Source organism: Xyrauchen texanus, chromosome 9 (genome assembly GCF_025860055.1).
Source record: "Xyrauchen texanus isolate HMW12.3.18 chromosome 9, RBS_HiC_50CHRs, whole genome shotgun sequence".
Taxonomy (NCBI): Eukaryota; Metazoa; Chordata; class Actinopteri; order Cypriniformes; family Catostomidae; genus Xyrauchen; species Xyrauchen texanus.
In genome coordinates, this window is record NC_068284.1 from 7,119,734 (window position 1) to 7,263,912 (window position 144,179).

Sequence of the window (144,179 nt, forward strand, 5' to 3'; positions counted from 1 at the left end):
CTCAATGTATTTTATTAAATTAATAATTGAATTGTACTTCACTGAAACAAATAGACTTTATTTTCACATCCCACACATTATCACAACACTTTCAGAGAGCATGAAACAGCTACTGTGTCTTTAAACGTTTGTCTCTTTTCAGACTTCCTCCTCAAATGAAAGTGAAACTTAAATCAGCATCCATTCTGTGAGGACTGCAGATATTACACAGAGAAAGAACTATTCAACAAATTCACAACTTCTACTTCTCTGAAGTGTCTGAAACAATAAATCAATGCATTGTGAAGTATATTGTAGGTGATAGTCAGTTGTGAGAAATACTGAGACTTTTTCTGCTTATATCTGAATAGACAGTATTTGTGTGTTCAGTTCATTTGCAGGTATAAAATCAAAATTTTAAATGCGTCATGGCCTCCAGGAAGAGTCTCTTGGAAGAAAGTTACACAACGACAATGAAAAGGTGAGAGAAATTGTAAGAGTTTAATTGAATTGTAAGAATGTTTGTTAATGTAAGAATTGTTTTATATTTAGCAGAAGTAAATGGACATCAGTGTGTTTTCTGATTCAGTCTCTATCACTGATAAAGGGGTCATGTCATGCATTTTTACTTTATTATTTTCCTTGAGGTTCACTTATAATGTTAGTATAACTAACACAAACAGTCAGAATTTAGTATTAGATAGTATGGGATGTATTCAATTTATCTGTAAACTATATAGAGACTTATCGAATGCAGAAGATTTAGGGACGACATTGGCAAAATGAAAATAGTTTGTTTTTTATAGAGTCTTTAATTGTTGTTGTGTTTTAGTTTGAGTCATGGAGAATCTCTTGAATCCAGCTTTGTGTCTATGAAGAGTGACTGGTCAATGGGTCATCCAATTACCTTCAGTTCAGGAGATTTTTGTGCTGATGTGAGGTGAGGACAGTCTGATGGTTTAGAGGAGTAAAGTCTGTGGAGGAGTCAGTGCTGCTGATGTGCACATTTTCACCTGTACACAGTGTGTTGTACTTTACTGACAAATACACACATTCATACATGTGTTCGCTCTTGTATGTTTAGTGTTTAAATGTTTATTTACAAGATATGTCAATGTTTGATTAATCACAGTAACAAAACAGATGGATCACCTTCCTTCCAACAGAAGCACATTGATTCTATTTTCCAGGTAAGTGTGTGTGTTTTTATGTGTGTGTGATCATCCACTGATGTTTGTTCGTTTTCAGACACTAATTTTGAAATAATGGAAGCTCTGAACCGCAATGTTAAAAAAAAGTTTTTGTCTCCTCATGGCAACACAAGCTAATTTTTGCTTGCTAGCGAACAATTAACATGCAGTACCAACCTCGGCCACCAGGCGCCACTAAGTAAGCATGAAATCTTATGAAAGCTTATAAGGTGACAGGTGACAGCTGTGGTACTTGATCTGTTTATAGTTGTGTAATAATCTAACAAGAATTGTTTGCAAACCTTAATCAAGGAAATAAATGTGTGTATAGTGTTTGAGAGTCTACTAATACACGAAATCCCAAAATGAAATGAATATACCTCAGGTTACATACAGGATGTTTCATATGGCATTCATTGTCAAATGTAACTACACAAATTATTTCTGGATTACTTTTATTGCACTTTGCTATGCTTCTAAAAATCTGGATGTTGTTTGAATACAAAGCGTACACCATTACCTCAAGCAGCTTCCTCTTGACACAGTGATATGGGACCATTGAAGCTGGCGTTGCTACAAGAGTTCATTGATTTGAGCAACACTAACATGAGTCATCCCTTTATACACCGCACTGAAAACTGTGAGAATATTTTTGAAATAGAAAACAGAACAAAATACTTGTAGGATATAGGCTCAGAAAGGCACTAAGACACCTGAAAAAATATTTTCACCTACTGGTTTTGGGCTTCCATAAGAAACAAAGTCAGTGGTGACTCTTGTCCACTGATCCTTCAGTTCAGTCTCTCTATTACTGAATGGAGCTTCATTGTTTGAATCTTCATGATTTCAGGAGCTTGAGCACAAAATCTCTCTGATGAAGAAAGAGCTGAAGAGCTTCAAGAGACTACTGAGTCCAGATTCCCCAGTATGCTCTGATAGAGAGGAGGAGGATGATGAAGACCAGAGCAGAGTCAGAGAGGGGCTTCTGAAGATCACACTTGACGTCCTGAGGAAGATGAAACAGACAGACCTCGCTAACACTCTACAGACCAGTAAGAGCTCGCAGTCATGTGACAATTGCAACATTTTACCACAAGAGGAAACTCAGAGTATCTGCATTTACTCATTATTTATGAAAACTAATTTTACATCATTAAAGATTTTGTGTTAATTTTACGCCTTGTTGATCAGAATTAATTTAGGGCAAATTAAATATATATGTAACCCTTTCTTAACCATATGGTACATTTGATGAATCTAAAGATATACGATTAAACAAGAACTTGGACTCCCAGCAGTTGAATGGTGAGCTGGCTGGACAAAATTGATCTACTTACCAATAAGTTGTAATGATGATAATGTCCCTTTGGTAATAAATTAAATTTAGAGATATATTTATATAAACAAATATGTATTCAACAGCTATTATTTTAAATTTTTCTTAGCGTGGTGCCTCCACTAGAGAAACTTTATGATTAGTTTTAAATCAAGTTATGATAGTTCTCTAGAAATATATGAAAAATTACAATATGAAATAGACAAAACAGACAATGATTAAGGAAAAGAAATAACAATATTTATTTTACCTATCATTTTTTCCCCCCTTAAACCCAATTTTCTGTTTAAATTTAGATTTTAAACAGTAATGAAATAAATTAAATAATTTAACAAAGAATGACAATTATTTAAATGCAAGTTAACCCCCAAAATACTTCTTGTATTGCCTTTTTCTTCAATATACAAAAATCTCAAAATCTAAACACTTGTTTAACACAATCTAGAAACATTACACTTTCATTTCAGTCTTTGTAAAGTGTTCAGAGTTCAGTCTCATACACAGTTTTCCCAAAAGAAAACACCAGAGCATGTGCCTACGTTGGGGCCCATTTCGTTGGTGCACTTAATGTTGAAATGTTACTTTGTTCCGTTCAGTAACAGGATGTAGGGCAAACTTCACTTACTTAATCCTCCTTTAGAAAAGAAAACACAAAGAATCAAATGAAGAGTTATTCACTCCGTGACTCACGCTTTTCCTCTGGCGATTCATCTACCGTCTCACGGCTTTACTCGAGAACAATGTTCAAACAAATTTCACAAAACGTTTGTGTAATATATAAACAACTTTTACACAAATCCGTTGTTACTCACAGCTCTGTTTCTTGTCGTTTTGGGCCTTATATTATGAATATATCAGTCTCCATAAACTAACAAAGTGGAGAGAAGGATCAGACGCGTTAAATCTTCACCTGCCTCGAAGTCTCTCTGTCTTTCCACATGAACGGGGCGGAACCAAAACAACACTGTTCAGTGCATTGCATTTACAGTAAATGGTGCAAGCCATCCTATTGAAATACACTTATATTTAAATAGGATACTTGTTTGGAATTAAGGACTTTTCATGATGATCAGTTATTATTTGTGACATAAATTACATACAAATGTGGCAGGGCGGGGCCGGGCCGTGATCCTATACACCCGGTCCCGTATTAGGCTAATTATGGCTCTGTGAGGGATAAAGGTCGACTGCAGGGGATCGTGCGGGAGAGAGAGATTGTTAACGGACATGTCCGTCATGTGTGTGTTTATGTTGTCGTTTAAGTTTATCATTAAACTATTATTTATATTGAAAAGCCGGTTCTCGCCTCCTCCTTTCCATTGATCCCTTTACAACATTGTATTCCCATTTCTATTTCTGTTCTCATTAGAACTTTCTCCTTTGCGTGTGAAAAAACACAAATCCAGACTAAAGGAGAAATTCCAGAGAATTAATGAAGGAATGTCAAATCAAGGAAGCTCAACACTTCTGAATGAGATCTACACAGAGCTGTACATCACAGAGGGAGGGAGTGGAGAGGTCAATAATGAACATGAGGTGAGACAGATTGAGACATCATCCAGGAGACCAGAGACACAGGAAACACCAATCAAATGCAATGACATCTTTAAAGCCTTACCTGGACAAGACAAACCCATCAGAACTGTGCTGACTAAAGGAGTTGCAGGAATTGGAAAAACAGTCTCTGTGCAGAAGTTCATTCTGGACTGGGCTGAAGGAAAAGCAAATCAGGATGTTCACTTCATATTTCCACTTCCTTTCAGAGAGCTCAATTTGATGAAGCAGAAAATATCAGTCTGATGGAACTTCTTCATCAGTGTTTCACAGATACAAAAGAACTGAAATCAACAGACTTCAATAAATACAAAGTTGTGTTTATCTTTGATGGTCTGGATGAGTGTCGACTTCCTCTAGATTTCCAGAACAATGATATTTTGTGTGATGTAACAGAATCAGTTTCAGTGGATGTGCTGCTGACCAACATCATCAAGAGGAATCTGCTTCATTCTGCTATGATCTGGATCACCTCTCGACCAGCAGCAGCCAATCAGATTCCTCCTGAGTGTGTTGACCAGCTGACAGATGTACGAGGATTCAATGACCATCAGAAGGACGAGTATTTCAGGAAGAGAATAAATGATGAAAGTCTGGCCAATAGAATCATCACACACACGAAATCATCAAGAAGCCTGTACATCATGTGTCACATACCAGTCTTCTGTTGGATTTCAGCCACTGTTCTAGAGAGACTGTTGGGTGAAGCAGAGAGTGCAGAGATCCCCAAGACTCTCACTCAAATGTTCACACACTTCCTGATCTTTCAGACCAAACTGAAGACAAACAAGTATGATGGTAAATGTGAGGTGGACCTTCATCAAGCTAGAAAGAGTATTCTGTCACTGGGAAAGCTGGCTTTTCAACAGCTGGAAAAAGGGAACCTGATCTTCTATGAGGAGGACCTGAGAGAATGTGGCATTGATGTCAGAGAAGCGTCAGTGTACTCAGGGGTTTGTACCCAAATCTTCAGAGAGGAGTTTGGACTGTACTTGGGAAAGGTGTTCAGCTTTGTGCATCTGAGCATTCAGGAGTTTCTCGCTGCTTTATTCAAGATTATGAACAACAAGTCAAGAAGGAGTGATTTCCTGAAGAGTGAAGTGGACAAGGCCTTACAGAGTGAGAACGGACACCTGGACCTTTTCCTCCGATTCCTTCTGGGTCTCTCACTTCAGTGCAATCAGACAATCTTACAAGACCTACTGACACAGACAGAAAGCAGCTCTGACAGCAAACAGGAAATACTTGATTACATTAAGATGAAGATCAGGGAGAATCCCTCACCAGAGAAATCCATCAACCTGTTTCACTGTCTGAATGAACTGAATGATCATTCTCTAGTGCAGGAAGTACAAACATACGTGAACAGAAGAGACAACAAAACTCATAGCAGATTATTTGGAATAGAAGATTTCAGTCATCTCTCTGGAGTCAGTCTCTCTCCTGGTCAGTGGTCAGCTCTGGTGTTTGTGTTGCTGAACTCAGAAGAGAAGCTGGAACAGTTTAATCTGAGGAAATATGATCAATCAGATGAATGTCTCCTGAGGCTGCTGCCAGTGATCAAAGCATCCAGGAAAGCTGAGTGAGTAATTTAGTTTTATTTTAAGCAGATTTTAATGTAACTAAATAAAATAGCAGGGATTCATTTAGAAACACACACTATAAAAATGTTTTGTCGGTAACCTAAAATGTACTTCATGTGGCAATATGAATAAACTTTTTTATTCAAGGCAATAATAATATTTAATGTGATTGCATCAGCCTGGTAACAATTTTGAAGGGTAGGGGGAACAATTTCTGGTTACCACTTTTTACTGTGTTTTATGTTACTCTACAAACTGTCCCTTTGGTTATTTTGGTGTAAGTGTGTGGGAAGCAAAGAGAGACACAGATTCAATCTGTTATTAATCAGTGTTAAAGTTGGTGAAGGCTCAGTGTTGTGTGGCAGCAAATAAACATAATTAAAATATTAAGCAATAATAAAGTCACATCTAAGTAAATACAGCATGAATACATTTTAACATAATGCCTAATACAATATAACAATACAAACAGATTTGCATACACGATAAATCAGTGTTCAACTGAATATAAACATTCACTGAACAAATGACTGCATATTCATGATTAATCATACAAAGACCATCATTTAGATATAACAGATTACATTAAATAATAATTTGTGATATCCTCAATCTCTTCTGAATGCTACGTGAATGTGTATGAACATAATTCTCGGCTATTCTTGATATAAACATGTCAAACTAAGCTTAAACAAACAGAGACCAAAATTAAACTCACTTTTCTCAAATGGATGCACACTGTTCTTAATAAACACGATGAAGACACCCATGAATCAGGAACACTAAATTCACAAACCATTACATTCACTTTGTAACAGAGCCAATATTACAAGGATTGATAATGAGTCTTTGTTTTTTTAAAGTGTTTTTTGTTTCTTGACTAACTAATTTACAGAAGTGACATTATTGTTATTGTAGAAGATTGAACACAGTTTGTACACATCCATTTGTTCTTGTTTTATTCTATCTGAGGGGTGTGAGTTTCAGAGTGATGCTAACAGCTGTACTGAGACGGCTTCACTAAAACTTATAGTTTAACCCTCTGGGGTCTGAGGGTGTTTTGCGCCTTGGAGACGTTTTGACATGCCTTGACATTTGTAGTCATTGAAATAAGGCCATATAACACATACTAAACATTTGTCCACAAGCCTTTTGAGAACAGGATCTTGTAGCCTAGAGTTTTTGCTACAAAATGACGTGAAAAGCATCCTGATCACTCATTCATACAAAACAATATACTAATTTAACTTTTGTAAGACGCTTTTAGTGTTAGAAAGGTCATATGCGAGGAGGCGTGAACTATCATGAATATGGATTGCAATTCACACCTGAGGAGACAAAAGACCCCTCCCCTGGGGCTATCAATGAGGAAGGTGACAGAAAGAGAATGAATATGAGGAGACTTAATGATCAAAATCAAGTTTTAAGTTAAAAGAAGTAATCTGACTATACATTTTCTTTACTTAAATACTTTACTTAATTTTAAACCTACACTACCATTTAAAAGAAGTCTCTTCTGCTCACCAAGACTGCATTTATTTTATCAAAAATACAATTTAAAAGAACAGTTTTCTATTTGAATATATTGTAAAATGCAATTTGTGATCAAAGTTGAATTTTCAGCATCATTACTGCAGTATTCAGTGTCACATGATCCTTCAGAAATCATTATAAGATGGTGATTTTCTAATATGGGCATATTTACATCACATTTCACACATTTACACCTGAACAGATATTTGCAAGCACAAGCTTTGTTGATGATAATGAGGCAGCATAAACATTAGATAAAATATAATCTATTCTCTTTTTATATCATATTACATATCATATTTATATTATACAGCATACAATTTAAATACTTGCTTTAGCCGAAACAACATTTACATGTAACTAAATATTGCTTATTAGGACATATTTCAAATGTCAATACTCTGAATCCTGGCTAGCAAGTCTGGAAACAGCCCCACTAGTAAAATATGTACATATTTATATAAAATAGCATGTCAGCTAATGAAAACTAAATGACTTACTCGTCCGAAATTGTATCCTTGGTTGGATCAAGTCTCTCTTCAAAATACAAACATTCATCGAAGTCCCGCTCTTCTTCTGAGGAAAATTGTAACTTCAAATGTGCAGAAAAGTGAATGACTTTGTTTTTAAGGCACAGTCGGGGGTCATTTTAATTTGAATTGTTTGATTTAAAAGTAGATATTTTAAGCTTTCTTTAGACATATGTTTCATGTTTGTGGGATAAGTATTTGCAGAGTTTCTGTTCATTTTTGTGACGTGTTTCAGATATATGCTCGCAAAACCAGAGACTGCTGACTGCTTGCCCTGTTTATTTTCATAATTTTAGAAAAGAACAAGGTTTTGTTGTTATTGTGAGTGTACACAAATAAAAGTAGACACTTTATCGTCTCTAATGATGTCTTATACTTATATGTATGCCCAAAAATGACGGAGAATTTTACGCTGTAATGACAAAAAAAATCCAGCAGGATGCGCCGGCGCGTCCGTCGACCCCAGAGGGTTAACACACTTTTATCTTCTCATTTCTCTCTCAGTCTGAGGCAGTGTAATCTGACAAAGGAAAGTTGTTCATCACTGGTCTCAGTTCTCAGTTCAAACACCTCAAGTCTGAGAGAACTGGACCTGAGTGATAATGAACTGCAGGATTCAGGAGTTAAGCTGCTCTCTGCTGGACTGAAGAATACAAACTGTAAACTGGAGAAACTAGAGTAAGAAAATAATTAAATCAATACAGTTTGATGTGTGTTTGTGTTTGTATCATGTAAATTCAACTTCAGAATTTCAGGAGAAGCATCTTCTACAATCCTGTCCATCATAGAGTACCAGTAAGAAGTTTTGACTTTAGAATTGAAATTAATTGATCTTTTTGAACTTTCTCTTCTGTGCAGTCTTGAACACTGTAGTATTATTTTTAGATGAAGTTTGTGCTGCTTTGTTTTACCCATAACACACTCTTATTTATAGTGTATCATCAATGTACACTTTTCAATGTATTGCACATAATCCAATACAGGGATGACTGTCCATTTCAAAACAAACACAAAAAAAGTGTCTGTAGATTTCTTTATTCCTGCCATCTTTATTTATGCTGCTACTAGACTTTTATTGTTTTTATTAGGCATTAATTGATTTTTAAAAGACATATAAAAATATCTTATTATACATAAAACTATAAATATAAATATTATAGTGAAAGAATATTATACAGACTGATAATGAGTCATTGTTTCCCTATCTGTCACTCACTCGACATTATGTCAATGTAGTGACACTAGGGGTCGCTCTTGAGAGCTTCAGAAACCTCTGATCTTTGAGAAAAGGTGAGTGGAATTGGCATGTGGAATTTGCATAACTCTAAAAGGAGCCGGTTTGCAAACACTGTGTGATTTACAGCACATTACAGCGGCTTCTCCCCCTCTTGTACCGGTGTTGTGCAGAGAAGACCCCTGGGTGCTTCAGCAGCTAAAAGTGCATATTCTTTCCTCAGAAAGAGTACATTTTCCTACTAAAAGAGTGGCACTGCCGAAACATCTTTTTAAAGATGCCCTTTCTTCAGTGTATAGTTCCTGGTTGAGGTCGTTACCTCTCTCTGCCTTGGACGTCCACCATCGCTGTCTCACTTGTTTGGGTACTACCCACGCGGAGACAGCATTTGTGGATGGTTCATGTCCTCATTGCGAGAACATGTCCTTGGCAATGTTGCGGTCGCTGCTCTCCTTCATCAGAGGGAAAGCCACCCCAGCAGCTCCCTGCCACTCGCTTGCCCGGGACGGCCGCGAGTGTCGGGCTGGAGTGGAACCCTCCTCTCCCCCCTGAACCCTTGCGGCTCAACGATTGGTTCCTGGGGCCAGAGTTCCGCTCACGGCTGCGCTCCTCCCCTGCTGGTTCCTTTCTTACCAGAAGAGCTCAAGAGATCATGGCAGGCACCTTTTACTGCCCGGACCCAATTCATGGGGCTGTGTCTCGGGCAGGCGATATCCACCCTATTGGTCCAGGAGCACCACCTTTGGCTCAACCCGGTCGAGATGGAGGCTGGTTGGATTCGTTGAAGCCCCCATCTCTCAGGTTGGCCTGTTCAGCGACACCATCGGAGACTTTGCCCAGCAGTTTTCGATGGTTAGGAAGGCACCACTTCTTTTTGGTAGGTACAGCGCCTCGGAGGCGGGCCCCCCTCCCACACATGCCCAGCCATGGCACAATCCCACCCACAACAGGACAGTCTCGACGGGTTGCAAGGACGATTTTCCTCTGACATTCCAGGCCTCTCCTTCAGCAGGAAAACAGAAGGAGGTAAGTTCTTCAATGTCCCCTGGCTAAGGGAAGTGGGTAAGACCTGGATGTAACGGGCAATCTATATCTCCATGGTACATGGTTCCTAGATGCTGTGCAGCACCACCTAGGTTATTTTTGCCAACGCCTTCTGCATTACCGTGCCGGCCAGGGGGTTGACCAGAGATGACGAGAGGAGTCCCCAAGAGGCTGTGCCCCATGGTGGCCGTGCCATGGGCCATCGAAAACTGCCCCCATAAAAGCATTTCAGCCATCACCCACACCCATGAATATACAGATGTCCCCATTCATATACATTGCAGCTGGACATCCAGGTGGGTCAGGGAACAACCCCCAGCCGCAGACCACAGGGGTGTGTCCCAGAGGGGGCGGGGCATACATAAACAGTGTATTCGCCCACTTACCAAGTATATTATGTAATTTCATCCCAAAAACACAGGAATATACCACGTGCAATGTATTTAATGGCCACCAAAGACTAGGTTTATTGAAATTTAATTTAAATGAATTTAATTATTATTTAAAATATCTATTATTGTTTGAAACACCTGTTTTGCACTCAGGACATAGAATTTAAAAACATACATAACTTTTAATTCAAAATTATACATAAGCATAAAACAGGACTGACCACAATGAATGTATTTGGATGCAATTGAATATATTGCAGATGGGACCTTCCTGTATGACTTGATGTCCTGAGGACTTGATGTCCACCAACCATGTCTTTGACACCAATTAAATTAATTGTAAGTGAGATGGTCCCTTGTGCAATGTATAAAATGGGTTCTGAATACCTGGTTCATGGACATAAATTTGTATAAGTTCATTATCAAAATATTGACTAAAAACATGCATGTGCTTATTGATGTGACCCCACATTCACTACCACACATGAAACATCCAAAGTGCAAAGAATGCTATTTTGGACTGTCACTAAATGCTGATGAATAAATTCTAATTATTTCAGTTTATTTGAGCAAGTAAACATGTTTTAGATTTGGAAATGACAGTATCTAGATTTTACATTGGTCTTCAAGCGGAGACCCAACACAGTCACATACAGGTGACTATATGACTCCCCCTTGAACAGTATACACCCTTCAAAACCATTAAAAAATCGACTGTCCATAATACAAACATATACAACCATGTATATTTGATCATGTCAAAACATTGGAAATGGGATGGTCCATTGTACAATGTATTTGCATTATTAAAAATACATGGTTGGTGGACATACATTTTTATGAGTTCCATATTCAAAATATTGATTGAATACATATTGAATATACATATTAAGGTGACTATATGTCTCCCCCTGAACAGTATGAACCCTTCAAAACACAATACAAAAATATAAAAACATGTAAATACATTCAAAATGGGATGGCCCCTCATACAATGTATTTTTATTATCAATAATACATGGATGTGGACATCATTTTATTAGGTAGATTAATAAAAATACTGACAAAAACATATTTACTTGACTATGTGACTCTGTCTGAACAATATGCACCCTTTAAATCCTCTAAAAAAAATCAACTGTCCACCAACCATGTATATTTTTGTATTGTGTACATTGTAGGTGGGATCTACATATCTCAGAGTTGGAACAACTCAGAGACTTGAAACCTGCACTCCTGTGCTTGCCCTAGCCTCCCCTTTCAATGGTGTACATTTTAAGTAAATTAATTCAAAAGCACAATATTTGACTTTCTCCAATCTTCATAATATTGGAAAAATTAACAAGGGATGTCAAGTTCGAGGGACCATCCCATCTCCAATGTGTTTGCATAATCAAAAATACATGGTTGGTGGAATAAAATTTTTATAAGGTCCATAATCAAAATATTTGCAGAAACATATTAAGGTGACTATATGACTCTCACTGAACAGTATACACTCTTCAAAACACATTAGAAAAATATAGAACCTTGTATATTTGATCATGTAAATACATTGGAAATGGGATGGTCCCTGTATCAAAAATACATGGTTGGTGGACATCAAGTTCCATAATCAAAATATAGACAAAATACATATTAAGGTGACTATATGACTCCCCCTGAACAACATGCACCCTGCATACCCTCAAAAATCAACTGTCCACCAACCATGTATATTTTTGTATTGCATTTATTCCAGGTGGGATCTTCAAATGCCAGAGTTGTTTTCGTATATCCCAACTAAGCTGGGGTCAGAGCACAGGGTCAGCCATGAAACAGCGCCCCTGGAGCAGATAGGGTGAAGGGCCTTGCTCAAGGGCCCAACAGTGGTATCTTGGCAGTGCTGGGGCTTGAACCCCCGACCTTTTAGTCAGTAACCCAGGGCCTTAACTGCTGAGCCACCACTGGCTGCACAGAGCCTCTCCACGCTACAGCCTTTTCTCCCTCAGTTTTTCTCTCCATAGAAAAATGTATCCTGCCCTGAGGAGGAGGGGAGGGTAGAAAGTGGCAAATACACCATATGGGCCGAATGGCCGGACATGGGAGAGGCGCAGTGGTAAGTCTTGCCCCTTTGTGGGGGGGATTCTACAAATACAGCGACCTGGGCAGAGAGGTCTCTGCCAAGGGAGATGCGGGTCTACCACAAGGAAGGGGAGACAGTGCCACGGAAGATTCATCACAGGAGGTTAACAAGGAAACTGAAAACCTGTTGAGCACTTACCCCGGTACAGGTCATGTAGCACAAGTTCCGGGTTTGACCACAAATTCCTCCGAAGAATTAGTGAGTAAGAGGGCAAGGAGGAAGAACATCCAGGGTTCACTAGTCGTGAACATACATGGGAGAGAAGAGAACGCAGCTTCAACTTCTTGGAGGGGAAATGTGCTATGCTCAAGCTGTACACCCGGCCAGCTGTCCGTGTAACGAAACTTAGTTACCTGTTCGCACCTGAAAGAATAAGAGACGAGACAGGCTCAACCCGGAGATTGTAAAAGTTATTGGGTGTTGAGGCGTGGTCTATGAGGGTTCAGCCTCCTGGCGCCTCTCAGGAACCTGATGATCAGGTTGTGCTTAGCTGGAGACTTACCTTGAACCACATCGTGGTGTGCTGCTATAGCAGCTACATAAACCTTGAGAGTGGAGAGGGACAGCTGCCCATCCAACTTCTCTTACAGGATGGAAAGCACTGACCCGACTCTGCAGCTCTGGGGGTCTTCACTCTGGGAAGAACACCACTTAGCAAAGATACGCCACTTCAGGGAGTAGAGCTGCCTTGTAGAAGGGGTTCTGGCCTGAGTGATCATGTTATCCACAGCAGGTGGTAGAGCAGTTAGGTCCGCCACATCCCATCCAGGGACCAGACATGGAGATTCAAGAGGTCTGGGTATGGGTGCCCCGTCCCTGAGAAAGAAAGTCCTTCCTCAGGGGAATTCACCAGGGAGAAGCTGTCATGAGGAATGTGAAGTCCGAAAATCAGGCCTGAGTAGGCCAGTACAGAGCCATGAGGGTGACCTGCTCCACATCCTTCCTGACCTTGCACAAAACCAGTGCAAGTAGGCTCACTGGGGGAACGCATACTTACACATACCTTCGAGGTGTTGTCTGGCCGGATCAACACATGCTTGCGCTGAATCAATGGCCGTAGCCTCCACAGGCAGCAACTAGAGGCAGTTGATGTGCCAGCGCAGGTGAGGTCCTGTGCTGGAGCCAGCAGCTGTGTGCCCCTTGCACATGGCGCCCCAGCCGGTCTTGGAGGCCTCCATCGTGACCACCGCTGAGGTTGATATATGCCCCAGGAGCATCTGAAAGTAGTTCAGTGGGACGACATTTGCCGCCTGGATAAGTTCAGGCAGTTCATCACCAAGCCGAGAAAAGAGATGCTCCGAACCGGGAAGAGCTTGCTCTTTTCCCAGTTGACCCGAAGCCCTATATGGCTGAAGTGTGTGAGCACCAGGTCGATGTGTGCACACAGTAACTCTCGAGAGTGTGCTAGAATCAGCCAGTCATTGAGGTAGATCAGTATGTGTATGCGAACTTCCCTTAGTGGTGCAAGGGCAGCCTCTGCAACCTTTGTGAAGACGTGGGGGGACAGGGAAAAGCCAAAGGGGAGGACCTTGTACTGATACACCCAACCGTCGAACGCGAACCATAGGAAGGGTCTGTGTTGAGGTAAAATCGAGACGTGAAAGTACACGGCCTTCAGGTCTACCGGCGTGAACAAATCTTGATGACGGATGCATGAAACAATTTGCTTCTGTGACAGCATCTTGAACAGAAGTCTGTGCAACGCCCAGTTTAGGACTCGCAAGTCCAGGATAGGGTGCAACCCACCACTCTTCTTGGTAACAATGAACTAAGGGCTGTAAAAGCCGCTCCTCATCTCGGCTGTAGGGACAGGCTCTATCGCATTCTTCTGTAGAAGGACAGCAATCTCTGCATGCAGAACGGTGGCGCTACCAATGTGAAGAGAACGGCGTGAGTCTGGGGCAGGCGCCTGGGAAATTCAATCGAATAGCCGAGTCGGACGGTTCTGGCCAGCCAGCGCGATTGGTTGGGAAGCGATAACCATGCACCCATACTCCGGCAAGGGGCACTAAGGAATCCAAAGTTCCTAGGGGTGGGGCCTCGCAGCGGGGGGTAGCAGGGAGAGCCGTGTTGGGGAGCTGGTCTCCGACCTGAGGCGGAAGAGCTGAAGAGACCCTACAAGCACTTACCTTGCTTCGTGCATCTGGCACAAGGTGGGTCGGTGACTGAGGAGGAGGGCCTCTCGAGGCGTCCTCGAAACTCGTCACCGGCGGCTGGCGGGGGATGTTGTTTGTGTAGTGCAGCAGGGCATTAGAAGGCGGGGGCCGCGTTCGTGATACCGAGGTTGTAATCACCCGGTGATTGGTGGCCGCGGGGGCAGCGACCGAGAATGCCGGCGATCAAACCTGAGGAGAGAGGAAACTGCTATTTTCTTGACAATGTGGGTACCGCAACTCATGCAGGGTGTGGCGAACAGAAATGAATGTAACAAAAGATGTACCTCCCTGCCCTCCACCGGGGAGGGAGTAGTCTGTACACCAGATCTTGGGTTCCTGTCAGCTCAGCTCCTTCCTCAGCAGTCATTGAGTCTGTCCTCTGCACTTCAATAACTGTCTGGTTTGTTGCAGCTACGAAATCAGACATCAGAAGAGTGCAGAGGACAGTTCGGACTGCTGAGCGGATTATTGGTTGCCCCCTGCCCCCCCTTCAAGAACTGTACACTTCCAGAGTGAGGAAAAAGGCTGTAAAAATCACTCTGGATCCCATTCATCCAGCCAATTATCTTTTTGAATTGTTGCCTTCTGGCCTATGCTTCAGAGCTCTCATCACCAGAACCGCACAGGAACAGTTATTTCCCTTAGGCTATCCATCTCATAATTATTTCCTTCAGGCTATCCATCTCATATTTAAACAGTTAAAGCCACCCCATTTAGCAATAATTATGTGCAAAACACAGTTTAGTCTATTTATATTATCTAACATATCCTTTTCTGGCATTACATACAAAGGATAAAAAATAATAATTTTGCACTGTACATAACATACTGTAATTTTGTACTTTATGTAGCGGATTTGTTTTAGATTTGCACTACGAATGTGTTTTTGTATTTGTATGTGTTTTGAATTGTATTCTTTTTTGTATTGTTGTGCACTGGAAGCTCCTGTCGCCAAGATAAATTCCTTGTATGTGTAAGCATGTGTTCTCTTCAATTGTTTCTATACATTTTCTGTAGTTGCTCTTAAAAAAAGTGTTTATAGGCATTATTGTTAATGTAGAAGATTGAACACAGTTTGTACACATCCATTTGTACTTGTTTTGTTTCTGTCTGAGGGGTGTGAGTTTCAGAGTGATGTTGACAGCTGTACTGAGATGACTTCACTAAAACTTAAATTTTAACACACTGTTATCTTCTCATTTCTCTCTCAGTCTGTGGAAGTGTAATCTGACAGAGGAAAGTTGTTCATCACTGGTCTCAGTTCTCAGATCAAACTCCTCAAGTCTGAGAGTACTGAACCTGAGATACAATAAACTGCAGGATTCAGGATTGAAGCTGCTCTCTGCTGGACTGAAGAATACAAACTGTAAACTGGAGAAACTAAAGTAAGAAAATCGTCTCGATTACTGTCGTAACATATGTTCCCTGATGGAGACAAAGTGTCGATGTAGTGACTCGAATCTAAGGAGGAGATGCATCCAGTAAGGGAGCAGGCCAGCCGTGGCTTTATCTCTCAAATTCTTTCTCTCTACTTAGAAAATTAGATTCGGCTGGCACCTATAAATGCTCATGCACCAGAGAAGGCGTTCTTTTCCATTCCTATTCTTTCAGGGGGAAAAGACTCCCCGGAGGCCACACCCTGCCCTGATGGGGATGGTTTAAAAGTGGCGAATACGTCATATGGGCCCATGGGGGCCACACATGGAAGAGCTGCGTTGGTAGGTCCGGCCCTTCATAGGGGAGGAGTTTCTACAAGCACAGCAACTAGGCAGAGGGGGCTCTGCCAAGGGAGATGTGGGTCTACTAAAAAAAAGAGGGAGACCATATCATGGAGAATACACACAGGAGGTTACTAGGGTAGCCAAGACCCGTGGAGCACTTACCCCAGTACAGGGCCTGTTAGCACATGTACTGGGTCTGACTACGGATTCCTCCAGCTGAATTTGTGAGTCAGAGTGCAAGCAGTAAGAACATCCATGAAGTCGTAAATATGCACGGGAGAAGAGCACATGGCTTCACATACTTGGAGGGGAATGGCGCTACAAAAAAGTGATAAACCTGACCAGCTGTCCGTGTAATGTAACTTACCAGCTTATACCTTAAAGAACACAGAATGAGACCGGTTCAACTCAGAGATTGTAAAATCTTGCAAAGGTTTTGGATGTTGCCCAGACTGTTGCCCTACAGATGTCTGCTAGAGAGTTGCCATTGGCCAGTGCCCACAAGGATGCCACACTTCGTGGAGTGTGCTCGAACCAACAAGGGGGTGGGCATGGACTGGACCTGGTTGGCTTACGCTATAGCATCCATGATCCAGTGGGTAAGCCTCTGTTTGGAGGTAGCATTCTCTTTCCGCTGTCCGCGAAAGCAAACAAAGAGCTGCTCAGAGCGTCTAAAGCTCTGCGTGTGTGGTCCAAGTAGATGCGTAAAGCATGCACCGGACACAGCAACAATAAGGCTGGGTCTGCCTCCTCCGGGGACAGCACTTGCAGGCTCACCACCTGATCCCTAGAGAGACAGCCTTTAGCTTGACTGACTCAAGGGGCTTGAAGGGGGCTCTTCGTAGGCCCAAGAGGACCACAGAGAGGTCCCATGAGGGAAAGAGGCACGGCCTAGGAGGGTTTAACCTCCTGGCCCCTCTCAGGAACCTGATAATCATGACCCTCTTTGGTCTGCCTTGTCCCATCCAGGGACCAGATATTGAGATTCCAGAAGTCTGTGCATGGGCGCCAGAGGGTGCCCCTTCCCTGAGAAAGAAGGTCCTTCCTCAAAGGAATTCCTCAAAGCTGTGTGCCAGTGCATCTGTACTTATGGGAGTTCCTGTCAGGGCATACCAGAATGGGCAGTGGGAGGACTCCAGGGAGGCAAACAGGTCTACCTGTGCCGAATTGACTCCAAATTAGCTGGACCGCCTGAGGGTGGAGTCCCCACTCTCCCCTGTGTGTTACCTGCCACGTGAGCCTCGGGACTCTGCTGTAGTGATCTTATATGCATTTGAAAGTATTTCAGTGGGACCGACATTTGCCGCCTGGATAAGTTCAGGCAGTTCAGTACCGACTGCACATGCTCATTTCTGAGGCGCTCTATCATTGACATTGAGTCAACTCCATACTGAGAAAAGAGATGCTCTAAACTGGGGACAGCTTGCTCTTTTCCCAGTTGACCAGAAGCCCTAGACCAGGGGTGCACAATGTACTTTCGTTAAATTTTTATAAAAATAAATATAATGTCTTTCCTTCTTTTAGTTTCTGTCTGACTTGCACTTGACGAGTAAATATTGACCAGGCGAGGTATTGTTTATTCAGTTGCCATGACAACTAGGTTTGCGCATACGCGCCTTCCAAGGACTTCTGAGAACAGCTCGCGAAATTGCGAGACCAGGCGAGGTTTTGTTTATTCAGTTCTGATTCCATTCAGTTTGCCTAGGCAAACTGAATGGAATCAGAACTGAATAAACAAAACCTCGCCTGGTCAATATTTACTCGTCATCAGAATAAAGTAAATGCCCTGGCTATTGTAATCTATTGTGCTGTAGGTGTTTTGGGTTTAGTGTTAAAACTGAATGATATCAACATTGAACATTATTATATATTTTTGTATTAGTTAGAAGATGAACTCCATGTAGGGATACATGCAGTAGTCCCAACAAGCATTTTCTTATTTTAAATGAAACTGTGTTTTTTTAGTTGGTAGATCTTATTGAGTTGATCATTTAAAAGTAGATCATCACACAAAAAAGTGTGGGCACCCCTGCCCTAGACGGCTGAGGTATGTGAGCACCAGTTCCCTGTGTGCACACAGTAACTATCAAGAGTGTGCTAGAATCAGCCAGTCATCAAGGTAGTTCAGTATGCGGATGCTCACTTCCCTTTACGGGGCAAGGGCTGCCTCTGCAATCTTTGCGAACAGGGGGGACTGGGACAAGCCGATGGGGAGTACCTGTACTGATACGCCCGGCCGTCGAACGCAAACCATAGGAAGGGTCTGTGTCGACGCAAAATCGAGACGTGGAAGTATGCGTCCATCAGGTCTACCGCTGCGAACCAATCTTGATGCTGGATGCATGTCAAAATATGTTTCTGCATCAGCGTATTGAATGGGAGACTGTGCAAGGCCCAGTTCAGAACTTGCAGGCCAAGACTGGCCGCAACCCACCGCCCTTCTTGGAAACAATGAAATAAGGGCTGTAAAACCCCTGTCTCATCTCGGCTGGAGGGACAGGCTCTATCGCGACCATGACCTCTTTCACTGACGTGAAGAGAATGCAGAGGAACCAGGGCGGCCCCTGGCAAACTGAATCGCATAGCAGAGTCGGCAGCTCTGGCCAACAAGCGCTACGGGTTTGAAAGTGACAACCACGCGTCCGAAATCCGGGCAAGGGGCAGTAAGGGGAGGAATGCATCCGATGTTCCTGGGGGTGGGGCCTCTCAGCGGGGGGGAGTGGGGAGTTCCGTGTCGGGGAGTGGGGCTCCGACCCGAGGTGGCCCACGCTGAGGAGACCCTCGAAGCACTTACCTTGCTGCACTCGCCCGGCGTAAGGCAGGCCGGCGACTGAGGAGGAGGGCATCTCTGGCTGTCCTCGAGACTCGTCACCAGCAGCTGGCTGGGGGTGTGGTTTGTGTGGTGCAGTGAGGCAGGAGAAGTCGGGGGGTGGCGACCGTGAGTGCCGGTGCTGTGACCCGAGGATGGAGGAAACTGCTCTTTTTTTGACAATGTGGGTATTGCAGTCCATACTCTCGCGGCAGCCCAGGCAAGCATGGTGGTTAGCTCCGTGTCAGCCTCGGATGGGCTGCCACACCCAAAGGCGGCACCACGGTCAACTCCTCAGCATCTGAAATCCCCAAGGAGCTCTCCAATGAAGTGATTGACATCTCATCCTGCTCACGAGCTCCGGAAGAGCAAGGTTGGTGGTGAGGCAAGCCTGCGTCATTCCAGTGCTGGACAGAAGCAAATGAGCATACAGGGGAGTGGGCAGTCTATGGGGATTTACCCAGTGGAACCGTACCCACTGAAGCCCCCAAATCACCTTCAGTGTCAGCCAAAGCGGTCTCGTACCCTTCGGTAGGAGGAGCCACGAGGGGGACAGCCTAAGTGCCATTCCCTCGGAAGGAGGAAATCCCAGACCGCAACATTGCCATGGTCATGTTCTTACAGTCAAAACATGAACCATCCACAAATGCTTCCTCAATGTGCTTATGGCCCAGGCACATGAGGCAGTAACCATGACTATGAGAGGCGGAGAGGTAACGACCACATCCAGGAACGGCACAGAGACGGAAAGGCATCTTTAAAAAGGTGCGTCTTTAAAAAGACGTTCAAAGTCACTGTGCCTGCTCTAATAGAGGAAACACACTCTTTTCAAGGAAAAGCTCTTTAAAGCACTGTTGAAGTGCCAGGGGTTTAATCTGCAGCGGTGTGCAGAGTGGAGAGAGAACCTATACAATGTGCCTTATGTCCAATAGCAATGCTGGTATTCAGCTTGCTGGCAATACAACTGTTTGACACTGAAGAAAAAGTCTGAATGAATCTGCATATATATCCGTATGTCTGGGTGATTGGCATGCAAATTTAACTCGCCAATTTCTCATTGGCCTTTTCTAAAAGATCTGAAGGTGAATCGGGCTCCCAAGAGTGACCCCTAGTGTCACTACATCGACACATTGTCGAGTGATTGACAGAAGGGGAAACATAAATTAATATAGTTTGTTGTGTGTTTGTGTTTGTATCATGTAAATTCAACTTGAGAATTTCAGTAGAAGCATCTTCTACAATCCTGTCCGTCATAGTGTAACAGTAAGTTTATTTTAGAATTGAAATTAACTGATCTAGTTGAACTTTCAGTTTTGAACACTGTAGTATTATTTACAGATTAAGTTTGTGCTGCTTTGTTTTACACATAACACACTGATTTTATTGGGGGTTGTATTTAGAATTTTAGGTTACAATGTTTGAATTTTGTGTCAATATTGAGGGTTGTATTTAGAATTTTAGGTTACAATGTTTGAATTTTGTGTTAAAATGTGTACTTGACATGACAAGTCATTTCATAATTACACATGCAATATGACATCATATGGACATAATAGACTACATGGAATTTGTATATTAAAAAAAGCTAAAAACTAAATCTAAAATAAAATCTACATTTTCACAAACTATATAGCCTATACAGTTAAGTGCAGAAGTTTGCACACCCCTTTCAGAATGTATACAAATATTTTTTATGTAGTTCTGCCCTTCAAAAGCTACAGCTGTGGCCAAAGGTATTGGCAGTGACATAAATTTTGTGTTTTGCAAAGTTTTCTGCTTCAGTTGTAGTGGTGTTGCTTCACATTGTTTCTAGATTATTGTGCAGAGTGATCAGATGCAGTTTAAATAATTGAAAAAAGCTTCATTGGCCAAAAAAAAATTACTTTATCGCAATAACCCAAATTTCACAGTTTTTTGGCCCTGGCACAAAATTATCAGCTAACATAATTTCACTAATCATACCAGCACCACCTGGGAAAGTGTGAACAAGTACTAATCAGGTAAAATCACTCTGATTGGATTATAATAGCAGACTGATTGTTATAAAAGGAGGAAAGAAGTGCTTACAATCACTGTGTTCTTGTTAGCAATGGTTATCTCTAAGGAAAGATGTGCAGCCATCATCGCTTTGCATCGAAATGGCTTCACGTGCAAGAAAATTCCTGCAAAGAATATTGCACCTGAAAAAACCATTTACTGGATCATCAAGAACTTCAAGGAGAGAGGTTCAACTGAAGGCTTCAGGATGTCCCAGATTGTCCAGCAAGCGCCAGGACTGTCTCCTCCTGAGGAGTCAGCTATTGAATCGTGTCACCACCAGTGCAGAGCTTGCTCAATATTGGCAGCAGTTTGGTGTGAGTGCATCTGCATGCAAAGTGAGGCGAAGACTTTTGGACAATGACCTGGTGTCAAAAAGCGCAGCAAAGAAGCCACTTCTCTCCAAGAAAAATTTCAAGGACAGACTGAAATTCTGCAGGAAGTACAAGGATTGGACAGCAGAAGACTAGTATAAAGTTATTTTTCTCTGATGAAGCCCCCTTCTGACTGTTTGGGACATCTAGAAAATCGATAGTCCGGAGAAGAAAAGGTGAACCCTACCATGAGTCCTGTGTCATGTCAACAGTGAAGCATCCTGAAACCATCCATGTGTGGGGTTGCTTTTCATCCAAGGGAGTTGGCTCTCTCACAATTCTGCCCAAAAACACTGCCATGAATAAAGAATGGTATCAAAACGTCCTGCAAGAGCAACTTCACCCAACAATCCAGGAGCAATTTGGTGATGATCCGTGCATTTTCCAGCATGATGGAGTACAATGTCACAAGGTAAGAGTGATAAGGAAGTGGCTCGGAGATCATAATGTTGAAAGTTTTGATCCGTGGCCAGACAACTCCCCAGAGCTTAATCCCATAGAGAACCTGTGGTCAATCCTCAAAAGGCGAGTGGACAACAGAAGCCCACAAATTGTGATTAACTCCAAGCACTAATAAGGCAAGAATGCATCAACATCAGTCAGGATTTGGCCCAGAAGCTGATATCCAGCATGCCAGAGCGAATTGCAGAGGTTATGAATAACAAGGGTCAACACTGTAAATATTGACTTTTTGCATATTTTGAATGTTTTTGCCAATAAAAGCCTTTAAAATTTATGAGACAATAAATTGTCTATCAGTGAGCTGAGATCACTTACTATTCCACTCACCTCTGCAGAGCTTAGGCTGATGGATCTACGGCGCATAACAGCGGCTTTTTTTTATACGTAATGGTGGCACGTGCACAATACGAGGCTTAGCGTCTCTCCAGTTTTTGCAAATGAGTTATTATTTACCTAGTTATTTTCAGCTCAGTTGTTCGTCACAACTCTGCACAAACTTCATACAGCCAACACACTATTGGACATCAAACTTCGCTGCAGAAACACATCAGTGGATACAAAATCAGACCTCCAGAGTTACTCTGGTCCCCGGACTCGAAGTGAGTCAGCCAGTCCGACAGGAAATGCCTGTAGCCAGCGCCACGAGCATAAACTAAGATGGGGTAAGTGGGGCGGGCTAAGCTAAAGCTAAACCCACATCGCACAGCGCTACCGAGCATCTTTCTCACTAATGTACGGTCTCTGGCAAATAAGATAGATGAACTACGACTATGGATTACTCAGCAAATGTTTTTTGACTGCAGCGTTATGGTTTTCACGGAAACTTGGCTCAATAGCGCCATTCCAACCAGCGCGATTGAGCTAGAGGGGCTCAGTATACATAGAGCTGACCGTACAGCTGTGGACTGTGGGTGTTTGCATCTATGGAAACAGAACTTGGTGCACCAATGCTGTTATTACCAAATCCCACTGTTCTGCTGATATTGAGTACCTCTGTATCAAGTGCAGACCCTTTTACCTGCCCCATGAATTTACATCTACCATAATCGCTACAGTATATGTACCCCTGGATGCTAATGCTAAGCTATCCATGAAGGAGCTCTCTTCTGTTGTTAGTAAACCGCAAACAACGCATCTGTACGGAGCTTTTATCATTGCTGGCGATTTCAATCACGCCAATTTGAGGACAGCACTCCCCAAATTTTATCAAAACTTTTTTTGCCCTACAAGAGGAGACAACACTCTTGATCATGTTTATACAAACATCTCTGATGCCTACAAAGCCACCCCCCTCCCCCATGTTGGCAATCCGATCACTTATCCCTGTTCCTATTCCCCAAATATACCCCCATCATTAAACGTGTGAAACCCACAGTGAGGACTGTAAAAGTGTGGCTGGAAGAAGCAGATTCTTCACTACAGCATGAGTTCCAGAACACAGACTGGAATGTGTTTGCTTCTCAGGCCAACCTGGACTCCCACACCGACATAAACAGCTACACAAATTCTGTTCTGCAACACATCAACAGGCGTGTTAACATGGTAACCACCGATAAAACAATTAAAACATACCCCAATCAGAAACCCTGGATGAACAAGGAAGTCAGACTCCTGCTGAAGGCACATGATGCTGCTTTCAGATCAGATGACCGGGAAGCCTACAATTTATCCAGGGCCAATCTGAAGAGGGGAATTAAAGTAGCCAAGTACAACTACAAACTGCGGATTGAGGAAAATTTTACAAACAATGACCCCCGACGTATGTGGACAGGCATCCATGACCTCACAAACTACAAACCAGCGAACAGCACCCCCCAACCAGTAATGCCACCCTCCCAGACAAACTGAACACCTTTTTTTGTTCGCTTTGATTGCGGAAACACAGAACAATCCATAAAAGCTGAGCTCCCATCTGATGATCCGCCACTCACTTCTTCCTCCAGTGACGTGTGCTCCACCCTGAGCAGAGTGAATGCACATAAAGCTGCTGGCCCTGATGGCATCCCGGGCCGAGTGCTCAGGGCCTGTGCAGAACAGCTGGCTGACGTCTTCACCAACATTTTCAACCTCTGAACCTTGGCCCAGACCAATGCCCCCACTAGCTTCAAAACAGCCTACATTGTACCAGTACCAAAAAATGCTGCTGCAGTGGCCCTCAATGACTTCCACCCCATTGCTCTTACTCCCATTGTAGAAAAGTGTTTTGAGAGGTTGGTCCTCTCCCACCTGAAATCATGTCTGCCCCCAACACTGGACCCATATCAGTTCGCCTACAATCCTAGCAGATCAACTGAGGATGCTATCACCTCAGCTCTTCACCCCGCCCTGACTCACTTGGACAAAAATAATACGTATGTCAAGATGCTATTCACTGATTTCAGTTCTGCCTTCTATACTGTGATCTCATCCAAGCTTATCTCCAAGCTCACTGATCTTGGCATCAGCCCCTCCTTCTGCAACTGGACCTTGGACTTTCTCACTAACAGACCACAGTCTGTTAGGATCAGCAACCACATATCCTCCACCCTCAAATCCTCCACCCTCATTTTTGTGCTGAGTCCAATCCTCTACTCCCTCTTTACCCTCAACTGCATACCTGATCATGGCTCCAACTCCATAATCAAGTTTGCAGATGACACCACGGTGGTAGACCTGATCAGTGGCGATGATGAGATTGCCTAAAGGGAAGAGGTACAGCACCTGGCAGTGTGGTGTGCCAACAACAATCTCACACTCAACACCCAGAAGACCAAGGAACTAATTGTGGACTACCAGCGAACTAGGGAAGGACAGACACACACACTCCCATCTACATTGATGGGACGAAGTGGAGTGTGTGACAAGCTTCAAGTTCCCGGGTGTCCATATCTCTGAGGATCTTTCCTGGACCTACAACAGCACCTTTACTTCCTTAGGAAGCTCACCTGTCCCCCACATCCTGCTAAACTTTTACCGTTGCACTATTGAAAGTGTCTTAACAAACTGCATCACAGTGTGGTATGGCAACTGCACTGTCTCAGGCCAGAAGGCACTTCAGCAGGTGGTGAAAACTGGTGGACATCACTGGTGTCCAGCTACCCTCCATCAAAGACATTCACAATAAACGCTGCCTAAGGAGGGTGAGAAGCATTATCAAAGACACCTCTCACCCCAACCACTGTCTGTTTACTCCTCTCCCATCTGAGAGACGCTATAGGAGTCTTCGCTCTCGCACCAGCAAACTCAGGAACAGTTTCTGTCCCTCAGCTGTCAGCCTACTGAACTTTAAACTCAGGCACTGAACACTACATCCCACCTGAACTACATATTTGTATTTTTTTATTAATTTATATATATATATATATATATTTTTCGCACATTCCCTTGCACACTTCTTGCACATAACTTCAACCTGCTGATGCCACTTGCATTGTTATGGTCACCGGCCATATAAATATATTTACACATTTACATATTTATACCTCATTCTGTACAATGTACCTTCAGTTTTATGCTTCTTTGTTTGCACCTTGTACTGTATTCATAGACATTTGCATTGAGCTGGTCTCTGCTTCTCTACATCATAACCTTGCTCTCAAAAAACCCATATTGTATATACTTACATATTTATATATATATATATATTGTGGCAGCGGGGGCGTGGTCAAGTGCCCGTCCGGGAGAGGAAAGCGGTAAGGGCGCTGACACCTGAGCTAAATTATTATTAAAATTAACACCTGTCTCTAATTCCAGTGAGCACAAGGAGAGCGGCATAAAAGCAGACTCAGAGCCTCCAGTCAAGAGACCACCGACAAGCCAACCCAGTGCACTTGTTTTGTTATGTGTTATATTTCTTGTGAACTATTGTCAGACAGATGGCAATTAAAGCCTTACCTGTTGTGGAAGCCTCGTTTCCTGTCCTCCTTCCCATGAGGGTTGTTACATGTATATATATATATATATATATATATATATATATATATATATATATATACTACATATTACATATTGCTATTTGCACTTCTGGTTAGATGCTAACTGCATTTCATTGGCTCTGTACTTGTATTTTGCTCAATGACAATAAAGTTGCATCCACGCCACCCCCTACCCCCGATTCCTTTCGGTGCATGACAAGTTGACGAAACCTTAGAAGGCACCTTTTACTGCCCGAAACCAGCTTCCTGTCCTCAACAGCAGGGCGGCCCATGGGTACTCGGAGGTCCCCCAGGTGGACAGAGCGGTTGCGATCCACCTGTGTCCCGAGAACGCCCCAACCTGACGGGATCACCCAGTGCTCCCCTCCAAGGCCTGTAGGATGACATCATCACTGACCGACAAAGTATACAGTGCCACTGGATAGGCCGCCTCCGCCCTGCATTCCATGGCCCTCCTGCAAGTTCACCAGGACAAGGCACTCAAAGATCTGCACTTGGGTAGTCCTGATCCTGATGTGCTGCAAGAACTGGACTCGACAACCGATCATGCCCCCCGGGACCACAAAGGTCACAGCGCTGTCACTCGGATGGACGATGGCCACCCACGTGGTTCAGGAGCGTCATCTATGGCTGAACCTGGTCGAGATGCGGGAAGTAGACAAAGCATGCTTTCTCAACACCCCCGTCTCCCAGCTTGGTCTATTTGGCGACACCGTTGATGACTTCGCCCAGCAGTTCTCAGCGGTGAAGAAACAGACAGAGGCCATTTCCCACATCATGCCCCGCCACTGTACCAGAGCGGTCCGTGCTCCGTCTGCTCATCGAGGGCATCCTCCTGTGGCTTCCAAATGTCAGGCAGCTCCACCTCAACCTGGGTCCAGCTCTCAGCCCCATCATCAAGTGCCCCACAGGAAGCACACGCCCCCATCTCCTGAAGGTCCTCGAGGACCCGGAAGGCTCCCAAGCGTTCCTGAGATGGACGACCCAGGGAACAAGAGGTTTTCTTCATGGGACCTCCTCATCAGTCACTATCCTGCCTCCTGCCGGGTGTGTGGAGGTAGGTAAGTGCTTTGAGGGTATGTGCAGTCTGTTGCAGCCTGCCGCTTTGGCACGCAACTGCCTGCCCACACCTGCATCAGCAGCGCACGTACACAGTTCAGCGCATGGCGTGATTGAATAGGGACCCCTAGTGTTGCTGCACTCGACACAACGTCGAAGTGAGCGACAGACAGGGAACGTCTAGGTTACTGTTGTAACCTCCATTCACTGATGGAGGGAATGAGATGTTGTGTCCCCCTGGCCATGAGGCTGAACCGATCCACTGCTATGGCCGAACATTATTCTCGGCTCCTCAGTGCAAAACCAGAATGGACAGATGCATGATTCCCTCCTTCTATAGCCATATGTCCGTGGTAGGGACATGCAAATTCTGTCTGCCAATTTCTCATTGGACTTTTCTCAAGTTCAGAGGTAACCGAGGACTTCAAAGAAGTCCACTAGTGTTGCTTCACTTGACACAACATCTCGAGGTTACAACAGTAACCTAGACAATCAATTTAGTTGAAAGTGTTTTATGTTTCATGATAAACTAATTAACAGAAGTGACATTACTTGTCATGAAGAAGATTTAACACAGTTTGTACACATCCATTTGTTCTTGTCTTGTTTCTATCTGAGGGGTGTGAGTTTCAGAGTGATGCTGACAGCTGTACTGAGACTGCTGTATCTTCACTAAAACTTATAGTTTAACACACTGTTATCTTCTCATTTCACTCTCAGTCTAAGTTGGTGTAATCTGACAGATGAAAGTTGTTCATCACTGGTTTCAGTTCTCAGTACAAACTCCTCAAGTCTGCGAGAACTGGACCTGAGTAACAATGATCTGCAGGATTCAGGAGTGAAGCTGCTCTCTGCTGGACTGAAGAATACAAACTGTAAACTGGAGAAACTAAAGTAAGAAAATAATTAAATCAATACAGTTTGATGTGTGTTTGTGTTTGTATCATGTAAATTGAACTTGAGAATTTCAGGAGAAGCATATTCTATAATCCTATACATCATAGTGTAACAGTAAGAAGTTTTTATTTTAGAATTGAAATGAATTGATCAAGTTGAACTTCAGTAACTGTAGTATTATTTACAGATGAAGTTTGTGCTGCTTTGTTTTACCCACACTTTAATTTATTTTAGTTTACAATGTTTGAATTTTGTGTTAAAATGTGTACGTGACATGACAAGTCATTTCATAATAGGTCTGAAATGATTAGTCAACATTATTGATAACCTCATCAATAAAACAATTGTCACCAAAAATGTTTGTTGTCGAATAGTCATCTGATTTCATTTAACAAAACATGAGATCTTTTAAACTCTAATGATTTATCTATGAAAAAATATAGATTTAATAATTTCCCAAATTCACAACATATTTTTACCTAATGAAATATACTGCTTCAATCCATGTTTATTAGCATTTAGACTTTCAAGAACAACATTTTCACTGCGGTAAAAAAACGTTGCTCTCCCGCTTGCCGGACACAAAGCGAGGCACGCACCTCGATGTTCCCTATCTGTCACTCACTCAAAGTTGTCAATGTAGTGACACTAGGGGTCACTATACAAAATGCCACAGCTAGCTGAACTGTGTTATGTGGACTGCTGATGCAGGTGCAAACAAGCTGCTGTGTGCGTAATAGCAGGTGCACTCAGTCTGCACGTAGCCTGCCCCAACATCCCAAAAAATTTCATATAATTCCCCACATCCCCAGCAGACCATGCCAGCCACACCAATCTCAAACCGTACTGTGGAAAATACATCACAGGGGTTTACCAGAGGTAACCAGCAACTTTGGAGCATCTACCCCAGTACAGGGCATCCTAGCACCCATACTGGGCCTGGCCATGAATTCCTCCACTGAATTTGTGAGCCACAGGGCTAGGGAGAAAGGACATCCAGGATTCACAGACTCGTGAACTCGCATGGGGGAAATAAGCGACCAAGAGGATTCCACACTCAGAAGAGTGTGCTTTTAATCCCAAAGGGGCAGGCACTTCACCCTGGGTCTGGTATGCTGACGCAATGGCATCCATGGTCCAGTGGGCAAGCCTTTGTTTGGAGACAGCGTTCCCTTTCTGCTGTCCGCCATAGCAGACAAAGAGCTGCTCAGAGTGTCTAGAGCTCTGCATGCAAGGGAGGGGCTGTCGCGAGGAGCGTGAGATCCGAGAACCAAGTCTGAATTGGCCAGTATGGCACCACAAGGATGACCTATTCCTCGTCCTCCCTGTTCTTGCACAAAGTCTGAACCGGGGGATAGTTTACTCTTTCCCCAGTTGATCCGAAGCCCCAAACGGCAGAAGTGCTCGAGCACTAGCTCCCTGTGCACAAACAACAAATCTCAAGAGTGGGCTAGAATCAGTCAATCGTCAAGATAGTTGAGGATGCAAAATGCCCACTTCCCTTAACGGGGCAAGGGCTGCCTCTGCGACTTTCGTGAAGATGCGGGGTCACAGGAACAAGCCGAAGGAGGCGGGTCTGTGCTGTCTGTTTCTTCACTGCCGATAACTGCTGGGCGAAGTCCTCGACGGTGTCGACGAATAGGCCGATCTGGGAGATGGGCACGTTCAGGAAGCAGGTCTTGTCGGCGTCCCTCATCTCAACCAGATTCAGCTATATGTGGCAATCCAGGACCACCAAGGTGGACATCGCCTGTCCAAGTGCCTGCGCTGTGTCCTTCGTCACCCAGAGGGCGAGATCGGTTGCTGAGCGCAGCTCCTGCATCACATTAGAGTCAGAACTTCCCACGTGCAGCTGTTTTAATGCATTGGCCTGGTGGACTTGCAGGAGGGCCATAGCATGCAGGATGGAGGCAGCCTGTCCAGCGGCTCAGTCGCCAGAGACTGGCTGGCCCGTCGTCGAGGGTAGTGAGAGCGGAGGAGCTCAGAATTCAGGTCCGGGCAGTGAAAGGTGCCTTCGATGACTTCGTGCACTCCTCATTCACCTTCGGAAAGAATGGGGCCGGTGTCGGTGGCGCGCCAAACCCAGGAACCAATCAATGAGCCGCAAGGGCTCAGGGCAGGGTGGAGAGTTCTACTCCAGCCCAACCCTCAAGGCAGCCCGGTTAAGCATGGTGGTCAGCTCCTCAGACTGAGTGACCACACCCGAAGGCAGAAGCCCAGTCGAGTCCTCAGCGTCCAACATTGCCAACCCGCTCCCGATGCTGCGATCAACACTTCATCCTGCTTGCGAGCTCCGAAAGAGATATTAAGCTCACCCTGAGGCGAGCTGCCGGTCTCATCCCAGAACTCGACCGGGGCAAAAAAGCATGCTGGGGAAATGAAAAGTCCCATTGGAGTCCCTAAATCATCTCCAGTGGCAACCAACCCGGCCTCGAACCCCATGAAAGAAGGAAAGCCACGACTGCAACATTGCCACGTTCTCGCAATAAGAACACAAACCATTTATGAATGCTGCCTCAACGTGACAATGGCCCAGACACGTGAGTTTCCTCAAAAACCAGAAGTGTTTGGGGCTCCCAAGAGCGACCCCCAGTGTCACAAAATCGACTCAACGTTGAGTGAGTGACAGATAGGGAAGATTATATTTTTTATGTAGTTCTGCCCTTCAAAAGCTACATAAAACAAAATGTACTCTTATTTACACAAATCATCTTGGATCTTCTTGTGTTCCTTCTCGAGAATCAGTCATTGTTTGAACCTTTTGTAATAGTTGTGTATGAGTCCCTCACAGTACTGCCGCTCCCTATACACATACTATGTAATCTGCGTAGGGCACCAACTCCCTGGGGGGGCACAATCTTACCCTAGGAGGGCACCAGAAAGTCCACCGTCTGCCCTTACTCGCATTTTTTACGTTATACGTTATTCAAGGACCCAAAATCAGTTGCAGAACACAGACGATCGCACAGACAAACCTTAAGATACTTTTTGTAAAATTAGTTGAAAAGTAATGGAGATCTATTGAAAGTTGCATTTTTAAACTTTGAAGTGTTGCTATAAATATGACTCTTCATGTGTTCTCTAGACATTTACATTTAGAGAACATATTGAAGTATTGTTCCCTTCATTGATTCTTTATTTTTTCTGTAGTTGTAGTTTTACTTCATAAAACCTGCAGAAACCCTGCATGCATTTAGTTGAAAGTGTTTTATGTTTCTTGATTAACTAATTTACAGAAGTGACATTATTGTTCATGTAGAAGATTGAACACAATTTGTACACATCCATTTGTTCTTGTTTTGTTTCTATCTGATGGGTATGAGTTTCAGAGTGATACTGACAGCTGTACTGAGACTTCTTCACTAAAACGTAGTTTAACACACTGTTATCATCTAATTTCTCTCAGTTTGAGTGACTGTAATCTGACAGAGGAAAGTTGTTCATCACTGGTCTCAGCTCTCAGTTCAAACTCCTCAAATCTGAGAGAACTGATCCTGAGTCTCAATGAACTGCAGGATTCAGGTGTGAAGATGCTCTCTGATCTACTGAAGAATACAAACTGTAAACTGGAGAAACTAAAGTAAGAAAATACTTCAATCAATACAGTTTGATGTGTGTTTGTGTTTGTATCATGTAAATTCAACTTGAGCATTTCAGGAGAAGCATCTTCTACAATCCTATCCATTATAGTGTAACAGTAAGAAGTTTTTATTTTAGAATTGAAATGAATTGATCTAGTTGAACTTTCTCTTCTTTGCAGTATTGAACACTGTAGTATTATTTACAGATGAAGTTTGTGCTTCTATATTTTACCCTTAACACACTCTGATTTATTGTGGAGGGGGTATTTTGAATTTTAGGTTACAATGTTTGAATTTTGTGTTAAAATATGTACGTGATATGACAAGTCATTTCATATTTACTCTTGCAATATGACATCATATGAATAGACTACATGGAAAATGTACATTAAAAAAAGATCAAATGTGGTTAAATTGTGAAAAAACGGAATCTAAAACAATATATACATTTCATAAACTATATAGCCTATACAGTTAAGTGCAGAAGTTTGTACACCCCTTTCAGAATGTATACAAATAGCCTATAAGATATAAAAGATTATTTGTTTTATGCAGTTCTGCCCTTCAATAGCTACATAACACAAAATGTACTCTTATTTACACTAATCATCCTCTTCAAAAGTTTGCACCCCTTGGATCTTCTTGTGTTCCTTCTTGAGCATCAGTAATTGTTTGCACCTTTTGTAATTGTTGTGTATGAGTCCCTCAATTGTCCCAAGTGTCAAAAGCTGGATCTCATCATAAAGCCACTGAAGAACTCAAATGTGCAGAAGATGCTGAGAAACCAAATAATGTACAGTAGTTTGGAGGCTTTCTTAAGAAAAGTGGACATCTTCACTGCTCGGGACAAAACAGGGACTCATGAACAATTATTATACAAACAGTCATTGATCATCGAGAAAGAAACACACCATATTAAAAACCTATAGAATGTAAACTTCTGAACAGGATCATGTGTGTAAATTCAGTTACTATTTTGTTTTGTGGAATATATGTGAGGCTCTGTTATGTCAAATAGCTTAGTCATGGCAAAACTAAATAAAAACAAAATGCAATTTTTATAATCCCTCGTTTAAAAAATTACATTATAATGCACACCCCCCCCCCCCCCTCCACACACACACACATACACATACACATACAAACAAAAACAAACACACACAAACACATTAAAAACACACAGACTCACAAACACAGACACACACCCACAAACACCAACACACACAGACACATACATATGCAAACACACTCACACACACACACACAACACACCAACACACACGAAGACACATACATATGCAAACACTCACACACACACACACACACAAACACAAACACAGTATCCTGCCCGTTTTGGGACTTTAAAAATGTGGTCAACCTGTTGAAGTTATTTTCGAGATAAGACTAGTGGTCATTTGTGTGGCACATAGCTTACATTAGATGGAGAAATTGAACAGTATAAAGTAGCTGCTGGTATGTGCTGCTTCATATGTCTGTAAGTGACACATCAGTGTTCTAGAGGAATATAGCTCATACAATGAGTCTGATCTGAAGGGAAAACTTATTTCACATTCTTCTGGTTGTGAGCAGAGGTATTCAAGCCTTAAGATACTTTTTGTAAAATTAGTTGAAAATTAATGGAGATCTATTGAAAGTTACATTATTAAACTTTGAAGTGTTGCTATAAATTTGACTCTTCATGTGTTCTCTAGACATTTACATTTAGAGAACATATTGATGTATTGTGTTCCCTTCAGTTGATTCTTTACATATCTGTAGTTGCTCTTAAAAAAGTCTTAAATTTCACTTCATAAAACCTGCAGAAACCCTGCATCAATTTAGTTGAAAGTGTTTTCTGTTTCTTGATGAACTCATTTACAGAAGTGACATTATTGTTCATTGCAAAGAGGTATAAGGGAAAGGATGATGCGAGCACCGGCTTGACAATATAAATAATAGTTTTAAAGAAAAACTTATACAAAAGACACAAACGCACACACATGACGGACATGCCTGTAAACGACCTCTCTCTCTCTCTCTCTCTCTCTCGCACCATTTCCCGCAGTCTGCCTTTATCCCTCTAGGAGGCTTGATTAGCCTGATAAGGGACCGGGTGTGTAGAATCACCACTCGGCCCTGCCCTCCGCCCTGGCACATTCATGTAGAATATTGAATACAGTTTGTACACATCCATTTGTTCTTGTTTTGTTTCTATCTGAGGGATGTGAGTTTCAGAGTGATGCTGACAGCTGTACTGAGACGTCTTCATTAAAACCTATAGTTTATCACACTGTTATCTTATCATTTCTCTCTCAGTCTGAGGAACTGTAATTTGTCAGAGGAAAGTTGTTCATCACTGGTCTCAGTTCTCAGTTCAAACTCCTCAAGTCTGAGAGAACTGGACCTGAGTGTCAATGAACTGCAGGATTCAGGAGTGAAGCTGCTCTCTGCTGGACTGAAGAATACAAACTGTAAACTGGAGAAACTAAAGTAAGAAAATAATTAAATCAATACAGTTTGATGTGTGTTTGTGTTTGTATCATGCAAATTCAACTTGAGCATTTCAGGAAAAGTATCTTCTACAATCCTGTCCATAATAGTGTAACAGTAAGAAGTTTTTATTTTAGAATTGAAATGAATTGATCTAGTTGAACTTTGTCTTCTGTGCAGTATTGAACACTGTAGTATTATTTACAGATGAAGTTTGTGCTTCTATATTTTACCCTTAACACACTCTGGTTTATTGTGGAGGGGGTATTTTGAATTTTAGGTTACAATGTTTGAATTTGTGTTAAAATGTGTACATGATATTACAAGTCATTTCATAATTACTCTTGCAATATGACATCATATGGATAGAATAGACTACATGGAAAATGTACATTAAAAAAAGATCAAATGTGGTTAAATCTTGAAAAAACGGAATCTAAAATAATATATACATTTTCATAAACTATATAGCCTATACAGTTAAGTGCAGAAGTTTGTACACCCCTTTCAGAATGTATACAAATAGCCTATAAGATATAAAAGATTTATTTGTTTTATGCAGTTCTGCCCTTCAATAGCTACATAACACAAAATGTACTCTTATTTACACTAATCATCCTCTTCAAATGTTTGCACCCCTTGGATCTTCTTGTGTTCCTTCTTGAGCATCAGTAATTGTTTGCACCTTTTGTAATAGTTGTGTATGAGTCCCTCAATTGTCCCAAGTGTCAAAAGCTGGATCTCATCATATAGCCACTGAAGAACTCAAATGTGCAGAAGATGCTGAGAAACCAAATAACTGTACAGTAGTTGGGGACATCTTCACTGCTCGGGACAAAGTAGGGACTCATGAACAATTATTACACAAACAGTCATTGATCATAGAGAAAGAAACACAACATATTAAAAAGCAAGAGATTGTAAACTTCTGAACATGATCATGTGTGTAAATTCAGATACTATTTTGTCTTGTGGAATATATGTGAAGTTCTGTTATTTCAAATAGCTTTTTCAAGGCAGTACTAAATCAAAACATCCCTCATTTAAATTTTTTTAATTATCACACACTGTTCCTTAATTACTATCCTTATGGGGACATTTGGTCCCCACAAAGTGATAAATACACGCTCACACTCACACACACACACACACACACACACACACACACACACACACACACACACACACACACACACACACACACACACACACACACAGTTGTGTTTCCATGTTTTATGGGGACTTTCCATAGACATAATGGTTTTTATACTGTACAAACTTTATATTCTATCCCCTAAACCTAACCCTACCCCTAAACCTAACCCTCACAGAAAACTTTCTGCATTTTTACATTTTCAAAAAACATAATTTAGTGTGATTTATAAGCTGTTTTCCTCATGGGGACCGACAAAATGTCCCCACAAGGTCAAAAATTTCGGGTTTTACTATCCTTATGGGGACATTTGGTCCCCACAAAGTGATAAATACACGCACACACACACACACACACACACACAAACAAGCACTCACACATGCACACACACACACACACAGACAAGTGTCTCGCCCATTTTGAGACTTTTGAAAATGTGGTCACCCTGTTGAAGTTAATTTCGAGAGAAGACTAGTGGTCATTTGTGCGGCAAACGGCTTACATTAGATGGAGAAATTGAACAGTATACTGTAGAGTAGGTGCTGGTATGTGCTGCTTCATCTGTCAGTAAGTGACACATCAGTGTTGTAAAGGAATATAGCTCCTACAATGAGTCTGATCTGAAGGGGAAACTTATTTCACATTCTGCTGGTTGGGAGCAGAGGTATTCAAGCCTTAAGATACTTTTTGTAAAATGAGTTGAAAAGTAATGGAGATCTATTGAAGGTTTTTACACTTTGAATTGTTGCTATAAATATGATTCTTCATGTGTTCTGTAGACATTTAGATTTAGATAACAAATTGACTTATTGTTTTCCCTTCAATTGATTCTTTAAATCTTTTGTTGTTTCTTTTAAAAATGTGTTAAATTTCACTTCATAAAACCTGCAGAATCCCTGCATCAATTTAGTTGAAAGTGTTTTATGTCTCTTGTTGAACTAATTTACAGAAGTGACATTATTGTTATTGTAGAAGATTGAACACAGTTTGTACACATCCATTTGTTCTTTATTTTTTTTGAGGGGTGAGTTTCAGAGTGATGCTGACATTGTGTCACTGTAGTGACATTCGGGTCGCTCTTGGGAGCCCCAGACACCTCTGATCATTGAGAAAAGGCCAATGGGAATTTGCATACAACTCCCTCAAACACACGGGTATAAAAGGAGCTGGTTTGCAAATGCGCATTCAGATCTTTTCTTCGGAGCAGAACGGTTGTATTTCATCTAGCTAAATTCCTCTGCCGATCCATTCACCTCTGAAAACAGCAAGCTGCTCCCCGCCTTGATCCTACTTCCTACGGGTACGAGACCGTGTCGGTTAGCACTGGGGCTGATTTGGGGACCTCAATTGGAGCTTCTCCACCGGTTATACCCCAACAGACCTCCCATTCCCCAGCACGCTCGTGTGTCCCGGATGAGTTCTGTGATGAGACGCGGCTCATCACAAGGTGGGCCGGCGATCTAATTCGGAGCTTGCAATGAGGATGAGCTCTCGATCGCAGCATCGGAGAGCGGGCTCATCCAGTCTGATGGTGAGCACCCGGCTGGGCTCCCACTCTCAGGTGCGGTCGCCCAGTCACAGTCTGACACGGAGCTGGTGGCTATGCTTGCCTGGGTGGCCTCGAGTGTCGGGCTGTAGTGGAACCCTCCACTCCCCCTGAACTCTCGCGGCTCGACGATTGGTTCCTGGGGCCAGAGCGCAGCTCATGGCCACGCCCCGCCTCGGTCCCTTTCTTGCCGGAGGTGAAGGCCCACAACAGGATGGTTGCGATGGGTCGTGAGGACGATTGTCCTCCTCACCTGCTCCAGATCACTCTGTCGGCAGGTACTTGTAGGGCAGTAAGGGCTCAGCATGCCAATGCGTGACACCTCAGGTTCGACCTCACCGTGAGGCCCCATCCGCGGGTACGCCCGACATGCTTGTCCTTTTGGTCCCCCTCGCCCGGAGCTTGGGGACATGGTTCGCGCTTCCCAACCCGTCGTGGTGGCTGATCAGGACCATCCAACTTAGCTATGTGATTCATTTTACTAGGAGCCCACCCAGGGTCAACGGCATCCACCTCACTTCAGTAAAGGGCAAGGCTGCCGCCATCCTGCGGACAGAGGTCGCTGCCCTTCTGCAGACGTTCGCGATGGAGCCTGTTCCTCCAGCCGAGATGAATAAAGGGTTCTACAGCACTTACTTAATTGTAACAAAGAGAGCAGTGGGTTCTGAACCGGGCATTGCACAGACTCCCATTCAAGATGCTGACACAGAGACTAATTATATCGAGCATCCGGCATCAACATTGATTCACAGCGGTAGACCTGAAGGACACATACTTCCACGTCTCGGTTTTGCCTCGACACAGGCTCTTCCTACAGTTTGCCTTCGAGGGCCGGGCGTCTCCTCACCTTCGGTCTGTCCCTGTCACCTTGTGCCTTTACCAAGGTCGCAGAGGCAGCCCTTGCCCCATTAGATGACTGGCTAATTCTAGCTCACTCGCGAGATCTGCTGTGTGCGCTCAGGGACCTGGTACTCTGGCATCTCAGCAGGCTGGGGATTCGGGTCAAGTGGGAAAAGAGCAAGCTCTCCTCGGTTCAGAGCATCGCTTTTCTCGGCATGGACTTGGTTAGACTCAGTCTCAATGATGGCATGCCTCACGAGCGAGCATGCGTGCGCAGTCAGTGCTGAACTGCCTGATGTTGTTCAGGCGGAGAACAGCGGTTCCACTGACACTATTTCAGAGGTCACGCCGCTTGGGTTGATGCATATGAGATTGCTTCAGCACTGGCTCTAGACTCAATTCACAAGCACTGCTTGCTCATCATGCCAGTCTGCCCCCATCAGCTCAGCCCTTGGACCAACCTGGCATTCCTATGGGCAGGAGTTCCCCTAGGACAGGTCTCCAGGCACATCGTGGTTACGACGGATGCCTCCAAGTGTTGTTGGGGCACCATGTGTACCGGGCATGCAGCCGCCGGTCCCTGGACTGGTCCGTGGCTGCGTTGGCACATCAACTGAGGTTATTACCATTGATCCAGGGCCAGCATGTGTTGGTCCGGATGGCCAACATGGCAACGGTAGCATATATCAACAACTAAGGTGGCGTACACTCTCGTTGCATGTCACAACTCACCTGCTGTCTCCTCCTCTGGAGTCAGCAGTGGCTCAGGTCGTTGCGAGCCACTCGCATTCTGGGCAACCTCAACAGCACAGCAGACGTTCTATTGTGGCAGGTCACGCTCAGGGGATAATGTAGACTCCACCTCCAGCTGATTTGGCGTCAATTCGTGAAAGCGCAGGTAGACCTGTTCGCGTCCTGGGAATCCTCCCACTTCCTGCTCTGGTATTCTCTGACCGAGGCTCCCATCGGTACAGATGTGCTGGCACGTAGCTGGCCCCTGGGGCTACGTGGTATGCATTTCCTCCAGTGAGCCTACTTGCGTAGACATTGTGCAAGGTCAGGATGGACTGGGAGCAAGTCATCCTAGTAGCACCCTACTGGCCCACCCAGACTTGGTTCTCGGAGCTCATGCTCCTCGCAATACAGGCGGCGCCTGTATGCCTCGAAGTGGTATCTGTATGCCAAATGGTGTTCTTCCTGACGTGAAGACCCCCTGAGATGCGCAGTTGGATCAGTGCTTTCCTTCCTGCAGGGGTGGCTGGAGAGTTGGCTGTCCCCCTCCACCTTGAAAGTGCATGTAGCCGCTATATCGGCACATCACGATGTAGTAGACATAAGTATTTAGGGAAGCATGAATTGATCGTCAGGTTCCTGAGAGGCAGGAGGAGGTTAAACCCCCCAGATCTTGCCTCATCCCTCATGTGACCTCTCCATGGTCCTTCAGGGCCTACTGGGAGCTCCATTCAAGCCCCTGGAGTCAGTTCAGCTAAAAGCACTCTCTTTGAAGGCTGCCTTCCTGACTTCGCTCACTTCCATCAGGAGGGTAGGGGACCTGCAGGCATTCTCTGTCAGTGAAACGTGCCTGGAGTTCAGTCCGGGATACTCTAACGTTGTCTTGAGACTCCGACCGGGGTATATGCCCAAGTTTTCCACGACCTCAGCTGGCCGGGTGTACCGTTTGCGCATAGCGCCTTTCCCGTCCCTGAGGTGAAGACGTGCGTTCTTTAATCCCAGTTGCTTTCACAAAGTCATGGACCCTGGATGTCCTTTCTCCTTAGCCCTGTGGCAAGCGAGTTCTCAGAAAAACTTGCTGCCAGTGCAGTATGTGTTCTAAATAGGCCCTGTACTGGGGTAGGTGCTTCACACTTGCTGGTTGCCCATGGTAACTCCCTGTGAAGTATATTCCGCAGAACGGTTTCCCCACTGGTAAACCTGCATCTTCCTCAGCCAGAGGCCCCTCTGCCCCTGGCCACCATGCTTATAGAACTCCTCCCCCCCTGGGGTAGGTCCTACTACTGGACTTCTCCATATGAGACACTGCCAACAAGGCTCAGTGAGACTGTGTGACGTATTCCCTCACAATTCCCCACCTCCTTTGGGTGGGGTATGTTCTCCGCGGTGTCCTCCTCTTGGAAGGGACACCTCCGACGCGGACCATACTTTATGGCCCCCAGCTGGAAAAAGGTGTTCCTTTTGGCGAGAAATAAGGAGAAGAGGCCGTGGCTGGGCCAGCCAGTCCCTATTCTTGCACAGTCAACCTGTTCCCGAGGTGCAGGATACCGTATGACACCAGTAGGAGCGTTGGGGGAGGTTATGTGATGGCCTGGTGCACTGGCCACGTGGTACTCAAAGGGCTGCCCGTCTCGCACCACCAGTCCACATAACACAGTTCAGTTAGTTGTGGTGTTTCATATAGGGACCCCTAGTGTCACTTCATAGGCACAAAGTCAAGTGAGTGACAGATAGGGAAAGTTCTGGTTACGTTTGTAACCTCCGTTCTATGATGGAGGGAACGAGACGTTTTATCCCTCCTGCCACAACACTGAACTACCCACTGTAATAGCCGGGACTTTGTCTCGGCTCCTCAGCACAAAACCTGAATGAGTGTTTGCAAACCGGCTCCTTTTATACCTGTATGTCCAGGGGAGTGGTATAGAAATTCCACTCACCAATACCCAATGGCCTTTTCTCAAATATAAGAGGTGTCTGGGGCTCCCAAGAGGGACCCCTGGTGTCACTACATTGACACAACTTCTTGTTCCCTCCATCAGGGAATGGAGGTTACGAAAATAACAGGGATGTTATCTTCTCATTTCTCTCTCAGTCTGTGGAAGTGTAATCTAACAGAGGAAAGTTGTTCATCACTGGTCTCAGTTCTCAGTTCATACTCCTCAAGTCTTAGAGAACTGAACCTGAGTAACAATAAATTGCAGTATTCAGGAGTGAAGCTGCTCTCTGATCTACTGAAGGATCCACACTGTAAACTGAAGACATTATAGTGAGTTATTGATTTACTGTTTGAATTGTCATTTTTTAATCATTTTTAATTGACTGTTGTTCTTAAGTGAATGTCACTGAAAGTTACAGTTTTGATACATCTATAATATAATAATTCTGATATGTTGTGTATTGATAATGAATTTGATGACTATATTAATGACTGAATGTTTTACAGTATTGATCCTCAACTGGTATAATCACCTACAAAAGCAACAAATGACAAACTCAACAACAGCGTTCTGTCATAATTACAATAACTGTTTACTGCCCCCTACTGGAAAAACAGTAGCAGTGACCCAGCAAAGCTCAACACAGGGACATCTGTTAGTTATAAACACACAAACACGTGTATTGATGAAGCAGAATAGTGAAATGGAGTTGAATGTTTTGAGTTTGTGTCATTTACTAAGTCATATGATAGTGCAGCTGTACAAGTTCTTAAGTGCAATACTGTCTGCTAAATCTTTTTACACCTTGTAATTTCATTTCATTGTGAAAGTAATCCAAATGTGTTATTTTTCTGTTGTGCACGGTTGCTGTTCGACTGTATGTTTCTTATGGTAAAAGTATCTGTGTGATATCTGATCAATGCTGTGAACATTGTAAATATGCAGAATGTTGATTATCACAATAAATGTATTTTGACATGTCCTTATTTAGTACAAAAAATAAATCTGGGTTTACTGTGAGGCACTTACAAATACTAAATGTTTCAATAGTATATTGCCACATAAACAATATGCGTGATAACATGATTTAAGTGTTATAAAATACCTTACTAAGCATTTCTACATAATGTTATATAAAATTTGACAACTTAATTGCCATGATGATGCAAGACTGTAAACCCTTTAACACCCATTAACTTTACAGCTCAAATAATATACAAGTTTTAAAAGAAGCATTCATTTATGAGCTTCATATTTTTGCCTTTAAAACCTAAAAAAATCTGTCCTGTTCACTTCCATTGTAAGAGCCTCATTGTAATCTTGATTTTTGCATTTGTTTTAAGGAGCAACAATTCAAAATGATTATTTGTCATTATGTCACGACTGCTTTTGATTCAGATTAACTTGTATTCAACCCAGAATGTTCCTTTAAAAGTGTCAAATATACTTATCTTGAGACAGTATACTTGTTTATTAAAACATTACTAGTCTGATATAATGTTTGAAATCGAATTGAAATGTACATTAAAAGTCAACAACACCGACTTTATAGACTGACACTAGACAACACAAAAAACATTTTTGAATCTCTAGTAATCAAATCTATTCAGATCATTTATAAAGAATTTTTAAAAAATTTAAAAAGACAACATATTTAAAAATAAAATTTATTTGCATCTCTGTAATTTGTGTATAAATAAAAACATTTATAAGAAATAATGCATAACTGGATTATATGTGATATAAAGGAGCAGAGGCGCACTAACCTCATTTGAACATATTCAGTTTCTTATGTCTGTGAGAATGTCCCTCAAACTTTGCAAACAATATGATACCTAGAAGTTTAAACTACATTCAGTCATAAGAAGAAAAGAAACAGCAACAATGACATTTTCATTTAAGTGAACTTTGCAAAACAGCATCAACATGAAACAAATGAAAAACTGTGTTCAGAAAAGTGAGCGTTACATGTAACTGATAAGTGATAATGGTCTAATTCATCCTACAGCAATTCTGTTCGGTTAGAACAATCTTTAAAGGGGTAGTTCACTCAAAAAAGGAAATTCTGTCAGCAGCGGCTCAGGTCGTTGCGAACGTAGGGTTGTTCGGTCATCATTTCCTCATATAAGGGCGAGTAAATTACATCAGCATTTTTGGGTGAAAATGTTTTAGATGTGTCTTAGATTTTGTGATAAAACCTTTTGAATAATGAATAAAAATGCACAAAAGTGTTAAAATAGTGGAGATATATAGTTCTTTGTAACATAAGCATCTGTCAGTAAATGCATGAGACTGGACCTTCACTGTAATATAAAAGGATCACAGTAACACTTGTAACTCAATCATTCTCTGGGCTCCTAATAGGATTTCTAAGGCAAATCTGAAGATTTAAGACCTCCTCTGCCATCAATAACACGCTGGTTTTGATCCTTTTTAAATCAACAGATATTTACAAGTAACAAATACTTCCAAACAAATGTAGCCTGAAAAAGTTGTCAGTGTTTGGGTCTGAGATAAAAAGAAAACAAACGTGAACACGTAACACACAAAAGTGGCGACAGCTAAAGGCAACCTACCTTTTGAATCACAACACTGTGTGATGCGGCCAAGAAACTAAATAGTCATACTATGATATGATAACATGTAACAATGCCAAATTGACCTTTGCTGTAATTTCTAGTCTGTACTTTAAATGCCACACTAAAACCTTTCACAAAATTACTTTTGAAACGGAGAACACAACATCAATAACTTTTTTCTGATGTCGTTTGTCGAAAAAAAGAACGAAAATAATTCTAAAAAGAGAGTGAACTGAATGAGTGATGTGCCAGTGTGTGATGGTTATGTGTTGGTGTTCTGGATCATGAGAATCCTGGTGACCTCTAAAGCCGAATGGAATGAAGGAAGTACACAGGAAATTTGAAGGGTGATGTGATCTCTGCTCATCCCATGTCTTTAGAGTGCAAAGATACCCTTATTTGATGTGTTGTGTGATACACACACACACACATATATACATATATAGATCATTAAATATATGTATATATGCATATGTTTAGCTCTAGTGTCCATAACTCTGAAAAACTAAAACTCTGAGAAATCTTTTGCACATTTTTCTGTAACAGACACACGAATGTTCTCCTCTTCATAGTCGTCAAAGTTGCTTGTATCCCCGGGGCCTCTGCACTTTGGTATGAATGGCGCCTCCACCTGATGAGCGACAGAAGAGAATGATGTTACAGCAAATCATTCACTCAAACCAGTTAAATATGTAATTAAGCTCCAAATATAATAACTAAACTTTTGGGTAGCCTTCCACAAGTTTCTCACAATAAGTTGCTGGAATTTTGGCCCATTCCTCCAGTCAGAACTGGTGTAACTGGGTCAGGATTTTTGGTCTCCTTGCTCACACACGCTTTCTATCGGATTAAGGTCAGGCTTTTGTGATGGCCACTCTAATACCGTGACTTTGTTGTCCTTAAGCCATTTTGCCACAACTTTGGAGGTATGCTTGGGGTCATTGTCCATTTGAAAGATCCATTTGCAACCAAGCTTTAACTTCCTGGCTGATGTCTTGAGATGTTGCTTCAATATATCCACATCATTTTCCTTCCTCATGATGCCATCTATTTTGTGAAGTGCACCAGTCCCTCCTGCAGCAAAGCACCTCCACAACATGATGCTGCAACGCCCATGCTTCATGGTTGGGATGGTGTTCTTCAAGCCTCACCCTTTTTCCTCCAAACACAACGATGGTCATTATGGCCAAAAAGTTTCATTTTTGTTTCATCAGACCAGAGGACATTTCTCCAAATAGTAAGATCTTTGTCCCCATGTGCACTTGCAAACTATAGTCTTGCTTTTTATGGCGGTTTTAGAGCAGTGGCTTCTTCCTTGCTGAGCAGAATTTCAGGTTATGTCAATATAGGACTCGTTTTCCTGTGGATATAGATACTTGTCTACCTGTTTCCTCCAGCAATTTCACAAGGGGCTAGTTGCACCAGCTATACATAAGTTAAAACATAGCCTAGTTATGGCGTAAATGGGCACTAAGTCACAATTTACCCACTACTAAATATTTAAGCATTGCACCATTAAACTTAGGTAGAACGTAACCCTACGTATAAATATTTATGGAAGACTCTGACCAGAAGTAATGATTGGAATAAAAAAAAAGCAGAGATATATTTAATGAAATCAATAAGCTTCTGTTTTGCATGACAGACATTAATTATTTCAACATACAGTTTGATGTTGACATTTACGAGAGAGAAAATAACAAACGTACTTTATAGCGGCTCAATTTACTTTTCAAACTTTTCAGGGTGTGTCGCCCGGTGTCAAGTTTCAACACATTCAAAATATATTTAGGATATTAAAAAGAATAAATAGCTATTTTTACAACCTGTAGTATGAGTATTTATTTTAGATACAGTTGTAACAGTTTCACTGTCCCATGAATCCCAGTGGCCTCTTTTGTGAATATACCTGTAATTTGTAACCTGATCGTCAGGGGGTGCTCCAGTGTTAATGAAGCAGTCAGTCAGACAATTTAAGGGTAAGAGAAGAAGTCAGACTCTCTATGCACATGGAGATACTTTCTCACATTTGCTGTCTCATACCTATGCCCTGTTTTGAGGAACTTGTTTGTTCTTATCCTCAAATGTAAGTACTATCCTGAGTAAATATTGTTTATTAGCACAGAGCACATGTTTATGACCTGTTTGTCCTATTACATGCAGAGTTTTTTTTATATATATATATATGTATGAGAAACCAGCACAAGAACAGGACTAAAAGGATCATCCATCTCTTATCTAAAATCATTGCTACTAAACACTGATCACATCGTGGATTGGAAAGGATTCAACAACACCAGATTCACCACTCCAAAGAATGAGCTTTTTGTAGCCAAGCGCTACATTTTGCAAAGACTTTTATTTCAGAAAGACTGTGGACTGTGTGATTAATATTGACTGTGAATGCTTTGTATGTTTAGGGTGGTTTGCACTGGTTATGTTGTTTATTACAGTGCCTAATACACTTGACTCATGGAAATATAGAAGTCTTTCTGGTCCCTCATTATATAGGCAGCACATATCAAATTCAATAGAGGTGTTACACAGTTCCTCTGTAGAATATTGTTATTTACACAGGGCAAATATTCTATATCAAATCTACTTTTATTACGTTTCTTATTTTAATGTGGATATCATTTATTAGATCTGACAGTTACGTGAGCAAACAAGGTTCGAACATCAACAGTAACAAGATCAAACTGAAATTCACAGCTTTTTAACACTTCTGTGCAAAAATGTGAAGGCTGTTTATTGGATCAGTACAGGTAAATGTCATATTATGTGACTACGCATTACTTTATGGAGAGCTTATGACCTACTAGTTAAGTCTTGCCTTAAGAACAGGTGGTGCAACCAAATTAATCACGGACTTGATTACAAACTAACAAGTAGTTACTTGGCCCCTAGTGTGAACTTTACGTGAGACCTTACGCACAGCTGGTGAAAACCCTACCAATGTCCTTTGCTGCAGTTCTGGGATTGATATGCACTTTTCACACCAAACTACGTTTATTTCTAGGAGACAGAATGCATCTCCTCCTTAAGCAGTATGATGGCTGCGTGGTCCCATGGTGTTTGTACTTGCGTACTATTGTTTGTACAGATTAATGTGGTACCTTCAGGTGTTTTGAAATTGCTCCCGAGGATGAACCAGACTTGTGGAGCTCCACCATGGCTGATTTTATTTGATTTTCCCATGCTGTCATGCGAAAAGACACTTGAGTTTGAAGGTAGGCCTTAAAATACATCCACAGGTACACGTCCAATGCAGTAAACCTCCTATCAGAAGCTAATTGTCTAAAGGCTTAACATAATTTTCTGGAATTTACCAAGCTGCTTTAAAGGCACAGTTAACTTGGTGTATGTTAACTTCTGACCCACTGGAATTGTAATATAGTTCATCAAAAGTGAAACAATGTCTGTAAACAACTGTTGGAAAAATTACTTTGCACAAAACTATAGTTTGCTAGTAAAATCTGTGGAGTGGTTAAAAAAAAAAGAGTTTCAATGTCTTCAACCCAAGTGTATATAGACTTCTAACTTCAAATATATATATGTGTGCATATATAATATTATTATTATGTGCATACACACACACACACACAGACAGACAAAGGTTTGGAATAATATACAGATTTTGCTCTTATGGAAAGAAATTTGTATTTTTATTCATCAGAGTACATTAATAATGTGAAAAATGTATATTACAATTTGAGAAAACAAAATCCTCCACGGGCAGCAGTATCAAATTAGCAATTTAGCATGATTAATCAAGGTGGAGTGATGGCTGCTGGAAATGGGGCCGGTCTAGATTTGATCAAAAATGACTTTTTTCAAATATTGATGGTGCTGTTTTTTCCATTAGTAATGTCCAACTATTTTTTGTGATCAATAGAATGCTACTTTGGTGAATTAAATTACCAATTTCCTTCCAAAACCGCAAAATCTGTAAATTATTCTAAACTTTTGGCCACCAGTGTATATCCTCTGATGGTAGGAAAATACATATTTTTATTGTGGAACTTACATATGGGCCAGGAGGCATGATTAATTGCATTAATTTAGTTTTTTTTAAATGTACCGTAATTTCCGGACTATAAGCCGCAACTTTTTTTCCCACGCTTTGAACCTCGCGGCTTATACAATGACGCGGCTAATATATTGATTTTTCCCGCTTTCAAATTTTATAAAAAAAAATACAAAAAAAACATTCTGTGACGTGCTCAGTTTTTTGGCGGCGTGAAGCTTTCATTAGACCAATGAAATTGCCGAATTGGTTAAGGTCAAAACAACTTTTTTGGTTTACTGTTTAGATTAAATCGAGCGTGCTCAAACTTCCGATCATTCTGATTACGGTAGTAATTTTGTCACCCTCACCATGGCAAAGACATGGAGAAACGCATATGATGCTGCTTTCAAGTTGAAGGCGATTGATCTGGCTGTTGGAAAAGGAAATAGAGCTGCTGCACGGGAGCTTGGTCTTAATGAGTCGATGATAAGACGTTGGAAACAGCAGCGTGAGGAATTGACTCATACAACTAAATCTGAGGCTATTCAACTCCGACACAGAAGGAGATGACTTCAGTGGTTTCAGTGCACAGGACGAGGAAGATAGTGACCAATGACTTTCTTGGTAGGCTACTGTTTACTGCAAATGTTTTATTACAAGCCGTGTGTGGCAGCGGGGGCGTGGTCAAGCGCCCATCCGGGAGAGAAAGCTGTAAGGCGCTTACACCTGCGCTAAATTATGTCTAACACCGGTGTCTAATTTCAAGTGCCCTGCTTCACGTGTCCTTCTTGGGAAAACTGTCACACGGGCACCAGTGTGACAGTTTTCAGCAGGGCACTTGACGTTCCAGGTAAGGCTTTTAAATGGCCACAGCAATGTTTACAATCGATTTTATAAAGTTTCTCAATTCTTCTATGTGCCAACACTAGACTGACGTGTGTCACTCTCTCAGCTCTGTGGCTGCTGCCTTTTTATGCCGCTCTCCCCATGCTTACTGAAATTAGACACCGGTGTTAGAAATAATTTAGCTCAGGTGTAAGCGCCCTTACCGCTTTTCTCTCCCGGACGGGCGCTTGACCACGCCCCTGCTGCCACACCGTGTTTCGTTAAAGCCCATTTATTTTTGTTACAAGCCGTGTTTTGTTAAAGCCTGTGTAAAGTTCATTTGTTTCAATGTACCGGTAGGCACCTGCGGCTTATAGACAGGTGCGGCTTATTTATGTTCAAAATAATATTTTATTTAAAATTCAGTGGGTGCGGCTTATATTCAGGTGCGCTCAATAGTCCGGAAATTACGGTAAATAAATTGCACCAAATTGAGGTGCCCTATTATAAATAATACTTTGTCTCTTTTCCAAAAACCTTTTCAACAGTCTCACTATTAACAATATCTCTAAAGTTTTTGATCAATACTTTTCAGTATTGAATGTAGTGCTGCAACTAAAAATTATTAAAAAAAAATGATCGGTCAGTTTTCACAATCTAAAACGGCCAAGTAAAAAGGCTTGTATTTCCTTTTATTCTAATAATCAATTAATCGATAAAATAATGTAAATAAAAATTTCGAAAATTAAATAATCAATGAAATAGTGAATTTCATTGTTAGTCAAATATGTACAACATGGATGTCACTTTACAGTGACTTTATTCAGAACAGTATCTGTACAGAGTCACATATTTATAGAATCAAGACATTACAACATTCTACCACTTACCAGTTAACACTGGTTTTGTTTTTCTTTAAACTTCATGTTTTTAAAGATTTCCTGTTTCAGTGGCATACTTATAACTTGAAATAATAATACAAATAAATAAATTAAAATGAGTGTCAAATGTTTGGTATAATTCTAAAGAAAACTTAAAAATGTAACCATATAGATTAGAATAAATTCTGAGAGTCTCAGCCTATGAAATTGCTGAAATCACAAAAAAAACTTGAGACAAAAATATTTTTTACCATTTATATTTCAAATTTTACATTATATACCTTAGGGTGTAAATGTGTCCAAAAATGTGCTTTTGTTTTGCTCCCAATCATGTAAACTGTAACCAAGAAAATTGTGTTGATACAACAAAGCAATCAGAAGTTATAGCATAACAAATATACTTTTTCTTGGTGTCCAAAAACATCAAACAAATAAAACATTTACATAACTAATTACACATCCAAACACAATGAATAAAGTTTTGCATAGCATGCAGACAAGCTTTTATTAATGAGATTTCACAGAATGAGTTTCATCCTGTGCCATTTGAGTCATCATTGTGTCTGTCATGTAATTGGCAGCATCACCTGGAGGCCATATGTAACATTCACCAATCACTACGTATGCTCTGATCAGGATTTTTACAGTCTGCCGATCTTCTTATCACCTGATTGGCCAATCTAGATCCGATCATTTCACCTTTTATCAGGATCTCTGTCATAACTGGCTATATGTAAGCTTTCTGCACACTGTCACAATTGTTTTTTTAATAAGACATTAAAATAAGTATAGCCTGACAAAATATTATCTATATTAAGATGTATAGATAAAAATTAAGCTTAGGGTCAAACTAAAGACAACCTGATAACCTATAAGTGCAATTAAACTTAATGTGACATTTTTGTCATTGATTTGTTGTCATTTCATATACAGTATTATTATTCCTTTTTTGTATTTTTTTTTTATATTTGCATTATATTTAATATATTATGGTATATATTATACAATATATATTCATATTGTATGAAGAATTATCAAATGTATAAATTTCTTGCCTGTATTTTCATTTAGTTGGATGGTTGTATTAATAGTTAATTTGTCACTGTTTCCTCATAGCTTGTCACGTGTGAGATGCCACATTAACTGTACTTAACACAAACATTTCATGTTTGCCATAACACTGTAGTATTATTCATGCAGAAGAATTGAAACTATATGACTCGAATCCAGGATTTTCAACCCCTGCAATCCTGGAATTTTTTACTGTCATTAATCAAATGGCCCATGCATCCTCATTTTCAGAAAGGCCCCTCCACAGCATGACCTCCTGATCTTCCACACAGAGTTAAAGCAGACTTCTCTTTGAAAAGCTTCCAAAAGCCCATCAGATTTGCTCGACACGAATACCAAGACATTTAATCTTAATCCAGGAACATTTTACACCAAGTCACAGTACTTTACTGATTTAGCCTTCTAAAATGTACAGAAATCCACGATTTATACAAGGCATAGTCGTGCTAGGTAATTCTGCAATTGCTTGGAACTGTGGTAACTTGTATAACTGACAAATTAATGCTTATAGCCTGATATACCTCTTTAAAATGTGTGTAATGTTTCATCCATGTTGTATAACCAACTAATTAACCAGTATTATGTGTAACCAGGGATTTTCATGTTTTGTTACCTACACATCCATATTTATAACATCCATGAAACAAATGTCATGTTTAGCATGTACAGTGAGGGGAAAAAAGTATTTGATCCCCTGCTGAATTTGTACATTTGCCCACTAAGAAATGATCAGTCTATAATTTTAATGGTAGGTTAATTTGAACAGTGAGAGACAGAATAACAAAAAAAATACAGAAAAATTTCAAAAATGTTATAAATTGAATTGCATTTTAATGAATAATCGGAGACTTCTGGCTCCCAGGTGTCTTTTATACAGGCAACGAGCTGAGATTAGGAGCACACTCTTAAAGGGAGTGCTCCTAATCTCAGTTTGTTACCTGCATAAAAGACACCTGTTCACAGAAGCAATCACTCAATCAGATTCCAAACTATCCACCATGGCTAAGACAAAAGAGCTGTCCAAGGATGTCAGGGACAAGATTGTAAATCTACACAAGGCTGGAATGAGCTACAAGACCATCGCCAAGCAGCTTGGTGAGAAGGTGACAACAGTTGGTGCGATTATTCGCAAATGGAAGAAACACAAAAGATCTCCCTCGGTCTAGGGCTCCATGCAAGATCTCACCACGTGGAGTTGCAATGATCATGAGAGCATCGAGGCAGCTGGGACCATAGTCACCAAGAAAAAACAATTGGTAACACACTACGCTGTGAAGGACTGAAAACCTGCAGTGCCCGTGAGATCCCCCTGCTTAAGAAAGCACATGTACAAGCCTGTCTGTAGTTTGCCAATGAACATCTGAATGAATCAGAGGAGAACTCCTTCCCTCAGCCAGGGCATTGAAAATGGGTCGTGGATGGGTATTCCAGCATGACAATGACCCAAAACACGCGGCCAAGGCAACAAAGGAGTGGCTCAAGAAGAAGCACATTAAGGTCCTGGAGTGACCTAGCCAGTCTCCAGACTTTAATCCCATAGTAAGTCTGTGGAGGGAGCTGAAGGTTTGAGTTGCCAAACGTCAGTCTCGAAACCTTAACGACTTTGAGAAGATCTGCAAAGTGGAGTGGGACAAAATCCCTCCTGAGATGTGTGCAAACCTGGTGGCCTGGTTCATGATATGCTCTGGTTTTGAGCGGGAGATTTTGTTAAGAGTCTGAAACAAAGGACCATAAATCAACTGTTGGAAAAGAAAGCCCAGTCGACCATGTGACTCAAAGTCACTTCTGATTGGCACAGGACACCTTTGGGGATGCTTCCAATTTCAGTTCAAATATTTCCAAACATGCTCTCTTCCTCTTCTGCTCTTCTCCTGTCTCTTCTCTTCTGCTCTGCTGACTGCTCAGACTTTGCGCTGACTCTTCCCCATGTGAGATCCACGGAAGCTCGGGGCTCGAAGTCCCGAGAAGGAGTGAGAAGGCGTGAGAAGGCCTTGCTTCACAGCTAACCCATAATTCATACAGACAATAAACTTGGATCATACAGAGATCAAAACATCGACGGAACAAACTTTCGACCAAGAACCAAGCAACACAATGAATGCAAGGAAAAACCACAAAGACAAGCAAGTCCATCTCCAATATTGTGCTCAAAGTGCTAGTGTATTAATGAAATAATTTGGGTAATCTGATAGCAAATCAATGTAGACTCAAAGAAGGATAAATGGTTCTTTTAGGTGCTGTCAACAGACTCTGTAAAGTTCATTTTCACTGTACTGATCAGTTATTTCACATTGTCACTTTTCACCAACCTGTCTCATGTATATGTGTTCAATTTGATTTATATTTAGAATAGTAATAAAGTTTGTCTGTGTTCAAAGACGATGTGACTGTGGTATATTTTGATTAATAATCGTATCCTTGTTTCTAGAAGATTTCGCTTCAAAGCTGTACCTAAATATGTGATTATTTTCAATAAGCCATGAGAATAATATTACTCCAATAAGTGAATTAATCATAAATCACTTATTAAAGCTAATTCCTTACAGTAGAATTTGTGAGCTGATACAACTAGACGTTGTATTAGGATTTAAATTGTGGAGAATGTAAGACAAATAATCTAGTTATTTGTTATTTATTTAATAATGGTTGTTGAACGTGACGAATTCCAGTATACATTTAATACCTAATAAGGACAGTTTAATTCAGTCCATAGCTCAAATATTTCGAGACCCTAAATTCCCTTCTAAATGTCGCATACCAAATAACCTTACATATAATGGTGGTAGAATGCGTTCAAAGTATCCTACATATTGTGTGTGATGTATCTATAGTTACCATAAACTTCGCGGCTTTAAATACCAATCATCATTCCTAATGCCGAAACCTGACAGCCAATCCAAGTCAGAGTACCTGCTATATCTATATAGTTACCATAAACTTCGCGGCTTTAAATACCAATCATCATTCCTAATGCCGACTGACAGCCAATCCGAGCCAGAAAGTACGGCAGAATTTTTTTCAAAGTCACACCGCGAATCTGACAACTGGACACCACACCGCAAGTCTGATAACTGGACACACTGCCGAACAAAGACAGTTCTGCACGTCGAAAAGCAAGCCTGAGGTAAGTTAGCTTACAATGTTATTTGCATTCTCTATGGGTTCCGGGAGGGCTCGCACTAACGTGCTTTCATACAGTACGTGACCTTAACTTGTGCAGCGATTGGTGGAAACAAATATACCTCTATTAATAATATTTAACGAAGTGACTTCCAATAATTTCCTCAGTGCATAACTTACTTGATTCCACAGACATATTCTCCATCTGTAAATGTTAGAAAGTTATACAAATATTTCCATTTTGAGGTCATGAGTGGACGAGCCTTCAGCAGGCTAAACTTCCGTGAGACGAGCATGCGCGCTGAACAGACGGAGCGCAATAGAATAGGAGCGCAATAATTCTGACTAAAATATACATTAACACTAAATAATAAATAGATTTTGCTAATATATTTGTTGTTGAATATTTGTTGTTGATGGTGAACATAAATGTGCTAGAGAATTTCAAACCTACAAGTGTATTTTTATGATATCAGTTTTGTTTTTATTTTCATTTTAAGTTTAGTAAATTTTACTACTACTTTAAAAAGCATTATTTTGTTTTTAGATCGTAATGTTTGCAATGTTAGAGTGTAATGTGATTTGACCCCTTTCTTGGATAGACTGAAAGGTTGCATTCACTGTTTGTTTTCATAGCCTTCAATATGAACATTGTTTGTAGGACAATATTTACCAGGATATGAAATAACTTTTTTTTGTTTAAATTAAATACAGATTTAAAAAAAAAAAAGAAAAGAAAAAAAAAAGTTAAATACTGAGATTATACCATCGCCATTTAGCCCCAAAATTCAGATTTCTTTGGCAATTGCCCAGCCCTAACTTATGGCATGCTTTAAATGCTGAATTTCCATTTTTAGCGAAGCAGTAGGCTAATGATAAATTAACAATTATCCGTTCTGCATTAATAATTCAATTTGTTTGAGCATGGAGCAGAAATGCTCCCTTGCGAGGACGGTTTTTACGGGCCCTTGAGATTCTGGTTCAGGCGAAAAAGAAAAAATAATGTGTTTTGTGTAAATACTTGCCTCCACACATTAAAATGGCCCCCATATTTTGTATGTTTTATGTGTTACTATATTTTCAAAAATTAAAATGTGCTATATACAGTATATAAAGTCGATTGGATTGGATTTTTTTGCTGCCGTATTCTTCTCACCTTTTTTACCCCTGACCAGTTTTCATGCCTGTATTATGGTGTGAGCATGTGGGGATTATAACTGGTCCCATCCACATCCCTAAATTATATATGTAATACCCTACGCTCCTTCTGTAATGTTCTTAAATGCTGAATCAAGTTTGCCTTACAACACTATGCCAGTGATCCCTCACACTCCATGATACCATGACAGTGCTGCTGAAATCTTAATGGAGCTGTGCGTCTTTTGCGACATGAGCGATCAGTTTACGCGATCGTCCAAATTACCAATCGAGTCATAGAACGTGAATATCGGCCAATACCAATCAGTGGCTGATCGATTGGAGCATCTCTAACAATCACATGCCTCTCTGCCCAAATTTGGATGACTTTTTTTGACTTTCTGAACCCAATCCGTTTAGTTTAGTGTTCCATGATGCTACATCATTTCCGATGACATCATCTGATCCAGGAAAGCTAATGTGTTTTCAGCAAGATGTTGTGTGCACATTGTGCTTTGTGTCAATTATCTATTGATATATATATCCGATTACCTTGTGTCTGGGCTTGTTTGAAAGACAATTGTCTCTAAGTAATGGTATGATATTTTATGTTCTGTTAATTTTTTTTGTGAAGTTATAAGCAAAAATGTGGCATATGACCAACACCTGTTTACATGTAACATGTATTTCAAAGATATACTTAGTTATTACTCACTACCAAATAGGCTGGTTGTATTCTACTCTTTGAGAGCTTTTTAACAAAATATGACACATGGCTGTTTGAGGAGTTTGATGTTTTGACTGATTACAATAAGATGTACAGAGCAAACTTATTAATACATTTTTAAAATGAAACTAATTTGTCTACAATTTTCAAAGCACTTGTTCAGTTTTAGTCATAATGCCTCAGACATAGTAAAGAACAGCTAAGTTTTCAAATGATACCTATTTTGTATTGTCTAGACTGTTGTTTAAATATTTTAATTAAAAACTGCCCAAAGGGTTTTAACTAATTACAATTAATATATATATTTTAATTTTTATATTATATTTCTATATTATATATATATATATATTTCTATATTATATATATATATATATTTCTATATTATATATATATATATATATTATATATATATATTTCTATATATATATATATATATTATAAAAAATGTTTTAAACATGTATGCATACAATAAAGACAGGAAATAAAATGTGTCTATCAGATTAATCGAAGAAACTATGGAAGATTAATTGATTATCAAAATAAACTTTAGTTGTAGACCTGTTTTTATTAAAACTGACTAATCAAAAAATAAATAAAAATAAGTTGTCGATTTATTTAATAATTCTACAACTAATCAACCTTACTAATTGAATGAAATATAAACACGGATGAGCCAAAACATTATGACCACCTGCCTAATATGTCGTCGGTCCTCTAAGCGCCACCAAAACAGCGCTGAACTGTGGACTACACCCTGAAGGTTATCTGTTATCTGACTCCAAGATTTTAGCAGCAGATCCTTCAAGTCCTGTTAAGTTGCGAGGTGGACCCGCTGTGGATCGGACTTGTTGGTCCAGGATATGCCACATATGCTTAATCGGATTGAGATCAGAGGAATTTGGAGGCCAGGGCAACACCTTAAACTCTTCCATCATTTTCCTTAAATCATTCCCGTGCAGTGTGGCAGGGTGCATCATCCTGCTGAAAATGGGCGCCTACAGGGAATGAAATTGCCATGAAGGGGTGAACCTGGTCTACAATGATGTTTAGGTAGGTGGCACATGTCAAATTGACATCCACATAAATGGCCAGACCCAGGATTTCCCAGCAGAACATCAAACTTCCTCCACCAGCTTGTCATCTTTCCCACAGTGCATCCTGGTGCCATCACTTCCACAGGCTAAATGGCACACACGTACAAAGCCTTCCGTTTCCACGTACAAAGCCTTGCCTGGTCCAATCATGTAGAAGTCATCTGACCAGGCAACCATCTTCCACTGCTCCAAGGTTCCGATGCTCGTGTGCCCATTGTAGGCACACCAATTTTTTTTCTAAGCTTGTTCATAAATTTGCAGCCTACTTTTTGGAACAACCTTCGCATTGGTAGTACACCTAAAATGCTGTTTATATAGACACCTCACTTGGTCTTGGAACAGAATGTTTCACTACAAAAAAAAAAAAATACCATGGGATCAAACTGATAAGCTCTAACTGAAAACAATCCCATACCTTTCTCTCATAGATGGCTATCCAATCCGTCGTGGCAAACCATTTGTGGTTTTTGATATCATTGACACCGTTCCTGAGGTTGCCAAACCGCTTGGTCAGATCCACCTGAAGCAGATTCCTCAGTAGGTCTTTCAGATCAGAGCTGAAGTGTGATGGGAATCGTACCTACAAAACATGGACATTTTGATTGGGTGTTTATTGTGTGTGCAAATGAATCAAATTGTTAGATTGTATAAGTAGACAATATAAGTTACCCATACCTTTCCAGACACTATTTTCTCATAGATCTGAATGGGCTGGTCTGCAAAAAATGGAGGGTATCCAGCAGCCATTTCATATACGAGGACACCAAGAGCCCACCAGTCCACAGCCTTGTTGTATCCCTGAATTAAGACAGTAAATATGTAATATGCACCAATAGTAAGTGAGATGTGATCAAACTGCAGCCGAATGTGGCCCAAATTCTTTTTCACTTCACAGATGTACTTTATAGATGACAGTGTGAACGGCGAAAATCACATTGAATCTGATATTTTAAATTCTAATCAGGGTGACTTTCATACTGTATATGAAAAGAAATCGGATATGAGATCATGTGATCGAATCAGATTTGGTCACATTGGCCAATAGTGTTAATGTAGCGTTAAAAGTGCATTGTTCTGACCTTGCTGAGGATGATCTCTGGGGCCAGATACTCTGGAGTTCCACATAATGTCCAAGTTCTGCCTTTTACTCTTTTTGCAAACCCAAAGTCTGTTACCTGTGAGAGAAATTACCATTTAGTTCAAGTGCATTTTACCTTTCATAACAAACAAATACAAATGTTTATACAAACAGATACTATAAAGAATTGGCCAATACACCAAGCACAGAATTACATTTTATGAATGATTATTTTAATCTATGGTACTCTAACAGCAAGTTACTGTTTTCAACAACTAGTTCATGAATTAAATAATTCAGGCTTCTCTGGATACAAAAGTGCATGGACACAAAGATGTGGACTTGGCGTGTAATAGATTTACAAAACATTTAGGTGATTTTCAAAATATGGTGACAAACATTGTCACTTTTCAGTCATGGAAAAGTTTGAAATATTCATGAAACCACATATAGAAGAAACCATTCAATAACTTAACATTATTAAATGCAACTAAACAGACTGACTGAATATTGTGTTGGACATATTTAACAATCATCATTTGAATTTAAAAATGTGCCTGCAGAATCCCTTGCCCCTTTCATCGGGTATAACACTTCTTGACATTTGTATTTATGTATTTGGTAGATGCTTTTATCCAAAATGACGTACAGTGCACTTATTACAGGGACAACCCCCCCCGGAGCAACCTGGAGTTAAGTGCCTTGCTCAAGGACACAATGGTGGTGGCTGTGGGGATCGAACCGGCAACCTTCTGCTTACCTCTTCTGTGATTTCTGTGATATTTCGTATGACAGCACTGGGATGCTTCACAATTAGTATAATATTTATCTGCTCCGGTATTCCTTCAGGTTACCTGTATATACCCGTGCTGATCAATGAGCAGGTTCTCTGGCTTCAGGTCTCTGTAGATGAGGTCTAGTGAGTGGAGGTACTCAAAGGTCAGGACGATCTGCGCTGCATAAAACCGTGCATGCGGTTCACTGTGGGCCAAAAAAAATGTAATCACAAGAGACAGTTAGATGAAACAAGACACATAACCCATGAACGAGTTTACCATACTACATACATTCTAAATAATTTTAGAAATGAACCAGGGGCTAATTTGTTGGGTATGTCAGAGGTGTTACTCAATCAGCAGCGATGTGTATATAAACCCTGCCGTGTTAAAAAGGAAGTGCATAAAATGGATCCAACTAAAGCCTTTACAAATGTGTCCACTGCAGCTTGGTGTATGAAACAATTGAAGACATTAGAAGAAATGTTTGCCTTGTCATCCTGAAATGTGAGGCAAATGTTGGATCACCATAATTAGAAACCACAGTTTCCACATATCCTTGCACTCGATTGGGATGTTTTCTGCTATTCTGGAGAGCAAGGGCAGTGACCGTAACATCAAGCGTATTTTGTAGTATTAAACACGTTTTTAAACAGATTTTATCAAATATTTTTCTCGCCCCCCCTTTTTAAAATTGAAGAGCATATTTTCTTCTATGAGCCCATTATTATCCCGTTTGTTTCCCAATTTCAAACAGAACATACATATTACACAGGAGGAAAGGCTCCTCATTACCATGGTTCTGTCAGTGTGCTAGTCTTAAATAATAGTAATAATAATAATAAATGTATGTATTTATGAAAAATAAGTACTTGCAGAAACACATCTTGAAACTTTAACTACAACTGCCACTGTTGATATAAAATGAGGTCTAATAGATTCTACCTTTTAGATTATTTCATATGAAACTATAACATTCTGTCAAAATATAAGTTACTTTTACTCGTAAAATCATGAAACAATTTTGTAAAGGTGATGATGTATGATAACACATATATATATATACATATATATATATATATATATATATATATATATATATATATATATATATATATATATATATATATATATAGCACACACTTCCTCCTCAGTGCTGTTTGGCATGTTAGGGGTGCTACTGTTTTAGAGGTTTGACTTGACTTCCTCCATAACGCTTTAAGCCAGAAAAGTCTCACTAGAATTGAATTTGGTCACATCAGTTTTGAGGTCGAGTGCTCCGCAATATGGAGGGAAGCCCAATTGTTGCATGCGCGTGTCGGAGAGCAGAGCATTCACGCAAGCTTGTTCCGTTACACTCTCCGAGAGACTCTACTTCAGCAATTTAGGTGCCATGGATTTGTTTTTATGACTAATGGCTCGGTGGGGAGCTCTCTGATCTGTGGAATGTGGTGTTGTGTTCATTTGATGGTTTCGTCCATGAATAATCCTACGGATGGATAGGCTGGTAAGAATGCCGGTAAAGGAGTTTACATGTATCAAAATATCGGGGTAATGGGCAAAAATCTGCCTGTGTCGATCGGTTTATTCTTAAGCGGTTTTAACCGTACACCGAAAAAGAAAAAGCTGTTTAATGTATTTACATGACCACACAGGTTGTTGACTTAAGAATAATCGGTGTAAGAAACATGTTAACCCGCTGTGTTTTGCAAAGAGAGAATGTATACATTTCCACTTTTGGTGTACTAAGGTTGTTCGCGAAAACAAAGAACTACCAGATGCAAACAAGTCTTTATTACTTGCATTCTTTAGTTTTTGAAGCTTTAGCTAGAGTGACTATTACCCAGACCTTTTATCCAGTGAATTTAGCCAATTTGTATGAGATTGGCTAAATTCACAATCTTTCAGATGGTGAGCTTTTGTCCCACACTGTTGTTTTTTTTATAGATTTTTTTTTATGTTTTTTTCTTCAGCCTGTTTTGGACTATGCAATGTTAATTTATAGAGGTCGACCGATATAGTCAATAGCTATTGATACTGAATGAAAAAAAATTATTACAAAAATAAACAGTACTGACTGAACCATGAAAATGTATTGTACTTTTTAAAATTAAATACATTTATAAATATTAATATATATTATATATATACTAATTTTCTAATTTTAAAGTCAGCTGATTTTTAAATTTACATTGTTTCCTTAGTCCACAAGAGGGCGCAATAAATACATAAACCATTCAGCACTGTTATAATATTGCATTGAACATTCCTATCCTGCTGTTAAAAAAAAGAGCATTTAATTTTCAAGTAATGTGCATAAAATAAAGATACATTTTAATCGGTCCATATTCTCAAATGTTAAGTCAAAAGTAAAATGAGGGGGGAAAACACTTCAATAGACAGTTCACATGGTGTTACACTTGCACTGATTCCTACTACTCCAGACTCAAGCTTCATAATAGCGATTTGTTTTATTTTTATTTTATTCAGTACAGTTGTATGTAGGGTTGCAATAGTCACAGATAGCAGTGGTATTCGGCTGAACTTTGTGGTAAAGCAGTTAAGACTGTGAGCTCAGGCCAGGGGCTGTTCAAACAGAGGAAACACAACAGACTGTAACCGAACGCGAGAATCTCGAGACTTACAAAGTTGAACATCTTTCCTGACAAAGCATTTAAAAAGCATCTTGAGACACCTGCTTTCTGTTAAACTGTATTTCTTGCGCTGTCTAGCCTTTTTTAGCAAAAGAATGTGATCGATCTGAAGTCATCGTATTACTGTGAGGATAATTATTATTTTTTTTTTAATCAGATGCGTTTCTGATTTAAGTTTTCTCGGCTGCAGGAAGATATTAATTTGCTTTCTCATGTCACTAGCTTTAAATATGCAACTCAGCTGGCTAACAAATGCATAAACATGATCAGCTGGATATAAACTAATGCACGTAGATGGTAACAATTGTGACATTTAAACATTTGGGTAGGACTTGTGTATTTTTGTCACATTGTTCTAACCACTTGTTTAGCTACTGTATCTCCACACATCCAGTAGAATAACGTTTATTTAGAAAACTCTTAAAGCTGCACTTACGGAAGATTTTTTTGTAGTAAAGAGTCAACAAAATTCCATAATTGAGCAAGTACATAAAACGTTCAAAACCCTGTCCTACTCTTACCCTGATTCGCTGCGCGGTAAGCCTGCAATAATGATTTATTTATTTTTTTCAGATTTGGTGCAAAATTGCTGGCTTACGTCATTCGTCCATGCGTGTTTACATCATGCCCGTAAGCTCAGAAAAGTAAGGACCGGCTACTAGGGTTGCGCGGTATACCGGTACTAATGCGGTATCGTGATACAATTTTTTTTTAAATGGTACGAAATCATTTTGTTGCTAATTTTGGTACCATATTACATTATGCTGTCATTAACAAAACTATATGAGATGTGACAGTTTTAAGATGAAATCAATGACAAATTGAACATAAAATAAAGAAAAAATAAAGAAAATCTGGATATGGCCAAATGTGATAATTTTGTTATTAACAATTTTATTGATTCCAAAGATAAAACCTACAAACACAACATAAAAAACAGAATCAATTATTCACATTTTTCCACAAAAATGCACAACTGTGGTCAGAACTAGATCATCCAAATAAAATAAATACAAAAAATACATTAAAAAAACAAAATCAATAAAGCAGATACCCAACTAAACTACAAATCCCTCTCCACAGCCAGTACCTGAGAACCTTCCAAAAAAGCCAAATAACCCCCCCACTTTCTGACGAACAAATCAACTTCCCCAGCCTTCTAAATAACATCTCCTCAAATGCCGCCAACTCGCCCATCTCTCCGCACCATTCCCTACTTCTAAGGTTGATTTTCCGACCAATCATAACTCCGGCCAGGACCCAACTTTTTTAATACTTGTTCTCTATGGTAAGTGTTGACCCATCGCCCAGGATACAGAGTCTGGGGCTAAATGAAAGATCAGTGTTCAACATCTCACACATAATGTTCTGAACCCCCAACCAAAATTCTTGGATCTTTACACATCCCCAGAATACAAGTATTGTGTCCCAGTCTTCTGATTGGCTCCGCCAGCAGGGGGGTGTGTCTTTAACACACAATCTAGAGGTGGTCCAGTAGAACCAATGCAAAATCTTCAGATCAGACGGACCCTTAAGGTGCGTACACACTGCCAGCGACATTGCGCGCGACAGCGACTCCGTACCATTCATTTTCAATGAGAGCACAGCGACTTCCGGTGACATGAGCTGTCGCGACCATTGGCGACTAGATGTGGGCGTGTCCAGCGACGCGACAAAGTTGAGACAAGTTCAACTTTATTCAAATGAAGAGCGACTAACGGAAGCGACAGCCAATAGGAGAGAAGACGGGAGAGCTCACGTGATCCTTCTCTCTCTCAGCTCCTGCAGTAACGGAAAGATGGATGAAAGGCTAATTCTTGCTGTTAGAAATTTTCCAGTGCTCTATGATATGTCTCTTCCCACGTACAAGTACATTTTTAAGAAAAATACTGCATGGAAAGGTGTATCTGAGAGGGGGGATTTTATGGACCCAGACAGACCGGCATTTGCATTTTCGCCGCAGATAAACAGCCGCTATGGCAAACAGCACGCCTTGTTTCTCATTCATCTTTGATATAAAGCATTTTATGTACTGATTCCATTTATATTTAGTCTTTTCCCTCCAAAATGTTTGTTTTTAGTGGCAAGAAAAGAGATTCACTGTCAACAGCAATGGAATGACATCTGTGAATCTCATTTATAAACGTTACTAGGCAACCAGTAGTGGGAACACCCACTAGCGACTTCACCGCCAGCCACTGGCGACCTGCAGCGACAAAGTCGCTGGCAGTGTGTATGCACCTTTACATCTCTAAATGTAGATTTGATTCTTTTTAGCATCCTAGCCCATACTCCACTCCCACACTTTCAATCTTTCTCCCATAATCTCTTGAGAGAAGACAAAGCTCCATCCCCCAGACTCTGAATTAAAATTTAGTGCTTCAGCTCTGCCTCTGCACTTTTAATATTCCCTTCCAACTCCACGAGTTCTTTTGCTTTGGATTTTTTGGTGAATGAGGCATTACTGTATGATCTCACCCCTAAGAACCACCTTAAGTGCCTCCCAAGCCACGCCCACAGAAGATACTGAGGAACATTTGGTCTCCATATAAACATTGATTTCAGTCTTTAACATTTGTTGGAAATCAGGATTTTGCAAAAAAGATAAATTAAGCACCAACTATATGCAACTATAACAACTGTGTGTGGCAACATCTCTAAACTCACCAGGACGTGATGCGAGACTAAGATGTTTCCAATTGAGCAATCCACAAAAGATGAAATGAGGGATATATATTAAAAAATAATCTATTCTACAATAAATCTTATGGACTGATGAATACAAATTTATAGACCCTACCAGATGGTTTCAAAAGTCGACAGATATCTGCAAGACCAAGATTTTTACACATCCTATGAAGCGTCAGTGTTGCTTGAGTCCATCAAAAGATTAAAGTCTCCTCCCAATATTATATCATGAGGGGTGCCAGAAGCTTGCAACATCCCTTCAAGATCAATGAAAAGGCTCTGATCATCAACGTTAGGCACGTAAATATTAGCCAAAACCAACTTTGCACCAGAATTATAAAAAAATTTATTACTCTCCCTAATTTATCGTTAGTCTGTTTGAGAGATTTTAATTGTAGACGCTTACTTATCAATGTAATGACTCCCCTGCTCTTACTTGAGCCAGCACTAAAGAAAACATGTCCACCCCGTATCATCCCAAATTTTTCAGCTTCCTGCGAGGAAAGATGTGTTACTTGAACAAACATTATTACTTTTCTTATGCTTAAGAAAATAAATAAACTTCCTTCTTTTAATGGGGTGCCCCAACCCATTCATGTTCCATGTGAAGAAAGTTAACCCACTCATATATAAAGCCATTCAGTTTCCTCGGACAGACAAACAAGTGCTGGCTGTTTATGAGTGCAGCAGATGACATATTCATTCCAATGTCCTACAAAAATATTAAGCACAAGGAAAGAATATATTAATCCACAACAACTGTCCCGAACCAGCACAAAAAGAAACAAAACAAGTGTCCTGGTCAAGAGTCAAATTCACTCGGAGGCCGTGACTTACTCAGTCCATACATTTTATAAGACATCATTTGTGTGGGCATGTAGATATTTTGATATAATTTGTTTACAAATTATAATATTTATGTTGTATGGGTTCCAAAAAATAACTGTGTAAATGAAAATTGAGCAGATATCTTACAACTAAATTTAACAAAAAAGATATCTGAATCCTTTTAAAGTTGAAAAAATTGGCAAAAGCATTATCCAGTATACTTGTTAATAATAAAGTGTTTCTTATTAAGCTATACATTTATATTGAAATATTTTGTAGTTAGAGGTTTGTGTTTCTTTACATATTAACAAGTACTCCCAATAAGATCCTCACAATATTGTAAAGATATTCTAAACTGATTATGCAAAAAATAACAACACTGTATCGGATCGGGATTGGCCGATTCTGAAATTTCCGATATCGGATCGGAAAAGAAAAAGTGGTATCGGTGCATCCCAACATTTTATTTAACATAAATATGTTTTCTGGCAGGGTTGTCAAAGCTTAACCTATATTGGTTGTCATGCTGCAATTAATCAAACATTAATCAGGGGTAGGGTTGCAGCAGTATACTGGTTTCACGGTATGAAAATTGTCGGTTATCATACCATATACATTTGCTTATCTACGGTATTGAGAAGATAAAAAATGCAACCGGACCGAGAATCTCACCAACGAGTGCACATCTCGAGGCGAGATGTGAGGGGGCCTGACATAATTGTGTGTGTGTGTGTGTGTGTGTGCTAAAGCAGTTTTTCTCAACTAAGCGAACAGCAGGGAAAGAACAATGCCATGGTTCTCCCATTGCATATATTTCGGGCCGCACAAGTGATAGACTATTTAGAACCGCAGAGGCAGATTTAATGATAATCTCACAATCAGCTAAAGGCTTCTCATCTGCACTTTCGCACGAGTGTAACGGAACCAGCTCGTGCAAAATATCTGCTCTCCCATGCACGTGTGCAACAACCAGGCTTTCCTCTATATTGCGGAGCGCTCAAACTCAAAACTGATGTGACCAATTTCAATTCTAGTGAGACTTTTCTGGCTTAAAGCGTTATGGAGGAAGTCAAGTCAAACTTCTCAAACAGTAGCATCCCTAACATGCCAAACAGCACTGAGGAGGAAGTGTGCTATATATATATATATATATATATATATATATATATATATATATATATATGTGTTATCATACATCATCACCTTTACAAAATTGTTTCATGATTTTACGAGTAAAAGTAACTTATATTTTGACAGAATGTTATAGTTTCATATGAAATAATCTAAAAGGTAGAATCTATTAGACCTCATTTTATATCAACAGTGGCAGTTGTAGTTAAAGTTTCAAGATGTGTTTCTGCAAGTACTTATTTTTCATAAATACATACATTTATTATTATTATTATTATTATTATTACTACTACTATTATTTAAGACAAGCTACACTGACATAACCATGGTAATGAGGAGCCTTTCCTCCTGTGTAATATGTATGTTCTGTTTGAAATTGGGAAACAAACGGGATAATAATGGGCTCATAGAAGAAAATATGCTCTTCAATTTTTAAAAGGGGGAGATAAAACTTGCTGTTGATGTCCTTGTACTTGAAAACCATGAACAAAACTATGCAACACAAGGAAATGGATACATTAAATTCAGGTTATGTTTTTACTATGGTGGGTCGCCACTTGATTCTAAAAAAATCTGGGTCCTGAAGCAAAACCAGTAGAGAAGCACTGAGTTAAAGGGACAGACAGGAGCAGTCTGACCTCACTGTCGCGCACCTACAGTATATGTTAACTGTTAATAATCAGAGGACATTACTTTAAAAGCTCAAACAGCTGATGTTATTTTTCCTTTAGTAGTTAATTTAACATGCTTTAGTTATATAACATGATATAGTTAAATGCTATCTTTTTATCATGTTTATTATTATAATTCTGTTAGCTTTCTTATTTATTTTCAAAAGGGAGACTTTTGTTTTATAGATACTTCAATTAAAAAATTGTTTCAAGTTTAGAATCTAATAAAGAGTTTGTTCAACCCACAAACAAAAAAACCTTCTGTTTTCACTCCTTTAAGGGTCATTGTAACTGATAATAAGTGTGTAATACCATATTCTGTGATATTTTCTGAGATGGTTATTGTACCATGAAAATCTCATACCGTTGCAACCCTTTATCTCCACACACGTACAACATTAAAACCACCCACCTAATATTGTGTAGGTCCTCCTTGTGCCACCAAAACAGCACCAACCCGCATCTCAGAATAACATTTAGAAACTTTAGAGACTTTTGTGTGTGAAAATCCCAGGAGATCAGCAGTTACAAAAATACTCAAACCAGCCCGTCTGGCACCAACAAACTTGCCATGGTCCAAATCACTGATATCACATTTTTTCCCATTCTGATGGTTGATGTGAACATTAACTCTAATCTGCATGATTTATGCACTGCTGCCACATGACTGGCTGATTAGATGGATGACTGTTGGTGCCAGACGTTGATTTGAGTATTTCTGTAACTGCTGATCTCCTGGGATTTTCACACACAGAATAAAATGTAATATATATATATATATATATGTATATATATATATATATATATTAGAGGTAGACTGATATATTAGTTTTACAGATTAATCTGTGCAGATATATATTTTTTTTTATTCATTTAGTGAAGGAAAAGTGGATCAAGTTGGTTTCTGAACTCACGACTACATTGGTACAGCAAGTAAAAACATGCATCAATTTGATGGGATTTTGATCCCATACCAACCACTGACTAGTCGATTATGAAATGAAATACTTTCCCTCACAAAGAGTAATCTATTGGATGTAAGCATCCATCCCATGAGCCGGTGTTGATGCAGTTTCACACTAACAATCAGGAGAAATACATCTTCACACTCACCTGAACCTTCCAATTCTTCTAAGATGTGAAAACATCTCTCCTCCTGGTACATACTCCATCACCATATATAAATTGGAATTATCCTATGAAAATAAATGATTTATGTAATTTTGTTAAGTATATATATCAACATATGTTAATTAGAATTAACATTCAGATACACACAGATGTAATGACTGTAGGATACCTTGAAAGCATATTCCAATCTGACGAGGAATGGGAAGGATACTGCTTGCAATATTCTCTTCTCATTTAGCGTGTGTTCCACTTGTTTCAACTTCACCACCTTTAAAAATAGAAATAACATTTTTTAACTGACGTACTTACAATCAGAGAGGGATAAAACAATGGCAATGCCAATTTTGCCATATAGGAATGTGCCGGGTTAAAACCGCATTTGTGACAATGTTGATTACCACAAACAGTTAAGTCTCATCCCTTGTTTATTTAAAAAAGCCAAAATCGCTAGTAGCGCAGAAATTAAACAATTTCTTTAAATTAATTTTAAAGAGTAAATTTCAGATACAGGTTACACAAGTTCCAGTTACACTAGTCCACCAACCTTTTGTTTGTCCAGAATTTTCATGGCATAAAACTGATCTGCAGCCTTGTGTTTTACCAACATGACTCTCCCGAACGATCCCGTGCCCAGCGTCTTCAATCTGTCAAAGTCATCTAAGCCAGTTGTGCTCTATAGGATACAACAAACATTAAAGAACTTTTCTTTTGCTTCGTTTTAAGGACATTAGCATGGTTAGACTTAAGGCTGGGTATTGATTAGAGGTCGACCGATTAATCGGCCGATTTTTTGCATTTTTTACATAATCGGCATCGGCCAATATCCACGCATATCAAGCCGATTATTAGGCAGGCGCATCTGTGGGCAGCCTAGTGTTGTTGTGGAACACGTGTTCGACGCACGCTGCCCCTAGAGTCATTTTCCAGCAGAGTGAGCAGACCTCATCCAGTGCCTAAGGAAGGAGCTAAGTTCCTTGGAGAAAACAGTAAGGGTTAAATTTGTATAACTTCTTTAGATTTCATTAAAAACTTTTGATATGTTACTGCCAACTTCAAGAAAAACGTGACAAACGCGATAGTTGACATGACGTTCGGTCTACTTTGGATATTGATGGCGTAGTTGAAGTTGCATTATCACAGCAGAAGGGTTGCTATCATGTCACAATAAGCAAGCAAAATTTTGCAATTACAGACAGTGAATCTGAGACTTTTATTTGTTCTGTTTGTGTGTCTTATATTTGAGAGGGTTGTCACTCAATGCAGATAAATAAGTAATAAAAATATACCAACACAGTATATGCTATTGAAGGACTGGCTTTGGTAAGCTCGGACGTTATCGGTTCTGCTGTCGGTACTGGAGAAATTAAGAAAATACATTCTTTATTGCTATAAAGAGAAAGTTATTTTATCTCGCCAGCCATTTCTATGTATAATAATAATAATATGAAACCATTTGTCTGTGATGCAATTTAGCTATTCGCAGTCAGAGAGAGAGAGAGAGAGAGAGAGAGAGAGAGAGAGAGAACTCACTCGCGGTGCCACAGCGAGCACAAAACGAGCCCAACACGAGCACAGCTTAATGAGTGACAGAACTAAACATTCAAACGTAGCCTGGTTTAGATCTGTGATTGTTAGTCTGATTTTATTTTAGATTTCGCCTTCCAAAGATTATAAAAATAATATTAAGCCGCATTCTGTCTAGCACAACTTCCTTCCCTTCACTGGGGTGCACTGACATTTCTCCCTAAAACTCAAACTTAACGTCAGAATCAGCACGATCGGTGATTGTTGTAAAATGCTACTGTTGCTAAATTGCGGGACGCGTTTAATAATAAAAAGAGCGCAAGAGATACTGTTCCCAAGGCGGCGCGCGCTCCGAAACACACCGCAAAGAGACAAGCAAACTATAGGCTACTTTGGGTTTCATGCGTCTAAACGATCAACTATACACAAAAATGTCAAAACGACCGGCTTGGAGATTCACTTAAACACAGTTTATGTCTTAAATGGACGTAGTTATGGAAATAGTTGGGGAGAAAATATCTTGCATCAGGAGTCTATTAGATCTGAACTCGGTCTTAAAGGGGAAGCGGTCTAATGAAAATGTTGACGATTGAGCCATTACTGCGAATCAAACAACAAAAGGCAAAGAGAAAATCATTTACAGCTCTTGAATGAATAACTTCTGCATTAATAAGCATTAATCTATCTATGATAAACTATGCAGTGTTATTTTACAATTGATTACTTTATTAGATTTCTTTTTAGACCACACCTGAACAGTAATGTTAGTAGACCTTCCTGAAATTAAATCACTGTGCCTATATAACGTTTATATTTGTGTAATATATATATATATATAAACAAAAAGAACCGTTAAGAATACGGTTAAAGCACCGGATCGATAAACAGTATCAGTAAGATAGTAATACCATTAAAACCTTAACGATACCCATCCCTAGTTATGCCTGTGCTTCTCTTGGATGCTCTGAATATTGGATTATGTGTCTGGATTGCCCCTTAATTAAAGCGGCATTTGGATCTCAACCTTCGTGTCTCGGAGCAGTTCGTAACACCTGCTTTGTTTAATATATTTGTTATACATTATTTATTCAATATGTTTTTACATTATACATTTTTAATTTAAATGTCAAGTGTTCAATAAATGTATTTGTTGAGAAATTTTGTCTACCTTAAGTAATTATTTGTTACATTTTATCTTTCAAATAAAAGGTTCAAATAAGAGGTTAAAAACAAGCACATATCGGCCAAAATAAATCGGCAGCATTAATCGGCCATCGGCCGACCCGGATTTCAAAAGATCGGCATCGGCCTGAAAAAACCAATATCGGTCGACCTCTAGTATTGATACAGTTTTCCCAATTCGATTCCAATTCACAAGCTCTCGATTTGATTCCATATCAATTCATATGGGTATATATCAGTTATAATGTCCATTTTGCTTACAAATTAAAGAAATGATCTCCCAGCCAATGCTGTTAATTATTCAGGGGACCTTCTAACTAGGTACATTATAAAAGTATTAATTATATTTTATTCACATTTTAATCAATCTTGGGATTTGAGAATCGATATCGTTCAAATGAAGATCGCGATGCATCGGAAATTTGAAATTTTTACCCAGTCCTAGTTAGACCTTTTACTGCAACTTTCTGTGAAGCTGTGAATATCTACATGAAATCAAAATAGTCTACCTCTGAAATGACTACTTTGACTGATTTCACAAATGTCACTCTCTCTTTAACCCCTCCCACCACCTGGCTCCATTCTTGAGTATGTACTGCTCACTTTGCACTATGGATGAGCATACTTTTCAAAATTGTCTAATGGGCGAGTTGGCCTACTCGTCAGACTTATGGAAGCCTAAAATAATTTGACCGGTTTCCGATTCACCTCACTCCGATCCAACTCATTTCATAAGAGACGTATATGTACATGAAGACAGTCTTGTTTTCAACAACAGCTAAATGGAGCAGTGTAGTATTTTTTCAACTTGTGTCCGAGCCACTCACAAAAACAGCACGATATACAAGTCTGAGTGAATGTTTAATGGCTGAGGTGGCTTTAAAAGGGATGAATTTTAATGAGGCAACTGTTCTGAGAAAGTTTTACAGTCCAAAAGCTAAATGTACAAACATAGTAGCAGAGACAGTTTAGCAAGAGATGGAGCACATGTATAAAAATAAATGAGAAATCAGAACAGCCAATATGGCAGGTGTAGAAAAGGAAGTTCCGACTTATAGGTAAAAGAGCCAATCACCTTTTAAATACATACATGGCCTGTCAGTTAATTCGAGAGCGTGTATGCGCATTAGCTAGAAACAGCACAAAAGAGCACAATTTATGACACCATTGTTGTCAGATTTGTACTGCTGATTTGAAATATGTTATTTTATCGTAATCACGACCAACCGTTTTAGAGATTTTAGTCTTTTGCCATTCAAGTAGATAATAGCTGTACCTGTACAGGGTTCATATGCATTTTTACCAATACTTTTCCACGACTTTTGAGGCGAATTTTCATGACCATACATTTCCTAAAATGTCTATGTATGAATGTAAAAATAAGAAAAACCTATGTCAAAATTTACCACAGCATATCTTAACTAAAATGAATGAGAACTAACAAGCTATATGGTTTACTACAAAATAAACATTTATTTAAACAACACTCACTGACACTCACACACTTGAAGAATTATTAGCACACTTGCAATGCTGAAAATATTTGTTCGAAAATTCCATGACTTTTCCAAAACATTCAGTGTTAACTGGTCAGGTGAGACATGGCTTTTTATGCCTGGTCATTTAAATGCATCTCCTGTGACCACTTGTGTTTGGAGGGTCTCTGTTTCATGATGACATCATTCATAATGTCAGTGTGTTACTGCATGATAATAAAGTGCAACAAAATCAGAAAAAACACAGAAACCACAAAAGAAATGGGGCACTGTTTCTCCCAGATGCGGCTGAAATTGATCTAAGCACAAAAGCGAAATTTCAAGCAGAATTATCTGTTATTTTAGCAGATTACCTGTACTAAAGGAGCTTCGGGTGTTCGTGCTTGACATCTGTGTTGATATAAGACACTAAGTAAGATCCGTGAAGCTCGTATGTCTCTGCTTTTTCAAATGTTCTGATTGGATGGTTATTTCCTTTTAAAAGCCACTCGCAGTGGTTGATTGACAGGTGAGGGGTGGTGCTTCACTGCTGCAAAGATGCAAACAGGAAGGATAAGTGTTTGCACCTCAAATGTGATGTGGACACATGCGATTTTGACCAGATTCATCTGTGGTTGTTGTGATCCGATCACAAAACGTTTTTGACCCTGTTTAGACCTGTATTTAGGACTAACCACATGCATGTGATCGGATCACCCGAAACACATCTTAATACCAGATGGAAACAGGGTCTCTGTTGCTAGAATAATTTTTGTTTTTTGTTTTTTTTGTTTTACATTTTATGTATTTGGCAGACACTTTTATCCAATGTGACTTACAGTGCAATCAGGGCATACATTTTATCAGTTTGTGTGAATCAAACCCATAATCTTGGCATTGCGAGCACCATGTTCTACAAGTTGAGCTACAGGAAGCTGCCTGGGAGAATTCCCAAGATGGCCGCTGAGTGGACTGTCAATTCCTGCTGGATACAATGAAGTCCAGTAGGGCTGCAACTAATGATTATTTTGATAATCGATTAATCTAACGATTATAAGAATGATTATTTGACTATTCTGCGATTATTGCAACAATTAATCATTAGATCTAAACCAATTATTCTGTGTGTGATTTAAAAGGTTGTATTAAATATGCTTACTAACAATGTATTTAATTCAGTAAAGAAATTCACTGCAAAAAAAAACATATATATATATTGTTAGCAAGTTTTTTTTCTTATTATTTTCCATTTAAAATGGTCTGAAAATCCTTAAAACAAGATACATTTACTTTTGAAGCAACGTAAGATATTTAGACTTGCTTTAAGAGAATCTTAAATATAAGTGTATTTTGTATATACAATGCATCTGTAAAGTATTCACAGCGCTTCACTTTTTCCACATTTTGATATGTTACAGCCTTATTCCAAAATGGATTGAATTAATTATTTTCCTAAAAATTCTACAAACAATACCCCATAATGACAACATGAAATAAGTTTTCTGAAATCTTAAAAAACGACATGTACATAAGTATTCACAGCCTTTTCTCAATACTTTGTTGAAGCACCTTTGGCACCAATTACAGCCTCAAGTCTTTTTGAGTATGATGCTACAAGCTTGGCACACCTATTTTTGGGCATTTTCTCCCATTTTTCTTTGCAGGACCTCTCAAGCTCCATCAGGTTGGATGGGGAGTGTCGGTGCACAGCCATTTTCAGATCTCTCCAGAGATGTTCAATCGGGTTCAAGTCTGGGCTCTGGCTGGGCCACTCAAGGACATTCACAGAGTAGCCACTCCTTTGTTATCTTGGCTGTGTGCTTAGGGTTGTTGTCCTGTTGGAATATGAACCTTCTCCCCAGTCTGAGGTCCAGAGCGCTCTGGAGCAGGTTTTCGTCTCTGTACATTGCTGCATTCATCTTTCCCTCGATCCTGACTAGTCTCCCAGTTCCTGCTGCTGAAAAACATCCCCGCAGCATGATGCTGCCACCACCATGCTTCACTGTAGGGATGGTATTGGCCAGGTGATGAGCGGTGCCTGGTTTCCTCCAGACATGACGCTTGCCATTCAGGCCAAAGAGTTCAATCTTTGTTTCATCAGACCAGATCATTTTGTTTCTCATGGTCTGAGAGTCCTTCAGGTGCCTTTTGGCAAACTCCAGGCTGGCTGTCATGTGCCTTTTACTGAGGAGTGGCTTCCGTCTGGCCACTCTACCATACAGGCCTGACTGGTGGAGTACTGCAGAGATGGTTGTTCTTCTGGAAGGTTCTCCTCTCTCCACAGACAAACGCTTGAGCTCTGTCAGAGTGACCATCGGGTTCTTGGCCACCTCCCTGACTAAGGCTCTTCTCCCCCGATCGCTCAGTTTGGCCGGCTGGCTAGCTCTAGGAAGAGTCCTGGTGGTTCCAAACTTCTTCCATTTATGGATGGAGACCACTGTGCTCATTGGGACCTTCAATGCTGCAGACATTTTTCTGTACCCTTCCCCAGATCTGTGCCTTGATAAAATCCTGTCTCGGAGCTCAACAGTCAATTCCTTGGACTTCATGGATTGGTTTGTGCTCAGACATGCACGGTTAACTGTGGGACCTTATATAGACAGGTGTGTGCCTTTCCAAATCATGTCCAATCAACTGAATTTACCACAGGTGAACTACAATCAAGTTGTAGAAACATCTCAAGGATGATCAGTGGAAACAGGGTGCACCTGAGCTCAAGATTTAAAACAAACTTCTTTCACATTGTCATTATGGGGTATTGTTTGTCAAATTTTTAGGAAAATATTGAATTTAATACATTTTTGAATAAGGTTGTAACATAACAAAATGTGGAAAAAGTGAAGTGCTTTGAATACTTTCTGGATGCACTGTACGTGTATTTTTTCACTTGGTTATACTTCTGCGAGTGCAGTAAAGACAAAATATACTTATATATTCAAGATCTATTCTCTAAAAGTAAGTCTAAATATCTTATATGCTGCTTCTCAGTTGAATACATATTTTTTTTAAAAGGATTTTTAGATATTTTTAAATATTTGTATTTTTATATTATATTCAATGTTCTCAATGTTTAGTATAGCTACTAAAGTAAATGTACATTGTTTTAAATGAGTTTTAGGCATTTATATTGGAAAGCAAGCCGAAACAAATCATTACCGTATTTTGTTGCTGTGTATAATGGGGCGAAGACTTCCCTCTATCACCTTTCTGTTCACTTCAATCCATCTTTATCTCACAAATAAACAAATTCTCTCTTATTAATAAAGCTGCTTACTGCCATTTTTCTTCAAGATAAGAAATGCACAGTGACATATATTGTGATTCAATAAGTTACGAGCCATCGCGTTGTAATCTAGCTGTAGCAAGCGCCCGCGCTCGAAGATGAGTGTCCCCGCGCCAGAGTGTGCATCAGCCGGGTGCAGTTTCAATGAAGAGGCACAGACCGCACAGAGAAATGCCAGTTTCGGAGTTTGTAGTTATTTACATGATCTACTTCCGTATTATTTGAACTTTAATAAAGCTGTAACGCATTAAATATAACTGCATTTAAATTGTAATGTCGGGGAGTTTCCTTTAAAGAGCTCTGACTCCACTTATTCCATAACGAGAGTGCTTCTGTATTTACTTATTTGGTATTTTTGTATAGTTCCCATGTACTTTGCAATCTACATAAGCTGAAGCTGTTTAGAGTGCATCTGGACGGTGAGCTGTGTAATTCTTCCTCTCATCAGTCTTGTGCGAACTGCAGTGTTGCTCTCGTGCGTCATCATTAGAGTTTAATGTGATCTCATGTTACATAAAATGGGATTAAATGACTATGACAATGATTATTCTTTTCGACAATTATTTATTGTCGACATTGTCGATAACGTCAACTAATCGTTTCAGCCCTACAGTACAGTGCAACATTTTAACTCGATGATTATCCTGTTGCACTTTTATAGCACTAAAATGGGTTATGAAATCAGTGTTATGCTGTACTCACCTGTGGTGGAGATTCCCATTTTCTCAAGAAATCTTCTTTGGCTTTGGCTAGAAACTCTTTCACTGCAAGGAAAGAGGAAACGGTTGCAATCATAAAAACAGATGGTTTAATCAAACGCACAAAAAAAAGGGCTTTTTAGGGTGTGTTCACACTTGTAGTTCGGTTCTCTTGGTCCAGACCAAAAAAAGAAAATTATACATTTAGTCCTGGACTGCTTAGCGTTCACACTGGCATTTTTAACACTGAACCTAATGATACCAATCCAAAGGTTCAGGAAAAAGTCACAACCTGCTTGGACAGCTTTTATGATGTATATTTTCTGACGGAACTTGCCGATCATCCAAAACTATGCTGGCTGCTGGGCGAAATGAACTCGTTATATTTATATATGTATATATGGTGGTATTTTTACAAGCTAAGAACAAACGAAGAGCTATTAAAATGAGTCAAAACAGTGCCAGGAATTCCTCTGTTGCACTCACAAATGAAGATATGCTGCAAGGACGGCTGACTGTGTTTCCGACGTACCAAACTATAATGGGCAACATAGCTCCTATGAGAAGAACCAGGTATGCTTACTTCCTGTTTTTGGTCCGTTTAGATGTCTTTGGTACAGGTTGCGTTCATATATCAATCGAAACGCACCCGAGTTCATTTGGAAGTGGACCGAGACCCACTTTTCAGGCGGTCTCGGTCTGCTTATTTGGTGCGCACCAAGGTTCAGGTGACAGCTTTCACACTTGTTCAAATGAACCGCACTAACAGAGCAATCAAACCAGAGTTAGTTTTAATCGAACCAAACCTGCCAAGTGCGAACACACCCTTAATGTATGTGAGTTGCTATCAAGCATCAAAAGGCAGCATTTATCCAGTCAACATAACAAATGAGACTGACTATTACTATTTTCTAGTCATCAAAATCAAGCAAGGGTTGACATGGACATCAGTGGTGAAAAGGTGTTCTTGTGATGCATGCATCTCCTCAGTAATTAATAAACATTGGAGCATGACATAGTATAAAACAAGACAATCCCACATAAAAAAAAAAAAAAAAAACACAGCAGACTTCAGTTGACCGCAGTGATGGAAAAACAATGAGGAAAAAGACGGCTAATCCTTAAGAATTTACTGCATCATTTCTTGAAGTGGCGAGACTGTTTTCCGCCACTGTGGTCACCTAAAGTAATTATGATCATACCAAAAGTCTCTATTGATCATCAAGGATTTTCAGGAACATTCACCCAAATGGATGATGACAGAGAGACAGACAGAGAAAGAGAAAGAGAGAGAGAAGTTCTGTCAAACAGATACATCAGTTAAGCAGTGCAAGACATGGCAAAAGCAATCGTCTAAAAATCAACAACAAAAAAAGCAGCTAGACATAGCAAACACAGATAGAAAGAGTTAACGTGTTATGTCAAATAAAAAAAACACACTTAAGACGACTTTAAGAGATGTTTTAGAAGCTTTTGCATGATAACTAGACAAAACAGATATTTATGAATATTTTAGCCACAACAGAGTCATCTGTACATGACAAAACAACATAAAATGCATTGCATTGCTTGCAAAAAACTATCTTGGCCATTGTATTGAAGATTACCATGTTTAATTCCTAACGACCAGTTTATGTTGCTCTAACTGGACTGAAGATTTTTTACAACAGCACATGTCTGCAGGAGGATCCTTCTCACTGTCACATCCTTTTATGGTACGTTCTCCTTCCACAAGTATGCACAGGCATGGAATGGGCCATTTTGTACAGTATAACTGGTTATAGGCAAAGGCTGGAAGTGTTCAGGCTTTAAAATGAATTTATATAAATAAAGCGCAAAAAGTGGTTTAATCTTTTAGTACAGAAAACCAGACTTCTGTCATCATTTACTCATTCATATGGTTTCAAACCAGTATGACTTCTTTTTAATGTAGAATACAAAAGATGTTATTCATCTCAGTAACCATTTACTTAAAAGGATGTCATAAAAGTGAATGTAATTTACATTTATGTCATGATAGTCTGTCACTTTATTTATAAAGAACAATAAAAGTATAGTAACAAAATGAAAGTGCAAAAAAGCAGCACATCGTTTCAGCCAATTACTTGCATTTAATCTAAGTGCAAACATTAGCCTACGTTTAGAGCAGAATTGTCAGTTATTTTAGATGAGTACATGCATTAGAGCTTCAGAGATGAGTGTGCTTCTCATCTGTGACTTTATTGTTATAGGCAATCAGGCACAGTGAAGATGTTTTCTGATCTGACGGTTATTTCATTTAAAAGCCGCGTGTACCGGGAAAAGTTTAAAAATCTTGTTTCAACGCAGTGGTTGATTCACCTTGAACCTTAGTTTTATTTAGAAATGTAGTTTTATTTAATTTTATTTTGGCAGCATTAACTGCATTAAGAAAAAGCAATACAAACACAAATTCGATAAAAACACATTCGGCAGCATTAATTTGGTAACACAAGGGAATTTACCAGGCTTATCTATTTTGATAATAATTATCTTTACAGTTATAATTGTCTTTAGTTCTTAATCGGTAGGGTATTAGTAATTTTCCACCTTTTGTCATTGACGGATACTTGCGTGATAATTAAATATTTGGATTGGGGGAGGTGGCTAAATAAGATTTTTGGATCACTTCGTTATTTAATTACTTTTATGTTTAGTTTAAAGTGCAATTTGAAGTTAGAAATGTATTTTATGTTTTTCATGTTTCAATAAATAAATTACATTTTTAAAGCAAAATCAATAGAGCAAAACAATTAACCGACCCTTGGCAGGGGGATTGATGATGTAATCAGATAACGTAATATTTTATCGCTCAAATTTAACATATCCCCCAGCACTAATTCCAAGTTTAATAGCACAGAGGTATAAAGGTAACTATCACCACCTTGAGTACTGAAGTTTGTTCCCACCACTGTAACGCAAGAATGCACGTTAAGCAAGTTCAACAGGACTGCGTGTTGGCAATGTGGTGGCCAAGTGCTCGATTCTGCGTTCACACACTTGCGTGGAGTATGCATTGGCCTTAAGACTCCAGTGGTTTAACAAATGTCTTCTGAAGCAATCCAAATGATTTGAGAATCAGGTGAGAAGAACAGACTGCCATGATCGCCAAAGAGCCTGCTGATGTCATGATGTACAGTGTAAAAGGAGTTACAGTTTGGTCTGTTTTTACCCAAAAATGAATGGAGCGCTTCAAAAGACATGGTTTAAACCACTCGAGTCATAAGGATTAATTTTATGCAGACTTTACCTCCTTTTTGGAGCTTTCAATTGCATTGTAGGGAAAAACAGACATCATATCTCCTTTTAAAATACCTTCAATTGTGTTCAGCAGAAGAAATAAAATCTTACGAGTTTGCAACAACATAAGGACGAGTAAATGATGAGAGAATTATAATTTTTGAGTGAACTTTTGGGCCTGGGTAGCTCAGAGAGTATTGATGCTAACAACAACCCCTGGAGTCGCGAGTTCGAATCCAGGGTGTGCTGAGTGACTCCAGCTAGGTCTCCTAAGCAACCAAATTGGACCGGTTGCTAGAGAGGGTAGAGTCACATGGGGTAACCTCCTCATGGTCGCAATGAAGTGTTTCTCACTCTCAACAGGCGAGTGGCAAGTTGTGCAGGGAAAGTGGAGAGTAGCATGAGTCTCCACATGCTGTGAGTCTCCACGTGTCATGCACAACGAGCCACATGATAAGATGTGCGGATTGATTGTCTCAGAAGCAGAGGCAACTGAGACTTGTCCTCCCCCATCCGGATTGAGGTGAGTAACCGCGCCACCATGAGGACCTCCTAAGTAGTGGGAATTGGACGTTCCAAATTAGGGGATGATAATTGTTTTTTTGTTTTTTTTTAAAAAAGCAATAACATAACCATTAAAACTAAGAGATAGCTAAAAACGTCCAATTTATCACTTTAATTACTTTTTGAAAAACTTAGCATAGCTATAAGCATGAAATGCAGCATAAAAGGTTTGAATAATCAGTGCACAAGTGTTGATGAAATTGCCAACTCTGCATTTAAGTGTAAAAACAAACTTTAGGATAACAAATGTACTCTTGTAAGCTCAAAATGAATTTAAACATTCAGCGAAGCCGTTTGAATAGTTAGTTGTTGGAGCAGTTAAAATAATAAACCCACCGGCTACAACAGGCGTTTAATTAACTTGAGTAGCTTGTTTACTAGAGACAGACTGATGTAAACAGGCCCGAACTGACCGTGTATGCTCATTATATACATTCATTACCCCTTAACTTTAGTTTAAGAGATAAAAATCAACTGTTCGTTTCATTCGCACAACCTAACGACAAAGTAAACGAAGTAAGTGTATGTAAAGGATAAGCGATAGCGTCAGCACGTCTGTCTGTTTGGGCCTCTCTTACATTAGCAGATAGCTTATTAGCCTCTTTGAGATTTACCACTTACCTCGAGCAGTAGTTATAAAACAAAAGGCATTTGAACGACCCTAGTTTATCTGAATAAACAAAAACACCCTCAGTATCTTCCCTTAATGTATAGTATTTGTCACGGTCTGTCTTAGGCCTATAGTGAAGCTAGTTTGACTCATTTAGGGGTTTCTAGATTACTGTAATGCAATCTACACACAAAACCCCTGTGCTGATTGTGATTAACACGACATAAACTCTAATTTTCGTGCTATTGTGGTTTGAAAGCGCCAACCTCTCCAGATCTGCCTCAGATTTGCATAATACAAACTCATTCAACTACCATTAGCCCTGTGGTAGTAACATTATAAAGAACAGCATGTACTTTGGCAAGTAATGCATCACTTAATATAACTACACAATGGCTAGTTCGCCTGCTCTTACCGCTCTCCAGTTCATTGCCTTTCTTGGCGGTCGCTGCGTTGCCCATCCTGCGGGAGACACGGGCGCTTCTCGGCAGTAAGTCCTTGGAGGAAGAAGGTTCCCTGCACTCGACACCTCGGCCCGTGTCTTACGGGTCTACAGACAGAGAAGCGTGTTGCAGGACAGTTCCCCACTGCTCTCCGCCACAGTGATCGCGGAGTCGCTTGACTTTCCTGCCGCGTTCTTCACTCACTGAGCCGGGCAATCTTCTTCTACGGGAGACATGAAGATTGCAACCTGGAAGAGCGCTCATGCCTCCATCTGCTGGACTTGAGGAGAGACTTCATTCATTTAGAAATGACAGCAGCTCAAAACGAGAATGAGACAGAATACATCATATATAATGTAGAAAATACATTGGAAAATTGAAATAAAGATAAAAGGAAATAAAAGGGCAGTCTTTAAAGTAAACAATAATCGGTGTTGGGTGTAATCTAATTACAAAGTAATTAATTACTGTAATCCGACTACTTGTGACTACTTTTTAATACAAAAAAGTGGCGTAAGGCATTACAAATTCTTGTAATTAGATTACTGTAACTGACTTATTTCTTTTAAAACAACGTTTACTTGGGATACACATATTTCTTCATATTATAGCTACTATATGTAGAATACGTTTAAAACACGAATTACGTTGATTTGTACATCTATTTGCGTTTCAGTGGCAGGTGAAGGGTGTGCACCCCATAACAAGTCAATGAACAAGGAGAAAATATAGACATTATGTTTGTGCATTGTGTTTAGAAAGTAACACTTTACAAGTAAATGTAATTAGTAATACAATATATTAAAAGTAATCAGTAACGTCAGTAATATGATTACAATTTTAGAGAAGTAATTATTAAGATGTATTCTTAGGATGCATTTGCAATGCTTCCCAAGTCTTTAAAACATAAAATAGAATGTCTTCAGAAGCGATATAATGGTTGTGAGCGAAAAACAGATAAATATTTGAAGGTGCTGTAAGCAATTGAGGCATAATGCATTTTAATGCCATGTTGTTCATAACAGTTGTCAGTTGAGGGCGCTATTTTACTGCTGTTGTTTTTAACAACCGTTTCTGTTCTCAATAAATCTCATTTTGGTATCTTTGGAGTTCAAGGTTTTTGAAACAGGAGGCATGGTTTATCCAATGGCTCAGTCTCATGGAAGTAGAATGCACAAAATGATTGACAGGTGAAAAACGCCATTTGTCTCCAGACAATTTTTTTTTTCTGTTTAGAGTCTAGAGCTGACACAGAGACCTGTGAGATATACCCTCATTAAATACAAGGGGTTTCTAGAAGTTTGCTAGACTAAAGTAACGTGTCGGGCCGGGGGGTGTTGTCAGGTTGGGGGTGTCACTGCCACCCAATATCTTCCTTATTTCCTTGAGCGAAACAACAAAGAGGGACCATCCCTGTGAGACAAAGATAGAACCTATTGGCCCTCCTCCCAAAGATCACATCCTGGTACTGGCCCTGACTAAAGAGAGTATTTTCCTCCCAAAGAGTAACACAAGTAAAGCAACTCCAAAGACAAGGTAAAGGTAGCAAGCTGGTACGTGATAGCTTTGTAGTGTGTAAACCTCACTCTCCTGGCCTTAAGAGACGCACTAGCGACGAGTCTAGAGACCATGGCTTTATAGCCAACTTACTAGAGCACCCAAATCCCATGTTGGGGATCAGCGGTTCGAATCTCACTCGAGTGGCTCAAGTAGGACCTGTGACATAAGCAAAGAACAAATAAAGCAGAGATGCTTTAATAATGCAACAAACTTAGCACATCGAACGCATGTGGAAATGACAGAAACCAAACAGGACAGGAGGTTATGACCATAAAAGAGAATTCATATTGTGCCATCTTGTGGCCATTTGTTAAAAAATCTATAAGGAATTATATTTATTTTACAAATGTATTGATCCATAATTGGTACAGAATGTTTTTACACCATTAAGTACCATGGAGAGAGAGAGAGAGAGAGATTTTCCAAAGGTAGCTGAAGGTAGCTGTCTTGTTGCCTGGATTCCCTACCATTCAATGACTCAACAGACAGTATTTGAATACAAAGGAACCTCCAGAAACTGGTTTTGGACAGGCTACTGAGCCAGCATTATGTCACATTATTGCTAGGATACCAGCAACTGATTATGGCCATCTGGTGTCCTCTAAAGTTAATGTATCTGCTTCATTCAGTCCAACAAAACCACAATGGTCTAATAATTTAGACCAAAATGAAGAGAGCTTTGGCGATAACCGAGTGTATATTTAATAACTACAATACTACTTTCTCACTAGAAATGTCATCAAAAGTTGAATAAGTGAATAAAACTTACATTTATACAAATTGGCTACCAACTGCCTCTTTGGCCACCATCAACTGGCTCAAACATCAGTGGATCTGCACGGACAGGAGAGTGGGATTTCATAGGCAGTGAACGATACATCTATGCTGCCTTCAAAAATCAATCAGATGAAGGTATCTCATTAGACAGGTGAGAAGCGAACATTGGATTCGGACATGCTTGATGTCTTCCTGCCTCCATATACAGCCTCCGGATGCAGTATTTACCTGGTTTCAGATGCAGCCTATATTCAATTGGCTGTGTCCAAAAACTAGGAAATGGTGCCTTTGGAAGCTGTAGAAGGAGGGAGGATAAAAATAAGATGCTTTTCAAACTGTTTGGAGACCAGTTTCATTAAGAGTTCCATTCATTCAAAAACACTGTCGGTTAATCCATTTACTGATTAGGCAGCAAAGCAGCAAGTCAGCTACCTATATTTACGGATGTAGTCTTCTACTTCCAGAAGAGCACAGAAACTTTCACCAGGAGGCAGTAGACATCTAGTACATTGCAGACAAGAGTTTTTCATGTGGATAATATAAATGCTTAAGAAAATCATGTATCAAACATGATACTCGCAGCTTTTTCTAAGTGGTGTGCGCTGTGCACATATCTTAACATTTTTTTTAACACAAACGTTACAGATACTAAGACTTAAGCCCTTTTCTGTGCCAAATAACATATCTGCTTTTGGCTGATAGTACACCAGGGGTGTAAACGAATTACAAATACTCACGTTACTGTAATTAACTACTGTTCCCAAAGAATAGTACGTTTTTAAGTAGTTACAAAATGGTATACTTTTACTTGAGTACATTTTAAGGGCTATAATTGTACTTTTACTGCGCTATTTTCTCACTGTCTGTGTTCGCTACTTCCCAGTCCTGATTTTATTTTTATCTATCAACATGATTGGCTAGGGAGAGTCTCGTGACTCCTGTCAAATCAAATCACACTTTACAAATTTGAACGGCAGCTACAGATCTGGTGCCAACTGTTTAGGATGCCTCAAGCATAGTTTACAGCTGAACATCACAGCTGCACCTGGAAGGGATTTTCACAGTGAAAAAGTCCAATTTCATGATCGTGTCATGTGAGTTTAACTTGCTCAAGCCAGATATCAGCATTAATCCTGCCTCTAATTTGAAGAAACATATTGAGGTAAATTTCATATTTCTGCTTAATAGATTCTGTGTGTCTATAATGTAGCCTGTAAAGTAACTATCTATCACTGAGATTATTGGGTTGATGGGTTGATTATTGGGGCAATGTTGTCAATAGGGCTAGGCGATAAAACAATCTTGATGTTTATCTGAAAAAAAAGAGAGATGTTTGTGATAATGATGCTAACATTTTTAGTAATTTTCTACTCTTAGCCTATATTCTACATATAGAACAGGGGTGTTCATTACATCGATCGCGATAACAAGAGCACCACTGGTTGGTTGATGTAGATGAAATATGTAGCAGCGTGTTGTTTGACTGACAGGCGGCTAATGTTTGAGCGCTAAAGCGGGTTTGTGCCTAAACAATCAAATACACTTTAGAATTCCGCCAATGCCCATCTTGGTGAGGATGTCCCATCTAGTAGGCTATGTCATATAAAGGCTATTAATCAAACAACATTAAAAAGGAAATGAGAAAACCACTCACTTTTGGCTGAATAACTTGAGTAGCTTAATAATAATATTCTTAATAATATTGTTAGTTGTTTTAATTATACTGACCCCTGATGTAGAGATTGTGTTAATTTGTATAATAAATTACCAGAAAAGTAAAGATGATAAATTAATTTATAATTATGCTTAGCCTTTATCATGTTTTTTCTAATGCCTGATAGAAAAGTATCAACCTTTGTAGAGCAATACTTCAGCAGAACATTCCACCAGTCACAAACTTCAGAAAATTGTACATCATGCATTAGAATGAGAACATAACTATTTCTGGGCCTAAAAGATACAAGAACTATATCAATGCCGGACATTGTATCTCAGAAAGGAGGATAATGTGGCCCCCCATGTGGTACTTAAAGGAATACTTCACTCAAAAATGAAAATTCTCTCATTATTTACTTTCATTAAATTACATTCAGTTTTCTCCCTGCCCAGTAGATGGCGATGTGCATGAAGAATGTGAATCACCAAAAACAAAAGAAGGAGAAAGTGAAAGTTAAAGTGTAGATTAATTAATTAATTCATAGCAAAAATTTACTTAAATATTGATCTGTTTCTCACCCAACCTATCATATCACTTCTGAAGTCATGGATTTAACCGACTACTTTTATGCTGACTTATGTGATTTTTCATACATATTATATTTTCATTTATGTAATCATGTCACCCTTTTATTTTTTAAATCAGATTCATGTAGTGTTTATCATAGATATGTGATGTATTTTAAAATTTGGCAGTCACAAACACCAAATACTAATATTGTTTATTCTTTCTGGCAAACAGCCATAAATGGGAATGTAAATTCTGGCATGTGTGCTACATTTTTAAATTGCAGTATAGAGTTTTATTATAAAGGCACATAGCTTTCACTACACATGAGTACTTTTAAATTACTCTTACTTGAGTAGTTTTTAGGACAGGTACTTTTACTCTACTCAAACTACATTTTTTAAGAAGTAACAGTACTTTTACTTGAGTATTATTTTTCAGGACTGTTTCCACCCCTGCTGATACCTTATTTCAAAGTGACTTATAGTGTATTCAATGTACTGTCTACTTTTTATGAGTACATGTGTTCCCATGAATCAAACCCCTGACATTTCTGGGTCAAAAAACTAAATTTAAGCTCTATTACTGGTTTGTTTATTTGTGTCAATGAACAACAAAGCCAATAAAAAAATAAAAAAAAAAAAGTAGTGAAAGAACTGGATAAATAGGAGATTATTGTTCCATAGTCTTCCCACACAAACATTCCCATGCACTCCTTGTGGTGTGTACCATTTTAATGAAAAAAATATTACTATTTCACTGCCACATGCCCAACAGATCATTAGAATCAGCTTTAAGGAACAGTTTAGTTGTAATTCTGTCATTGTTTACTCACCCTCATGTCGTTTCAAACCTGTATGCTGTTATTTTTGTTTGTGGAATAAAAAGAAAGCATTGAAGCTTTTATCCATACAACAACAGTGCATATATCAGGTCTGTCAAACTTAACCATAGACCACAGAAGAAGTCTTTACAACTAGTGCACTACTTTAGCACAATAGCTTTGTGTGAGAAACTCACAAAGAAAGTTGAACGAGTTCATTTTTCTTAATCGCGATTAATGCATTGACCATTAATACAGCACAACTACTGGTGTGAAGGGCAGAACCTGTGTAATGTGACCACCTGTAGTCATTACACTCACAACAGCATTTCCATGAAAAATGTATGGAAATGGGACCTCTTAACGCTATTTTGTATTTTTTAGCCCAGATGGGACTTGTGATGGTCTAAGTAAGGCACATTTTAATTACCGCAGAAGCACGCCAAGTCTTAACTATCACCAAAATGCTGAATTAGACATGTGGAATGTTTTCATGTGGAGTTCAAAGGGGTGTTTAACGCTGACGTTGATGCCCAACTTGAATCATGAACGTGGCTTCATGACTGCTGTAGCAAAGTGGATAGCAACAGTCTGCCGGCAGATTAATATTGTGAAGGATGAGAGTTTAAGAAATGTAATGCCATTGCAATGAAAATGCAATGTCTGTGGAGACTAGTTCTTTCAAATAGTCAGTAGACTTTGGGAAACGTTTAATGTTAGTTTAAATTTTAGTGCATTTCTATCTTTATACAGTGGAAGGCTTTGTTTGGAAAATGTTAGTAAAGCATTTTATTGTTACATATTGTTTTGTTTTCTTCATTCTTTCTGCATTTTGACAGGAAAAGAAGTATATATAGTGTCAAATTTCAGCACTTTTAAAATCTGCGATCAATCGCTTTTAACTACAAAAAATTAAGCAATTAATCGTGATTACAAATTTTAACGACAGCATTATTATTAACTGATGATCGTGCCCTTCACCGTACCTCAGAAATCTCATTTGGTTTTGCATTCAGAAAAAAAAAAAGTGGCACGTTGAATCATCAATTTTGATGTTATTGGCGGTAAATGGCACTGGTTCTCACTTGTCGTAAACCAAATGTGTTGCGGCAGTTTGAATTTGCGATATGAGAGTTTTTTTCAACCAAATTTGTTTCCTGCACAAAGTTATTGTTTGGCCTTAGAAGACTTGGAAAAAAGTGCACCAGGCTAATCCTGGTAGGGGAGCCAAACGCGAGTTTGTAAAGCGAGTTGTTTTCAGCTCTACAGGTTGTAATACAGTGAAGATAAATGCATATTTTTATAAAATGTACCCCCCAATCCAAAGCCCAAACCTAAACCTAACCACCATCTGAGAACAAATGTAATGTTAGTGGGGGAAATGCAAACACCAAATTGAGCTAGTCACTGATTATGCTAATGCAGTGTCTTCCAGGTTTCAATGCGGGCCTCAGACTTTGGTCTCCAGTGCAAAAATGTCTTATGGGATATGTCACTTGTCAGTAAGTTGGCATAATTTGGCCGATCCTAGGGTGCTAGAACTGTCGGAAACAACATGCCTACTTCCCATGTGATCATGTTGAGTGCACAAGGACCACTTCTATAGTCTTTTTTGCATACAAGATCACTGTTGTTGTATGGGAAAGAGCTGCATAAAGATTCTTCAAAACCTTCCCTTTTTGTGCCCCAAAGAAAAAAATAACAGCGCATGACTCTGGAAGGACATACATAGTAAGTAATGAAAATAATGACAGAAAGTTTGCATACACCTGTAGAGGGCAGCAGTGTACATAAATTGGTTTGCCATATGGATTTTTCAGCATAGTTTAATCCAGCTCTGGCTAATGTTATAGACCCTCTTCGTGCTTCTATTGAGAAACAGGGACCGCTTGTTTTGCAATATGAGGATGATATTTTGATTGCTGGCCCAACAAAGCATGAATGTTTAAACACTCAGTGTTTTGAGAGCTGTCCTAAATGTGGGAGACATACCGATGTTGACAAACCCTTTCATCTGTGGACATGTGGGGCTAATAAATCAGACTCAACTGGGGTAGAAAGTTCCAGCAAGGTTGTCATATGAAACTGCAGTCTATAACTCCACCTTATCCCCCCTGTTATGACAGGGGAATATCTATGCTTGTTGATGTGTGTCTGTGTTGAATGTGGTGATTCTTCATACAAAGATTTTCAAACTGCTCACTAACAAACGCCTTGGCTCGATCTCAAATCAGAGGTGTGCCAATGGGAAAATACCCTTCGGAGTTTGACTGTTGAGAGTGTAAGTTAAACACAGACACTGTTGTCAACCCTCCATCACTGTTGCCTGAGGAAGGGACCATGATGCTTGTATGCATTTAATTAAATGTGATGTCAGTGTGTATATAAACTGTAAATATGCTTATGGGGGTGTTGTTATGGATTTGTTTGTAAACGGGGATTTTTCACCACTGTTGAGATTACTAATTTCACATCAAAAACAGATGAGTGGGTTTATGTGATCCTTTCTTCCATCACAGTCGCCAGACAACTTTTGAGTCACATTGGAATGGTTTAGTTGACCTTGATGCCCATGAGGGCACCTCTGAATCTGTTGCTTCACTCTCCAGTGCAGGTCCTGTAAAAATAAATAAGCCAAATATCTAGTGTACTTATTGTATGAGAAACTTTTATTCATCATCAAAGCTTAAGATTGCCCTTGGACATGTTCCCAGGCCCCACGAGCTTACAGTAAACACAATTCCAGATGGATTTCACCTCCCATTCTCTATACACTGCAGAAAAGGCTGTTAAGAAATAAGGGTAACACTTTACAGTAAGTCCGAACAAATACGTTTGTTCATGAAACCTAATGCATTAATTTATGTTAATGAATGGAACCTTATTGTTAATTGTTACTGAAATAAGAAAGAAAATGTATACATTTAGTGAGGTTTATGCTTAGAAGTGACACAAAACAAGACAAAAATACTTATGATTTTTTTTTTAAACCAATACTTAAATTTACACATTTGAAAATAACAAACATGTTGAAATGACATGCGAAATCTAATTTTGAGCGTTTTTTCCCTAAAATGCTAAACCTTTTGTATAGTTTCCTGAAATAAGCATAATTGATTAGATTTTATTATTATTATTATTAATAAAACATAAAACCCTTACAGTAAGTGACTAACTGTAACGCAGGGAAGAAGTCAAGAGAGCTAGATGTCTAGGTGCAGCGAAGGATTTTAATGAAAAAAAATAAACAAATACAAATAACTGGGAGACACAGGAACCAAATAAAACATCCACGAGGGGAGACAAAAACATAGACCGGAGAAAACGTCCACGAAGGGCACGGGCAAAACACGGTAGGTCAGGATATATTCAAGTACATACATTCAACAACTGACCAAGAACAAGCAACCAACAGGGCATAATATGCAAAGAGACTAATGAGTAGACGAAACACAGGTGAGGACAATGGAAGACAGCTGGCAGTGATGAGGGCAAGGAATTATGGGAAGTGTAGTCCATGGGAAACAGATGATGGAGGCAAAACACAGGGCAGACAACAGTGAATTGTGACACTTACAGTGCATTGAAGATATACATTTTATCAGTACACTGCAAAACATTATTCTCAAAGCAAATATTTTTGTCTTGTTTTCCAGTAAAATATATTAAAACTTTCTTAAAACGTGATTTATTTACTTGACAAGCAAACTGGTAAAAGATTTTAAGCCTAGTTTTGAGAGAAATCTAATCAAATTTAGTGATATTTATGCTTAAAACAAGAACTAACTGTTTTATTTGAAGAAAAATAACTTAATTCAAAGGGAAAACAAGTTTATTTTTCTTGTATTAAGTCTAAAGTTTACTAACTTTTGTCAAATTTAAAACTTGACAAGATCCTTCAACTGGATATGGTAACGGAACTGCAGCGTTCACTCACCATGATAACTAGGCTATGACGAATATGGCGATACAGATAATAACCAATAAAAACTAGTGAGTAGCAGTCCCGCTTACCAATGTGTTACTTGAAGATGACCCAGCACTCTGGCAAAACAGCTGTCAGAAAAAGAGCACTGCTCAATAGTCCAGAGAGGACCAGTTCAGATCAAGGACAGAATTTTTTTTTAAAAATCCAGAGGGGCACAAATTTACAAGCAGTAACTATTACATGCAAATGAAGATTGGAGAAATAATAAGCAGATCCTATCTCATGTACAGTGAAAAAATGGACTGTTTTATGTGCTTTTTTTGCCGCCTGTTTAGAAACCCAGAAAAGAGCACTCAGCTAAGTGGGGGTGGGTTCAATAACTGAACAAATCTTTCAGCCCACTTAAGACAGCATGAGAAGTCTGCTGAACACATCACAAACATGAATACCTGGCGCAATCTATCACAGAAACTACAAACAAACACAGCTATAGATCTGGAATACCAAGATCGAAATGCTCTTGAAATAAACCACTGGAAAGAGGTTTTAAGAAGACTTATTGCAATTGTGAACCATCTGGCAGAGTGTAATCTTGCATTTCGTGGCCACTCAGACATGTTGTTTGAGTCTGCAATGGATATTCCCTTGGGCAAGTAGAACTAATGGCTCAGTTTGACCCAGTCATGCGAGAGCATTTGAGGAGAATTCAGGCAAAAGAGCTAAGTGACACTTATTTAAGCAAGCATATTACTAACTAACTATAACTAATTTCCCATGTGGCAAAATGTACAACTGATGCAATTTTAGAGAGAGTAAAGAAAGCCAAATATTATGCAGTAATCATGGACTGCCCTCCAGACCTCAGTCACAATGAGCAGCTGTCAGTGGTGCTACGAATTGTTAATTGTGAGACCTCAAAACATGTCTCCATTCATGAGCACTTTGTTGGTTTTCTTCAGGCACTTGACAAAACAGGAAAAGGCATGTGTGTGTCATTTTTTAGGGCATTTAGAAACACTAGGTTTGGATCTTTCTAACTGTTGAGGCCAGTCTCATGATAATTGGAGTAAAATGCAGGGTAAAAAGGAGGGGGTCCAAAAAGTGCTGGAATTGAATAGCAATGTGTTATGTGTTCGTTGTGGAAGTCACACACTGAACCTTGTTGTTGGTGGTGACACAGTCAAGTCACCTGTTACAGCGACTTTACTCTCTGGTCAGCTCCTTAGTTCACTGCTGGAACTAAAATGGACCATTTTCACAGAACATGTCAAGAACTTTACACTGAAGGCATTGTCAACAACCAGGTAGGAGTGTAGGGTTGAAGCTGTTAAAGCTTTTCGCTACCAGCTGCCTGAAATCGTGAAGAAATTGACTGCTCTAAAGGAGTGCACCACAGAGAAACGCAATGCAGATATTGTCTCAACAGCTGGAAGCATGTGCCAGGAGATGCAGAGATTACCTTTTTTGGTAAGTACCATTGTGTGGTACAATGTGTTGTTCCAGATAAATAAAGTGAGTAAGATCCTGCAGAGCCCCAAAGTTTCTGTCGAGACAATCAGGGAAGAAATCGGGGTAGTGTCAGAATTCCTTCATGAATTTCGAAATCATGTATTAAACTCCAAAACTGGCAAAACAGATGCAAGGGAGATAGCAGAGAGGCTTGAGGTGGAGATGAGCTGGTCAGAGGTGTGTCAGAGAAGAACTACTAGACAGTTTGAGTATGACAGTTTGAAGGAACAGAGCACACTCAGTCAACTGCAGAAGAGCTCTTCAAAAGAGAGATTTTCCTGCCCAGATACAGCCCTTGCCACATTAGAGGACAGATTTTCACACATGGAAACCTTCAATGAGCTGTATGGATTCCTCTTCTCCATTGACATAATGAGAATCGCTGAAGAATGCTTCCACAGATTTGAGCAGAGAATGGATTATATTGATGCAGAGGACCTGAAGCTTGAAGTAAAGGGTGCAGTTAGATCCTTCCCCACACATATCTCATCATCATCTGAGATGCTTGATTATATATATAAGGAGGATGTAAGTGGTGGTGGTGTAGTGGTCTAAACCACAGTACTGGTAAACTGGTAATCAGAAGGTCGCTGGTTCGATCCCCACAGCCACCACCATTGTGTCCTTGAGCAAGGCACTTAACTCCAGGTTGCTCCGGGGGGATTGTCCCTGTAATAAGGACTCTGTAAGTCGCTTTGGATAAAAGCGTCTGCCAAATGCATAAATGTAAATGTAAATGTAAATGGATATCCTTGACATATATCCAAATTTGAGTATAGCTCTCAGACTACTCACTCTCCCTGTGACAGTAGCTTCAGGTGAGAGAAGTTTCTCATCACTGAAACTCGTTAAACCATACCTCAGGTCAACAATGTCACAGGACAGGCTGTCTGCACTTGCTGTTCTCTGCATCGAGCATGAAGTCAAGAAGTCACTGGATATGGAATTAGTGATAGCAAGATTAGCTGAGGCAAAGGCTCACATGGTCAAATTTGGGTATGGCCATCTAAACTGTGCCTCCCAGCCATACACAATATTGCCTCATGCCATATGATGTTCCACAACTACTGAGAATCTATGAAAGAGATCCATCACTGTTCTGATTACTCTAGACACAACAATACAGCAACAGCCCAAGATTCCCTTCATATGTTCCCCACCCACTAAAGCTGAGTTGATTAGGGAAAGCAAGAGAAACTCAACCAATGTAAATTAAAAAAATACATTCAAGGGAAAGGAAGAGAAAGACAGAGACTAAGACAAAGAGAAAAGAGAGACTAAGAGAAGGACAGAGACAAAGAGACAAAAAACTTTTTGAAGAGTATATTGTGTTTATTATTTTTGTGTCTCCATAATTGAGCTCTTACTGTCGTGTGTGTTATTTTCTCACTTTAGTAACATAAGATAGAAGACATAGACCATAAACAACTTCTCTAATTTGGGCTGCAGCAATTAGGTACAGTGAGGAGATTCTATCAGAGAACCTGCTGGAAAACCAAGGTAAATGATGACAACCTTGGAACAAAAGAACAGATCTTCCATGTAAATGGACAATAACTCATATCGCACAGAGATCATATTGTTTATGACAATACGATTTTACAGTGGGTGCATTTGTTAAACTGAATGTTTTTTTTTTTTTACATATGTAATTCCAGATGTCTAGATCATTGCTGTGTGAAGGCTTGTGAAGAGAAGTTACAAGTAGGTCTATCTTAGATAAATAAGAATTGACAAAGGGCGAGAACAAGGGATGTGGAGGGCCCCATGCCTGTGTTTGCCTTATTCCCCAAAATGATTACATCCACCCCTGCTGTACTGTATATAGTTTGTTCGTTTGTTCTGGTGCTCTAAATGTTTTGCTTAACTTTTTTCACTGCTTACCTCATTTGCAGTTGTATACACCTTTAAAAGGTTTCTCTGTTTGTATGTTTGATGTTTTTAAGTTAACTTTTTTTTACGTTTGTCATGTTTCCATGGTACTAACCCAAAAATTACAGTGTTGATTAAATTGCTAGTTGAAATCAATGTTAGAAACCTCCATATACAATAGTTTAAAGTAGCATTGTTTATTTGAAACACACATATGATCATGAAAAAGCAACAAACAAAATGCGTTGACTACAGATGAAGGTAACAAGCAGTCTCTTCTCTGCTCTTACTCTGTTATTTTCCTGCTCTTACAAATACGAGCGCATCTTGTCCGAGTAGAGTTTTCCATAATAAAACAGGGCGATAAAAATTTACATGAAATCTTTCACTGAGTCATCCATTATTTATGTTTTGAAGTGAGTCGGCTCGGTTGTTGTCGCATCAAGCTCTGGTATCACATCACATGCTTAGGTCAAAGTTTATTTAAACAAAGTACTTGCTTTCGTGTCCTTGGTGGAAAAAGAACACTTGGAATTTAATTGGAAGGGGTATACACTCACCTAAAGGATTATTAGGAACACCATACTAATACTGTGTTTGACCCCCTTTCGCCTTCAGAACTGCCTTAATTCTACGTGGCGTTGATTCAACAAGGTGCTGAAAGCATTCTTTAGAAATGTTGGCCCATATTGATAGGATAGCATCTTGCAGTTGATGGAGATTTGTGGGATGCACATCCAGGGCACGAAGCTCCCGTTCCACCACATCCCAAAGATGCTCTATTGGGTTGAGATCTGGTGACTGTGGGGGCCATTTTAGTACAGTGAACTCATTGTCATGTTCAAGAAACCAATTTGAAATGATTCGAGCTTTGTGACATGGTGCATTATCCTGCTGGAAGTAGCCATCAGAGGATGGGTACATGGTTGCCATAAAGGGATGGACATGGTCAATGCTCAGGTAGGCCGTGGCATTTAAACGATGCCCAATTGGCACTAAGGGGCCTAAAGTGTGCCAAGAAAACATCCCCCACACCATTACACCACCACCACCAGCCTGCACAGTGGTAACAAGGCATGATGGATCCATGTTCTCATTCTGTTTACGCCAAATTCTGACTCTACCATCTGAATGTCTCAACAGAAATCGAGACTCATCAGACCAGGCAACATTTTTCCAGTCTTCAACTGTCCAATTTTGGTGAGCTCTTGAAAATTGTAGCCTCTTTTTCCTATTTGTAGTGGAGATGAGTGGTACCCGGTGGGGTCTTCTGCTGTTGTAGCCCATCCGCCTCAAGGTTGTGCGTGTTGTGGCTTCACAAATGCTTTGCTGCATACCTCGGTTGTAACGAGTGGTTATTTCAGGCAAAGTTGCTCTTCTATCAGCTTGAATCAGTCGGCCCATTCTCCTCTGACCTCTAGCATCAACAAGGCATTTTCAGCCCACAGGACTGCCGCATACTGGATGTTTTTCCCTTTTCACACCATTCTTTGTAAACCCTAGAAATGGTTGTGCGTGAAAATCCCAGTAACTGAGCAGATTGTGAAATACTCAGACCGGCCCGTCTGGCACCAACAACCATGCCACGCTCAAAATTGCTTAAATCACCTTTCTTTCCCATTCTGACATTCAGTTTGGAGTTCAGGAGATTGTCTTGACCAGGACCACACCCCTAAATGCATTGAAGCAACTGCCATGTGATTGGTTGATTAGATAATTGCAGTAATGAGAAATTGAACAGGTGTTCCTAATAATCCTTTAGGTGAGTGTAGTTCCACAACAAACTCATTTTAGTTCAGGTATTAGTTCCACAATTGTGTGGAAAGACACCTATGATCATCAAGGTTTACAATAAAACCAAGCCATTTATAGAAATTTCCAGAATCAAGCATGCCTTTTTCTTGAAACAAGATTGTTTATCTTGATGTTCATCTAAACATAACTGTGTCACAGCTTGAAAAATTTCTCAATGTCAAAAAAAAGACATAATATTCACTCATTGAAATATATAGTTCAAGATATTTATTTAATTGAAGTGATTGATGAGCTGTTCAAAATTAGTTGAGAAATGCAGAAGTTCTGCAGTGTTTACAAGGTGACGTTTGCCTTTACAGCGGGACTCAGACCAGAAAACACACATTACTGCTAGAGTAACGTGAATGTGATGAAGTCCCTTGGTGTTAAGTACCACTTCTATATTGCCTTTAGACCACCATTCTGTGGGTCTGTTGAACGCATTAATCACACACTCAAAAGCTGCCTTGAGAAACAGAGAACTTGAGTAGAGGAAGAGGTAGGACTGTGCATTGCACTTGAATTCTTTCAGTATGTGAGCTATAACCAAGACAAAATAACCCAGTCAGCCCCTTTGAGTCAATAAAGTCATCGGCTGTGACATGCTCCCATATAGAATGTTGAACCACATAGGCCTCTTGACAAATGTTGCTCTAAACAAAGGGCCTCGGATTCCTTCAGAAGTTGGGAATGTAATCAATCCTCCTTGAGACCTAATGCTATCACATGACTAAAAATACCTCTGTGATGTGTTACAAAAATCACAAAAAGTTGTGTGATTTGTTTGCTGTGATTTTCTGATTGGTTTATCTTTCTCTACTGGATCTCGTATAGTTCTAAATAAGGAATTCCACTATTAAACATGATTTTTTTCAAATTAACTTTAAATAACATGGACTGATGGCTTCAACAAAGGCATTTGCAATTGATTAACAAGACAGTCCTGCTTATTAAGCACCATATACATTTTAAAAGGATGCTGGACTTAAATTGGATTGATTTATTTTCTACCTCTTATGTTCTCAGTTGCAGAATCCAAAACTGCACTTCAAAAGATGGGTTGCTGATAAGCTGCAAAATGTTAAGGTGGCAATAAGTTACATTTGGAAAAGGGAAGCCCTTTTGTGGTTCAGTCGTAAGAGACTCTCTGTAATGGGGAGCAGAATTTTTAGGTCAAGACTTGTCCATGGGGGAGTTGAAGAAGCAATATGTTGCCTGAAAGGGGGGCAAATGTTCCCGCACAAATTCTACTACTGTGTTGGACCCTACAGGATGTTTTAGAAATCAAAAGTTATTATTTCAGCCCAAGTGGAGATTGACTTCAGGTATTCACAATTTACCAGGTGCCACATTGAGAGCGAGAACCACTAATAATGACCACGAGGAGGTTACCCCACATGTAACTCACCGTTGTCACAAAAAGTGAGCTGAGCTGTAAGGCAAAGGCTGAGTCATGACAGAAAGAACTAGGTCACGAGTACAAGCGGCCGAAATGGGTATCCTCAGAAGGGTGGCGGGCTTCTCCCTTAGAGATAGGGTGAGGAGCTCAGACATCCGTGAGGAGCTCGGAGTAGAGCCGCTGATCCTTTGCGTTGAAAGGAGCCAGTTGAGGTGGTTTGGGCATCTGGTAAGGATGCCGCCTGGGCACCTACCTAGGGAGGTGTTTCAGCCACATCCAGCAGGGAGGAGGCCTCGGGGAAGACCCAGGACTTGGTGGAGAGATTACATCTCCACACTGGCATGGGAATGGCTCAGGGTCCCCCAGTCAGAGCTGTTTAATGTGGCTTGGGATAGGGAAGTTTGGGGCCACCTCCTGGAGCTGCTGCCCCCGTGACCTGACTTCGGATAAGCAGTGGAAGACGTATGGGATCAAATGGGTAGATTCAGTTCATATCAAGCTTTTATTGGCAAGATAAACTTAATTGTACATTTCAAATGCATTATTAGGCACTATACATACAGATACAAACTAAATTTTATTCTGTTTAATTTGCTGAAGTTTTAATTCTCAAAACTATAATTTTCTCTGGCTGCTGTACAGTCTATATTGTGCCCGCTTGGTCTCTCTCATGATTTTTTGTTTTTGACACTGGTTCAGATAACAGTGAGTGATCGTTTTCAGGTGATGCAAAGAGATACGGCAGCTTGCTTGTCTCTCCCCCACCTGACTCACCGCTTTCTTATGTAATGAATAACCTGGCCCTGCTCCAAACAATTTCTGTGCAGTCAAGTCAAGCATGTACCTCCTGGAATTTATATATGCCAATTTTAGCCACAGAAACTGGGGGATTATATTAGATTAGATTCAGGAAGAAAAATTGTGTTAATAAAAATAGAAAAAATGCCAACCCTACCCTTTACGTTATTTTAAAACCTAAACCTGGTTTGTTTTTTGTAGTAAAAACGCATTATATTGATTGATTGATGTTTAAAGGGTTCTTTGGAAATGTTGCTAAATTAAATTCTATTTAATTGTAGGCAGCACCATTTTGGCACACTAGGTGTGATCGCTGTCATTGACGGGAGGGGGGGGGGGTTGAAATTAGCAACTTGCGTGGCGCTCTCCTGTATTGCGGACGTGTGCAGCGATTTCATTAATGCCACTCCCATCTACAAGAGCACTCTCATCATGTGTGAAATCGTTGGTCCTGGGGTGTCAATGTGTAATAGAGTAAATTTAATTGAAACAATACAGCGGTTTGGCTATCATAGCATAGCGATGTATTTGTTAACATTAGCTTAATTACTGCAGCTCAGATATTGTTGATTCAGCTAAACATAACATGACACAAACATATTTAAGGAAAATGTGATTGTAAACATAGATGAACAGACATCACGTTTGAGCAACCAACATGTGGAACTAGGGATAAGCAGCATGTCAAAAAAAATCCTTAAACTATTTAGATGAGAGAACATGCGATTCACCCATGCACCAAATTGTTTATTTCTCTGTTCATATTTTAATATCCTGTTGAATGTTGTAAAACAAAAATGTGAACAGAAATGTGGTAGTGATTGTTCTTTATCAAGTCTTCTTGCTTGTGGCATTTGGATGCTTTTACATTCAAGGTTGATGACTGAAATCCTCTGTTTTGAAATATAATTATGGTACCAAAGCAGAACAGACTGACATTTTATTTGTTTTTTATAGGTCAGCTTGAGGGGTTTTATGCATCTTTGTTTAAAAGTCTTCTGAAGTATTGGGAAGTGCAGTTGATTTTAGAAAATCAAGTCTTTCAAACGGTTTGGTTCCATGAATAAGTTAAAAATGATCCAATGACTCATTTGAGGCATTTTTAAAGGTGTGGGTTTTGCATTGATATGGGTGTCATGTCTAGATGTGTTTTTTCATGTTTTGTTTTCATGTCTTTTATTTTGAAATTCTAGTTCCTTTTTATGTCATGTGGTTCCCTTTTCATGTGATTTCATGTTTCCCACCATGTTCATATGTCTTGTTTTCAATGGTTTATTGTCTTATCAGTTCTAGTTTGTCATTGGTTTAATATTATTAGTCTTGTTATCTTGTTTATAGTTCTGTCTGTTTATTGGTTTTCTTGTTATTTTTTTACCCAATGTGTATTTAAGCCCTCATGTTTGCCATTGTCTCTTGTCAAGTATTGTTAATGTAACCTTGTATGTTAGTCAAGCCAAGTTATAATCAAGTTACATCTAGTTCATTTACGGTTGTTTGGAAATCACTTTGGTTAATAAACTGCACTTGGGTTCTCACTACATCTTCGTCATTGTCGGCACCAGCGCATCGTTACATTGGGCCACCCAGTCTATGCAAGGTGGAGTTCACAGAACTACAGAGCTGAACTGTCACTTAAGTCATGGGAATGGTATTACAAACTAAACTATATATTTAAACTAAACTAGCAATATTATTGTACTTCGAGAGCTTGACTGTATGTCTATTCTGTGACAAAAGCAACATTAAACCTATTAAAGTTGATGACTCTTTCACATTGGTAATTAAATTGTCCTTTCAAAGTCCTTGTTCATAGAAAATTTTATGGCAATTAGTCTGAAAATAAGTCTTCTGTAGTTAATAGCAGGATGTCATATACCTGCTGAAAAGAAATAAATAAAAAAGATACTGGATGCTGTTGTTCCAACAAGGCTTTTGGTCTTGACCAGCATACTTCCTAGGTTAACCAGGTAAGTTTGGCTGTTGAACAACATGTCTACGCTGGTCCATTAGCTTGACCGGCACCAAACCAGCTCTAGCCAATATAAACAATTCAAGAACATCTTGGGAACTGCATGCTGGATAAGCTCCTTGGTCTTTTCAGCAGGGATGCAGGATGCATGTAATCAAATGACAATTTCCTACTATATTTTTACATATTCTGAAGAAAATTAAATGTGTGCTTGCCAGTGCAAAAGTTGCAACCATAGTGCTAGAGTGTTGTGGGTGGTTACCAGCATTAGTGCTTAAACGATTAGTTCCCTATCTGTCACTCACTCGATGTTGTGTTGATGTAGTGACACATGGGGTCACAGTTGGGAGCCTGAGACCCCTCTGATCTTTGATAAAAGGCCAATGGGAATTGGCGAGTGGTATTTGCATGCCAATTCCCCCGACATACGGGTATAAAGGGGCTGGCGTGCATACCGCTCATTCAGATTTTTTCTTCAGAGCCAAGCGGTCGATGATTCAGAGAGCTGAATTTCCCACGGCTTCCATTTCACCTCTGCTGGAGCCTTATGGCGCATTACAGCAGCTTTCTCCCCTCTCTGGATGGGTGCACTGCAGAGACCGCCCCTGGGTGCTTCGGCAGATCTACTAGAGTATATTCTAAAAGAGTATTTTCCACCTAAAAGAGTATATTCTAAATGAACGGCACACATCGAAACGTCTTTTTAAAGACGCGTCTTTTTAATGATGCCTTTTTCCGGTTGTGTGTTATTCCTGGATGCGGTCGATATCTCTCACCTTCAGACGGCCATGATCGCTGTCTTTCATGCCTGGGTGATGCCCACACCGAGACATCTTTCGTGGATGCATCATGTCCTCATTGCGAGTACATGACCATGGCAACGTAGCAGTCGCGGCTCGATTTCGTAAGAAAGCACGCCACCCCAGCGGCTCCCTGCCTCGGTCCTTCTACCCACGGGTATGAGGCTATGTTGCTACGGCAAATCCCCACGAACCTCCCTTTCCCCAGCATGCTAGTTTGCTCCAGTTAGGCTCCCGGATGAGTGCTCCGGCTCGTCTCTGGGTGAGTTCGACCTCTTGATCAGTGCCCGCGAAGGTGATGAGCTTTTGAGCACAGCGTCTGACAGCAGACTCGTCCAGTCAGACGTGGAAACCTCCACTGGGCTTCCCCCTTTGGGCGTGGTCACCCAGTCACAGGCGGACGTGGAGATGATGGACATGATTTCCCGGACAGCCACGAGTGTTGGGCTAGAGTGGAACCCTCCACTCTCCCCTGAACCCTTGCGGCTTGACGACTGGTATCTGGGCTCGCGGCACCGCTCACAGTCACACCCCGCCCCAGTGCCTTTCTTCTCGGAAGTGCATGAGGAGCTGACAAGATCATGGGAGGCACCGCTCTCACTACCCTCGATGGTGGGGTGGCCAGGGTTTATTTGCCAATGCCACCAGTGGACAAGGTGCTCGTGGTGCACCTATGGTGCAAGGCGCTCGTGGTGCACCTATGCTCGCAGAGCACCACCACCTGGTGCAAGCACCCGAAGCTCCCGTCCAGGGCCTGTAGGCTTATGTCATCCCTGGCTTAAGTCACCTATTGTGCCACTGTCAAGCCTCCACCGCCCTGCATGCCATGGCTCTCCTGCAAGTACACCAAGCCAAGGCGCTGAAAGAGCTGCACAAGGGTAGTACCACCTCGGTATTGATGCAGGAGCTGTGCTCCTCCACCGACCACGAACTCCGGCCGACGAATATCATGACGCGGTCTCTCAGGTGGACGATGTCCACTTTGTTGGTTCAGGAGTGCCACCTATGGCTCTACCTGGTCGAGATGCGAGAAGCCGACCAGACACGCTTCCTGAATGCTTGTATCTCCCATGCCGGCCTATTCGGTGACACCGTCTGAGACATTGCCCAGCAGTTCTCTGCGGTGAAGCAGCAGACGGAGGCCATCTAACACATCCTGCCTCGGCACGACTAAAGATCCCACACCCCCACAGGTGTCCCCTGCGGCGGCTGCACCGGCTCAACCTCGGCCTGCCCCTGCATCCCTGCCCTGGCATCAAGCCCCCCACAGGAAGCAGATGCCACCCGTCTCACGGGCACCTGCTAAGAAGAAGACTTCTAAGAACCCCTGAGATGGGGGACCCAGGGACAAGAAGACCTACTGTCCTGGAGCTGGTACACAGACCACTCCATCCCCTGGTGGAGGGCCAGGAGGAGAATCTTTTGTTCCCTTTTCTTTTACCGCATGCTCAAGTAGCTGCGGTACCCAAACATTTAACAAAAGAGCAGTTTTCTCATTCCCTGGGTCACATAACCAGTGTGTACGGCCGTCATCCCAACCACCATCCACCATTTCTCTTTGGCAGGTTCAGCGCCCATGCGGCAGTTTCCCTGCCCCTGCGCACCAAGCTGTGGCACAAACACGCTCAACCCCGGACAGTCTCGACGGACAGACAAAACACTTCCTCCCCCCTCCTCGACCGATCAGCTGGTGAATATCAGAAGTCAGGTAAATGCTGCAATGTCTCAGCTCAGATTGGCCACAGGGCCCAAGTCCCGTCAATCTGGCCTCCCTGGCTCCGCACCGCCGCAAGGCCCAACCTGCCGGTATGTCTGACGAGATTGTCCCCTTAGTCCCCCACGCCTGATGCTTGGACGTGTGATTCCAACCCGTTGTGATGGCTGACCCATACCGTCTGATTAGGCTAAGCGATTCAGTTTGCCAGGCGCCCGCCAAGGTTCAGCAGCGTCCACTTCACTATGATGAGGGCGAAAACGGTGCCACCTTGTGTGTTGAAATTCTGCAGAAGCATGCGATAGAGCACGTCCCTCTGGCCGACATGAAGAACGGGTTTTACAGCCCTTACTTAATTTTACTGAAAAAAGGTGGTGGGTTGTGGCCAATCTTGGACCTCCCTTTCAAGATGCTGACGCATTCTAGCTTGTTCGTAGAGCCTCCTCCCCATTGGGTAGGACCTATCTTGGGACTTCTCCACATCTCCTCTCTCTGGGTGGGGTGTGGTATCCCTGGTGTCTTTCCCCTGGGTGTGTTTGAGCTCGGGTGCCTGGAAGAGGACAGGAAGAAAGCTCACAGTCCAGATGGACTCTAAACTTTCCAAACAGCTTAAGGTGATGTAGATCACAAGATTGAGGGAATTATACAAAATAGGTAAATACAGAAGCATTGTCATTGTGAAATAAGCTGGCGATCATGCAAAACTTGCATGTCAAATCATCTAAAAAGAAAACATCCCTGTGTTATATCTTTAATGCATCCTTAATTAAAGTTAAAATATTAAGGTAGCGGGTCATGTAAATAAGCACATGCCCCGAAACTGCCATTTCCCTGTGAGGAATGTAGGAAGTCTATGAGTCGCAAGATGTGACCCAATCTAAGGGGGTGAGATTGAAAGTGCACCCAGCTGATGAGCACTCGCACTGCTGCGTCGCATTGTGTATCTTATCATAAAGAGATAGGCAATACACAGCTCTGTTTAGAAGAGAGGGAGTTTGTTGTTTGTGAGTTAAAGATGGACCTAAATTTAAGTAAACAAAAAGGTGAGAGAGGGTAGTCTTAGCCCATTATACACCACAACATAATAGGCCCAAGCCTGCCACAGTCAATGAGCCAACACCCACATCTCCCACGGCCAACGAACCAGCGTTGCAAGCCTCGTCCATCCCAGAGTCAGCGTTGGGTTATTTCTCTCACTGGGCTTTTTGAGTTGGAATTGGTTCCCGCCCTTGTGCCCACCTGAGTTCTCCTGATCAGCCGGTTCCCCCCAAGCCACCGGCTTGATCATCACCCTCTAAGATATCCCAGATATGGAGAACATACAAACCTCCGATTCCACCTAGAGCCTCTGAGCCCTGCCTTGGCCTGTCGATCCCTCGACATCACCTCGGCTCTACGTTCCCTCGGATCCACCACGGTCCCTTGTCCCTCCAGCTCCTCCTTGGTTTGTCGATCACCTGGCTCCGCCTTGGCTCTCCGATCCTCTGGCAACGCCTCATCTCTCCGATCCTTCAGCTCCACCGGGGACCTCCATCCCTATGGCTGCATCTTGGTCCTCAGTCCCATCGGCTCTGCCTCAGTCTTGTGATCCCCCAGCTGTGCCTTGCTCCTCCGAGCCTCCGGCACTGCCTTGGTCCTCCCTGCCTCCGGCTGCACCCTGGCCCTTCGAGTCTTCGGCTACTCTCCAGGTTTCCAGTTCTCCATGGTTTCGCCCCTCAAGCCTCTCATGGCCCCACCTTCCATGGCTCTGCCCCTCGAGCCTCTAATGGCTCCACCCCCCCCACAGGCTCCACCCTGGTCTCATGCTCCATGCCCGGTCTCACCAGGCCATGCCCCACAAATTGTTTCACCATGTTTCCATGTCCTGCCACGTAACCACGTCAAGTCCCCACGGCCCCCACCAGCTCCCTCTTGAACTCTATGTTTTTGTTTTTGGGCATCGGGAGCCGCTCCTAGAGGGGGAATATGTACCTGCGTGAAGTTGGCCCCCCAACCAACGCAAAACTTCGGCAAAATAGTCTCTTTTGTTTGTACTTCGTTTGTGCCGGTAAAAGTTTCGTTTGTGCTGCTTCGTTTTTTTTAATATTAGACGTTGAATTATAGGCGATGACGTCACCAGCCCCCACATGCTCAAAATTCACCCAAAATAGTCTCAATCGTTTGTGCCGGTAAAAGTTTCGTTTGTGCTGCTTCAGATTTTTAAATATTAGACATTGAATTACAGGCGAATTATAAATGCTGATATTTATTGAATGCAATACTGACAGAATAAAATAGATCACTTAATGTAGGTTAGTAGTAGTAGCAGTCTAGGTCATTCTGATTACTATATATTAGGCTACTATATTATATATTTCTAAAATAGGTCTATCTTGTTTTGTGTGTAGTCATTTTGTTTGTCATTTCAATCTCTTGGCAAAATGTTGGATGAAGATGGTTGATGAAGATGTTTTAATACAACAACAACTCAATGTTTTTGTAGTCGCTATGGTGTTTATTAAAAACGTATTGGTGTTCAGACAGCAGCAGCTCAATATTCATCTGGTGTCTGTCGGACTCTTTTTCTGTCTCTCACTTTCGCTCAGCTCTGGGCACGAGAACAAAAGCGCAAATCTCCTCGATGTGAACACACTTTTAGAGTCGAATTGCCGAAGAATTTCTGTCAAGACTAATCATCACATCATTTGTTCAATAAACAATTATCTTTACTTCATTCACTGGTGTTTCCTGATTAAACTTTTAATTTATGTACAAGGAGTATCATCTGCTACACTTCACTGCCACCACTAGGGTCAAGTGACACTTCTGTTTAAGATGCTATTGTGGAAATTAGTGTAGAGTTAGTAGAGATAAATCCATATAAATCAAACTACAAAAGTAGTTACTAAATAAAATTTCTAGCCAATGTAAGTACAATGTTTTAACACTGCCAGTTACAATAGTATTTGTTAACTTCAAGAATAATGGTACAACATTCAAGAGAGCTAAGATTGTCAATATTTATTGAACAGAATACTCATTGCTAATACTAATACATGCTAATTACAGTTTTTTGAATACATTGTGCACCTAGGGGTCAACATTACCATATTGGTCCTAATATAAGATACATTAACCTTATATATTATTACTATATTTTCCTTATATTGAGACCAATACAGTAATGAAAACAAGTTTATACTGAACATGACATTTTTTGAGTCAGGATTATTTAAGTGGGTAATTATGTTTTGCTTATGGCAGATGCCCAAGAAACCAGAAGTTGACAGAGATTCCATTTTCACAGTCCTGTGTCATCAAAAGAGGCCATAAGTCCAAAATGGCAACATAGCTACTCCTAATCACAGCATCTGGACAGAGCTTAGTAAGCAGCTAGAAAACAAGATCACTGCAAAGTTTCTATACACTTTTGTTAAATTAAATAGACACAACATCTGCACTGCTTTAGGGTTTACTCATGAATGTAATCATGAAACAAATGGCAGTAGTGATGACACTGATTTTGAGTCAGGGTCCCTTTCACCCAGTCCAAAAGATTTCTGGACTTTTGATCTTGAAGTTCCATTTCAGAAATGGATTGAATCCATGTGTGAAATGGTTAAATACAACAAGTTCTCTAAAACACCAAAAAGGAATACACAATTTTGAAGCCTGGCATCTGGACACATGTGATAAATAATCACATATTGCAAGAAGTGAAATGCCCCTGCACATTTGCCTTTAAAAGAGCCAAGGTCTATCCATCAGCCACAGAGAAATACATAGAAATCAGAGGCAACTGTAAGGAGTGTTGTGGCCACATTCACAGAAAATGTGACAGAGCTCCTGAAATGAACAGCCCAACGGTGCTCAAGTGTTTATTTAAAAACACTGATGACTCCCTGCACACTGGCTGTTCCAAGCATGCTTACTCTGGATACTTGCATGTGCAAATAGCCAAAGAACTGTGTGAGGGTAGAATGGAACCCCATGTATGGAGGGCATCAGAGGCAACAAAGCTGATGGATTTTGGAGATCCTGAGCCAAGTCATCTGCCTAATTTGGCCACCCTGCACAAAGCAAAGCAAGCGAGAAATTATTTAGAATTAGGCGACAAGGATCCCATTGTGTCACAGCAGATGTTAAAATACAGTGCACCGCACAGTGGTCACATTAAAGACATTGGACTGGACAAGTTTTTCTGTCACTATTGGAGTCAAACACAAATGTATATGTACAAGTCCTTCTCAAAGACATCTACTAACCCCACTGTGAGTTTTGATGCAACTGGCTCAGTAGTGAGGAAACTACAGAGACCAAATGGCAAGTCTGGCTATATATTGTTATATAAGGGAATTCTGGCTGGGGATGAGAGCTCAAGTGTCCCAGAGGTGCAAATGCTGTCAGAGAGACACAATATTAATGCAATAACACGTTTGCTTACAGAATGGATACGTGCAGGTGCACCAACTCCAAAAGAGGTTGTGAGTGACTTTTCTCTGGCTTTACTCGGAGCTCTGGTCAAGGCTTTTACTCCTCATCCTGATCTAAATACCTACATCAATGAGTGTTGTGGTATCTTACTCGGTAAACAGTCAGCAAAAGTGCCATCTCGTTTGATCTGCCTGTGGGACTGCTTGAAGAAAAAAAACAAAATCGCATTAAAGATCTCTTTGTGAGGCCAATGGCACAGCTTCTCATGTCACATTCCATGGATGATGCAAAAGAGCTACTACGCAGTATTAATGTTGTGGCTCTCAGCAAAGCAGAGGGCAATGACAGTTCCGGAGCCCCCCTCATATCAGAAAGGTGCAAGAAATACCTGAAAGTCAGAACTGGTTTTCAAAGCATGAAAACTTGCCTATTCGGGTGGATGGATTCATGCAAATTTGTTCTGCAAAACAAAAAGGTGAGGAAAAAGGTGAAGAGGATGCAGCTGTAGCAACAGTGATCATCACAGGAGCCAATCCACTACCCACCACAACTTGCAGTGTAGATGGAAAACCAGAAATGGATGCTTCCTGTTCTGGGAAATCTGAAATGTCACAAACATCCATCCAACATATGAAGACACTGTTAAAAACTGGAGAGGCCTAGCAGTTCCACCAAAAAGAGGAAGAGGAATTCATACCTCTCTCCTTGTCCTGAATGGCTCCATGGAGATCTATCTGTGAGGGGGGAAAAGACTGAAAGTGGATCTGTTGAAAAACGTGTATGTGTTTCCTTCCCAAAACAGTGCTCCTCACAGTATTGTGATTTCAGCACACAAGTCACCCAGGAAGTTCCATTTGTTTGTACTTCTGTTGCTGTACTGCAGGCTTCTGGCATGGCTCATCTTCAGGCCGCAATGGAAGAAAGCCTTACCCTACTGGAGTCCCCCTGTCTCAGGCTAATACAAAGTCTGTCACAGTGTCCCTCTGCATTCAAGACAGATACCTCAGGAAAAGGGCTCTGTGCAGGCAAAATTTCTCACAGTTACAGTCTGGGATAACTTCTGTGGATTGACACTGACCTGGGAAGCAACTCCACAGAATTTCCTTTGTGTGAATTTCCCTCCAATCTGATGCTCCAAGGAGAGAGATTTGCTTTAAGGACAATCATTGCTTTCAAAAGAGGCTTAACCCAGGATGCTCTTGGACATTATGTGGCCTACTGCAGGAGGTCTCCATGTGTCTGGGAGATGTATGACGACCTGAGAAGTGGAGTGACAGGAGTATCAGAAAAACACAAAATATGCCCATATGCTGTATTATACACAAAAGACTGATTGCAATGTTTAAATGTAATTTCACAAATACAAGTATTTTTTGTTATATGCCACACACCCTTGTTTTCCTACTCCTGTTTGGAGAAGTAGTATCTGCTTTTCTGGGAGTCGGGCTTCTCAAGTCTTATTCGATGTTCGATACTACACAGTAATTACATTTAAAAAGTAAAATCATTTTGGCTTCTTAATTCATTGAGTCATGAGTTTTCACATGTACACACATATACACAAATATATATAATATATATTAGTACTAGTCAAAAGTTTGAAAACATTAAGATTTTTTAATGTTTCTGAAAGAAGTCCCTTCTGCTCACCAAGGCTGCATTTATTTGATCAAAAATTCAGTAAAACAGTAAGTGTTGTTTTCTATCTGAATATATAGTAAACTGTCATTTATTCCTGTGATCAAAGCTGAATTTTCAGCATCATTACTTCAGTCTTCAGTGTCACACGATCCTTCAGAATTCATTATAATATGCTGCTCAAGAAAAATTCATTATTATTATCAGTTGAAAACAGATGTGCTGCTTTATATAAAATTATATATACAGTATATATATATATATATATATATATATATATATATATATATATATATATATATATATATATATATATATATATATGCATGTATATTACTTTTATTCAGCAAGGACACATTCAATTGATCAAAAGAGACAATAAAATACATTTATATGGTTAAAAAGATTTCTATTTCAAATAAATGCTGTTCTTTTTACATTTCTATTCATCAAAGAATCCACACAAAAATGTATCACAGTTTCCACAAAAATATTAAGCATGCAAAACATTTTTAAACATTGATAAAAAATTAAGAAACATTCTTAATAATTGAGCACCAATAATAACTGATAATAGTTGAGCACAAAATCAACATGTTACGATGATTTCTGAAGGATCATGTGACATTGAAGACTGGAGTTTTTTTTTCAATTATGCCAGTCAAATTGACAATTGTCATTCCAACACATAGTATAAAATAGAGCATATATAGACTACAAATAGGAAAGACAAAACAAAAAATGAAAAACAAACAAACAAACCATTGAAGACTGGAGTAATGATGCTGAAAATTCAGCTTTGACATCACAGATATAAAATTAAATTTTAAGTTAAATTAAAACAGAAAATAGCCATTTTAATGTGTATTGTTTCACAATATTACTGTTTTTACTATATTTTTTATCAAATAAATACAGCCTTGGTGAGATTACAAGACTTCTTTCAAAAACATTTAAAAATCTTAATGCTTCCAAACTTTTGACTTGTACCGCACACACACACACACACACACACACACACACACACACACACACACACACTCATGTTGTGTTTCCATGTTTTATGGGGACTTTCCATAGACATAATGGTTTTTATACTGTACAAACTTTATATTCTATCCCCTAAACCTAACCCTACCCCTAAACCTAACCCTCACAGAAAACATTCTGCATTTTTACATTTTCAAAAAACATAATTTAGTATGATTTATAAGCTGTTTTCCTCATGGGGACCGACAAAATGTCCCCACAAGGTCAAAAATTTCGGGTTTTACTATCCTTATGGGGACATTTGGTCCCCACAAAGTGATAAATACACGCTCACACACACACACACACACACACACACACACACACACACACACACACACACACACACACACACACACACACACACACACACAGCTACAGCAAACAGATTATGGTGCCTATATTTATGACAATGTTAATATTACTACTGTTATTCACATAACTACATACAGTAACAAGTTAAAACACTTACCTTGGAGTTTGTGTTACATTCCTCACATCCTGTGATCCGCTGTGTCCGTTACAAGTTGAAAACGAACAGTGGATAGGTAATAGTTCAGTGAATGTGTCTATTTATGTGATTTGGTTTGCCATTTGGATCTTACCTTCTTATTTCAACTGTATTGTTAAAAAAAGACATTCACAAAAACGAAACTTACTGGCGGGCGGCTGGTGACATCATCACCTTTAATTCAATGTCTAATATTAAAAAATCAGAAGCAGCACAAACTAAACTTTTACCGGCACAAACGAAGCACAAATGATTGAGACTATTTTGCCGAAGTTTTGCGTTGGGTGGGGGGCCAACTTCACGCAGGTGGAATATGTTAGGGTTGTATGTGTTTTTGTTCATGTCTTTTACTTTGATAAATTTGTTCTATGCCATTTTTGTTCCTGTTTCCTTGTCATGTGATCTTGTCATGTGTTTCCCATGTTCTTGTGTCTTGTCCCCATCTTGTCTCGTTATCTTGTTTAGAGTCCTAAGTGTTCATGTGTTCTCCCTAGTCCAAGTATTTAACCCTCATGTTTGCCATTGTCCAGTATTGTTTGTGTAATATTGGTTCCATGATCAAGTCAAGTGTAGTTTGTTTTGTGTTCACATTTGTATTAATGTTTTGGAATACACCTTGTTAATAAACTGCACTTGGGATCATCGCACTTCATCATCATCTCTTTGTTTACCTTGTTGCCAGCCAATGTTACATCATGAGTAAAACGACAGATTATAAAATATTAAACACTTACTTTTCACTTTGTTCCTTGCTAAATTGCTATCTTATGACATCTAAACACTTTAACTATAATGCATGTAAGGTGATACATTTTAATGTCTGCTTTTATAACCAACTACATTAACAAGCATGTTCACATGTATTCAGATTTCGTGGTAGCTTATCTACTAGAGTGTTGCTCAGTTGCTGAGTTGATCAGTTGGGTAACTTTCAGACTGGATGGTAACTTCATGATGAGATGTAAACTAAAGCACACTAACTTTAAGCTCAATAAGGCAAGGTTTACATTTTTACAATAGTTTGATGGCTATGCCAAAAGTTATACAGTATGTATATATATACACTTAAACAAATGCAAGCTCCAAGATATACTCCATAAGATCCACAATGGGCAGGAATTTAATAGAGTAAGAACTGCCCACTTCTTCCTTCCACCAATAAACAGTGTATCCACCCTGCTTGTCCAGCTGCCTCTCATACTGGCTTTCATATGCTTTACACAGTGTGAGTTAGGCCTGCTTCAAAACCATTGATTGATAGAGCAGAATGAATGATGGGGCCGGTATGCCTGCAAGCCAGTTGGCTTTCTGTCCCAGGCACACAAACTGTCAGTTGCAGTATGCTGTTTTGATTCGCTCGCATCTGTGTTTCTGCACAAATTCATCTACAGCATGCCAGTGACTGACATGACATCAAATTGTGAAGCATATGTGCACTGTTCTGTGACATATGTATCTAAACACTGAGTTGGTCAGAGATTTAATTGCGCTGTTAACAGTATTACTTCACTAAAAACTTTTTTTTTCCCTAGAGCGGCATTCTCTTTAAAGCTGAATCTATGGTAGGAATACTTTCTTTGGATTTCAATTCAGCTGACTCAGTATCAGTCCAAGCGTCTGTTCCAAAACATAGTTAGCTGCCTGCTGCCTCCGGCCTACGTAGGCATCTGCCCTCTATGGCAGTTTTCTAACTGACATGCACATCATAATTGATAATAAATGGGCTGAGTGGTAGAATTAATTAAATGGTTAGAAGAATAGTTAATCCAAAAATGTAAATGATGTCATAATTTACTCTACCAAATGGCTTTATTTCTTATGCAACACAAAAAAGATGTTTTAATTAATATCACAGCCCTAGTCTTTTCAGTACAATTACAGTTGACAAAAGATTAAAAAGTAGTATGTGGCTTTTGTCACATTTCAATTCTTTCAAAGTCATGAGAAACAACCCTAAATGTATGAATTTTGATGTGTGAAATGTGTGAAAATCTTCATGAGTACTATGAGATGTCAAGTCATTATAATAAGTATGAGATGGCGAAGTCATAATAAATCATTCAATATCGCTCATACAAAATGTACGACTTTTAGTCCTATTGAGAAAAATATGTCTCGGTTACATATGCAAACCTGAATCCCTGAGTAGGGAACGAGATGCTGCAAGAGTAGCAATGGTCTGAAGCCCTATAGAAACACACAAATTATTGGCTGATTGAGCTTAAGCGATGTCCAATAGGGAGCAACATCATAGACCTCTTCTAAGCGTTCGCTTGGAGCCATATCCTCAGACTTTCTCCAAGAGGCATGAGACCAGGGAGTATGGCAAGCCATAAAGCGCCTCATTCCCTATTCAGGGAAATAGGGTTACATACGCAACCGAGACATTCCCTTTCGTAGTTCATTTTGACGTTGTGTCATTATCTTAGCAATGGAAACAGTATACCATAACACCATACTACCAGTAGCCTCAAACTGTACCAGTCTGTGTTAAGCATATAATGGCTCACAAGCGGACTATACAGCCGAATTATGAGCTCACCTTGTTCCAGAAGACAGAATGTTGGAAACAAGAGTTAAACCCTAGTCCTCTGACAAAAAGTATGGGGAGATGCCTAACCTGCCACCAAATGTCCTTCAAGGACGCACCTCTAGCTAAAGCCATGAGGATGCCATGTTCCTCTTAGAGTGGGCCTGAATTAGAATAGGCGAAGGCAAATAGTGCACCTCTTAAGCACTTGATATTGCATCCACAAGCCAGTGGGATAGCTTCTGCTGACTGACGAAAACCTCTGTCACACCCACCAAAACAAGCAAACAGCTGCTCTTAATTACTCCACTGGCTAGTGCGGTCAACATAGACTCACAAATCTCTAACAGTGCACAGAATATGCAACCTCTCACTCTCATCCTACTCAAATGGGGGAGGAGAGAAGGACTGCAAAGTAATAACATGTAAGCGAAACAGGGCAGAAAATTCCTTGGGTAAATAATACAAAAAGGTCTCAATACCACCTTTGACAAGCCTGGAACAAAATCCAAACAAGCAAATCACCAACCCTCTTAAAAGATGCCAATGCCAAAAGCAGGGCTGTCTCGGGTGTTAGAAACGTATCTGAAATTGATAACAAATGCTCAAATGAGGAACCCAAGAGCACCTCTAACACCACAGAAAAATCCAATGAAGGTATATGGATGGGGCAAAAAGGTCTCAGCCTGCGGACACAGAGAATAAAGCGAGAGACAAGAGAATGTCCACAGATCAACACCCCATTCACATGTGCATGCTCAGCCACTATGGCGGCGACATTTTAAGCATTGCTGGGTCAACTCCTTACCCAAAATGCTCTTGTAAAAAATGCCAGCACTGAACCAATAGGGCAGTGAAATGGGTTCTCACCACATGCCAAGTATCATGACATGAAAATCCACCACTTAAGTGCATACAACCTTCCTGTAGATGGGGCTCTAGCATTCAGTATATTCAATTAAATATATAAAGCATTCAATAGTATTTAACCACAGGGGATAAATCATTGTTTAAGAGATCAATCCATTGATGTCCCAAACCCATAACTTCCATAAGCCTGCCTGGGGTACCATATGCTGCCCCATGCTTAAGACAACAGATCTTTTCTGAACAAAATCTCCCAAGGAACCTCATCCAGGATATAGACCAGTGTTAAGTTCCAAGTGTGAGAAGGCTTATATGGTGCCACTAACAGGAGCCGAACTCAAACCTCCCAAAACGTCTGCAGAACTATGCAGTAGATAACTAAGTAGATTGATAGAAGGAAATGCATAAAGGCACCCCATCGGCCACTGGTGTGCCAACGCTTTGATGCCTAGAGAGTTTGGGGGCCAGAGGGAGAACCACAAGATGCAATGTGTAGTCTCACTAGAGCAAAGTTTTGATGCTGACTGTTGAGCATTTAAAGCATAATGAACAGCGAACTTGTCTTGATGTTATTTGGAGGGCAAACAGGGGAGTGACAAACATTTGAAGGGTCTGTTTCATCCGCTGAATGGCGACTCAGGCTCTGCCTCATGGTGAGCTCATCAGGTGTGCTTGAACAGTGCAGGTCTAATCTCTAAATGCAGGCGCAAATGTGCTGGAGGGAAAGTTCTTGGGCCCCAATCCTCAGGTACAAAACTTGTACCAATCACCCTTTGTGCCTCTTATCCAGAGTACTGCAATGACACTGAGGGCACTGCCACTGCAGCAGGCTCTCTATTGCTCCTGTGAACAATCTGTGAGGATGCAGCTGTCTGTTGCTTTGCAGTGTGAAGATTTTTAACCACCGAATTGATGCTCCACCGCCACAAGGCCTGCCATGTTTCATCCGACACACCAAGAGTTATGTTTGGTAGATCTTAGTGCCAAACCTGCATACTCTGCATAATTTTCTGTTGGCTTCTGCATCGAGTCCAGCTCCTTCATTTAAATCATTATGAATAAATCCCATGAAGGGATACGGAAGGGGGAAAATGTCTCAGCCTGCGGACTCTGTGCATGAAGCGAGAGTCAAGAGAATGTTCAAGGCTGAAGTCATTCTTTCAAGGCCTTCAAGGCCCCCAAAGATGGAGAAAGGTGGGCTACCAGCATCTCCTCCATCACAGGGGCTGAAGTTTATATATGCTCTGCCACTGGACACATATTAGGGAAGCCCAAGGCTGAAGTATTGAGGCAGATTATGGTTCCCAGAACCTCAAAATCTCCTGATGGAGTCAGAGGGAGTGGTCTACGAGGTGCCGCTGGGCCCACTAAAAAAAACAGTCATCAATAATGGACCACTCTTCCAACTGAGTCTCACCTGGCTAGTCCAGGTGCAGTTTCTTCGCTGTATGTGTGACGACCTCAATTAGCTTTTTTTAAATCATACAGGGCCTGTAATCCTGTCCTCTCAGAGGCAAGGCCTCTGCCTGGCTGCTGGCGAACTCCTCTGAGTCTGAAGCCACAGTAGATAAGCATCTTCATCCACCAGCCCGAAGGAGACAACAGTGCAAGCCTCGGGCTGGGGTAAAAACACCTGCATGCAAATTTGAAAGGTGAACTTTGTGCCGTGTCAGGAGAGAGTGAGAGAGTGAACCGAAGGTCGGCCTGCTGCTCACTCTCCATCTCCTTGGCCTCCACACTGGTAGATATGTGGCCAGGAAAAACCGGGGAATATGCAGTCAAAAAGAATCCCGCGTGAAGGGGAACAGACTCGTGTGGAGTGTCAGTACATTAATCACCTCGCAATGTGGGCAATCCAATGAGATAGCTCCTTATTAGAATTTATTAAGAGCCATCAGCCAATAAATTGCCATGATTCTATTGGGCTTTAGACCATCGTGACCACCTAGTGGTGCTCCCATTGCACCAGCTACTGCTGCAGTGTTGAGGTAAACTATGAAAGGGAACAATGTTTAACCCTTAATCCAAACCTAAACCATAAAGTTGAACCCCTTACCCATGCCCTATACCTAACCATTGATTTAATTGAAAAATAATAATATCAAGGTTCGGAACGAGACGAGGGAAACATTTTCCAGGTTATTAAAATACATTAGGGATTGAATTGCATAAATACATATGTAAAGAGTAACCAAATTTGTTCTCTGACATTTCCTTCCTTAAATAAAGTGTTGGATAAGAGGCTACTATGACAACTAGGAGGTGCAATTGACCAATCAGAATCGAGTAGTCCAGAGAGCCATGTAATTAGAGGTCATAAACACAATCTACGTATAATAATTAAAAACCAGGTATGCAAAATAATTGTAAAAAAAAACATATATAATAACTATATAAGAATTGGTATAACAATGTTTAACCAAGGTGATTTTCAGCATCATGTCAATTTCAAGTTTTGTGTAATTAAGCATATTCTTCTTTTGTGTTTTGTTGTTTTGTGTCCATCCACAATCAGCTGACAATTACAGTGTGCTTATTTATACAGTTTACTTTTTCTCCCATGGAAAGTCATTGTACAGTGGGTGTTGAAAATGACCATAGATGGATGATGCATTGATTTGTTGATTAGTGCTGAGCTCTGTATCAAAAACAGATCAAATAAACACTCACATAACAAAATAGTGCACCATCTGCTCCACACAGTGCATGCCCAAAACACAATGTGAACTTTAATACACATGCATCAACACACATTTGTTTGTGTATGTGTGACAGGAAAGATGTCATCAAAGACACAGTGTGATCTGAGAGATGATCTGGCAATGGCTTCATAATCAATCAACGCATTGGGTTATGATGTTGGAAGTGGATGCAGAACATCACACATTTCCTCTGCTTTATATCAAAGCTGCCCCTCACCCATGAATGCTGTTCCTGATGGCTTCCAGATGAGCACAAGGAAACTTTTGAGGTAGTGTACAGGGAGACATGTATACAGCAGTGGCCTTGAAGGCCCTCGACAGCTGCTGGTTCTTGCTGTGAAATGCTGACACACACAAACACATTTGGTTTTCCGGTTAAAATGGGAATTGGAGGATCTTTATTGCCTGCTGTTGGGTATTCAGTCCTGTATGTGTCGTGGAGTATTGAAGACTTTCCTTCCCTCTCAGTAAGAAAACCCTCAAAGTCTGGAGTTCCAGGTGTCAAAGGTTAGAGACCTAACCCAAGATATCAGCTGAGATCTGACTCACTTGGTCCAAACCCTCATCCTTTATACAGTTTGTTATCTTGCATACCTCATGCATACGCCCAATTTATTATTTTTTGTAGTCAATGGTTACCGATCCGCCACCATTATTTCACAGAGCTTCTGACTGGCTTTTAGTTCATTTAAAAAAAAAACAAAAAAAAAAACGTTTTAATTAATTTATTGTAATAGAATATAAAAGTCTGAGCATAATATGGTCACTTTGACCATTGACTGAGTTAATCTTAAACTATTAGCTGTATTTCCCAGTGTCTAGGAATGCATTGTACCATTGTTTTTGCTACAGCTGAGTGCACTGTTTCTTGCAGCATAAGCACTTTGGGCCTCATGTTCTCATTCCTAGTTCACACAAGTCCAGGCTATTCTGTAAGTACTTTTATATGTTTGATATATAAAAATACACCATGGTATAGAAAGATATACTTATATGCTGGATAAATTGTTTAGTCTTGGTCAAAATCAAAATGCCCCAGCTAAGGATTGTAACTAAATAGACAGAGACGTGCGGTGGACTTCTGGTCAAAAAAGAAAAGACAAGAAAAAAGTTCTAAACCAAGTTATATTACATTTCTTAATATAAAAGCCTCATTAAGCTTACATTTTTTTTTATACTTCTTACATTGGGTAAATTCAATAATACAGAAACAAGCATATTGAGTGCTGATCCTGCCCCATTTTGCACCCTAGACAAGACCCTCCAGTGCCACCCATATGCTCCACCAAGAGAATTTCTTTTGCCAAAACAGCACCAAAGCATTCAATTCTGGTGATTTTTGTTGCATCACTATTGTGTAGTGTACCTATATTGTGTAGCATTAATGTAATTATGGACTAACACTTTTTCACATTACACAGCACATGAAGTTGATAAAAAATTACCCATCAAAAGCCTGCAGTGGCAGTACTATGTGATGGTAAAATATTGTAAAACCATGGTACTGCAAGGTATATGTCCAATAAACATGGTAATCATGGTATATATTTGGTACTTTAATGTGCTTTCGTGTACTGTTAGTATTTTGAAAGTTGATTTACAACTTTCGGTTGGAAAATGTCTTTCCCTGCAGTACAGAGTCATTTACATCAGGCTGCATATGTACATGATCTTCTTCATCACTGGACACAATAGGATGCATTTGCAGGTTTTGTAGCATTAGATTGTAAGTAAATGTCCAAGAAACAACTTTAAACAATTTAGCCCGCACGTGAACAGTCCACAATTCAAAACAGTGATTCATTAATGCATCGAGCAACGCTAGTTATGATCCTACATAGGCTTGTGCAGTGTCGGTCCTAGCCTTTTGGCGGTCCTAAGCAAAACTTTGTATGGGGGTCCCCGTCAGTATGTTAATAACACTAATTATAATGTCTTTGAAAGTGTGGCCCCCTGGCGGATCGGGAGCCCTAAACAACTTTCTTAGTTTCCTATAGGCAGGACAGGTATTAGGCTCATGTTCAAAGAAGTCTGTCACTACATGTTATCGGTATCAGAGCACATGCGTCATTTTTGGTTTTCAATACAGGTTTGACACCATCTGAAATTGGGCGACTATGTCACCTAATTGGTTAACCAGCCCTGAGTATATTGAGTGTATCTTTTATGGGCTGGGGGCATCCCTCGTTTGCCTGCTCATGCTTTCCAGGGCATTTAAGAGCCACACCAGATGCTCGTTAGTGGAGCGTTTGGTGTGTTTTTAAAAACACTGCAGTGACAATCATTCTTTGTCTGGCCATGAATGTTATAGGACTTACTCTCTGTGCACTCATAGAAGGACTCTTCGTCTTATGTTTTCCTGGATGTTATTTGTGTCTCAGATTGGAAATGTTTTATATGAGTGCTGTAATATCGAAAAAGAGACTTTCCTTGATTCCTGACTGTTATTTCTCGATTTTCCTAGAATATTCACTCAGCTACTTCAAAGTTATATTTTAGAACTACTAAGTTTATTCCTACCTGCATTGAGAAGCATGTAATGTTCAGTTGTGGGCAAAGAGACTGAGTTTATACCTAGCCTGAGTATGCATTTATGATTCATTCCAAATTTGAAATTTGTGTTATCCCTGCTTCTAAAAAATTTGACGCTTACCAGTGATGCTTACCTATCCTGATTTCTGTTCTAATCCAAGGAGATGTTGATGATACTAGCCAGTGAATACTTGCCTGTCATGAGTTTTGGTTTATGTCTTCACCCACTGGTTCCTGAATTACCTTGACGGCTGTTATGGATCAATGCTGAGCTGCCTTTACCCTATGGTTAGAATTGTTCATAAGTTTAAGACTGGATCCTGTTTGCCCAGTTGTCCTGCACTCTTTGAATAAAGCTCCCGTACCTGGGTTCATACCTAATCTCCTCTCTATAGTATCATTACAACCTGATAGTATTTTGCCATCCTTTTGCTACTGTTTTAAGTAATAAAAAAAGGTCCTTTAACAGGTCCTTTTGAAGTTACTGACTGCTCCCTTATCACTGTTTTCTGAGACATTATGAAATAATTATTACTGTGCCACTGCTGAGTCTGGAAGCCATCAGATAATTTTCTATTGATTTTGAGTCATTTCAATGTATTTTGAAGTCACATGCTTTTACGGGTCTTTAAGTTCCTTATATGTAGTCCCATGGTATTTGCCATGGATGCCTTTTTTGTCAGCTGCTTTGTCACCCTCTAAATCCAGTATTACTTGGAGTAAGCCATTTAAAAAAAAAAGTAGCTTATCTCTCTTTGTTATATATAATAATATAGAAATTCTGCAGCAGAGCGATGACATCTCAGATCATTACCTCGTCTCTTGTATGTCAGCTAATGTTACTCAGTCTACACCACGCTATCGTTCAGGAAGAACTATTCTTTCGACCACTAAAAATAGCTTCACTAATAATCCTCCAGATCTATCTCATACACTCATTAAACCCCAAAGCCTAGAAGAACTTGAAATAACAGAACATATAAATAGTCATCTCTAGCACTCTTGATAGTGTTGCCCCCATTCGATTAAAGAAAATTTAAGAAATAAACCCTGCACCATGGTACAATGATCACTCTCATGCTCTCAAGAGAGCAGCTCGGAAAATGGAGCGCAAGTGGAATAATACAAAATAAAGTAATAAAATAAAAATAAAGTATTTTGCGATGCATGGAAGGATAGTGTCTGTAGCTACAGAAAGGCACTAAAAGCTGCCAGGTCAGCATATTAAGCAAACTCATAGAAAATAAGGTCTGGGTTACTTTCGTAACCTCCGTTGCCTGATGGAGGGAACCAGACGTTGTTTTGATGTAGTGACACTAGGGGTCTCTCTTGAGAGCCTCGGTTACCTATTATCTTTGAGAAAAGGCCAATGAGAATTGGAGAACAGAATTTGCATGTCCATCCCCCAAACATACAGGTATAAAAGGAGAGAAGTGTGTGTTTGTTCAGACAGGTTTTGAGCTGGGGAGGCGAGAGTAAGGTCTCGGCTATTTCAGCGGCTAGTACAGTGTTACGACAGTAACCGAGATGTTCCCCTTCTGTCACTCACTCGACGTTGTGTCTGCAGATGTCTGCTAGAGAGGTGCCATTGGCCAGTGCCCACGAGAATGCCACACTCCTTGTAGAGTGTGCTCAAACCCGCAAGGGGACAAAGCTGCTCAGAGTGTCTAAAGCTATATGAATGGGACATGAGATTCACCTATATTACTATACAGTTTGATGAACATAGTAACATGCACAGGTCTGCCTTCTTTTTCTACACACAAAATACACAAGCTGAAACATACTTTATGGAAAATACACATACGCAAATGCGAGCACTTGGCAACCACAATGATTAATGTGCGTCTTTGGGTTACTGTGGCGGGAACAAACCTCAGAACTCAAGGGGGCGTAAGAGTTACCTTTAAACGGCTGTACCATTAAAGTGGATGTGTTATTTTTCAGGTAAGTTGCTATAAATATATTGACTTTAACTTGCTCTAAAATATTCTTTTCAAACTGTTGCTATGCCATGACAGTAGTTAATATAAAAATGTAAACTCATTGTAGGAGAGGAAAGTTCACACTTATCTCACTATAGCTCCCCTATAGCCCGCTATAATGCAACACACACTTGTGTTGTGTTATGAATTGCGGTCTCTCCTTTTGAAAAGCAACTACAAAATCAAACTTGTCTAGCTAGAAGTATCTGTGTTCACATATTTGCGTAAAGTATGTTTCGGCCTTTACAGTTGATCAGCAGCAGTTTGATGCTTTTTATTCCTCACATGTTATTTTCTGTTGAGTATATAGACCAGTGCTGTCACAAACAAAGATTTATTAACATGGAAATAAAGTTTTAGACTACTTAATGTCTCGTTTTGCACTTTACACACACACACACACACACACACACACACACACACACACACACACATAGGGGCAATTCATTTTAAAACGTATCAGCAGCAAATCAAGAAAGAGCTTTATATCTTTCCATGCTGAGGTTTACACTTAAATCTCTGTGTACTTTTCCCAGTGCTCACAAGCCATTACTCATTCTACAGACACTCTGAAGTCACTTCCATACATTTTCAGTCTCAACTGGATATTTTACAGAGGCAAAGGAGGTTAAGTATTTTACATGAGACCAAAATAGCTGTTAATCCCCTCTTGGGGTATAAACTTACCAGCCCGTCATTCCTATAGTCTCCCACTGCTGACAAACTCATTGACGCTGACCTGAAATATGTGGGAGCTGTAAGGGGGTTGTGTAAGGTATTGTGTTTGGTTTGTGTTGGTGTTAAGTGGGAACTTAAATGTGGTGCATCTTCAAACTGCAAAAACAAATAAACAGCAAGTGTATCTGATATGATTGCTAATACTCATTGTTAGGGGTTTTAATAAACTCCTTACCTCTAAGTGTTAAACTTTAGAATGTAATTTATCCCAAAACATTTGTGGTACTGACATGACTGATAGCCAGTCTCAAATCACATGGCTTCTTGAGAGGTGTGCTATTACTTTCCTAAGTGAGCCTTTTGATTTTTGCTATATGGACGATAAAAGGGTAAAAAAAAATAAAAAATATTGAATATACTTACAAGAGATTTAAAGACGTGCATGGCTGGGTCTAAAGGCTCAGGGCAAGTATGCATTTTCAACAGTGAGCCTACTTGCACAGATGTTTTGCAAGGTCAGGGAGGACCAGGAGCATGTCATCCTAGTAGCACCTTATTGGCTCACCCAGACTGGGTTCTCAGACCTCATGCTCCTCGTGACAGCCCCCCTTGGCAAATTCCCCCAAGGAAGGACCTTCTTTCTCAGGGACGGGGCACCATCTGGCACCTGAGACCAGACCTCTGGAATCTCCATGTCTGGCCCTTGGACGGGACGTGGAAGACTTAAGTGGCCTATCGCCGGCAGTGGTAGACACGATCACTCAGGCCAGGGCTCCCTCGACGAGGCGCCTGTATGACCTGAAGTGGCATCTGTTTGCTAAGCAGTGTTCTTCCCGATGCGAAGACCCCCAGAGATGCTCAGTCAGATCAGTGATTTCCTTTCTGCAGGATATGCTGTCCCCCTCCACCTTGAAAGTGTAGTTTGCAGCTATATCATCACATCACAATGCAATAGACTGTAAGTATTCAGGGAAGCACGACTTGATATTCAGGTTCCTGAGAAGCATGAGTAGGTTAAAACCCCCAGAACGTGCCTCGTTCCCTCGTGGGTCCTCTCCGTGGTCCTTTGGGCCTACAGGGAGCTCCATTTGAGCCCCTAGAGTCAGCTGAGTTAACAGCAATCTCCTTGAAGACTGCCCTCCTGATGGCGCCCACCTCCATTAAGAGGGTAGGGGACCTGCAGGCATTCTCTGTTAGTGAACCGTGCCTGGAGTTTGGTCCTGGTTACTCTCACGTCATTCTGAGACCATGATATGTGCCCAAGGTTCCCACAAATCCATTCAGGGATCAGGTAGTGAACTTGCAAGTACTGCCCCAGGGGAAGGCAGACCCTGCCTTGGCATTGCTGTTTCCAGTGCATGCTTGGTCATCTACTTGGATCGCACACATAGCTTTAGAAGCTCAGAGCAGCTCTTTGTCTGCTTTGGTTGACAGCGGAAAGGAAGCGCTGTCCCCAAATAGAGGATCGCCCACTGGGTCATTGATACCATCGCTATGGTATACCTGCGGGGCTGTGCTCCCATTCTAACAGGGGTGTAGTGGCCTCCTGGGCTCTGACCAACGGCACCTCTTTAGCAGACATCTGCAGAACAGCAGGCTGGGCAACACCTAACACCTTTGTGAGATTCTACAACCTCCGGGTTGAGCCGGTTTCGTTCCCGTGTATTGTCAGGTTCAAACACATAAGTCTCTGGACAGCTGGCCAGGTGTACCACTTGCGTATATTGCCCTTGAGGTAAAGCCGTGCTCTCCTTCTACCAGCTGCATTCACAAAAGTGTGGAACCTGGATGTCCTTCCTCTTTAGCCCTGTGGCTGGTGAGTTTTCGTAGAAACTCACCACTGGCCCAGTACGTGTGTCAATTAGGCCCTGCACTGGGGTAGGTGCTCCACATGCTTGGTTATCCCGTTTTATAACCCCGTGTGATGTATTTTCCGCAAAAAGATTTCCCCGTTGGTAAACCGCGTCTTTCTGCCCTGGTCACCATGATTGTAGTTACTCCTCCCCCTTTGGGTAGGATCTACCACAGGACCCTTCCACATGACGTGCTTCGGTAAGACCATGTGATGTATTCCCACTCTAAAGCCCCCCCCCTCTCTGGGCGAGGTGTGGTCTCCGCTGTGTCATCCTCTTTGGAGGGACACCCCCCGACGTGGACCTTATATGGCCCCCAGCTGAACGATTTTGTTCCTTTTGGGGAGAAAAAAGGAAAGAGGCCACGGCTGGGTCAGCAGGTCCTTATTTTTTGATCAGTTGACTTGTCCCCGAAGTGCAGGGGACAAGTTACGTGATGCACTGGTGCACTGGCTACGAGGCACACAGAGCTCTGCCCATCTCGCACCACCAGTACATGTAATACAGTTCAGTAGTTGTGGCATTTTCCATATGGACCCCTAGTGTCACTACATCGACACAACGTCGAGTAGTTACTAACGTGATGGAGGGAACAAGACACTTTGTCCCTCCTGCCACAACACTGAACTTCCTGCTGAAATAGCCGGGACCTTGTCTCTGCTCCTCAGTGCGAAACCTGAATGAGAGGTTTCATTCCAGTTCCTTATATACCTGTATGTCTGGGGTCGGGACATGCAAATTCTGTTCGGCAATTTGGCATTATCCTTTTTCATATTCAGAGGTATGCAAGGCTCTCCAAAGAAGCCCCAGGTGTTACTACAATCGACACAACGTCTCGTTCCCTCCATCAGGGATTGGAGGTTACTTTAGTAACCATGACGTTTTTTTCTTCAGATTAATATTGTGCTTTACTCATATGCAAGCTCATCCTTTGAAATTATAATAATTTACACGCAAAAAACAAAACAAAAACAATACAGTTGTGGGTGCCATGACATCTGTTGCAGGGCTCCCTGTTCTTCTATTCTAATCTTTTCTATTTACAAATGTTTGGGAGTCTAACATTTATATTTTCCTATTGACAAAGTTGAAGATATAAATAACTGTCTGATAAATACGTGCTTAAGACTTTTGCATAGTACTACATTTTATATCCATTATATTATTATATCATCATAGTATATTCATAATTACTCTCAAAAAAACATTTATTGACACATGTCAGATAAATCCACCAGACCGTCCAGGGGCATGTTATTGTATGTACAATAAAAAACACTTCAAAATATTCTCTGTGCATGTCTTGAGTATTAACAGCCAGGAGATGAAACAAACAGTGATAGAAAATAAGAAGTGGATGTCCTCTATCTCTTCCATGGTGTGATCGGCCGATCAATTTTCAACGACTCTTTTTGGGCTAACTTAAGGCCATGACGGGCCGACCAGATTTAGCCCAAAAAACAACATCCATATGACATCTGGTGCTTGGTTGGTTAGTTTTCTCGCGATCTATCGCCATGCAGAAGTCGCTAAAACCTCAGCTGAGCAAAATCTTCATCTTCTGGTGTTTTTTTTGTGTTTAACATAAATCACTTGGATATTAAAAATCTCATGAAGACATTTATTAGCAACACCCCTTTGTGGACATCAGGGTCAATATTGAAAAGTTAAAATGTAAAATAATTTTTTATCATCAAAATTTTACAGCTTTCAAAAAAGACAACTTGAAGTGACAGAAATTGATACTGTGTCATCTCAGACTGTATAATTTAAACATTTTATCAGAGATTTTATTTTCAGTGTTTTATAAATGTTGTCAACCATGTTACAGACAGGTGCATTAATCAATTAATAATTAACACATAAAAAACCCTAGTAAATTGTACCTATTTGAAAAGTACTTTCATCCCTCTCTTCACTGACTTACTTTTCAGATCATTAATATTTTGTTTTAAATTGTATATTTTTAAATTAAATACACCAGGGCATTTAAAAAAAAAAAAAATGATGATAATACAAATAAGGCAAAATCAACATTTGAAGGAGTAAGCAACTCAGCTTTTCCATGCACGTCAGTTAAAATTGTACTCTTTACACAGCTAAAGGGTAAATAATCATTAGATATATTATTTTTCATATTTTTATCAAATGTATGCAGAGTATGTAACAGGGTTGACATCATGGTAACAGGACTGACCAGAGTAACATGGTTGAGAGGACAGTTATTTTGCATTGTATCGTTATTAAAGATCCCTTTTGTAGTTTTAAAGTATTAATGCTGTATTACATTTTTAGACATTTCTAACATGGTTAATGTTGTTTTCATGATGCATGCAGTGAACAATGCCCATGCATTTAAACAAAGGGACGTTTTACAGCAGTTTGACCTTGGAGCAAGGGGACATGCTTTTCTTTAACTGATATATATTTAAAATTTCTCCTTTTCTTTACTTTTGCAGTTTTCTTTCCAGATTCCATAGTGCCTCATTCAACCATTTTCTATGCTTTTTTGAACATTTTTGCCCTGCTTCACATTGCCTGAAATTCAAACCTAAAATACCAAATGACTGACAATGTTTACCTCTAACCATAAAATAATGTACAATATATTTCCCTCTTTTACAGTAGCTATTGTAGCATACTCATATATACTCTAGCCGCCCCATTATTGGTAGATTACTAATTTTACACAAAAAAGCTGAGAGTTGTCAGACTGTTCAGTGCAACTGATGCTGACATTTTTGTAACCCCACACTTTGTCTGTGCTATTCTCCACTTCCTTCTCTTTGACCTATGCTCCCTGTCTCTCTTCCATTTTTTGCTCTCTGTCTCCAGATACTTCATATTTCTCTCAGGATCCGTGTTTCGACGGGCCGGAAATCGCCTTTGTTTCTCTGCAGCTCTTAATGGCATTCTACTTTTCACTAAACTTTAAACATGTATACAACATACATAATCAATATAAAAATTAATACTGGCTCTTCTCAACAAGTAACAGGATTGATTAACAGTGCTGACAGTAACATGGTTGACCAATTAATGCTAATTCTAGCTAGCAAAAGTAAACAAACTAAACAAAACGTTGCATGGATTTGAAAGGTTAGTTTTTATAGATATTGATCATAGTTTAAAAAAATCACCTAGCATGCAGATTTATATGTTAAAATATTGTAAAAGTGTTGACATCTTATGTTTGCCCCACTCAGTCAAATATTATAAAATGTCAAATATTACACCTTAGGAATATGAGAAACTTACCTATCCTTGAACTGTTGACAGAGAATGATGCAACTTCTGTGAATGATATCACTTTTGGAATTTTCCATTATTTTATCAATTATTTTAGTGAAGTTAAGTGGGTTGACATGAAATTAGGGGATATAGGTTTTATACTGAGTTGAAAAGTCACAGTATAATTGTTACGTTCCTGTGTTGTCTGCCCCGTGTTTTCTGTTTCACATGTCACTTATCCCGTTCCATGTCACGTTTTCCTTGTTGTCCGCTCTGTGTTTCACTTGTCTTTGTCTAAAGAACTACAATTCCCACAATTCCCGGCCTCCTTCACTGCCTGCACTCATCATTGTTCTCACCTGTGTCTCGTTTAGTCTTCATTGTGTCTGTGTATTTAAACCCTGTTGTTTTCCTTTTCCTTTGTCATTCGTTGTGTCGTTTCATGTTCATGAATGTTGTTCTGGATGTTTCTCCCGTGTTTCGCTGTTCCTTTTTATGCCTTGTTTCCCCAGTTCGTGTTCCTTTGAGGTTTTTGTGTTTCTAATGTTTACAGTCTTGTTTATCCCCTCGTGGATGTTTTATTTTGTTCCCAGTGTTTTGTTTATTCAGTGTTTTGAGCAAAAAAAGCCACAATTAGATCCAACCTCTTGTCTGCCTCCTCCTGTATCATAACAGAAACGAACGACCCACAAATGGATCTAGCGGTGCAACGTGCTAACTACCAGCTGCTCTGCCTGAAGCAAGAGGACCGTCCAGTGGAAGACCACATCCGCGACTTCCTCAACCTGGCGAATATCTCTGACTTCCCGGACTCATCCCTGGTGGTCTTCTTCAGGGGCAACTTACATAGTTTGCTGCAGGAGCGGTTGCCACCGGCGACGCACGGCTGGACTCTCCGTGACTACATGGAGGTGGCTTTACGGGTCTGCGGCTCACCGTTCACTGTGGCCATCGTTGAGGAGGACCCTGCTACTCCTCCCATAGTGGTGACTCTCCAGTTGTCCATGGCACTTCCTGTCACGCCAGCCCCACCTGTCAGCGAGCTAACCCCTGTAGCTTCTGGAGGAATCAATGAAGGATAATCATTAACTCAGCAGATTCATGAATATAAAGAACTCCCTGTAAGACCACCGAAATAGCACCAGCTAGCCTGTGATAGTACAATGAACTATTGACAGAGAGACACTCCTGCTACTGACAGAGGATCCTCGTGGTGCGTTCTAAAAACCCCCGCACATGTGACACCCTGTGCTTCACCACGTGAGAAAAGGGCACGTGAAAAGTTGGCAACAGAGAATGTGTGTGTCTTTCAGTTAAAACCTAGAAATGTTTATTCTTAAGAAAATACGTTTAATATGTTGTGTATTTCTGATGTTAAATCAAAACTAGTTGAAACTTGTTTTGTTGTAGAGTTTAAACTCTGAGGCCTTATATTTAATAGCCTAAGGGTGTATATCCACATTTAAGGGTACCAAATACACGTTTCTTGATATCAAATTAAACCTTACGATGTGTCCTAGCTGAATATAAATATAAGATCACCTTAGAATTGTATTCTGCTATGTTTTGTTACCATCTTTTGAGTTATTCAAGCCAAAGCCGGACCCGGTCAATAAAACATGCAAATGAGCCTTGACGGACAAAGGAATCATCTCGCGCCCAAAATGGAGAATTCTCATTAGATCAGCCCTCCCAAGGCCTACCTTTAAAAATCAGGCCCGGCATTGGAATCTCTCTCTTCTTAAACTCTTCCGCTTCTTCAACTCTTCCTTCCCCGCTTAACTTCTGGACCTCCCTTGGACTCTCTTCCCCGAACACCCTGCAATTCTCCGGAACACCCATCGACTCTTCAACAGTTACCCTCTAAGACGCTTTGAACTTCCAGCGAGAAACCCCCGCTCTGGAAGCACCGACAGAAAGCCCACCTCACGGATGCCCCGAGGACACGACATACATCGGAAATCTTGCTCAGCGACACAAAAGGTCCATGGTGCAAGTATTTATTTCATTATGGTTCAAACGCGTTACAGTGTATAACTCCCGTGCTGGCTCTTAAAGGTTAATTGTTGTAATAAGTTGGCTATCCCTATAATTATCTCCTTATTTTCCCTTACTGTGTTTACTTTGTTTATTTTATGTTGTATGTTAAATGTTTGTTGTTAAATGTTTGTGATATATCCTAGTTCCTTTTTATTTTATTTCATTCCTTTATTAAACCCACTTATACGCTTGATTGTCTGTGTTTGTTGTTCATAAAACAAAGCCTCTTTAATGTGCGATTTTAAGCTACGAGCTGATATTATCAAAGTAACGTGCTTTTGATGAATAAGCTTATAACTAAGAATAAACCTTTAAGAGACTTGATCCGGAGTATTTAGCAAAGCGGTTCGCTGGACGAACTGACTGATTGCGGTAGCCTACGGGTCAATTCCATTGAGGGGTTTAATTAAATTAATATAGCCTATCTGCATATAATGTATATTCCTAATTAATTATAATTCATTGTGTTTAATTATCTATATATATTTGAAGCAGGCTCTTGGACTATATAAGCCCTTTTTGGGGTGTTTTTGTATGTATTGTTATCTGGGTTAAACCGTATGATTAATCATTGATTACGATCATTAATATTAGTCATACATTCCCCAAACCTGACCTGGATACTCTACACCCCATGCCTGTCGTTGCCCATGAGCCAGCGCGGTCAACTTCGTCCGCCCGGAGGAGGAGGAGAAGACGGGCTTCCGCCTCCCAGCCCACGCCTGCCCCGGTCTGCGAGCCTGAGCCCTCGTCAGCCACAGTCAGCGAGCCTGAGCCCTTGTCAGCCACAGTCAGCGAGCCTGACGCCACGCCAACCACGCACAGCATTCCAGCGTCGCCAGTCTCATCCGCCCGGAGGAAGAGGAGAAGGGGAAAGTTCTCTGCCCTCCAGCCTCCGCCTCCCGCAGCTCTGTCCCCAGAACCCCCCTGTGGCGTCTCTCTCAGTGTCCAGTGGACCCAAGCTCACGCATACCACGGTTAACCAGCCAGAGCCTGAAGCCTCAAACGTCAGCGAGCCAGCGCCTGTAGCCTCGACCATCCCTGAGCCAGCGCCTGTAGCCTCGAATGTCCCTGAGCCAGCACCTGTAGCCTCGACCGTCCCTGAGCCAGCGCCAGTAGCCATGACCGTCCAAGAGCCAGCACCCCCCGAGTCGTCCAGGGCTCCTCCTCCCGAGCCTCCCAGGGATCCTCCTCTCAGGCCTCCCGAGCCTCCCAGGGCTCCGCCTCTCAAGCCTCCCGAGCCTCCCAGGGCTCCGCCTCTCAAGTCTCTCGAGCCTCCCAGGGCTCCGTCTCTCGATCCTCCCAGGGCTCCGCCTCTCGAGTCTCTCGAGCCACCCAGGGCTCCGCCTCTCAAGCGTTCCAGGGCCCCGCCGCTCGAGCCACTCAGGGCTCCGCCTCTCAGGTCTCTCAAGCCACCCAGGGCTCTGCCTCCTGAGCCTTCCAGGGCTCTGCCCCCCCGAGCATCCTGAGCCTCCGCCTCCCGAGTCTCCTAGGGCTCCACCTCCCGTGTCTCCTAGGGCTCCGCCTCCCGAGTCTCCTAGGGCTCCGCCTCCCGAGTCTCCTACGGCTCCGCCTCCCGAGCATCCTGAGCCTCCGCCTCCCGAGCCTCCTACGGCTCCGCCTCCAGAGCATCCTGAGCCTCCCGAGTCTCCTAGGGCTCCGCCTCCCGAGCATCCTGAGCCTCCCACGGCTCCGCCTTCCTCGGCTCCACCTCCTGAGCCTCCAGAGCCTCCCTCAGCTCCGCCCCCTGAGCCTCCCATGGCTCCACCAACCATGGCTCCACCTCCGGAGTCTCCCGAGCCTCCCTCGGCTCCGCCTCCCAAGCCTCCCTCAGCTCCGCATCCCGAGCCTCCCTCGGCTCGCCTACGCCTTCCACGGCGCCGCCACCAAAGTCTTCGACTGCTCCGCCTCAGAAGTCCTCCTTGGCACCACCAGCTCCCCCAGTGGCCACTCCTCCTCCCAGGCCCCCTGAACCGGCCCTTGCCCTATGGCCACCTCCTAGGCCACCTAAACCTGTCCCTGTCCTGTGGCCACCTCCCAGACCTCCTGAACCGGTCCTTGCCTTGTGGCCTCCTAAACCTGTCCCTACCCGGTGGACACCCCCCAGGCCACCTGACCCTGGCCCCATCTCACACCCCCATAGAATTCCTGCCTGCCCTCTCGGCCTCCCTGGTCTACCTGTCGGCCCCTTGCACCTCTGTGGACTGTCTGTCTGCCCTCTCGGCCTCCCTGGTCTGCCTGTCCGCCCCTTGTGCCCCCATGGACTGCCTAATTGCCCCTTGTGCACCCGTGGACTGCCTAATTGCCCCTTGTGCCCCCATGGACTGCCTAATTGCCCCTTGTGCCTCCTTGGACTGTCTGTCTGCCCTTGTGCCTCCGTGGACTGTCTGTCTGCCCTTGTGCCTCCGTGGACTGTCTGTCTGCCCTTGTGCCTCCGTGGACTGCCTGATTGCCCCTTGTGCCTCCTTGGTCTGTCTCTGTGTCCCTTGTGCCTCCTTGGTCTGTCTCTGTGTCCCTTGTGCCCCCTTTGGTCTGTCTGTTTTCCCCCTTTTCTAGCCCCTCTCTCCTTGAACATTTGTTTATTTTTGCTATTTTTTTGTTTCTTAGGACCGTCTGGAATCCGGTCCTTTTGAAGGGGGATTATGTTACGTTCCCGTGTTGTCTGCCCCGTGTTTTCTGTTTCACATGTCACTTATCCCGTTCCATGTCACGTTTTCCTTGTTGTCCGCTCTGTGTTTCACTTGTCTTTGTCTAAAGAACTACAATTCCCACAATTCCCGGCCTCTTTCACTGCCTGCACTCATCATTGTTCTCACCTGTGTCTCGTTTAGTCTTCATTGTGTCTGTGTATTTAAACCCTGTTGTTTTCCTTTTGCTTTGTCGTTCGTTGTGTCGTTTCATGTTCATGAATGTTGTTCTGGATGTTTCTCCCGTGTTTCGCTGTTCCTTTTTATGCCTTGTTTCCCCAGTTCGTGTTCCTTTGAGGTTTTCGTATTTCTAATGTTTACAGTCTTGTTTATCCCCTCGTGGATGTTTTATTTTGTTCCCAGTGTTTTGTTTATTCAGTGTTTTGAGCAATAAAAGCCGCGATTAGATCCAACCTCTTGTCTGCCTCCTCCTGCATCATAACAATAATTATATTTTTTAAATAAAAAGTATATCTGTCATTGTAGGTATTTTATTAATTAATCTTTCTTGGCACAAAAGGCACCAGTTTTGTGGAATGACCCATCAAATGAACCAAAATAGTACCAAAATTGTTTAACATACAAAAGTATACAGACATGTGCTCAAAATAAAATACCATTAACTGGATAAACCCAACAATTATTAACATGACATTGGTGGGGGAAATTATTTTCAATTTTGTTCTCTAAATGTATCTTGAATTTGAATTAATTCATTATAGTCAATAATGAACAGAACAAAACAAATTGTGGTTGGCACAAACCATGTTTATCCTAGCTGCAGGGAAACCTTTATTTTGTATCGTCAGGGTAGTTTTGTTTTTCGAGGATGAGGGCTAGTCAGGCTAGTATAGATAGTCCATGCTGGTATCTGCCTTATTTTAGCTTTGAAAAATGACAGTTGAAGTTGCACCAATATATTGCAGAGTTTGACTGGACGCACAACCTTTATATCAACAACAAAAGATATCTTTATACGCTTTGTCCTCCCTTTTAAAAGTTGGTAAGCTGATTTATTTTTGCCATCCATGGGGAAGATTATCAGAAAAGCATCTGAAATGCCAGTCTGTCCCGTACACAAAACTATTATTTGATTTTTGAAGACGTATATATAGCACATGTCTCATATAAACTCCTTTTATGTTCCCCTTCTGTCGCTCTCTCCATGTGTCAGAGAAGCGACAATAGGGGTCTCTCTTGAGCGCTGATATTCACCTCTGAACTATAAAAAAATGCCAATGAGAGTTGGCAACCAGTATTTGCATGTCCCGCCCCCGGACATACAGGTATTTAAGCGGCGCAAATACAGGAGTTCATTCAGAAAATTTCTTCGGAGCCGATGGTCGTGTCTGCAACTGCTGCGTGTACACACCGAGTTCCTGCTATCCCTCTGCTGCATGCTGTTGGATTCTACGGCGCACAACAGCGGCTTTCTCCTGTTTGCACGGCTGTGCACTTCCTGCCCCTGAGCGCTTCGACAGTGCAGATAATAAAGATCTCTTACAAGTACTTTTTTCTTCATAAAAGAGTGATTTTATTTAAAAGAGTAATTTCCTCTAAAAGAGCAAAAACACAGCGGCGTTGAACGTCCTTTTAAGGACACGTCTTTTTCAAGATGCCTTTCCGCCCCTGTGTTGTTCCTGGATGCGATAAAGTACTCTCCGCTTCCGACGGCCACAGGCGTTGTCTCGTGTGTCTGGGTAGCGATCACACCGAGGCTGCGTTTGTGGATGGTTCATGTTCTCATTGCGAGAACATGACCATGACAACGTTGCGGTCGCGGCTTGCTTACAACCGTAAGCAAGCCACTCCAGCTGCCCCCCGCGTCGCTCCTTCTTCCCACGGGATTGAGGACAATGCGGCTGGGGATGGAGGCGATTCGGGGATGGCAGCGGGTGCAGCTCCGCTGGGTACGCCCCCTCGGACCACCCGCGCCCCGACACGTTCGTTGACTCCCGTCCCCGCTCGAGGTGGCGGCAACTCGCCTCACAGCCAGTCTGCCTACGCTCTTGTGATGGAAGCAGACGAGTTCGCCGCGACATCGGAGGGCATGGGATCTGATGCTGAGGACTCCTCTGGGCTGCCGCCTTCGGGCTTGCAGGAGAAGAGGCCGACGCACAGATATCCGATATGCTTTCCCGGGCAGCCAACAGCGTGGGCTTGGACTGGAACCCTCCATCCTCCCCACAGCCATCACGGCTGGACAACTGGTTCTTGGGTGTTGGGCGCCGCTCACAGCCTCGCCCCCAGTTCCATTCTTCCTGGAGGTGCATGATGAGCTGACGTCTTCGTGGAGAACACCCCTCTCCACTCGTCGCACCGCCACCTGCTCATCCGCCCTCATCACCCTCGACGGGGACGCGGAAGAGCTAGCCGACCTACCACCGGCCGTCATAGACACTATCAACCAAGCCAGAGCCCCTTCGACCAGGCATCTTTACGCCCTAAAGTGGCATCTGTTCGCAGACTGGTGTTCTTCCCGAGCCGAAGACCCACAGAAGTGCGCGGTTAGGTCAGTGCTCGTGTTTCTACAGGAGAGGCTGGAGAGGAGGCTGTCCCCCTCCACCCTCAAGGTGTATGTCGCCGCTATCACGGCCCACCACGACACGGTAGACGGCAAGTCTCTTGGTAAGCACGACTTAATTGTCAGGTTCCTAAAAGGTGCCCGGAGGTTGACTCCCTCCCGGCCTAACCTGTTCCCCTCCTGGGATCTCTCGGTTGTCCTCATGGGACTCAAGACATCCCCCTTCAAGCCGCTAGACTCAGTTGGACTCAGGGCTCTCTCTCTCAAGACCGCCCTGCTGATCGCGCTCGCCTCCATCAAGAGGGTCGGGGACCTGCAAGCGTTCTCTGTTAGCGACTCTTGCCTGGAGTTCGTTCCAGCAGACACTTTCGTGATCTTAAGGCCACAACCGGGCTATGTGCCCAAGGTTCCTACCACACCCTTCAGGGATCAGGTAGTGAACCTGCAAGCGCTGCCCCGGGAGGAGGCAGACCCAGCCCTTTCACTGCTGTGTCCAGTACGTGCTTTACCTATCTATCTGGACCACTAGATGCTCTGAGCAGCTCTTCGTCTGCTTTGGGGGACAGCAGAAAGGGAACGCTGTCTCCAAGCAGAGACTCGCCCACTGGGTTGTCGATGCCATTTCCTTGGCTTATCACACCCAGGCCGTGCCCCCCCTTGCGGGTCCGAGCTCACTCCACCAGGAGTGTTGTGTCCTCGTGGGCACTGGCTAGGGGCACCACCTTAGCAGACATCTGTAGGGCAGCGGGCTGGGCAACACCTAACACTTTGCGAGATTCTATAATCTCCGAGTTGAGTCAGTATCGTCCCGTGTTTTCTCAGGTCCGAGCCCGTAGAACTCGGTAGCACGCTGACGATCTGACCGGGTGGACCGCTTGCGCCTAGCACCCTTCCCCCTAACCAAGGGAAAACAGTGTGCCTCTGTTCCCAGGAGATCCCATTTTTTGGGCCGCTGGTTGACTCCTCCCTAGCTCTCGCGGGTCCGCAGTTCAGCGGAGGAACTCGCCGACCCAAACCACTGCGGGTACCGCAAGCTACCCTGTACTGGTATAGGTGCTCCACAGGTAAGGCCTCCTGTTCGGATTCCCCCTGTGTGTAATGCCACGGTACTGTCCCCTCACGAGCTGACTCCCGTGTCTCCCTTAGGCAGTTACAGCTGCCTCGGTCGCCGTGCTGTATGCTTCCCCCCCTCTACGAGGCTCGATCTACCACCGCACCAACTTTTCCACATAGGTCCTAAGTTAGGCCATCTGATGTATTTGCCACAAAAATTTGCCTCCCCTCCCGGGTAGGTGTGGCCTCCGCAGGGCCTTCTCCACCCTGAATGAGGGCTAAGACCCCCTTCCCTCAATGCGTGTAAGGGCCCCGGCCGTAGTTGCTCTATGCGAGAAACATAGAGAGAAAAGAGGCCCAGCCAGGCTGGCCCGTTCCCATGTTGGCAGCCATCACCTTGTTCCCCCCTCCAGGGTAACGATAAGGAGTCTGATGGCTTAAATGGGGCATTGGGGAAGGGTACGTGCAGCCTGATACAGTTGGTCGTTCTGCACGTAAAAATACCTGCTCGCTCCTGTATCAGCAGTTCACGTACACGGCTCAGCGCATGGCACTTTTTAAGTGAACCCCTAGTGTCGCTTCTCTGACACAACGTTGAGAGAGAGCGACAGAAGGGGAACGGAGGTTACATACGTAACCTAGACGTTTTTTCTTGTCCTTTTTGAAGCTTGACAGATGCGGTCACCATGGACTGTTACTGTATAGAACCAAGCTTAATTTGACAGCATGCTAGAATGAATGAGATTTAAGAAAATCAAATGGTTTGAAATTAAATGAATTACATTTTTAGGTGAACCATCCCTTTAAAGCTTTCTGAAACACCTGCTAAACTTCTAATATTAGAGACGAATCTTGTAGAAAAAGCTGAGGCTGGTGTTGTGATAAAGCTGCATGAAAGGAGAAGTGTTCTCCAGAGAGACCTAGTCTTTGATGATCATACATTTCATCAAGACTTTTGAAGTCTGGCCCTCCATACAGTTTTGCTTGGCTTGCAGCAAATTCACTTTTTTGGCCACCGAGCATCTGCAATTACAGAGATCGTTACACAACATCACTTCACTGCCAAACACATGTAATGAACTCTACAGCAGTGCTTCAATTACATGCTGAGCATGACATTCAAATTCTCAAACAATATTTCACACGCTTCCCCTGAACTCGCTTGGGAAGATGTGTTAGAAGTTGTTAGAAGTTATAGGTTATATATACACAGTATATAGTGCTTTTTGGCCACAGAAACTACATTCAGCTGAAAGAATTGAGAGGTTAGCCACAGAGTTTAAATGTGCAACGGGCCCAAAAAGTGTTGTCTTGGTTAATGTTATTTTTAAATTTACATTTATGCATTTGGCAGATGCTTTTATCCAAAGCGACTTACAGTGCAATTATTACAGGGACAATCCCCCCAGAGCAACCTGGATTAAGTGCCTTGCTCAAGGACACAATGGTGGTGGCCATGGGGATCGAACCAGCAACCTTCTGATTAACATTTATGTGCTTTTAGCCCACTACGCTACCACCACCACTCCAATTTTAACACATTCTAATACATTTTTAAAATGAAACATTTGTCACTTTTTAAACCATTTTGCATTTGCATAAGGGGTTCTCGTGGTAACTGATTATATCAATGGTCTGATGGTACAAATAGGTACAAATGCAGGAAGTAATTTGTAGAAGAATATTAAATAATATTGTGCTATGCATTAATTTCTGTGCGACCTAAGGCTGGAATCTGATATTGGAGTAAGTTATTTTGGCTTTAATGGAGGTTTTCCACTCAACAATATATCTCTACCTCTGGCGGCTTGCAAGAGCAGATGTATCTGTACATTTAAGGATAAACATCTACTTTCCCACTTCCGAGTGGAAAATTTTAGTTTTGATCTATGTTCCAAAATTCTATTTTATCCATTTAAAATCAGCTGCTTTGTATTATGGCTGCAGTGGTATCTATGTCTGGCACAATATGATTGGGTTTTGTTTTTGAAAAATCTCGAAAAAAGCACACCAGAAATTGTTTACTGGCAGCTGGTCAGCAAAACCATATAGGACGGCACCAAAGTAAATTATAATCATCTGTAGCAAGTCAAAAATTTAGTTTTGTCTAGTTTCCCTGAAGAAAGTCTTGAAAGAGTGTACATATAGATCATAAATACTGCCTTCAGAACAAAGCATTGAGCTTGCGGGTGTGATGTGAAGGAAACCAGAGGTTGCCGGGTATTTCTTAAAAGGGTCATATCATGAGAAATCAAATTTCCCTTGAAATAAATAGCTTCAATGTACTATGAAAACATACTTTTACTTTCAGGACTCAAAACTTCCTCCTCAGTCCATCTACTGAAACTAGAAAAAGTTTGGACAAGTCTAAAATCATTGATTTTCTGACTTTCAGAAACAGGAAACATTAGCATCATATACGTAGCTGAAAGCAGCAATAATAAGGGTCAAGACCTGCTGGCATTCACTAAGCACAATGGAAAGAGCTCCAAAACAGAGGGAGAATTGTAAGAGTAACTGAGGCAGGGTTCAAACACCCAACCTTTGGTGATGTAGTCATATATCACACAATCAACAAGTCTAAAATGCCAAAGAGATAAACCATGTTGACAGTACAAAATAACTTCTGAGAAATGTTGTCATTACAGCTAAGTGGTTTTGAATTGAATAAGTGCTGTGAAGTACGGCTTACATTGTAGTAAGACCAATGTGAAAATTAAAAAATCAACAAGTACAATTTTAAAACCATACTTCATTGGATTCAATCACTCATCCTTTCGGGTCCTAGTCCAGAGATTTAAACACTGCTCCACTCTGGTAACATGTTTTAATGGTGGCAAAGAGACATATAACAATCTTTTCTAAAACATTGGTTAGCATGCTAAGCTAATGTTACCAATTTTTACATTACAGCATTTTTACCAATTAGCCTTAAAAATAGAAAACAATTTGCATGCTAGGTTATCAATGCATGTGGGTAGCATACATGCTAACCAGGCAATATTTTTATTGGAAGTATAGGTGGTGCTGTCTCTAAATAGCTAAGATACCCTCAGGACAAGACAGTAGCAAGATCTCTGATAAGTTTAATCTGACTAGTCTGTCACTATGTAATGCAGTCTAGAGGTCTGCAACCAGACCTGAGCCTGATCAGACCTGAGAACCGGACGCGGTTTCGGGCCAGGTTCGGGTCAGTTTTTCAAGTAGGTCTTGTAATTATAAAAAATTACAAAAACAGGCCTACCAAACTTGTTTTGCACATGTGCTCTTACTCGTAGACGCACGGACAGACGAGTTAGGGGCCGTTCACATCAAACGTGTTTTTGCATGCATCTTTTCTGTTTTCCCATTGTTTTCTTATGTAAACACATGCTGGACGAATGTCTTTGACTGTTGCAGCATGTCTCACTGTTTCATCAGTATCTTGCCCAGGACCGGTACTCTTTACTTGACTGTGTCAAGTTAAAAAGGACTTAACATTTTCAAAAACGCTTGTCGAGACACCTGCGGTCTGTTTCATTCTTGTGCTGTGTCTAGATTGTTTTTAGTGCAGGAGTCTCAAAGATTCAACGTTCTGAACAAGTACAGGCTGTAAAGAGGGGGCTGTTTCATATTTAGATTGTTCTGCACCAAGCAAAGTTTCAGCACATAAATGATAAATCAATTCTTTTTTCCCTTCTGCTTTAGTGTACTGAGAGGCTGCCATGCCTTGTTAAAACTGTATGTTTACTGTTTCAATACTGTTACGAATTCTGCCTATATGCTTACATAAATTATAAGCTATTGCAACGGTACTTGGTAGGAGAATAAATTATAAAGATAGTGACTGATTTCGGGTCGGGTTCGGGCTTCACGATCTTGGGTATGGGTCAGATTTTAAGGCCCATGCAGACCTCTAATACAGTTATTGCAAAAAGCTTATCAATGTATGGGGATGTTAAAAATCATATGTATGGGTTTGCAAACTTTCTAACAGCAAAATACAAACATTCCAGCTCTGAATACAGAAAACATTTTTTAAAGAGGAAAACAAATGAAAAAGTGTGGACTGATGCAAGTACACTTCAATACAAGAAACAGGAACAAACACATTTCTATCAATCTTCACTTTTAATAGACACTACTTTTGCCATAAGAAAGAAGCTGCAATCAATGGAGAAGAAAATATTTCTTTCAAGCATTTTTTCCCCTAAAATTAAGCTTAAGCCTTTTCCATTTAAACCCGTGATCATGCAGATTGTAGACAATATATTGCTTTAATGTTAAAAATGGTATACAGTGCATCCGGAAAGTATTCACAGCGCTTCACTTTTTCCACATTTTGTTATGTTACAGCCTTATTCCAAAATGAATTAAATTAATTATTTTCCTCAAAATTCTACAAACAATACCCCATAATGACAACATGAAAGAAGTTTGTTTGAAATCTTTGCAAATTTATTAAAAATAAAATCACATGTACATCAGTATTCACAGCCTTTGCCATGACACTCAAAATTGAGCTCAGGTGCATCCTTTTTACACTGATCATCCTTGAGATGTTTCTACAACTTGATTGGAGTCTACCTGTGGTACATTCAGTTGATTGGACATGATTTGGAAAGGCACACACCTGTCTATATAAGGTCCCAAAGTTAATAGTGCATGTCAGAGCACAAACCAAGCCATGAAGTCCAAGGAATTGTCTGTAGACCTCCGAGACAGGATTGTATGGAGGCACGGATCTGGCGAAGGGTACAGAAGAATTTCTGCAGCATTGAAGGTCCCAATGAGCACAGTGGCATCTATCATCCATAAATGGAAGAAGTTTGGAACCACCAGGACTCTTTCTAGAGCTGGCCGCCAGGCCAAACTGAGCGATCGGGGAGAAGGGCCTTAGTCAGGGAGGTGACCAAGAACTCAATGGTCACTCTGACAGAGCTCAAGCGTTTCTCTGTGTAGAGAGGAGAAACTTCCAGAAGAACAACCATCTTTGCAGCACTCCACCAATCAGGCCTGTATGGTAGAGTGGCCAGATGCAAGCCACTCCTCAGTAAAAGGCACATGACAGCCAGCCTGGAGTTTGTCAAAAGGCACCTGAAGGACTCTCAGACCATGAGAAACAAAATTCTCTGGTCTGATGAAACACAGATTGAACTCTTTGGCCTGAATGGCAAGCGTCATATCTGGAGGCACCGCTCATCACCTGGCCAGTACCATCCCTACAGTGAAGCATGGTGGTGGCAGCATCATGCTGTGGGGATGTTTTTCAGTGGCAGGAACTGGGAGACTAGTCAGGATCGAGGGAAAGATAAATGCAGCAATGTACAGAGACATCCTTGATGAAAACCTGCTCCAGAGCGCTCTGGACCTCAGACCTCTATGAATGTCCTTGAGTGGCCCAGCCAGAGCCCAGACTTGAACCCGATTGAACATCTCTGGAGAGATCTGAAAATGGCTGTGCACCGACGCTCCCCATCCAACCTGATGGAGCTTGAGAGGTCCTGCAAAGAAAAATGGGAGAAAATGCCCAAAAATAGGTGTGCCAAACTTGTTGCATCATACACAAAATGACTTGAGGCTGTAATTGGTCCCAAAGGTGCTTCAACAAAGTATTGAGCAAAGACTGTGAATACTTATGCACATGTGATTTAAAAAAAAAATATTTTTTTTAATACATTTGCAAAGATTTCAAACAAACTTCTTTAACGTTGTCATTATGGGGCATTGTTTGCAGAATTTTGAGGAAAATAATGAATTTAATCAATTTTGTAATAAGGCCGTAACATAAGATAATGTGGAAAAAGTGAAGCACTGTGAATACTTTCCGGATGCACTGTATATTGCAAAAAACATAAATACAAATAAATAATATAAATAATAATAAAAATACAGACTAATAAAAATAATAATAAATAATAAAAATACAGACAAAATACTAATAAAGTTGTATATAATATAAAAAAAACAAAACATTGAGGGCCACTGTCCATGTCTTAGTACTGTTTTAAGCAAGCATGCATTATAATGAATTTTGTTGGGAAAACACAACATAAAATAGTGTATAGACTCTCTTCCAGAATGAGATCTGATTTTTGCAATGTAATGTCATGTCATGAACAGGTGTATGTACTGGTGTTTTGGAAATGTAAGCGCAGCGTAGTTCTAGCGGGAAGACTAGCAGTTGTACATCATCGCACCATTAGCTGGATAATTCCCAGCCAATCACATGTAAGCCATTGCTTTATATGTCTTCTCACAATCTATCACATTGCTGTTTCAGTGCGCTAACATGGCAAATAGACAAGTTTCAACCTCTCCAGGCCACAGAAGAACCAGTGCAAAGAACATCTCTGGAAGCCCACCTTCCCTTTCCAATGATGTCATCACTTCATCTCAACTTCTTCCCACATCAAACCCATGGGGAGTAAACAACCAGCAAACCCGGATCTTCATCCATATCTCATTCACTTAGGAGATCTCTCTCAATCGAGCCACCGCATCCTCAATCGGATTGCATGACCTGGCGCGGAAGGAGCGTGCTCTACGACAAGTCTGTCAAAATCATCGGCTCAGGCAGCAGCTGGTTTCCATCATGAATAAGCTAAGTTATTATCATATCCATCAAATGCATTCAGATTTAGTCATGCATTTTTAAAAACACACTTTGGAGATGGGCTCGTTTTGTTTATAATTCTCTAATATATAAGATAATATACAGTTTTACAACATGAATGCTGCTCAGACTGCATAGTTTGTTGAAGAACGACAACGATGGGCAATGCTTCCAGGCGAGATCTCATGTAAACAATAGAGAACATATCAATATTTCCAGATTTATAATTTTTATGTACAAAAAGTGCTATTGGATGTTATAGAATGAACCCTTGTCATGGACAATTGACCCAAGAGTGGCAAATTGGATTTAACTGGAACCATTAGACCTTTGAAAAGATGTATAATTTCTTAACATTAATTACATACACTCACCTAAAGGATTATTAGGAACACCATACTAATACTGTGCTGGACCCCCTTTCGCCTTAAGAACTGCCTTAATTTTACGTGGCATTGATTCAGCAAGGTGCTGAAAGCATTCTTTAGAAATGTTGGCCCATATTGATAGGATAGCATCTTGCAGTTGATGGAGATTTGTGGGATGAACATCCAGGGCACGAAGCTCCCGTTCCACCACATCCCAAAGATGCTGTATTGGGTTGAGATCTGGTGACTGTGGGGGCCATTTTAGTACAGTGAACTCATTGTCATGTTCAAGAAACCAATTTGAAATGATTCGAGCTTTTTGACATGGTGCATTATCCTGCTGGAAGTAGCCATCAGAGGATGGGTACATGGTGGCCGTAAAGGGATGGACATGGTCAGAATCAATGCTCAGGTAGGCCGCGGCATTTAAACGATGCCCAATTGGCACTAAGGGGCCTAAAGTGTGCCAAGAAAACATCCCCCACACCATTACACCACCAGCCTGCACAGTGGTAACAAGGCATGATGGATCCATGTTCTCATTCTGTTTACGCCAAATTCTGACTCTACTATCTGAATGTCTCAACAGAAATCGAGACTCATCAGACCAGGCAACATTTTTCCAGTCTTCAGCTGTCCAATTTTGGTGAGCTCTTGCAAATTGTAGCCTCTTTTTCCTATTTGTAGTGGAGATGAGTGGTACCCGGTGGGGTCTTCTGCTGTTGTAGCCCATCCGCCTCAAGGTTGTGCATGTTGTGGCTTCACAAATGCTTTGCTGCATACCTCGGTTGTAACGAGTGGTTATTTCAGGCAAAGTTGCTCTTCTATCAGCTTGAATCAGTCGGCCCATTCTCCTCTGACCTCTAGCATAAACAAGGCATTTTCAGCCCACAGGACTGCCGCATACTGGATGTTTTTCCTTTTCACACCATTCTTTGTAAACCCTAGAAATGGTTGTGCGTGAAAATCCCAGTAACTGAGCAGATTGTGAAATAGTCAGACCGGCCCGTCTGGCACCAACAACCATGCCACGCTCAAAATTGCTTAAATCACCTTTCTTTCCCATTCTGACATTCAGTTTGGAGTTCAGGAGATTGTCTTGACCAGGACCACACCCCTAAATGCATTGAAGCAACTGCCATGTGATTGGTTGATTAGATAATTGCATTAATGAGAAATTGAACAGGTATTCCTAATAATCCTTTAGGTGAGTGTATATAGACGGTACATTATATATTAAATATAAACAGAGTGACGTCACTCCCGAGTGCGAACAAATGTGTATCAACAGGTTAATATAGCCTTCACCTAAGCCTTGTGAAAGGGTCCTTGGTGAAATAAATAACTTATTTCGTTTGGTACAACATTTCGAGTGATGTTCCCCGAGCACCTCCAAGGGCGCATTAATGCCGATCCATAAAACGCAGCGTTTTCTTACTCTATACATACTTCCATGTTCTCATCGCAAGCACGACTGTTGTGGCGCGCATCTGACACCTAGCGGTAGGCTCCACACCACATCCCCTTATTCATCACATTATTTAATTGCCAGCGTAAGGCATATCGCAAAATGATCAGGTCATACAGCGAGTAATTCCTATCTCATGGCATATTTACATTTTATTATCATTCAGGCATCATTAAAGTGCAGAAATTCTTATGGCATGTCTTCATATATCATTCACTCATCGTTGTTCAGACCACATTTCAATCCATGGGGATCTTCAAGCACTTGGGGCTTTATCCATGTTCCAAATTTCAAAGCTCAGAGTATAACAGTCACGTCAGCCCAACTACATTACTTTTAAGTATAAATGCATTTCGATATGAGCCGTTCCCTTTAATGCGCATGGTCAGGGATGTAACATTTTAGTAGCAGGTAAGTAGGTCTGTCAATCACTGGATAAATCCTGTGCCGAGTCAAGCTCATTAATATAATCTTGTTACTGTTAAAGGAGACCTATTATGCCCATTTTTACAAGATGTAATAAGTCCCAGGTGTCTCCATAATGCGTCTGTGAAGTTTCAGCTCAAAATACCCCACGGATAATTTACTATACCATGTTATAAATGTCTCTTTAGGGTGGAATCAAAAACACACTGATTTTGTGCATGTTTCTTTAAATGCAAATGAGCTGCCGCTTTCCGGAAGAGGGCAGTGCCTTTTCAGATCCCGCTTCAGACACTACAGCAACAACAAATCAGAACCAATATGACTGACAGCATAAATACCAGAGTTCAGCCATATACTGTATGTATGAATATATATGTATATCCGGTCTCGGTGAATGCAGTCAGAGACAATGTTAACTTTTGCGCATTAGCTGTGGAATCAGCTATCAAGCATATTCGGAAAGGAGATTTACAAATATTCACAAAATATAAAATGCGATACTTGGATCTTCAGGATGTAAAGCTGGGACAGGAACAGTTGGTACTGATCCATACTTGAGAATCACATTTTTGAAGATCCCGATTTATATTGACACATTCACAAAGCAGTCTGGTGTAAAATGATTTGCACAAACATGCACACATTTTTGTATGTTTTAGGGAGCATTTCCTTCAAAAACAAAACCGTCCACTGCGTCTTCAGTGGCTATGATGCCGGGAGTACATGAAGACTCTTATGTTCATTATTCTTCTCACCATATTTGCTCCAGCTTGAGGAGGAAGAAAAAAAAAACACTGGCCACGTCTCTCAAATTTCTAGGCATCACGCTCTATTCTCTAAACACGCAAGCTTCCCTGTCTAAAGAAACACGACAGAATCAGGTCTATTTGCACGTCGTTCTCTGGTCAGTTTGTGTCTCATAACGCAATCTGCAGCCCTATCAGGCCACCTCAATTTTACATTCCCCACTCCTTCGTTTCCCGCCTCCCCACACTAGCTCATTTCGTAGACAACCTCTCCCTACCTATCAATCGATGATGGCTGCCGCGAATCTTCGGATGACATGTTAGATAATTTCATCATTTAATGTATTAAATGTTTATTTGTACAGCACTTCATTATATGATGAAATAGGAAATACATTCCCAGAACAGCTGCAGCTGTGTTTTGTGATGACACAGCAAGCTACCTCAACAAGAGAAGTTTAAAAGAGGCCTTTATTATTCCACACCCATCGTCACAGCCAGCGTCATATGGGTTCCCTTCAGACACGCAAACACATCGTAGTTATGCGACAATTCCGCAGTCAACACTATAATCAATAAAGGCTGGTGCTCCTCAAACCATCATGTCCCTTATGAGACATCTGACATGGCAGAGCATTTCCTGCAACTTCATTTTCCCAGCCAGACCAGCTTCTACTGGCACTGTAAAGTGATCAATGGAAAGGAGGAGGCGAGAACCGGCTTGACGATATAAATAATGGTTTAATGATAAACTTAAAAGACAACATAAACACACATATGACGGACATGTCCGCTAACGATCTCTCTCTCCAGCACGATCCCCTGCAGTCAGCCTTTATCCCTCAAGGAGGCATAATTAGCCTAATATGGGACCGGGTGTGTAGGATCACGACCCGGCCCCGCCCTCCGCCCTGCCACAGGCACCCTTCGAGGTATACTGGAATCCACAATGAAGATGCTCAGCCGCTGGTTTCCCCAATCGTACCTGAAATAGTCAACCTACATCAAACAAGCTCAACTCTCCATCAGCCATAAGTTCTCATGCATATCTGGTGGTGGTTGGTGGCTCTCTCCCAGCACATCCGATTCAATTCAAGCACGCCCTCTGTTCACAAGTATAGCGCATAACTATGTCTACCCCCCTAGCCAGGGCTTCCATAATCTCAAGCATGGCTCCTTTGCATAGGTATTGCACAAGCAAGCCGCCGTCGCTTGAAAGCTCGCACTATAACGGGATATCTTTCAACAAGGTATTGCACGACAACATCGCCATTATCGTATGGCTTCATGTATGCTGTTCACCTTGGCAAAGATGACCATTAAACAATGGCCGCCCTCGCTCGAGGGCTTGAGCCTCATGGAATATCTTTCTACGAAGGGTATTGCACGCAACGTTGCCATTATCGTATGGCTCTACACACATTGTTCACCTTTCGGCAAAGATAACATCAAACCACCTTTCTCTCATCGGAGGGTTTTCATATCAAATGT

General features: G+C 41.0%; 2 protein-coding genes across 2 annotated transcripts; one reads left to right on the forward strand and one right to left on the reverse strand.

Moving 5' to 3' along the window:
- Nucleotides 1–208: 208 nt before the first annotated feature.
- Nucleotides 209–41,889, forward strand: LOC127649049 (NACHT, LRR and PYD domains-containing protein 3-like). The gene is given in 13 exon segments (XM_052133942.1): nt 209–460; nt 812–919; nt 1,112–1,169; nt 2,020–2,221; nt 3,875–4,293; nt 4,296–5,641; nt 8,210–8,383; nt 15,868–16,041; nt 27,753–27,926; nt 31,336–31,509; nt 33,827–34,000; nt 40,364–40,537; nt 40,715–41,889. Coding segments are annotated over 13 exon segments (3,252 nt in total). The 5' UTR covers nt 209–407; the 3' UTR covers nt 40,737–41,889.
- Nucleotides 41,881–79,879, reverse strand: LOC127649050 (cAMP-dependent protein kinase catalytic subunit beta-like). Its single transcript, XM_052133943.1, has 10 exons — nt 79,618–79,879; nt 74,775–74,836; nt 67,153–67,281; nt 66,778–66,876; nt 66,591–66,673; nt 57,584–57,710; nt 56,731–56,826; nt 56,327–56,449; nt 56,067–56,231; nt 41,881–43,418 (listed from the first exon to the last, which is right to left on the reverse strand). Exons 1-10 carry the CDS (start codon nt 79,661–79,663, stop codon nt 43,293–43,295), a joined length of 1,056 nt encoding a protein of 351 aa, XP_051989903.1. The 5' UTR covers nt 79,664–79,879; the 3' UTR covers nt 41,881–43,292.
- Nucleotides 79,880–144,179: the final 64,300 nt, after the last annotated feature.

What these genes read in the sequence shown, in the direction of transcription:
- LOC127649050 (XM_052133943.1), bottom strand. Translation starts at nt 79,663, where the DNA reads ATGGGCAACGCAGCGACCGCCAAGAAAGGCAATGAACTGGAGAGCG. An exon ending in AGAAGAATTGGAAGGTTCAG is followed by an intron (nt 57,711 to 66,590) that starts GTGAGTGTGAAG and finishes TTTGGCCCACAG; the next exon opens with TGAACCGCATGCACGGTTTT. An exon ending in CAGAGATCATCCTCAGCAAG is followed by an intron (nt 56,450 to 56,730) that starts GTCAGAACAATG and finishes GTCTTAATTCAG; the next exon opens with GGATACAACAAGGCTGTGGA.